General features: G+C 40.0%; 1 protein-coding gene across 1 annotated transcript; it reads right to left on the bottom strand.

The window, feature by feature from the left end:
- Positions 1–11,565: 11,565 nt before the first annotated feature.
- On the bottom strand, positions 11,566–67,121 carry LOC139470168 (phosphatidylinositol 5-phosphate 4-kinase type-2 beta-like). Its single transcript, XM_071252470.1, has 9 exons — positions 66,835–67,121; positions 56,163–56,260; positions 42,211–42,307; positions 33,634–33,783; positions 29,251–29,397; positions 15,652–15,690; positions 14,472–14,585; positions 12,846–13,119; positions 11,566–12,417 (listed from the first exon to the last, which is right to left on the bottom strand). The coding sequence occupies exons 1-9, from the start codon at positions 66,949–66,951 to the stop codon at positions 12,242–12,244; spliced, it is 1,212 nt and encodes a 403-aa protein (XP_071108571.1). The 5' UTR covers positions 66,952–67,121; the 3' UTR covers positions 11,566–12,241.
- Positions 67,122–111,674: the final 44,553 nt, after the last annotated feature.

Genomic DNA, 111,674 nt, shown 5'->3' with positions numbered 1-111,674 from the left:
AATGCGATGTGTTCGATCTAATTATTGGTTATGTAACGAATGGTGTTTATACACCAATACGGAATCCTTCCAGATGGGCACGAGCCTCCGTTCGGCTAATCACGGAATGACACGAGTTGGTTACGAATATTATTTAGGGTGACGTCACAACGCTATGGTGTCTCATATTGCACGCGAACGACGTCACAGCAAAGAGAAAGATGCTCTCATTGTTTGTGTCAAATCCCGGGTAAATGCCACAAGAAATCGAAATCATGTGTTTCCTGTGTATGACAGTCAATGTCATATTTGTCGAAATATCGAATATTGCGTAATTTTTAACAAGCAAATGTATGCAGTTAGACAGCTTTTGTTGTACTTGTATCATTTCTCAGCTAACCAAGATATTTAGAGGATATTTCATGCGTCGAGTAAAATATCATGTTTCTCTCATCGAGTGAGGGAGGAAAGGACATATTTTCACGAGTAGCGCATAGCCCCGATTGAAAATAATATCTTTTACCCCGTCACTCGATGAGAGAAACATAATATTCCACGAGACTCATGGAATATAATTTTTTTTATTTAGTTGTGTAGTTATCTACCGGAAAAATTAAATTATTTCATAAAAAATGTAAAACCTTGAAATGTAAATTCTCCTTACCTAACACACAGTCACGGTTCACCACTCCTTGTATTTGCGACAAAAAGACTTGTTTCGTCTTTGCAAAATCTTAATAAATTTAAACAAAAGTAACAAAAAATACGTAGGGTTACGTAAATTCTTTATCATACAATTAGATATGATCATAAACCAAATAAACTTTAAGAAAAATGTTCTTGAAAACTTCGAGACCACTGTTGGAAGCGAAAGAACACACGCTGGTCAAGTAACAAAAATGGCGCTTTGCTAAACGAGCAGTCTCGATTGACGAGTTAAATGATTTACAGTTTATAAGAAAACATATTCTATTAACTCCATAAAGGATAATCTCTCATTATTTGCCTTGTCAGTGTGGAGTTAACGTAATGAGGAACTGTTTGTGTACGGGCCAGACACTTGAAGGCAAAGGGAGACTATTTGAGGGGAGGTAACTCTTGTATGACAATAGTTCCGTCAAAGTGTTGTGTTTACAGAGGAGAATTACCAAGTGTTATGTTCACCACGAAATATCACTTTTATTAACTTCGGAAAAGTCAGTCTTTCACACTGAAGTATGTAATAAATATTGCATTGAGTTTATGATGATCGTCCAGTAAGTAATCTTTTGATACTTTAATTCTCACAAAATAATAATAATATTGACTCCACTACCGCTCTTTGGATTGGCCCAGTGAACATCCGGGTAAGAATTGGTCTTCAGCAACCCACGAGGCTGTATGTCAATCCCCTTTTGGTACGCGGGATTCGAGGGTCTGTCTAGAGTGTATTCGGGACTCAGCAGTGTGGAATGCGGGACTCCAAAAAGATCGTATTTGGTACGCAGATTCAACTTTTGAAAGAAAATATTGTTGTGCGTAAAAATGTTCTTTAAATATTATTTTCTTTTTTATATTACTCACTAATTTAACTTCAAATCGCACCATTTTATGACAGAAGCAACGTGTTCTAACGGTTTTGGCCTGTGGTTGACATTCCACAGTTGTAGAGCAAATTCTGACATGTTTTGAAATTTCTACGAAGTAGTATTCGGGATTCAGGGGCGAGCAAAATGAGTGAGTTTGAGTGAGTTGGGGTTTTACGCCGCTTTTAACAGTATTCCAGTTATATCACGGCGTGTCAGCTTAATGTGGGAGGAAAGCGAGCAAAATGAGATTCAGAGTGAAAACTGAGATGGTATTCAGGATTCAGGGAAGGAGGGGGTTGGCACCCTCTCCCATACTTGCCGGAAGAGGAGACGAACCATCTTCCCGAGGTAAGAGAGTTACAGGAAACAGTACTTTTACAGCCAGTTAACACTCTTGCCTCAGAAAGATGGCGACTAACGGGATGGGGTGGTGAATTTGTTGATTTTATGTCATTGCACCCAAAGTGCCTGGGGTTGTTTCTCACAATACCAATCACATATATTTAAAGGCCGTTGCCATGATTGTCTATTTCACAGCCGAAATTGCTATTTGTCTCATTTAGTATTTCATCTCCCAGACCCCCGTGACGTTGACCCCGGGTTAGAACTGGTCTTCAGCAGCCCATGCTTGACTGCAGGATCGGATGATCTGACTCGATGACTTTGTTGATACATGTCATCGTATCGCAAGTGTGATGTCTGATGTTCATGATCACGTGCTTATGGGGTTGATTAACACACAAATATCGAATTCTGTCAACATTAGATGTCTATCCAGTATTGTGTGCCACCAAGTGTGGATTCCAGGCACCCTATGCTGGTTGTTAGATCAGAACAGGTGGATCAGGTGGAGAGGCTGAGTGACTTTGATGATGGTGTGGCGTACCCTACAGCATGCATGGTTGCTCTGACCATTAATCACTGGATTGGCTGGTTCAGAGTCAATTATTTACAAGCCATGGTAATAGCTAGAATATTGCTGAGTGGGGGTAAAACAACAGCGAAGTATATACCATATATGCTATTGCTGTCAGTGTGCAGAAAAGAAATAATAATCAATAATATGGATAAAAAACATTGCTGTTCACAATTTTGCAAATCAGTGTTCCTCAATCCAATATCAACTGCTTTGACCACATCCACTTCTTCATCCAAGGCGCCTCTGCTCAGACAATGGTTACCATGGTTACTGAACTCATAACAACACTTTAACATATTATATCACGATTTTATTTTGTACATGATTTTTCACTTCATTTTTAATAAGGAATGCTACTTCACGCACGATTCAGGACCAGAAAATGTGATGATCAGGCACATGACCCCAACACCTATGTCCCCTCCATACCACAGTCCAGACAACAGCTGATACACATCGTCTCCTGCTGCTTACGTTTAATGCCAATTACAATATAAAAAGCTCTTTCAAAGCACCAGGTATGGGGTCAGTCACCTAATCAGGTATAAAATGGATACAATGACACGAATATTGTTGCTGAGTGGGACCTGATTAAAATCATTCATAACCCCCCTTAAAAAACTGGCCATTTAGACATACCTGGTTTAACCCACAGAGTAGTCATGAATCATTTCAACAGTAATACCAGATAGGTGTCACTGATCTTAACTAGAGAGTGAAAATCACATCTATTTGAAAATGTCCTAAAAAACGGTCCTGTGTTCTTCTAAATTAGAGATAAGATTGGTTTTCTATTCAATAAATACTTTGTGTTAATAATGCAAGTTGAGGCCATAACTTGTATTTTTTCAAAGAGCAATAATCACAGACTTAAATTACCCAAAAGACAGACAAGCCTAAGTCATTAACATGACATTTACTGATTATAATATACTCAAACAGCTGTAACACATCTGCTTAAGTAGCATAACTTTTCCGAACACTTATACAGTAAGACCTTGATATTCTGGACACTGTAGACCCAGAACCCCTATATTCCAGTCAACCATGTTGGGGACGTTCTTACATATCCAAAAGAACCTTACTTTGTACATGGATGGACAAGGCAGCTAGTCCGTCAGTCCGAGACTAGTGACAATTTGGAGGGACTAGTTGTTTCCTGCCCAAACAGAGTTATATTACATTACCAACTAGTCTGACATGCGGACAATACTACTCAACATTTGCTGAGGACCACACCCTTAAATAAAGATGATGTGTTGGTCCTTTGCAAATGCTGAGAAGCATAATTTGATATGACCAACGGTGTCTAACCCTGTTTCATCCTGCATCTATAAAATTGTCTGTAATTTCTCAATCCGGACAATATCACTGAGAACAGTAGTCCAGATTAACAAGGTTTCTTAGTAAATGACAGGACATAGTCAATAGTACATTATGACTATAAGCCAATGCAAAGAAGAAATGGCTTGGAACATTAAATGCCACGTTTGAAAATTAAAAATGTTCCCCAATGCTAAGTGTGTGAAGTTGTTTGTACAATTCAATGGGAAAAAACATGAAGTTGCTAACACTGGAAATATTTACATGAAGAAATAATCTGATACAAACAATCTTTGATTTTCATGTTTTGATAACAGCAAACATTGATGGCAAAATAGGCAATCTCAATATCCTAAGTGAGGACCAACTATGACATCACAAAGCATACCATTGTAAAATATATTTACTGATGGACATATCTCAAATTAATTTCTAGAAATTATTTTTCAAACTGGGAAGCATTCTGGTACAAAGCATTTGCTAGCCCTTGACATGGTTTTGTTTCCAAACAGCTCAGTACAACCAAAGTATCATAAAAACCCTTGCCAGCTTTTAAACATTCCTCAGAAATATCAAGAAATGTGTTCAGTATGCTAGGATTGAGACAACTGATAGTTCACTGTTTGTTTAGGCCAGACCAATTCCATTAATAGTTTCATGGCAATGTATGTAGCTTAATGCAAGGAATCCAACCGGTTATCAATTTGATGTCTACAAGGCAGGTTTAACATGAAGCCCATTGGTTAGATAAACACACTGATTCTGTGTTACTCCTTGACACATCATAGACACTGAACTACATTAGAATGCACACAGGTAGAAACCTTGTGATTGCCTGATGTGTATCATTACAGCCAACCCAAATAACCAGTACATCTGGACTAAGCCCAGAGTGGCCTCCCTTGGATATTTGTTTACCATCTCCAGATGGGAATATTGGTGATAATCTGTTTTGGAAGCGATTATATCACCATTTAAAAAAAATATGTTTCAAATTGATAATTTCGAAAACATGAAAACAATATTGAAATGGTCTGGACTTCAAAATTAAAGCAAACAAGTTTAAAACACTCCATGTGCCTAAATATTGCCGTTAGAAAACTAGGTCCTACACTATATAAAAGTTCATAATTCAGAGACAAACCTAAAAATCAAATCTATTAAAGGGTACACTAAACCCTTTTGTCATAATGAAGTGAAACTACCAAGTCTTACAACACTAAAACTTTCAACACTGCTCTAAGCAAAAGGAAACAATTGTGCAAATGTAGTTTTGAGATCTATAGAAAAAGAAATTGAGAACATATAGAAGAGTTCGGAATGCAAAGTGAACACTGCAAGCTACGAAAGAGGACGGGAGGATTTAAGGGGTGGGGCCAGCTTCTGTAGGGGCATCAACAACATGTGAAAGTGACCATCTGTGACCTGTTTATGAACTACGGTGCAGGACTGCTTCAGATTTTGATCATCTCCACTTGCTGTGGTTGCATATGAATAGCAATCTGAGTACTGATATTTCTCTGTGTTGTGAGAAGCACATGTAATGGAGACAGACTCATTCAATGACTTGTCCACTGTTATTCCTGCACGTCCCTGAATGGCAACATAATCTCAGCATGGTCAGCGTACTGGAAAAAGGCCTTACAATGAGGCTTGGTTCACAGATCTGCAACCTTAAAAATTAAGTAAGAGTGAGTGAGGTTTTATGCCGCTTTTAGCAATATTCCAGCAATATTACGGCGAGGGACACCACAAATGGGCTTCACACATTGTACCCATGTCGGGAATCGAACCAGGGTCTTCAGCATTACGAGAGAACGCTTTAACCACTTGGCTATCTGACCACCCCAAGATCTTTAAGGCGATAAAAAATTCCTGTACTCATTTCTTTTATTAAACCCTAGGCGGTGGTGTGATGAGCGAACACTTTAACCACTAGGCTACTCCTCCTCTCTTCAAGATAAAATGATTAGTTGGAGAGTTTTAACTTCTGACTGAGTAATTCTGACCATTTCAGGGGACACTGATTACAATAGAGCTGAAACACTAGTCGTGTCAAAATACCTGTTTCAAGAAAACGGCAAGCAATTATCTGAATAAGAGACAACATATTTATGATTATGCCAATTTGAGAAACACTATCAGTATCTAATGTGCAGATAAATGAAGGCAGTTGGAAGCAAGGTTCACTGGGCCAGAATGAAGCATATTGTGTAAGCAATTAAGAACATAACATTATGAGGCATTAGAGAATTGTTTTGGCCTTGAAGAATGAGTTTTACAATCTGGACATGGAGGTATCCATGTTAACAGTGGTCCAGATTGTTTACATGATATTGTGTTCATTTCGTAATCTCCAGGACTATCATTCTGCACTTAACTGCCAAACAGAGATATTGTACAAAGTGTTCCACTAAATCTTTGTTCAAACATCACCATGATGCCACTTGCATTTTACCACATGTCACAATCGTTTCACAATGGAGAAAACATCAGCATAAATTATTGTAGGTTGAATGAAAACTTAAAACCACTTTATTAAATGATTCCTATGAAAATGGGTAGCACTGGTAACAATGAAATAATATGTTCATTTATACAAAACAAAACAAGCAGAGGACTACAAGCCCTAACACGAGCTCAATTTACAAGTATTATATATAAGGATGTCTTTAATATCTTACAAACATATTCATATAAGTTACATGTAGTACAGCATTACAAAGACAACATTTGTGTAGTAGGATGACTGAACACTGCTCCGTGATGGGGTCTCCGATCCAACACATAGCCTTGGTGCCAGGCAGCAGAAATACTGGTTTCAGAAGTTCAATATTTCTCTACCTTCGTAACTTCAAATACACAAAGCACCTGTTTCTTCTACTTCACAATCTTAAACATTCATTTATCTCCTTTCTAGCAAGCAGTTCAAAAGTCTGATGTCAGATAAATACTGCCAATCCTTAGGTTTGCATATTCCCGGGGCAAGGGAGTTAACTGACTTTAGTCCAGTTTCCACCCTTGCCGAACTAGGCTGGAATTCCTGGGCTCGACCGTAGCGCCACCAGTGGCTATTACCAGTTATGTCCCTTCTAAGCCTCTCATATGGACCAATCAGATTCCACCTCTCGTATCACTTGCATTTGTTTCACACAAATTGGGGGCGCATTTTACGAACCGGATTTTGATTGGACTATGCATAAACTCATTAGTCCAGCCAAAATGTAACTCCATCATACCAACCTAGTTCGGAAGGGTGGAAACTGGACAATAGTCTGTTAACTCACCTGCCTCTGGAAGATGTAGGTTTGGGGATGGTGGTGGGATTAACTGGTCTGTTTTATTTCCATTCAACAAAATCTTTTCTGTTTTTGGACATATAACGTCAATACATAACGGCTCTGACTGGCACTTTTATACCAAGCGAACAGCACCCTATTGTAGATGAGATGTAATACATGAATACTTGGTCGTTGGTGTTGCACCACAACTTCTGTGATAAACCTGGTACAATGATTTATCAGGAATGGTGTTCTATATCCGACATAAGACTCATGAACCGGCTTCGGTACCAGACAAGGAGGTTCAGATAAAACTTGGTTTAGTTAAGGGAATCCTCATGGCACCTGACCCACATTTCAAGAGACCTCAGTGCGACATCTGTTAAGAGTACAAATCTAGGATTTCCTGTAGTAGGGACACAGCACGAACTTGAACCGAGTACAAGAGAATGATGCTGTGCTTGACTTGGGGGCTAATTAACCGGTTTCATTTGGTACACACCATATTCTTAGGTCTTCTAACTTTGGTTATCATCACATAATTCATTGACCACTTACCATTCTTCTTTGGCAGGTTTTATGGCTCAAGGTGCACAAACCAGCCAAAAATGGTACATATTTCTTTAAATAATAAGGACATATTATCATACTTATATTTCAAAACAAATCACTAAAATCATGAATATTTGCTTTTTGAAAGCAGTTTCTGTATGATTCTGTATTGTCAAGACTAGCATTGGAAAATTCTAACAAGGAGACAATCCACAAAAACACTCACAATACATGACATTATACATACAAAATTACAAAATGTAATCCTTGAACACAGAAATCTGTATTTGTGTGTAGACATGGAGGACAAGCAGGTGATCGTCTCCAGGTGGTGAGTATTTTAGCTAACCCTGCAGACTTCAGTCTTCCTGCAGCATGCTGTACCAGCTCTCCAGACACAGCATTTGTCTTGTAACATCTAGACTGTCATGTTCAACCCTTCCAGGACCAAGTGTGGAGTGGCACTCAAACCAGTCTGGCGCATCTTCCTGATTGGCTTGACGTGAGAGGAAGGCTCCCAGTGACCAAGGTCATACATGCATACCACACAAGGACCAAGCACTAAATATTCTGAAGGGGCCAGGGATTCTTGTCCGAGACAGAATGTGTTCTTAGTCACTGCTTCAGATGTACAATTTTGTACTCAGAAAGGAGGTGCTTTATAACCCATATCAAATCTTGTTTCAGGGCATCCTGTGAACAATTATTTTGTTGCAAAACCCAAAATTATCATTTTTAATTATTTTGACAAATAATCCAAGTAGACCCTTGACTCACACAGATCTCTCCCCATCACATCTCATCTCATGGGTATGGGTTTTAGGGCAACTTCGTACTTATTTAGAATAACCACCCAACCTATTTTTCAACACCGTGTTCTACTGTCCCCTGCACCAACCTCTGTCTTCAGCTTGTGACGAAGATGTAACAATGCCAAAAGGCAAACAAGAGTCATCCCAATCTCATGTCAGCCCGTAAAGATCCGGGGTAGAATAGCTCTACAGCAACCCAAGCTTGCCGTAAAAGGTGACTATCCTTGTTGTAAGAGGCGACTAACAGGATTGGATGTTCAGGCTCGCAGACATGGTTGATGCATGTCATCAGATCCCAATTGCATGGATTGATGCTCATGATGTCAATCACTGGATTGTCTAGTCCAGACTCGATTATTTACAGACCGCCGTCATACAGCTGGACTATTGCTGAGTGCAGTGTTCAACAACATACAAAACAAACAAAAATCATGTCAGCCAGTGTTATGTCTAATAGCACCCAGCTGGAATGATGCCTCTGTGACCTTGGAAGGTTGAAGATGACAGCAGTATCTGATGAACTTAGTGAACTTGAAGGCTGAAGCTGATAACCTAGGAATAAGGAAGTTGACAACTTGCAGGTCAAATAATGAACTTGAAGCAAGTCCAGGAAAACTGTCAACTTTTTCTTAAGTAATTGATTTACAGTGAAGACTGTTTCTCAATACGCAAGAAAAAAGTTTAATTACTTTGATCTCTGGCATTTTCAAAATTGATCAATTTGTTCAGGAAATGTGAGTACAAGAGTTTCACGCTTCTTCTATATTTCTCTCAGATTAATAGTGTGTAATTATGAAACACACAGACACGATACATGATTGTATATGGAAGTAGGGAATCCATTGAGCAATCCAAGCATGTCACTACATCGGAACCTTCACATCAGGATTAAGGGTCGTCAACGAGCACTTTCTAAAGTCTTGCAGAACCTACAGTATCACATGACACAAATGTGGCTAAATGGAGTTCACTTTATTTTACATATTACCAAAGTAAATTTAACCAAGATATTACTGTTAACAAGTATCGTAAAAATAAAAATGGGTTACATCATCTGTCGACTATCAGCTCACAAAATGATTATCAGCAAAAATTCCTCAAAAGAGCCACATTTTGGCAAGTTGTTTACTCGATGACGACAATTAATCGTGCAGCTGCCATTAAGGAGAAAGGGGCGGAGATATCTTCACTGAAATGTGGTTTAGTATTTCAGTTTTAATAATCCGAGAATTAATTGACATTATTCCCCAGCTCACTTGTGTTGACAGGAATACAAGTTTTCACAAAGCAAAACGGGATAACATGTTTTTTTATCCACTGCAAACCCATCAACTGAAGAAGTCCAAAGAAAGTGCAATCAAAATGTGCATCACACTTGAACCTTTGTTGAAATTGTTTTTGGGGGTCTATTTCATAGAGTTATCTCCCTTTGACCTGAAGACTCCAAGCACACATAACGTGTGTGTTACAGCCACATTATTAACCAAAGGTTCACCGACTCGGTCAAGAATATAATCAGAAAATGAACAACAACAAAAAGAATAATACTCCTGTAAAGGACTTATCATGTTTCCACCCAAGACAGAAACAGAGTGGTACCCACAATCGCATTGTGTTTGTAGTAACATTAAAAGACAGTCTTTGTAACAAAAAGGATGACACAGTTACAAGCACAAGCATTAGCATTGACACGATCAGACTTTGTCAACAAATAGCACAGAGAATTAGAAAAGGAATTACGCATCTCCAATGAATTTGTTTTTGGCATATATGACAACAAAAGTGTGATGAATGAAGTGAAACCTACAGGTTCTATTCTGTTGATAATTTTCAAGGGTCATTAAAAACTGTGATATTGTAGAAAGTGCTTGTCAAAACAACAATGCTTGGATAAGATTTGGGTTATTTTTATAGACCTCTATCAAACTATCAAGGGAAAGAACCCATAGTAACCATGGTAACTGATGTTATGCTCATGAAAATAACATCTAACAGAAAAAAACCCTTGTGACTACAAGTACTACCACACTACAACTTATCTTGTGTGTGTCACAAAGAGTGGTGACTGAGGAGAGGCTGGTACTGGATGATATCCTTTGTATCGCTTCATTAGCTGAGTAAACAACAGAATTATATGTTTCACTCTCGGAGAAAACCTGAAATGTGTTTTGGACCAAAACGTTCATTTTCCATCGAGTAAAATTATATGTTTGTGTAACAACAGTAGAGGCCAGAGCTCATGCTGGTCCAATGTAGAATTTTTTTATATTTTGCCTGGTTCTTCTTCAGGTTAACTGTTACCTTTAATTAAATCATGATACCTCCGCAAAATAAGATGTTTATACATGTTTCAAGACAGGAGAAGTGAAATCTCCCTTGGCAGTATGACAGTGTCTGTTAGAGAGACTGGTACCAATCAGTGTCTTCTGAACCTACAGGTTTACATCACCGACTTCTTATTTCACATTTTTTGTGAGCCTTTTACATCCCCAATCTGATTTTTTAAATTCAAATACATAAATATCAACACCAGTCTGCAAATTTGGCCAAAAGCCCGAAACCTGAATCCAGTAAAAACTTCCCTAAATCTAGTAAGCTTAGCTAATTCCACTCAGAATGTCAAGGCTTAAATCAACTGAAAATTTACATAAAAGTCAGTTCAGATATGTTTGACACAAACTCCGTTAACAGAAGACTGTTGTTCCATGTCAAATAGTCAGACTGCCAATTACCGGGAACACTTAGGATAAAACTTCCAAGTACAACCTCTATGACACAGGTCCTGCACAGTGAGGGCCAACTAATAACATGGTCTTTCTACAAGAGGTCCTGATGTAAACCACCAAATATAAACAAGTTGAATAGAGCACAAAACATCAAGAGTCATCGTATTTGAATTGCCCCTTCTGAACTGAATAACTATTACCATTAACATGATTAGTGTCAAGAATAATTAATCGGGTAGAGTTACAATGTTAGTCTAAAAATAATACAGAGATGAAAATTAAATTTATGAGGATGTCGTTGTCCATGTGTAATATCAGATAACTGCCACAGGATCATCTAAACACAATCTCAGTTGTCATTGCACATTTGCAAATGCCTTTCATTTTTAAAACAGGACCGTAAAAAATGAAAATATTTTATAATAATTTCTAAACGCTATGACAATTAAGGGCTCAGAACATATGCAAATATCAGAAACATAGTTCTTGGCATTCTCATTCATTATTTGGGTGGTGTAATACCTAAAAGGATTGTACAACAGTCTTAAAATGACACTCAAATATTGTAATAGAGGAGACATTAAGGAAGATTTCATTTGAAATGAGAGTGTTGGTTTTGAAATACAAGCAGAGAAATGCACACAACATGAAAATGGAAGATCTCTGTCTTGGTTCATTCACGGAGATGGCTTCATGATCAAAGACCACAATGGCAAGGGTAAAAAGGGTACACTATAAAATGAATTTGGTTTTAAAAGAATTCAAAGATCAAATCACAAAGGAAGTAATGTACTTAAAAAAAATCCAGTCCCTGAAAAATTCTTTCCACCAACATGTGACCTCAATAATCACAAAATGAAAACATATTAGAAAGCAAACTATCACATACTGAAAAAACTGCTTCTGAGACCGTATGTCCGTACACTCTCAATCCATATGATGCCTTCGTGGTCACCATGTATCAACATGTTTCAACCTAGTTGGACCCTTATAACAGTAAGTTCATCTGCAGTACTACAGTCAAAAGGACTCTTCCCTGGGACGAGGCAAAGCCTGCACTGTGCACCTTGTAGGGTTGTGCTTACTCGATACTCTTGGAGATGAATTCCAGGAATCTCTTGGCATATTGGTCAGGCCTGACCGTGGATATTTCCGCCCCTGCCCCATGTTTCACAGTCTTGGCAGCCTGTGCTGTCCGTTTCTTCATTCCGTATTTCGTCAGGACATCGATGAGGGCCATGAAATAGATTTCTTGATCTGAAAGGGAGGATGGCAGTGCATGAGAGTTACTATTGCTTTCTGAGGCATTCAGGAGAAACGTAACGCTGAAACTCAGCAATATCAGAGCTGTGTGGTGGTGGCCTGTAATTGATCAATCTGGACCAGACAAACCAGTGGTTGACATTGTGAGCACCGATTCACATCATCGGGGTACAATAACACTAAATCTACCAAGTCACCGTCTGACCAGTCAATCCAATGTAATCCCAGCCTGTGACTTCAGCCACCAGCCTAGTAGAATTCTGCTTGGTCTAGTAAGCTAAGCTGTTATTATTCCCTAAAAAATGTACTAAAAATGCTAAGTTTGGCCTTGTGTGAAGCCCATTTAATCTCTTCTTACAACAAACAATGGGGACCAACTCGAACCCAGAATCCCTCTGGGGTTCCTCAACACTAGAACTTACTTTCACTACTTTTAATTGCATACTGCTCCAGCTTGGAGTCCAGCTCTCCTGTGAAGGGGGTGGGTGTGGCAGGTTGCGGGCTGTCCGGTGGGGTGGGGACGGCTCCATAGCCATCAGTCATCTCCTCCTCCCCCAAACCATTCTCTTCCTCCTCGTCTGCCCCCTCTTCCCCATCATCAGGGGCCGGCAAGTCGGTCTGATCTGAATCACCTTTATCAGGGTCGTGGATGCCCACGATGAGACTGTAGTCCATTAGGTGCAAGCTGGCCAGGAACTGAAAAGGTACATTTCAAACTGCATTTTTAGAGTGAAAACCAAGAATGAAATACTCCCACAAATGGTATGTGCTACTGAGTGTATAACTCAGCCCCTGACCACCGAAGATGCCTCAGACTATACTCAAAAGCAGGGTTAGAAATTGGCACTAGTCCTATAGTCCTTGCCATACTGCCAAATAGTAAAGGTATCCCAAGGACTAGTAGAATTTTGACATTTTTAAAGGTTTTGCTATATGCTATCATTATAAGGACTAGTGGACTGAAACTGTTAGTTTCTGAAAAGTGGTAAATACCATGCTAGATGACTGGTACCTTTAGCCATCTCAGTTGGATGATGTTACCAGAGACTATCCCTGGGAGCAGAGGCAACATTGGATATATTTGGGATTTGCTTTACTTACCTTACCAGCCCAGTTCTCACATACCAGCTAGAGTGTGGGCAAGCTCTATATTTTCAGGACTGATAATTTACATGAAGACTAATAATATAGCAAAATGTTAATAAAAAAGCTGTGTATATGATACCCCAAATGGGTATAGGACACCCAAGGAGTGTATGGGGCACCCAAGGAGTGTAAGGGACATCAAAGGAGTGTATTGGACATCCAAGGAGAATATGGAACACCCAAGGAGTGTATTGGACACCCAAGGAGAGTATGGGTCACCCAAAGAGTGTGTATTGGACACCTAAGGAGAATATGGAACACCCAAGGAGTGTATTGGACACCCAAGGAGAGTATGGGACACCCAAAGAGTGTAAGGGACACCCAAGGAGTGTAAGGGACATCCAAGGAGTGTATTGGACACCCAAGGAGAGTATAGGACACCCAAGGAGTGTAAGGGACACCCAAGGAGAGAATGGGACATCCAAGGAGTGTATTTGACACCCAAGGAGAGAATGGGAAACCCAAGGAGTGTATTGGACACCCAAGGAGTGAGAAAATATATTTCACCTGCATTTTGGGGAATACTACTGTTTTTCAAAAACTTTCCCTGAAGTCCACAGAACATAAAATGGCCTGTCCTAAACATGTTGGGTTGGTATGTTGTTTTACACCGCACTCAGCAATTTTCCAGCTATATGATGGCGCTTTGTAAATAATCGGGTCTGGAACAGACAATCCGGTGATTGATATCATGAGCATCGATCCACCCAATTGGGATCGATGATATGCATCAACCAAGTCAGCGAGTCTGACCACCAGATCCCGTTTGTCACCTCTTAAGACAAGCATAGTCACCCTTTATGGGAAGCATGGATTGCTGAAGATCTATTCCACCCCGGATCTTTCATGGGTCTCAACATGTTGGGAATGAAATATAACTCAGAGCAGCTGTGTATCAGTACCTCAACATCTTTCGTTAATGTCGGCATGAAATTATCCTTGGCTTCTTGTCCGATTTGAATTGTGACGCCATCATTCACAAAGTCCACATCTTTTAATGTTGGCAGAAGCTTTTGCTGGAGAACACAAAAACACACCATCAAATCATGCATCACATAACTTGATATTTTCCAACTTCAATCGTAAAGTTAATATCTGCAAGATTCGAAAATAATATACAGTAGAATTGAAGGTACATATACATTATGTAAATTTATCAATAGTCTGTGATTTAGGACACTAGAGCACCCATGATTTATTGAATTACTTTATCTGTATGTGTGTGTGTTTGTAGTGTAATGTGACACTCAGCAATATTCCAGCCATATGACTGGCCTTAAATAATCAAGTCTTGACAGCGTTAGACATTGGCACTAGCCCCGTAGTCCTTGCCAAACTGCCCAATAGTTAGTGTATCATAAGAACCAGTAGAAAATTGACATTTTTAAGGGTTCTGCTGTATGTTATCATACTAGTGGACTAGTGGACCAAAAATGTTAGTTTCTACCACTGCTGGACCTGACAATCCAGTGACTGATATTGTGAGCTATGATCCACGGTGTAAGGGTACGACGATACGCTGATCACCCAGCTTGACCACCTCATCAATTAAGTAGCCTCTTACGGCGAACATTGGTTGCTGCGGATAAATTCTAACATGAAATCCCCACAACTTCAGGGATCGTCATCTGTAATACATTGGTCGACAACCACTGACTGATAATACAGGACAGACTTCCAGGGAAGCAGTTTCGTATACATCAGGGTGGCGTTGTATACATCAAGGTGGCGCTGGAACTGTCGTATGTCTATGTTAAGGTATGGGAGTTACGATAACCTAAGCCCTGAGAGTGAGACTGCTTTGTAAAACAGTACCCTGCTCTCCATAGCAATCAAGACAAAGTTAATTTATGATAAAGAGTGAGTGAGTGAGTAGTAAGGGTGTGCCGTATTTCCTGTATATCAGTACATTGAGGTCCATTCTCTCTACAATATCCTTTTGATGCTCATGTGTTAAATGTTATACATCTGCCCAAATACGTGTATCCAGAGCCCCAAGATATTTGCATTTTCAGTGAATGAGTAAACATGTTGTACTCAGATATAAACAGAAAGCTAAAAACGATGTTTTCTGTCACATACCCTTTCTTTGTCGCTTGCTTGTCTGTCAACTGTAGACCCCTGAAATAGATGAAACATCATATATATCATATCGTTACACAACAGGCACTGAGTGGAGTGGAGTGGAGTGGAGTGGAGTGGAGTGGAGTGGAGCAGAAGTGAGAGGTGTCAGCGATTGAGTGAGTGTTGTTTTACACCACTGGCAGATCCTGGGGGAATGGGGGTGGCGCAACCGCCCTTTCTTCTGACAATGAGGTTGTAATGTTTGATAATGCTCAATTAACTGTGCAGGTTTGATACCTGAACACACTTGTCTTATCTATCAACTAAGTTATAGCAGAAACCAAAACAAAAATAAAGTTCAGTTAAGTCATTTAAAAAATCGAACGTTTCTTTTCTAGTATAGTATATGCCTTGTTGATTTTATTTATTACTTTATATAATTTATTTCAAAATTTGCTTGAAACGTCTTTATTTTGCTCTGTGACAAATTGATATGGACCTGTTATTAAAGCCTGTGTCCGAGAAATAATTTGTTCAATATCACTGCGGGGAGTGCATCAATTTATAACCTACAAAATGATCAATTGAAATTAAATACGTATTTCAGACATTCTGAAATGTGATAGATTTAATAAATGAATGACAAGACCATAAGGTTAATAAAATTATATACTATTTTGATGTGGCTACGACTTGGCCCGCGTACTGGCCTACCGTGTTGAAAGAGTAAATTCTCTGGTATCGATAACCCATACACACACCCCAACTTGGACGAATGAATAGGATATCTTCTTTCTGATACAATGTAAACACACATGTTAATACTACTACACACAAACCCACCCCCTTTATTCAACACTGTATAGAAGAAAGTGTTAGTGATACATTCATACGTGGAGGCTGTGAGAACCTGACTACGGATTGGCCTTTTGACTGCTCAGATCAATACACACAAAGACATCTTTGTCAGCTTATGTTCTGACCACAGGTATTACCTGTCTACTCGGGACAGACACGCCTTGTCTGGCTCACCTGGTGAACAACTTACATCTGTACAGGGACGGAAACTTGCACCAGTTTAACCAATGTCAAAAGTATCGCAAGTGCTGGTAGAATTTTGAACATTTACCAACATTCAGGCTGGTAGACTTTTGGGGTTTATTTCTATCCCAGTACAAGTAGGGCACAGCTTAGCTTGCATCAACTCATTGGTTTCTCCACATCGGCTCTAATCGAGGGATCACTAGTAGATGGGGGATGTAAATGGGTTGCACTGTGTGGAAACGGTCAACTCGGTTAGCCTATATAGTATGTCAATGTTATGACACTGTACTGCTCTGAGGGGAAACTCAAAGTGATGCAGGTCTTCAGACTAGATACACCCTTCAATGCAGGAGTTTAACCACTAACTACTACTCACATCAGTATCTACAAAGTGTGTGAGTAAGTCGGCTTTAACACTGCTTTGAACAGTATTTCTGTTATAAAACATCATGTCAGCATAATATGAAGGTGAGGTGAGGTGAAATGGGGTTTAACGTCGTGTCCAAGATTATTGCACTTATATAGCGGTGAGGTGAGGTGAAATGGGGTTTAACATCACGTCCAAGATTATTGCACTTATATAGCGACGTGCATGTTCATGTGGTCTGTGGCTGCTTGTACTAGTCTGGACTGATGCCGATTTATAGTTTTAGCTCACTGAGATACCACAGCCCAGATTAACATGAATATACCACTCAGACACAGTTTAGTGACTCCGAGCCGACGAGTCCTTGTTTTAGCCCCTTTATGCCAAGCGCCTAACAGGGTAACAACAAGTACCATCTTTTGATATGACGCGGCCTGGGGTCCTACCCGACCTTCCGCTCTTCGGGTGGACGCTCTGCCACTAGACCACGGCGGTTCATAATATGAAGGAATGCAAAGTGAATAGCAGTGCCATGGACGACTGGACCACCAAAGACTTAAACTAAGCATGGAAGTCAAGGAGTTCTTGTCTCAATCCAAAGTTGAAAATTCAGTGAGCCCTAGAATTAAATATTATAGCATAAATCTCAAGGACCCTAGGACGCCCCAAAATGTGGTTGTCACTGTGAAACCTGTATCATGTATACAGTGATTTTGCCTGAAACAATTGAGATTAGGATTTTCCATAATGTTATCAATATTTGATCTTTACAAAACTTTGAAAAATATCTTTAGGACATGTTTGAAGACAATCTGTCAATGCCTTAGAAAAAAACCCTGATCTGAAGCCTGTGCATATCAAGATCTACTTCAGTATATGTCAAACATTCACTTGATAAGAGCCCATACCTGGTGGTACAAGGCAACTTATTGGCTCAGTGACTTTGTTGGGAGTATGTCATCATACCTCAATGGTCAGTGTTAGAAATGAACTTCTATTTTGGCTACACTGTAAACATTATCTGGTGCAGAGATGCCATCTACTACTGGTATTCCACAAGGAAATGTCAAGTCCTCCCTGGGTTTTACTAGTTTCAGACAGTTTACTGTTGCAGACTTTTGTCAACTTCCAACCTGATGACGTGGATGGATGCTACAACATCACCAGTTTGTCATATCCAGACTCCAATATGTACAGGCAGGCTGTACAATATGTACATGTAGCTGGAATATTGCTGAGTGAGGCATTAAACGCAAACAACACACTTCATAAGATACAACATGATCATGTCGGAAAGTGTTCACCCCTCTTAAAGTCACCTCCAGAACAACTCTATGTTCTCTATGACTAGACCATGACCAATCAGCACCAACACCTGTCAGGTAGAATCTCTGCACTGTGTTGCCTCCATGATGGAAATCCGACTAAATCTCTCCATCTGGTTAGGTGTTAGACGCTACTGCCCTTACAGCTTCTGCTGCATGATGTTTAGGTTTGACAGGGTGCTCCACTGCATCAGGTGGATCCAATAAAGATTCCCAACTTGGCAGAGAGTCTGAGTCTAGGTTTACCATCCTTGTTTGTTTGTCTATGCTCTGGAACCAACCCGAAACAACCTGTGTATCTCTTAACATGCTTAATCTACTCAGTCTGTGTAAATGGTCTACAGAATAGGCCTACAGTGTCTACATACCAAATACTTCTCAGACTGTCAGTACTGCTTACAATACTGCCCTACAGGGTCTAGATTGTGCACATAACATGACATATAGTCCACTGACACTTTAAACTCTTTATGTCTTAAAATGGAAAAAGAAACCAATCACAAGTGAAAGTTCTGTTTGATGCTACTTTCAGCATTATTACAAACTCAATCACTATATGTGACTCACCAGGAGAAAAGGGACCTTATGGATGCCAGGATACAACTGTGAAATGACGTCAAAAAGAAAATGTGTCCGAATGTTTGATGCCATGCATCTGTGTTATAAATATGAATTGAAGCTTGTGAATTGTATTTTTGTGGTCTTACATAAGACGTCAAAATCTGATTTTTCTCCAGGAAGGTCCCTTTAAGGTATCTCACCCACCTTCAATAATCCACCCACTAAATACCATCATATATCACCACGTTATCCACCTCCAGTAACCCACCCGCTAACAACTATCATATATCACCATGTTACCCACCTCCAATAACCCACTCACTAACAACCATCATATATCACCACGTTAACCACCTCCAATAACCCACCTGCTAACAACCATCATATATCACCATGTTACCCACCTCCAATAACCCACTCACTAACAACCATCATATATCACCACATTACCCACCTCCAGTAACCCACCCGCTAACAACCATCATATATCACCATGTTACCCACCTTCAATAACCTACCCACAAAGAACCATCATATATGACCACGTTAACCACCTCCAATAACCTACCAACTAACAACCATCAAATACCACCATGTTACCCACCTCTAATAACCCACCTGCTAACAACCATCATATATCACCAACCTGGTCACGTTACCCACCTCCTATAACCCACTCAGCCATCAAAATCGTTAATATCAACATACACCTGCAAGTCACCTGCTGAACCCTTTGAAAGAACAAAAATACAAGCATGGCCATATTTCAACATGTTCAGTCTCCATGTTGAAGGAATAACGCCAGACATATCCCACAGTGGGAAATACTACCACCATAGCTACACATGCCATGCAAATTAAATGGTCTGATCGCCGGCTTTCAATATTCTTGCAGTAGCCAAATCAATAGATGGTGGTATGGCCAGCTCTCTGTGTACACATCAATGTAACCAATCTCTCCCTGGTGGTTTCCTGGGGGGTGGGGAATTATATGTGGATACACTTGGGGGGATGGGGGATGCTTGGGGAGCCAGGCAATAGATGGTGGTATGGCCTGATCTCTACATAGACATAGTTGTGGAGCCGTGCATTGGTCTCCACTCCAGAGTGCATGGTCCTGAAAGCCGTGGTATTCCTGCTTGTTTGACAGAGCATACTTCGTGTTAGGTGTTACGCAGCATATTGATGCACTTGGGGCTTTGGATAATGAGGGCTTTTGTTGCAATGCTAAGCCAGGGATTGTTTACAAAAGATACACTGTTGCAGCCTGTGTGTGTCAACAATGTTTTACAATGAGAGAATGTCATTAGAACATGAATGCATTTACAGGGTTTCATTAGTTTATTGGGCTTCTCGTCCAAAATGTCCATTAGATTGTCTCTTGCCAAAATAGATCTCAGGAAATAGTGTGTGAACAGGCATAAAGGTCCAGAAGACTAGTCCAGAATACTAGTGTAAACCTTATTTCATTCATCCTAGCTAGCACTGTTTGAATAAGACAAAAGGTGTCTTCAGGTTTTTCATATTCTGTCAGTTTTTACACTTTCCATTCGCAGCTAAATTGAAAACATTCAGAATTAGAGCCCTCAAATACTACTCGTCAGTGAATGCTTGTCCACTGCACAATCAAGTAGTCTCAGGTTAGCGTGTATTTTGAGGGCTGGGGGGAGGTGAAATGGGGTGTTCAAGATTATTGCACTCATATAGCAACATGCATGCGTGCGTGCGTGCGTGCGTGTGCGTGAGTGTTTCATATGTTATTGTCATAGAGTGGACCGTCATTCATGCTATCAACCACTGTTTTATTGTCATGGAGTGGATTATTGTTCATGCTATCAACCACTGCTTCACTGTCATTGAGTGGAATGTTGCTCATGCTAACGGCCACTGGTTAGTCTAGTATAGACTTGATACGTACTGGGTGTTGTGATTCAGTTGAAGTTAGTCCAGTATTGACAAGATACATACTGGCATCTGTGATGCAGCTGAAGTGGCCTGAAACAACCTTGGCTTAAACACACACCCTTGAAAAAAACAACTTTGATGCAGACTAAAGCATCAACAAAGTCAGTTTCAACGAACAGGAACCTTCATCAAAGATACAAGGTCAGCATGAATGCCTACTTTTGTCAAGGGACATTGACTTATTCGTCAACCTACAAAACACAACTCAACAGAGGACCTGATCATACACTCATGCATGTCACTCATGAGAGATACACGAATGCCCTACTGTCAACAAGTACCACATTACATTACATATTTGCTCTATTAAGGGCATGGGCCTTATTGATTTCAGTTCAGTTTTAGACCCAACCATTAAAGATGCCGTCCCATATTTGGGCCATATTGTTTCAAGATGGGATCAGTACAGGAAATGTTTATGGTCTTTATGGCCTGCAGTAAATTTAGGCAACGATTTATTTGTCACAGAAACCCGCAGGTTTTTTGTGTGAATTTTTTTAGTTTTTAAATGAAGACCTGAAGATTATAGTCAGGGCCTGCAGGGCTTATGAAGTCTAACGGCAGTGAGTGAGTGAGTGAGTTCAGATTTATAGTCACTCTGCAATATCTCAGCCATATCGTGACTAAATCAAGTTGTACAAAGTTGTGTTCGCAAATAAGGGGGGTCCTTAGGTCCTTGAGATTTGCTGCCATAGCATTCAAATCAACAACCATCTTCCCGAGGCAAGAGCGTTAACTGACTTTAAAAGTCCAGTTTCCACCCTTGCCGAACTAGACTGGAATTAGTTGGCTCGATCATAGCGACACCCGTGGCTATTACCAGATATGTCCCCTCTAGGCATCTCCTATAGACCAATCAGATTCCACCTGTCGTATCACTTGCGTTTGTTTCACACAAAATGGTGGCGCCCAGTCAGGACGATCTGATCGATAATCAAGATCTATATTGGTCTAACATCGCGAAATGCATCAAATCATGTGAGCACCTTGATTAAAAACATGAAAAGATTTGGAAATATATGCTGACAACAAGTTGGCGGTGCACATGCTTTGCAAATCCTGCAATTGATCCAAATCTGCACAACAGTTTACAAACCGGATTTTGATTTCGGTGTGCGATTTTGATTGGACTAAGCAAAGACTCGTTAGTCCAGCCAAAATGTAACTCCATAATACCAGCCTAGTTCGGCAAGGGTGAAAACTGGACTTTTATAGTCAGTTAACTCCCTTGCCTCTGGAAGATGATCAACAACAAGCTTGCTAATTTTATTTCTTTCTATTTGTTTACAGAAATATTTCAAAATTCACAATGGGATATTTGTTGAGTAACAGCATCCAGCAACAACCCCTTGCTATTCATGCTTAATTCAATGAACTGACGTGGTATAGCAGCAGCTGGATATTTGAAATCCTTAACCTAAACCTTAATAAAGGCCGGCTCGTTTTAGAGGAAATACAGTACTCCCCCTTTCAGCTTATCCTACCCCTGATCAGCAAGCACTTGTTATCAATGAGAGAGACACCGTCCCTCTGAAAGGCTGCTACTGACGTAGATTGACATTTAGTCTCAGAAATAAAGTTATCTTATTTCAAAATATGTATCTACAAAATATAACCCACATGGTCCCCAGAAACTGATGTAATAAACAAAGGAGATAGTTCTATGGCTATAAACATCTTTATTACAATGACTGCGATGTTTCAGTGCAGATTCTAACATCATTGTCAAACAAGTGATAACTTGCTTCATAACGGTGTTAGTATCTACACGAGAACGTCATAATCATTGTAATAAAGAAGTTGTATATCCATGGAACTATCTCCCTTCTTCAACATACCAACTTCTAAATGCCACTTAACGTTGTTTTTGTTGGTTGTTTAATGCCACACTCAGCATTCCAGCTATATGACGGCAGTCTGTAAATAATCGAGTCTGGACCAGACAATCCAGTGATTGACATCATGAGCATCGATCCAAGCAATTTGGATACAATGACATGCATCAACCGGCCACTTAACGAAGCTGTAATGTAGTATTCACGCTAAATAATGATGACTGAAAGAATTAGCAATGTTCCAACCCATCAGGGTACAACAGTACAATGTTACAACCCATCATGGTACAACAGTACAATGTTCCCATCCATCAGGGTACAAGAGTACAATGTTCCAACCAATCAGGCTACAAGGACAAAACGTCTCAACCCATCAGGGTACAACAGTACAATGTTACAACCCATCAGGGTACAACAGTACAATGTTCCAACCCATCAGGGTACAACAGTACAGTGTTCCAACCCATCAGGCTACAAGGACAAAACGTCTCAACCCATCAGGGTACAACAGTACAATGTTACAACCCATCAGGGTACAACAGTACAATGTTCCAACCCATCAGGGTACAACAGTACAATGTTACAACCCATCAGGGTACAGCAGTACAATGTTCCAACCCATCAGGGTACAACAGTACAGTGTTCCAACCCATCAGGCTATAAGGACAAAACGTCTCAACCCATCAGGGTACAACAGTACAATGTTCCCATCCATCAGGGTACAACAGTACAATGTTACAACCCATCAGGGTACAACAGTACAGTGTTCCAACCTATCAGGCTACAAGGACAAAACGTCCCAACCCATCAGGGTACAAGGACACAACGTCCCAATCGTTCAGGCTACAAGGACACAACGTCCCAACCGTTCAGGCTACAAGGACACAACGTCCCAACCCATCAGGGTACAAGGACACAACCTGCCAACCCGTCAGGGTACAAGGACACAATGTTCCAAACTATCAGGGCACAATGACACAATGTCCCAAAATATCAGGGTACAATGACACAATGTCCCATCCATCAGGCTACAAGAACACAACGTCCCATCCCATCACGGTTCAATGACACAATGTCCTAACCCATCAGGCTACAAGAACACAATGTCCCAACCCATCACGGTACAATGACACAATGTCCCAACCCATCAGGCTACAAGGACACAACGTCCCAACCGTTCAGGCTACAAGGACACAACGTCCCAACCCATCAGGGTACAAGGACACAACCTGCCAACCCATCAGGCTACAAGGACACAACGTCCCAACCCATCACGGTACAATGACACAATGTCCCAAAATATCAGGGTACAATGACACAATGTCCCATCTATCAGGCTACAAGAACACAACGTCCCATCCCATCACGGTTCAATGACACAATGTCCTAGCCCATCAGGCTACAAGAACACAATGTCCCAACCCATCACGGTACAATGACACAATGTCCCAACCCATCAGGCTACAAGGACACAACGTCCCATCCATCAGGCTACAAGGACACAACGTCCCAACCCATCACGGTACAATGACACAATGTCCCAACCCATCAGGCTACAAGGACACAATGTCCCAACCCATCACGGTACAATGACACAAAATTCAATGTTGATAGGGTTTAGCAATGCATCACTTGGCCAGGAATACAATTTCCTTGGACAAGATCAGTAAATCCTGCCCGTCTATCCTTGGTAACCAGTTGAATGTCCTGCCGCCATGAGAGCAGTGTAAATCATCATTGTTAATAGCCAGCCTTTAACACTGCATCTCTACCAAGCCCTTGCTGAAAGTCTCGTTAATAGAGAATCGGTTACCATCAATTACCTTGTCTGAGCAATTTACGGCCCAGAAAATTGACCCTGGGATAAGATGCATAACACACTGCACTGGAAATGACATTATGGGGATATTGAACTTTCTCCATTGTCTTCCAAAACACTTAGGAGTGACAGCATCTCATCAGTCTGCGTCTACGAGCTTGTATTGTTCTGGGGAGCCCTGACAAAAAAGCATCCATCCCAAAGCATATCTACAGAACCAAGATGATGAACACTGGTCTCAGTCAATGTCCCAATATTAAGGACATTCAATGAGACGCTCAATTAAGGGATATTCAGGACATGACTATTTTATCTTTGTCTGTTGCACGAAAACACAACCCATCTGCCAGACGAAGACGTGTACCTAAATTTAACCTTTGTTATAATTCACAATTGGTGGTTTCAATAAATTATTTATTTGATGTATCAAAACAAGTAAAAGAGCAATGTTTAACAAAGTTAAAGTGAATATTGTCATTGAATTTTTCAAGAACAAACCAAGGATGCATTGGTTCAGCACGATTGTGTGATCGTTGTTTTGATGTTGTTTTGATGTTAAATGCAAGCCAGCAATATTCATCAACACTGTGGTAGTTTTTTAAATAATGAAGTCTTAGCCCTGCCCACCAGCAATTGACAGAATTTGGGAAGGGGGGAAGGGAGAGGGCCTCTGAATCTAGATGCCCCTTTTAAAGTTTAACATGAGGATCATAACAAAACCCTTCACACTCCATCCACACCTTCACTGTTCTGGTAGACACTTAGATGGCCCAGTCCTGTTTCTAACAAATATCACTATGTATAACAATACAGACACAGCATGTTTCAGCTGAGCCTAACACCTCTCCTCCCCATGATCTAGTGCTGGTCCCTAGCTCCTGCTGCCTGCCACTGTCTGACATACCACATTAGGGGTTTTCCCCTGGGACACATGAAGGTAGCCAGGGGGGCTGCCGTTGCCTATTGAGAGTCTACCTGCTATTCTGGGGTATCTGTGTTACGTCAAGAGCTCAACTCAGCTTATGGGATTCAGAAAAGTGAAAAATAATTCAAGTGAATATCTTGAAGCCATTACAGCACTTTTTAGAGTGAGTCTGCAATATTCCAGCAATATCATGTCAGGGGAGACAGGAATAGGGTTCACACACTGTACCATTGATGGGAATAGAGCTCAGGTCTTTGGTGTGACAAGCTAATACTTTAGCCAAAAGGCTACCCAACCACCCCTCCAACACTGGGACATATGGCCTTAAACTCTGTCTCCCACATTACAATCATCTATAGCAAATTAGCCCATAAAAGTCTTTACCCATGTTGAGTAGACTTGCACAAGTCTCTGAGACAATAAGTATTAATTTACAGACAGCTCCCATACCCTACATCAGAGAAATATAGTCATAATTATTGCTCTACCATAATGCATGAGTCTTATCATTAAAGTAACAAAATGGGAATATCTGGAAATTATTTGCCATAACCTTCTTAGATTCAATAATCCATGACCGATACTGTCTCCGAACGGCCATTTCCGGTCAATTGCTGACCCATCAAGCTGGTAAGAGAAATGACATATATGCTGTCAAAGACAGCCTCTACCAATTGACCCTGAAAACACACATCCAAAGGTTTCCTGTCCTCTTCCTTGAAACCAATCACAGCTGAACAGACGCTGTTAGCGCAAATTACACGGTTATGTATACTGGTATCAATCAAGAACGAAGAAATGAAAGGAAGTCTTTAAACGACTGATGATAATTCTACAGGGTTTCACTCTACAGAGTTGGTAAGGTCTAAGGGGGTCAGTGGCCAACCCGAAACAAGGTCAAGGTCAGGATGGTATGTACACACTGCCAAATGAACAGAGGTCAAGGTCACACATATTTCAGTCTCAAATATGACAAGAACTTGAAGGTCAGGGCACTGTAAATCATATCTTTCTTAATACATTTCTTTTTCAAAATCTAGGCAGACAGAATGTTGCAGATTGCAGGAAGAGGAAAATGGAGTTCGTAGCTCATTAAATTTGAAAATGTTCATGATTAATTTATTTTTGTCTTGACTTAAAACTGTGCTCACTGCCCCATGAGTTGAGCAGCATACAAGAAATGTATGCAGATGTCAATGATTAATAGTTATTCTTAAGCACTACAGTCTTGCCATTGCAGATGTTGTGAAAAGTAGAATTTACATCTTAGGTACTGTTTCACCAAATGCAGTCATACTTCACATGATGTCTGTTACCCTATTTTATTCACGCCCTCTGCATCCAGCAGTTGGTAGAGATGGGCACCCAGGTCATGGTGACCCAGGGCATAGCTAGGCTACCTTACACACCTGACATACTATGAATTGCATACTGATGCAGAAAGTTGGAAACTGGTTCAAAAACAAAAAAAATGAGTTAAAATGGAATTGTTTCTTTTGTGAAGGTACTAAAAATGCAAAAGAAGTTAGGGGCAGGTACAATTTCAGGGACTGTCTGGATATGAGGAACCAGACACTTGTTGTATTGAGCCTTACTTGATGGTGAAAGATTAACTACAAATATGATACCACCCACCACTGCCCAAGTACATTCACAAGTAAAGTTGTGGATCACCAACTTGCACCAACAGGTAAATTCTCAAATTCAGCCATGGATAATGAGCACTTGTGAGCATATTTGCACTCAATCAGTCCTCATGTTGGCTAGAATAGGAATAATTGATAGCCACGGGGGTCTTGGTCACTGTGTTACGTAGGCCTAAATACAGCAGTCTACAAAGTAGCCAATAATCTGGCTGCACAAACTACCTGAATGTAGGTGTGGTGGTCACCAACAGGCTCATCCGACTTTGTTAGTTGAATGAAGAGACAAATGGGTTAGAAAATCCCAGGATTTCTAAACAGATTTCACCTTTACAATTATTACAACATAAAAAGCATTTTGGGAGTGTGTTATTGACCACACATACAGACCAGTCTAAAACCCTGAAACCAGTTGATCTGGTATGTGTCAATGGAGTGTAGTGATGTGGAGTTGTGATGATGATCTATGACATGTTGTATTCTAATTGTCGGCGGGGTCATTGTGACATTTTATCTCTCCAATTTCTCCCATAATAATGTATCCATTATCACCTGTTCCTGAACCTGCTCCTTCAATTACATTCATTAACACATTGTCAGCCTTTCAACAAGACTGACCACAAAACATATTCTGGCAGGAAGTGAAAGCTTTACAAGGATGTTCTAGCTCTATGTGAAACCACTCAGTACTTCCCTCATGATAGTAAATTAGTTTCCTCAATCCGAATCCCTATCCTGGACGAGTGTAGTAAAGTTACTGACAGAGCAGTATTTATCTTATATTTGGCCCCGGGTCTGCAGCAGCTGTCAGTCAACATTTCCCTATACATGTTGATGATGTTAATACAGTTATAACTAATGTTATGGCTCTGTAGAAGGGGACTTGTATTTCACTGACAAAACGGAAGACACATTCACATTACTATATTGAATACAAGGTTGTAATACGTCTGAATTTAAGAAAATGAGTACTTGAAAAAAATATATCCAATTTTGCACAAAATAATTTCCCCCAATATACCTGCAAAGGGCACTTAGTTTGGAATCCTAGATAACTCCCAGGATAGATATTCAACATAACAGAGTTTTCAACAGAGGCTTAAGGACACTCGTCCTGACTAGTTTTCCCTGCCATTACATTTCTATAACATCGTTGTTCCTGCCAGATTCACCTTTCCTGAATTTTGTTATCATTGCTGATGCATATGCATCATCCTCTGAAACCCTTAAACCTCAAGCCATTGAAGAGAAAGCCTGCCTTATTTCATAACCTCTCCAAGGGTTAGAAAGTAATTTCTATTTTCACAAGTCCTTGCAAATTATCTACAGAGTTGCTTTCTATCTAATATTGCCTAATGGTAAAAGTTGTAGTCAACAAGGAAACGCCCTAAGTCCTTACCGAATATTACTTGTCTCAAACTTGCAACATATGTTAAATTCCAACACTAACTCCACCTCTAACAACTTTATTGAATATTCTGGGTGGTGGCAGCGTTAGAAATTGACACTAGTCTATAACTGTTAGTTTCTACCCCTGGTGGTGGGGACTGTTATTGTTTTTTTCAAATTGGACAAAATATTTTTTTTCAATCTGCTTCAAGACATTCAGTTTTTTTTCTCTGAACAATGGTTGTTGTCAGGAATCTTGTAGGTCCAGCAAACCTGACCAAATTATTATTATTATTTTTTTTTTTTTTTAACAAATCATATTTTAGAATACAAAATGAATACTGAACTCACAATCAGCAGATCCTGGTACATCTAAGGGATGCAACTCTTAAATGCATATTGCAGCACATTGGACCACAGCATAACTGATGCCCTTCAGTCCTTCTCAATCTGAACATACCACCAGATCATTCCAAGAGGAGGCCATCAATATGATGAGTTCAAAATGCCTCCATATCCAATTAAAATGAACTGTCCAAACCCTGTATCCATCACTATCAAACATCTCCAAATTGATATTCCATTGGGTAATAACTCAACAGAGCCTCTAGCCCCAAACAAATGGCTCGAACAGTATATATACAGTGCTTCTAAAAGCTCAAATTTCATATACAATGTAATAAGCATTCCTGACAGGAGATAACAAGCTGTATCGACCTGGAGGATCAATATGTGTGTACTGACCTTCAAGTCATACTTTTTGTGTATTCCTACTCTGGGGCTGAAGATGTTCCTCATGACCACCATGTAGGTCTCCACGTCGTTCACCGTCAGGCGGTACATCCCCAGGTACTGAGGCAGCAGGGTCTGGGCGTGCTTCTCCACAATATACTGAAACAAAGATCAGATCTGAGGTGAGAGCATGTGCATGTGCGTGTGCATGTGGCTGCTTGTACTAGACGGGTGACTAACGGGATCGGGAGGTTAGGTTCGCTGACTTGGTTGATGCATGTCATTCATCCCAATTGCGTGGATCAATGCTCATGATGTCAACCACTGGATTGTCTGGTCAAGACTGATTATTTACAGACAGCCATCAGCTGGAATATTGCTGAGTGCGGCATTAAACAACAAACAAACAAATTGTACTAGTACCTGACTATTGCCAGTTTTATAGTGCTAGCCCACTGAGATACCATGCTGCACTTTAACATGGATACCCATTCAGACTCAGCGGAACAAGCTGGGTTCAGAAAGGGTTTTCAAACTGTGGATAATATTTTTATTCTAAATGCAGTCATCAATAAATATTTGTCTTTACACAAAGGGAGACTATATGGTGCGTTCATAGATTTAAAATCTGCTTTTGACTCGGTCTCACATCCTGCCTTGTTATATAAACTCTGGACAGGCAATATTAAAGGTCGTATGTTCAATGTTATTAAAAATATGTATGAATGTGTAAAATCGTGTGTACTACTACAAAATGGGTATACATATTTTTTTTACTGCAGCTTTGGCGTAAGACAGGGATGCCAGTTGTCTCCCTTTTTGTTTTCATTTTTTATAAACGATTTGGTGGAATTTCATGATCAAGGGAACCAATATACTATTAATTTAGGTATGATTCAATTATTCATTTTTAGCGGATGATATTGCCATACTAGATGGTACTGTAAAAGATCTTCAGAAAAGGCTTGATAAACTTGATCAATATGGTGATAAGTGGCAGCTTAAAGTTAATATACAAAAAAGTAAAATCGTAGTCTTCAGGAAAGGGGGAAGATTGAAATCTTTTGAAAAGTTTTTTCTAAAGGATGAAGCTTTGGAGATTGTCCCTACCTATAAGTACTTGGGTGTTCATTTGTCAAGCTCAGGATCTTGGTACAACACACAAAAAACTTTACCCTCCAGTGTTTAAAATCTAAAATTGCAGATTTCACTAAATTGCCCTTGAAAGTATTATTACACATCTTCGATGTTAAAATTTCCCCAGTTCTAAACTACGGAAGTGAAGTGTGGGGATTCCACACTTCACCCGATGTTGAAAGATTTCATGACGTATTTTGTAAAACTATTTTGAATCTTAGCAGATTTACACCTAACATTGTTGCTCGTGGAGAGCTTGGTTGATACTCCCTTCAAGTAAACCGCTTTGTTAAAATCATTAAGTTTTGGATACGGTTGTTGTACCAAGAAGAAAACGGTATTCTAAAACATGTGTATAATTACCAATTATCTTTGGCAAATAAAAACATCAAATCATGGGCCCTAGATGTGAAAATGCTGCTATACAACTATGGTTTTGGAACTGTTTGGGAGGCTCAGAATTTTGGAAATGTAAATCAGTTCTTGGCTTCATTTAAACAAAGATGTATCGATATTGATCAACAAAAGTGGTTGTCAAATCTTCAAACATTTTCCATGCTAGATCTGTACAGATCATTGAAAACTCATATTGTATTTGAAAATTATTTATATGATGTTAATATAAAAGCTTATTGTATTGCACTTTGTTCACTTAGGTGCTCTAGCCATCAGTTGATGATTGAGGCAGGCAGAAAGCTGGGTTTGGCGAGACATAAACGTCTCTGTCCTTTTTGTGTTATTCCCACTGTAGAAACAGAGTTTCATTTTTGTCTTGAATGTAACTTCTATTCGGATTTAAGACAGTCACTTATTCCTAGTTATTTTCACCGCTGTCCTACAGAGCAAAAGCTTCATAGTTTACTTGTATCTTCTAACATCACAATGTTAAACAGCATAGGAAAATTCATTTTTCTTGCATTTAAGAAAAAGGGAAAAGTTCTTAACCAATGATTAATATGAACATGTAATAAGAGGAAACAACATGTATTTGGGATGATACTCACTACATATTTAATAATGGCTTTCAATAACTCAGTCCCCAGTGGTCGGGTGAAATAGACGCTTTGTAAACAAGAACCGATGCTTCTTGTAGGATTTACTTTTCTGCTCTACTTTTATAACTTTATTGTTCATATATGCACTGTAAACAGAATGTATGTACTTATCTACTGTGACAAACTCTTTTGTAAATAAGTACTGATACTTTCCAAAGCTTCATTGTTTATTTCTGCACATTTCATATAAAGTAATCGGTTGGGGTAAACCCCTGTGGACAAGAAATGATCTTTTTAGTATGATCTGCTCTATTTTTTTACCACTGGTAGTTTTATATACTCTGTTATCATCTGGCGCTCCATCGTTACAATGTATAATGGGCCGGTGGCCCCCTTACGAAATAAAGTCATTCATTCACTCAGACGCAGTACACTGACTTCGAGTCGACCAGTCCTTGTTTAAGCCCGTTACTGCTGACAAGTAACAAGAAACATCTTCTAACATTTTTCAGCGTGACCAAACCACCGACCTTCTGTTCTCATGGCAAATGTTCTTTATCCACAAGAATACAGAGGCAGCCAGATCAAGTTACAGGAATGATAACAACAACATAATAATAATTAGTAACAGGGTGCCAATGCAATCACTATAGGGGCAAACCCCAAGGACCTAGCACCTGTTCAATTTGGAGTGCTGAATGTTATTGCAACAGCAGGATGACAACTTATCTTGCCACAGTTTAGATTTCCCTGCATATTTCAACATGATGTCAAAGCTATGTCCAATACCCAGGTTTAGTAGATTGTCTGACCATAGTCATGGATAGGATCTCAATTGATTTCCTACATGTCTCAACATAGATTTGGGACACGAAGGAGGGTTAAGTGAAACTGTCAGGAACATTCATCTTCTGACAGACATAAATACTGTCAACAGTGTAGAGCAGTATTAACGTTAACCATTGATATTTTACTGAAACCATTTCCTATTCACACTGGTCCACAAAATTATTTGTCACAGAGTTGACATTTACATGTTTACCTCAAAGTGGTAGTCGACATGGAAATGTCATTGATCTTTCTGAATTTTACTAGTCTTGAAATACAGTCAAGTCCTGTTAATCCGACACTGTTGGTTGCATATGATTATGTCGGATTAACGAATATAACAAATAACGAAATTAGGTAGTATCAATGTTCGTGATCGAAAATTGGACAACTACACGATAGATAATGATTCAAACATCATGTTATAAAAAAAGAGGAGAAAGGAAATATTCATATTGCTGTGTTACAAATTATTAGCAGAATATGTTTTCTAATCATGCAAACTCTAAGGTTTTACACAATACTACTGTTACGGACTGTATGGCTGATTCAAAATGTTTTTTTAAAGCATAGTCTGGAATGGAAGTCGCCAATTTGAAACTAGTGTCGCAATGCTTAAGAAAGCTGCATTCTCAGTGGCTAATGTCGACTTCCTGTTAGTAATTTTATTGGTAGGTCAAAGTTCACGAAAGGACGTTCTGACGTAATGGGATGTCCTCAGTGGTAGCGAGAACTTGTATCCGATTTTAATGAGATTGAGGTAATCTAGGCAAATGATTAATCATGTTTTGTTTATTTAAAGCAGTAATTGTTTATTGTTAAGCAAGTTTATTTCTCGCATCAAAACACGGGGCTGTGTACTCACGGGCAGATGACCACAGAGTACACTGATCACTGTGTCGGATTAACGGGACTGATTAATGAGTGATTTCAGCAATTCATTACAAATAAGGTGTGTCGGAGTCGGAGTCGGTGTGCGAGACTGTCGGATTGACAGGTCTTAATAGCACTGATTTAATCAGTTCCCTTCATTTGTGTTGGATAAAGCCGATTGCCGGATTAACGAATGTCAGATTAACGAGATTTGACTGTATCAGACTTGAGTTAGTTTGAAAACAAGTTACAATCTGCCATTGCTACATGTCATATTGACCCGTGAAGATCCGGGTTTGAATATGTCTTCAGCAGCCAATGCTTGTTGTAAGAGGCGACTATGCTTGTCGTAAGAGGTGACTTACTGGATCGGGTGGTCAGACTCGCTGACTTGGTTGATGCATGTCACTGTGTCCCAATTGCGTGGATCAATGCTCAGGATATCAATCACTGGATTGTCTGGTCCAAACTTGATTATAATCAGACAGCCATCATATAGCTGGAATATCGCTGAGTGTGGTGTTAACAACAAACAAACAAACATGTTGTATTGTGCACTCACCTGGTGATACTGTTTAAGTACATGGTGCATCTGCTCCACCTCCTCACTGACCAATGTTTTGATGAAGAACTTCTTGTCCTGGGACATCAACATGCGAGCACCGCTTCTACCCGGGGAGTCAATGTAGTGGGGCTGTTTGGTCAGCGAATTCTGTCAAACAAAATCAGAACTACAGACACAGTGTACGACAAACACTTCTACCCTGAGTCTGTCTTTCAGCATAATTTTCAGCAGTTGAGGGTTATTCCTGGCTGAGATTATTGGACCAGAAGAAATCTCATAGACTTGGGCTTCAGACAAGTGGCTGAAGTCGCAAGCTGCAGACATAGAGATGAGAGGTTAGCATGGTCCTAATCTGTTTGAGCTCAACTGCTGTGTTTTGACATGGCACCTGACTTTAAGATTCAGCATAGGTATCAAACTCAGTCATGTATCTTCATGAAATGTCAACTTGAATTTGAACAAAATCTATCAAAGTAGGAAAAGAATTATAAAAAATGACCTCTAACATTCTCCCAAGAACTTTAAAAAACAACATTAAATGTTATGCTTAGGGAAAGTAACATTTCTGTACCTTTCCAGGTATAGACATTAGCTTGACTAATTATGAGTGAGTGAATATTGCTGTTGGTCACATCCTCTTTGCAGCTACATTTGTAGACAAACAACATTTATCTCTTCAAGTCGGGGGTAATGCTTTTAATATATGATATCATGGAGCCAAAATCTACTTGCCAAAGAATGGTTGACTTGCTTGGGAGATATTATTGTTTCAAGGTCTGTGTAAAGATTTTTGACTGTCCCCAAAAAGTAATACAATGTAAGAATAATGAGGGATGTTGCCATGAGTGAGTGAGTGAGTAACCCATGATCATGGGTTTCTAACATGCCTAAGGGAGGCAACTCTGCTAACCATATTGTGCCACTTTGGATAACTGGGCCACCTGTGCCCATCACGTGTTGTGTTCTATCTGAAACTGTAGCGAACCAACTTACAAGCAGAGAGACAACAAAATCTTCAAGATGGCAGCTGCTATTGTTTGATTCCATGATTGGATTTCGACAAAACCAACTTTCGACTTCTCTAAAATAAGTGCTGCCATTTTTCAATCAGGTTTTTCTGTCTTAGAATGTTCAGTACTGCCTGCTGTATAATTGGCATCTCCCATAGAATATTTGAGTTCTATGTTGACAGTCTAATACAGACAAAATAAATAAATAACATGAATTTGGCGGGGACTGGCAACAGAATTTAGAACCAATAAATTCTCACTTCCTTGAACTTGTAGCAGTGCCCAGCTGGGTTATAATCCATAAAAATTACCTCCTTTTCAGCTAATTTATTTTTCTCACAAAACCCTTTGGCAAGTGTCTATTTCATGTTTTCAATCAGCAGCAGGAAGCCTCTTAAGCATGAAGCTGAAAGTCTGAGGCAGTGAAGGTGAAACGGCTTGCAGGTGTGTTGCCCCTGCCCACCTGCTCCTGGCAATCTTCACCACCTCTCACCTGTATATATATATACACTCGGAATCAGGAACTCGACACCAGCTCCTGTATATGCAATCTCCCATCTCACTCATACTTGTGCTTTGTTCGGAGGTGGCATCAGAAACATAACATCTTCTAAACAATTTGGTCACTCTGGTTGTCAGATGTCAGTATAAATCCATAAGTCTATAATGTAAGTGTCGTCAATGTTTCTTGTAATCATCAAGCCTTAAAGTAATATCGGGACTGACAAGTGTGGACGGTGCACCTAGCTTCACTTTCCACCTGAGCCAAAGCCAACATTCCTCATGCAATCATTGCTCAGATGCAGTCTCCCCTGGCAACACAAACCAAAGGTCAATGTAGCAGACATAAACTGAACTACCACATTTCCTCATGAAGTCTGGTCAAAATAGTGAAACACACACACCTAACAGTTCTTCAGCTTCACAACAAGGCCCCATGCCACAAAGCACTAAGATCATCGTAACACTCGTACTGTAACCAATTTATGATGGTCATAAGTCTAAGGTCGCTATCTGGGACAAGGCCCAGGGCAGACCTATAAACATGATAACAGACTGACTTTCTAAGCAACACACATGCAGATAAACTTCATACATTGTTTTCTTTGGTTGTGATCTTCTGAACAGGAGCAAAGAACCATACAAGCTACTCAATTACCTACCTGGATTGCAAACATCATGTTGTACTAAACACACTCTTGACAAAGGTTTAACAAAAGGACAACTAGCTAAAATTATGTTACTAGCGTAAATTATGTTACTAAATACATTCATTAATACCCAGTTGATAACATATAAGCATTTGCAAAGAGAATAATTCTTAGCATTGCCATTGCAATATGACATAGCCTTAAGAAATAATCAGAAAGAGTGGTTTGGGTGGACGAGTGGGTAATAAATACATTTCATTTCAGGCTAGGCAAACAAGTGGCTGATATCATGAGCAAAGATCCATGCCATCAGATGCAATGATATACAAACCTTGAAAGGTTGCACATTGTAACCACCTGGTTGAAATAACTATTACAAGCATTGGGTGGTTGGAACTTGTTCCAACCCCGATTCCCCACAGACAAGTATGGGGTACTGGAGACCTGTTCTAACCTGGATTCCCCACAGACAAGTATGGGGTGCTGGGAACTTGTTCCAACCCGGATTCACCACAGACAAGTATGGGGTGCTGGAGACCTGTTCTAACCCGGATTCACCACAGACAAGTATGGGGTGCTGGAGACCTGTTCCAACCCGGATTCCCCACAGACAAGTATGGGGTGCTGGAGACCTGTTCTAACCCGGATTCCCCACAGACAAGTAGGGGGCCCTGGAGACCTGTTCTAACCCGGATTCACCACAGACATGTATGGGGTACTGGAGACCTGTTCTAACCCGGATTCACCACAGACATGTATGGGGTGCTGGAGACCTGTTCTAACCCGGATTCACCACAGACATGTATGGGGTGCTGGAGACCTGTTCTAACCCGGATTCACCACAAACAAGTATGGGGTACTGGAGACCTGTTCTAACCCGGATTCACCACAGACAAGTACGGGGTGCTGGAGACCTGTTCTAACCCGGATTCACCACAGACAAGTATGGGGCGCTGGAGACCTGTTCTAACCCGGATTCCCCACAGACAAGTATGGGGTACTGGAGACCTGTTCTAACCCGGATTCCCCACAGACAAGTATGGGGTACTGGAGACCTGTTCTAACCCGGATTCACCACAGACATGTATGGGGTGCTGGAGACCTGTTCTAACCCGGATTCACCACAGACATGTATGGGGTGCTGGAGACCTGTTCTAACCCGGATTCACCACAGACAAGTATGGGGTACTGGAGACCTGTTCTAACCCGGATTCACCACAGACAAGTACGGGGTGCTGGAGACCTGTTCTAACCCGGATTCACCACAGACAAGTATGGGGTACTGGAGACCTGTTCTAACCTGGATTCACCACAGACAAGTATGGGGTGCTGGAGACCTGTTCTAACCCGGATTCAACACAGACAAGTATGGGGTGCTGGAGACCTGTTCTAACCTTGATTCACCACAGACAAGTATGGGGTGCTGGAGACCTGTTCTAACCTTGATTCACCACAGACATGTATGGGGTGCTGGAGACCTGTTCTAACCCGGATTCAACACAGACAAGTATGGGACGCTGGAGACCTGTTCTAACCCGGATTCACCACAGACAAGTATGGGGTGCTGGAGACCTGTTCTAACCTTTATTCACCACAGACATGTATGGGGTGCTGGAGACCTGTTCTAACCTTGATTCACCACAGACATGTATGGGGTACTGGAGACCTGTTCTAACCCGGATTCACCACAGACAAGTATGGGGTGCTGGAGACCTGTTCTAACCCGGATTCACCACAGACAAGTATGGGGTACTGGAGACCTGTTCTAACCCGGATTCCCCACAGACAAGTATGGGGTGCTGGAGACCTGTTCTAACCCGGATTCACCACAGACAAGTATGGGATGCTGGAGACCTGTTCTAACCCGGATTCACCACAGACAAGTATGGGGTACTGGAGACCTGTTCTAACCTGGATTCACCACAGACAAGTATGGGGTGCTGGAGACCTGTTCTAACCCAGATTCACCACAGACAAGTACGGGGTGCTGGAGACCTGTTCTAACCCCGATTCCCCACAGACAGGTATGGGGTGCTGGAGACCTGTTCCAACCCGGATTCACCACAGACAAGTATGGGGTGCTGGAGACCTGTTCTAACCCGGATTCACCACAGACAAGTATGGGGTACTGGAGACCTGTTCCAACCCGGATTCACCACAGACAAGTATGGGGTGCTGGAGACCTGTTCTAACCCGGATTCACCACAGACATGTATGGGGTGCTGGAGACCTGTTCTAACCCGGATTCACCACAGACAAGTATGGGGTGCTGGAGACCTGTTCTAACCCGGATTCCCCACAGACAAGTATGGGGTGCTGGAGACCTGTTCTAACCCGGATTCACCACAGACAAGTATGGGGTACTGGAGACCTGTTCTAACCTTGATTCACCACAGACAAGTATGGGGTGCTGGAGACCTGTTCTAACCCAGATTCACCACAGACAAGTACGGGGTGCTGGAGACCTGTTCTAACCCGGATTCACCACAGACAGGTATGGGGTGCTGGAGACCTGTTCTAACCCGGATTCACCACAGACAAGTATGGGGTGCTGGAGACCTGTTCTAACCCCGATTCACCACAGACATGTATGGGGTGCTGGAGACCTGTTCTAACCTTGATTCACCACAGACATGTATGGGGTGCTGGAGACCTGTTCTAACCCGGATTCACCACAGACAAGTATGGGGTGCTGGAGACCTGTTCTAACCTTGATTCACCACAGACAAGTATGGGGTGCTGGAGATCTGTTCTAACCCGGATTCACCACAGACAAGTATGGGGTGCTGGAGACCTGTTCTAACCCAGATTCACCACAGACAAGTACGGGGTGCTGGAGACCTGTTCTAACCCCGATTCCCCACAGACAGGTATGGGGTGCTGGAGACCTGTTCCAACCCGGATTCACCACAGACAAGTATGGGGTGCTGGAGACCTGTTCTAACCCGGATTCCCCACAGACAAGTATGGGGTGCTGGAGACCTGTTCTAACCTTGATTCACCACAGACATGTATGGGGTGCTGGAGACCTGTTCTAACCCGGATTCACCACAGACAAGTATGGGGTGCTGGAGACCTGTTCTAACCTTGATTCACCACAGACAAGTATGGGGTGCTGGAGACCTGTTCTAACCCGGATTCCCCACAGACAAGTATGGGGCGCTGGAGACCTGTTCCAACCCGGATTCACCACAGCCAAGTATGGGGTGCTGGAGACCTGTTCTAACCCGGATTCACCACAGACAAGTATGGGGCCCTGGAGACCTGTTCTAACCCGGATTCACCACAGACAAGTATGGGGTGCTGGAGACCTGTTCTAACCTTGATTCACCACAGACATGTATGGGGTGCTGGAGACCTGTTCTAACCCGGATTCACCACAGACAAGTATGGGGTACTGGAGACCTGTTCTAACCCTGATTCCCCACAGACAAGTACGGGGTGCTGGAGACCTGTTCTAACCCGGATTCACCACAGACAAGTATGGGGTGCTGGAGACCTGTTCTAACCCGGATTCACCACAGACAAGTATGGGATGCTAGAGACCTGTTCTAACCCGGATTCACCACAGACAAGTATGGGGTACTGGAGACCTGTTCTAACCTGGATTCCCCACAGACAAGTATGGGGTGCTGGAGACCTGTTCTAACCCAGATTCACCACAGACAAGTACGGGGTGCTGGAGACCTGTTCTAACCCCGATTCCCCACAGACAGGTATGGGGTGCTGGAGACCTGTTCCAACCCGGATTCACCACAGACAAGTATGGGGTGCTGGAGACCTGTTCTAACCCGGATTCACCACAGACAAGTATGGGGTACTGGAGACCTGTTCCAACCCGGATTCACCACAGACAAGTATGGGGTGCTGGAGACCTGTTCTAACCCGGATTCACCACACACATGTATGGGGTGCTGGAGACCTGTTCTAACCCGGATTCACCACAGACAAGTATGGGGTGCTGGAGACCTGTTCTAACCCGGATTCCCCACAGACAAGTATGGGGTGCTGGAGACCTGTTCTAACCCGGATTCACCACAGACAAGTATGGGGTACTGGAGACCTGTTCTAACCTTGATTCACCACAGACAAGTATGGGGTGCTGGAGACCTGTTCTAACCCAGATTCACCACAGACAAGTACGGGGTGCTGGAGACCTGTTCTAACCCGGATTCCCCACAGACAGGTATGGGGTGCTGGAGACCTGTTCTAACCCGGATTCACCACAGACAAGTATGGGGTGCTGGAGACCTGTTCTAACCCCGATTCACCACAGACATGTATGGGGTGCTGGAGACCTGTTCTAACCTTGATTCACCACAGACATGTATGGGGTGCTGGAGACCTGTTCTAACCCGGATTCACCACAGACAAGTATGGGGTGCTGGAGACCTGTTCTAACCTTGATTCACCACAGACAAGTATGGGGTGCTGGAGATCTGTTCTAACCCGGATTCACCACAGACAAGTATGGGGTACTGGAGACCTGTTCTAACCCGGATTCACCACAGACAAGTATGGGGTGCTGGAGACCTGTTCTAACCCAGATTCACCACAGACAAGTACGGGGTGCTGGAGACCTGTTCTAACCCCGATTCCCCACAGACAGGTATGGGGTGCTGGAGACCTGTTCCAACCCGGATTCACCACAGACAAGTATGGGGTGCTGGAGACCTGTTCTAACCCGGATTCCCCACAGACAAGTATGGGGTGCTGGAGACCTGTTCTAACCTTGATTCACCACAGACATGTATGGGGTGCTGGAGACCTGTTCTAACCCGGATTCACCACAGACAAGTATGGGGTGCTGGAGACCTGTTCTAACCTTGATTCACCACAGACAAGTATGGGGTGCTGGAGACCTGTTCTAACCCGGATTCCCCACAGACAAGTATGGGGCGCTGGAGACCTGTTCCAACCCGGATTCACCACAGACAAGTATGGGGTGCTGGAGACCTGTTCTAACCCGGATTCACCACAGACAAGTATGGGGCCCTGGAGACCTGTTCTAACCCGGATTCACCACAGACAAGTATGGGGTGCTGGAGACCTGTTCTAACCTTGATTCACCACAGACATGTATGGGGTGCTGGAGACCTGTTCTAACCCGGATTCACCACAGACAAGTATGGGACGCTGGAGACCTGTTCTAACCCGGATTCCCCACAGACAAGTATGGGGTGCTGGAGACCTGTTCTAACCTTGATTCACCACAGACATGTATGGGGTGCTGGAGACCTGTTCCAACCCGGATTCACCACAGACAAGTATGGGGTGCTGGAGACCTGTTCTAACCCGGATTCACCACAGACAAGTATGGGGCCCTGGAGACCTGTTCTAACCCGGATTCACCACAGACAAGTATGGGGTGCTGGAGACCTGTTCTAACCTTGATTCACCACAGACATGTATGGGGTGCTGGAGACCTGTTCTAACCCGGATTCACCACAGACAAGTATGGGACGCTGGAGACCTGTTCTAACCCGGATTCCCCACAGACAAGTATGGGGTGCTGGAGACCTGTTCTAACCTTGATTCACCACAGACATGTATGGGGTGCTGGAGACCTGTTCTAACCCGGATTCACCACAGCCAAGTATGGGGTGCTGGAGACCTGTTCTAACCTGGATTCACCACAGACAAGTATGGGGTGCTGGAGACCTGTTCTAACCTTGATTCACCAGAGACAAACATTGGGTGCTGGGGACCTGTTCTAACCCAGAATTTACATGTACAAGCAAAGGTTCTAAGGACATATTCTCAAACAGATTCCGCATGTACTAGCATTGGAAGCAATGGGTGCTTCACGGACAAGCAAGGGTGCTGGGGACCTGTTCTAACAGTTTCCTCAGAGACAAGCATGGGTGCTGGGACCTGTTCTAACAGTTTCCTCAGAGACAAGCAAGGGGTGCTGGGGACCTGTTCTAACAGTTTCCTCAGAGACAAGCAAGGGTGCTGGGGACCTGTTATAACAGTTTCCTTACAGACAAGCAAGGGTGCTGGGGACCTGTTCTAACAGTTTCTTCACGGACAAAAATGGGTGCTGGGGACTTGTTCTAACCAGGATTCCCAATGACAGCAATGGACAGCAATAAAATGAACATAGACACCATCCAATCAACACACTGACATATCCCTGTTGATTTCTCATAGATCACAAAAATATGCCTATTACATTTGCAATGAAAATCTCAAACTTTTTTTTCAAAATGTTCCACTTTTCCCCCCAAACCAAACAAGGCAAATCCATATACAAAGGTTAGTCCAAGACACTCTGTTTCACTTTTTTAGATCAGATAAAGCTGTAAAAAACATATGCAACAAAATGTCATTAAAGAGCTAGGCTGAGCACAACATTTAATATTGGATAAGTATGCAGAACCAAAACATTAATAATATACATGAGGACTCACCATATACTCAAAGTCATCAATTCCAAACCGCTCTCTCAAGTTCTTGAACACAATCGGGCAGTACTCCTTCACTTTGAAGTGGCTTGGCATGTTATCTCTGAAAAATAGGTCAATAACATTGATGATCATCCAGAATAAAATCAGTAGTGTTAGTAGTATTTCCTGAGTGCTTCTGGGCCCATGACATTGGGTTTGCAACGACAACAACAAATATCCCTTTATTTCAAAGCAAATTGGATCCTTTGGTTCTAAAAAAATGAAACCCTGCCCATCATTTTCGCAGGTAATGGGTCACAAGGTCAACTTGAACCCGTGGAAACTGGTGGGTTCAGAAACTGCTAGTACCAAACACATACAATACATTTCTCCATATGTGTTTGTACATCTACTTTTTCAGTGTTTTAAAGTGGGGGCCAAGTTAGTGACTTTAGCCACTAGTCCAAAGCCTGAGACTAGTAACATTCAGAACAGTTTACTAGGCTCAGCTAATAATGTACCACTGATAACACTCAAATGACGTGAAGAGCCAAGTTTGTGCTAGTAGACTCAAAAGCTTTCAGACAAGCAGAGATAATTCAAGGTCGGGGCCTTGTGCTTTTAGCCACTATATTTGAAAAGAGGCCCATATTTTTAAATACAATGGGGCATTTTAACATTCTGCTCTATGGGCAAGTGAGGGTGAACCTCTGGAATATATGAAACTTTCACATAAAGGTCCCTGTGTCAGAAAATTAATGAAGTGAACCCTGGACTAGGGAGCCAACAAACGTTCCATGAAATACATTAGGATATGATCATAATGTCATGATCAGGACCACCATACTGGAATACTGTCAGGAGTCCCATCACATGTTTCAAGCATAAACCACCACAAAGTCTTGCGGCATTTTTTTCTGTGTTTGATTAGATCGATGTGAAAGATCAATACAATGCAATGAAAATGCTTGATATAGTTGTGTACACCCATAAACATGATAAACACGGAAATGCCCACTTGTCTCTCAGAGGCAAAAAACTGAAAAAATAGCATCATTTATCGATACATTGATTAATGATACTGTAGTGAGTGTTACCATGGTTACGGACAGCATTACCAGAGTTCTGGTTTGTGAATCAGTTGTCTTTGACTTCCATTGGGGATCTCAGACATTAGGGTATCAGATAGTTCAGGAATCCTGCTTTTAATTGAAAATACTTCTCTTATTTCTGTTGAGTGATATCTGGCTCAGCAATTTTTTTATCAGCCACTACAATTTCCTACAAACACACACAAGGAACAGAAACTGTTAATTAGGAGATAAACATACTGTGTTTTCAATGTAGAGCTAGGTTACCTGTAGATTTAACCCCGCTAAATTTCATTTGGAACCGAACGCGCAGCGTGAGGTTTCAAATGTTAAATTTAGCGCGGTTAAATCTACAGGTAACCTAGCTCTACATTGAAAACATAGTATGTTTATCTCCATTCTACCATGACTAAATAAAACGCGAACTCTTTGGTGTTAGCAAATATACTGAGGGAAGCGGCATCGGTGGAGTTTAGTGTTTTGAGTGGGTTATCGATCTGAATTACGGAATCACCGAACAAAATATGGTGTTGTATATATACTCAAGCAGTTTGTTTACACCGTTATACTTCACTCGAATATATGACAGGCATTGAAAGCATATAATCACAGCAACTTGGTAAGCTAACATGAGATGGGCATCCCTAAAGAAAACAAAGCAAGCTTTGCAAGGCTCTCGCTCTACATTGCGCGTCACCATTATGACGTCATATTGCTCGCTCATTGTGACGCAAAAGATATGATGTCACAGTCGAATATAGAAAAAGCGCCAAAATTTTCAAGCTCTCTGTTGTCTCCAAAACGCGAATACATTCCCTTTGTAGATTTCTGTTGTGTTTTTCTGCACGAAATGCATTGCCGCACATCCTTTGAATATTGTAGTAACCGCATCGGTGCATTTTGTAACCTATAATTGTAGATATAATTATCTAAATATGCCTACCGACAATGACTGAAAATAGTACTATGAATATTAGCTTCCGCGGTGACGCAGCCGTCAAACCAGCTGTTTCAATCAGAGGGGGTTTATTGTGATTTAATAGCCACTGATTGACCAATCAGAATCAAGTAAATTCCAAATTCATGGTAGGATACTACAGTGATCCCTCGCTATTGTGCTCTTCGATAAAGCACTACCTCGGTTTCTACGCGCGGTAACGCATGGCTCCCAAAATTTATGTTCACTTTTAATACTGAAAGTTTTACGCAGACATGATTGTATTGCTGGATCAAGTAACCGTATCAAACCAATTAATCTGGCTTGAATGTGTATCTATATCTGTATGAATGCGCTTAGTGCTGGTCAAAACTCTCGTTTTCCGTATTTTAAGCAACATGACCAATCAATGCCACTGAAACACTCTGTACTTATGTAATGAATTGTGATTAGCTCCTCGCTCATAGCATCTGTTACTACCATTATCAATCGATATTTTCATGTAAGTAGACTACATTCACATTGAATGTTACAGTTAAGGCTTGTAAATAATAACAAACGGCGAAAACATAATGGATATATATATTTTTACATTATGAACGGTAAACAACTTTTATCATTGCAATGTGCGAGACAAGGCGAAGATCGTGAGATTGGCCGAGCGCGCTCCCCCCCCCTCGGTCTCGGTTAAACGGCTCATCGTCTATAATGCCCACCAATTATTTGGACCCCATAGGTAGCGTTGTAGCGAGGGACCACTGTACTAATATTAGCCTGAAGTGTTTTAAACAATGGAATGTTTGTGATGTTATTTTTACTATTAAAATCCTGTAGATCAGGGATCCGGAAATCGGTCTGTGCGCCGGACTTGTCCGATTGTGACTGCATTATCTCCGATTTGAAATAGTGCAAACCCGACATTTTAAAAGTCACCACAGGCACACTGACCTACATCCCGATAGGTTGAAACTGTTTATACTAGATCTATGTATCTATCAAGTGTTGTAGGCTACAGAACACATCATAGATCTATCCCTTCCACCAATTCAGGTGAATAAAAAGGGATAACAAACATGGTCGAAAAATATGAAATTTGATATAAAACATCACTATACATGATGATCTACAATTTAAATTGTATTTCCTCCTCTCCAAGGCATTGTTTTATACGCAGAGGTTTAGATTACCATGTGTATTTTCTCATAAACTAAGCCGGAAATAGCAATCGGCTGTGCACACGTTCTCGCAACTATCTACTGGTCAAAGATACCCAACAGGCCTCTAAGTTTAAAGCTTTACCAAGTAGCCATATGGCTACAAGTACTTTTTTCCAGGTAGCCAGTGGTAAAATCAAGAAGTCAAGCCAGTATTGTAGGTCGCCAAAAGCTATTATATGTATAAGTCATAGCATTAGTCTTGGAATTGTATATTAGTAGATACTGTACTTGAGTTTTGTTATTTGTGACTCGAACAATGATGCAATTTATGTTACTAGATAATATGGGTATATCTTTGCTTATCCAATTAACTATCAACTAAAATAGAATACTAATTACATTAATATCTATGTAATTCGGTTCATTGTTGACTGTAGGAGGAATTATTTGAGCGTACAATTAGTAGCAGACATGTTTATTTTTGTGTCTACACATGTGTAGCAATGGAATTAAGTCAACACAAGATATTTTTTAAAGGTAGTCATTTTTTAAATTTTGATGCAATGGTCGGAACAAACTGTCTCTGAAATGATTATTTTATCAGGAATAATATAATCCAAAATCGTGTTATCTTAGTTGCGTCTTTTACCATATACATTTATAATTTTAAGAAACATAAGCGTCACACTTTGTTATAGTTGATTGCTATTGCAGGATATTTTTACGTATGAACCAATTTGACCAAACACCGTAGGGGCTTTCCGCACTACATGTTTTTGAATCACGAAAACGGAATGTTGACATATAATAGTCACATTATTTTATCAGTCCAAGTATGGCATTTATGAAATATGTGTGCATTCTCTGGCAACTAAAGTTTGTTTCAAAGCGTCAAAAGCGGTAATCTGACCATGGTTGCTGTCAATATTGGTGAATTGTGAGATCTACCGATCACTTCACACACAATTTCGCCAAAATTAATGTAAACAATATGGAATGAAACTTTGAATAAAATTGATAAAATATACTACAAACATAAGTCCAGATATAAAATGAACAAGATTTTAGAACCAGATAGCATAATAATGGGATTGCGTATTTCTGTTCCGATGTGTTGACTGGTATTTCCAGTGTTACGTGCTTGCAGTGATCAGCTGATAATGTTTTTTGAGATGGGGAAAAACGTGTAAACCTTGAGGTTATTAAAAATGTAAGTAAATTTTGGGAGCCATTTGTTACCACGAGCCATAACTGAGGTATTGAAGGGTGCAATAACGAGGGAACACTATATATGTTATGAAAGTGACACTTGAGTTTATTCCTTTTGTTCATACATCCAGCACCTCAGACATGAGGTTAGGCATGACTAAAATGCAAAAAATATTTCCGGATCCCTGCTGCAGACTACATGTCCAACTCATGCCGCATTTGAAATTGGCACGATTCCTGTAGTCCTTATCAAACTGCCCAATAGTTAAGGTATCACAAGGACTAGTTGAAATTTGCCATTTTAAGTGTTTTGCTACATGTTATCATTATAAGGACTAGTGGAGAAAACATGCTAGTTTCTAACACTGTCATGCAGGACTCTCTCTGTCATGCAGGACTCTCTCTGTCATCTGGTCATGATGGCTCTCACGAGTCATGCTGACTCCTAGGCTAGGTGAAACTATGTTCAACACTGGCTGATTGCTATTCAAAAATACCTAAGGATTCATCTTGTAATAAAGTATGATAGAGACAACATTTCAGACTGGTTTTTTTCACTGATTGTCATCCAAAACATCCCACAGATATTTTTCACTGTGATCATCCAGCATGACTATCTCTGTCACATTCTATCTCTACCATATCTAAACAGGAAGTCTGTGACTTAAGCCATTAGTCTGGCGCCCAAGTCTAGCAAAATTCTGTTCAGTCTAGAAAGCTTAGCTAATATAAAATGATAATGATGTTTACATTATTTCTTTAATATTTATTTATTTTCATTTTCATATTGTTTATTGACTATCATGGTTCATCCTTTATCAATCTATTTATCAGCTGTTAAAAAGATTTTTTATGAACAAAATCTAACAATGAAAAAAAACTGACAATCTAGACATGTCAAGATAATATTTTTTAACTGAAACAAAACAAAATCTATGATTTATATTATCATAACTCATGCTGTCAAATACATATTAATTAAAATACTGTTTAAGAATTAGGCTGTTATACTGATCTTACTAGACCATTGTAGACTGGAAGAAACTTTACAAGACTTTGGCTTCAGGCTTAACTCACAAACTGTATCAACTGTATCATTGGCACAAAAAAACCCTTGAAATTTAATGTTACCCAAACACTATTAGTGTCATGGAACAGCACACAATTCCGTTTCAGCAAACAAGTACTTTCTCATTCCTGTCAACTCCTATGCGTTATAAGTATTAGAGGTTCTCTTGACGTTCATGTTGTGATGTAATTCACTTGTTTTGGAGATTTCGGGGCACAACACAAATTGTTGGATATGACCCAAATATATTTTAGGCATGCTTGTCATAATAACAGGCTAATATGACCCCATAACCTCCATTAAATGAAAAGGTCTGTTCATGTGTGGATGGTATCATAAAAAGTTGGATACGAACAAATTTGATCATGTTGACATTAGTCAACATACCATTAAAGTTGGATATAACAGGTCCTGGTCAGCCTGACCTGACCTTCACCATGACTGCCACTGAAGTGCTACAAATAAAGTCAAGGCTGATGAGCCCCAATCTGAATCACCTGACCTACTACAACAGACATGTGACAACTTGCTTGTGTTTATGAATGATGATAGACTTGCTCATGTTCATCTCGTCGTGATGGCAAGTAACAGGGATGGGCAAAGAAAGAGTTTGCACCCATCCCACCTCCACGAATGAAGTTGTTCAGAGATTTATTGGCTTCCAAAGTGGTTCATATGACATTACACACAGCAATGCACAGCCACTTAAATCACAAGCAGTTGTTTTGCAAATTCATTTTCCACTTAACAAGTAATTATTTCATTCCATTTGCACAATAAGCTGCTGGACAGCATAAACACAATGTTGAAATCTGAAATCTTGTTGACTGGACATGTAGGTCGTGGCTTAATGCTGGGGCTGACTAGGAGAGGTAGGTTGTGGCTTAATGCCGGAGTTGACTAGGAGAGGTAGGATGTGGCTTAATGCCGGGGCTGACTAGGAGAGGTAGGTCGTGGCTTAATGCCGGGGCTGACTAGGAGAGGAAGGATGTGGCTTAATGCCGGAGTTGACTAGGAGAGGTAGGATGTGGCTTAATGCCGGGGCTGACTAGGAGAGGTAGGATGTGGCTTAATGCTGGGGCTGACTAGGAGAGGTAGGTCGTGGCTTAATGCCGGGGCTGACTAGGAGAGGAAGGATGTGGCTTAATGCCGGAATTGACTAGGAGAGGTAGGATGTGGCTTAATGCCGGGGCTGACTAGGAGAGGTAGGATGTGGCTTAATGCCGGGGCTGACTAGGAGAGGTAGGTCGTGGCTTAATGCCGGGGCTGACTAGGAGAGGTAGGATGTGGTTTAATGCTGGGGCTGACTAGGAGAGGTAGGATGTGGCTTAATGCCGGGGCTGACTAGGAGAGGTAGGTTGTGGCTTAATGCCGGAGTTGACTAGGAGAGGTAGGATGTGGCTTAATGCCGGGGCTGACTAGGAGAGGTAGGATGTGGCTTAATGCCGGGGCTGACTAGGAGAGGTAGGTCGTGGCTTAATGCCGGGGCTGACTAGGAGAGGTAGGATGTGGCTTAATGCCGGGGCTGACTAGGAGAGGTAGGATGTGGCTTAATGCCGGGGCTGACTAGGAGAGGTAGGATGTGGCTTAATGCTGGGGCTGACTAGGAGAGGTAGGATGTGGCTTAATGCCGGGGCTGACTAGGAGAGGTAGGTTGTGGCTTAATGCCGGAGTTGACTAGGAGAGGTAGGATGTGGCTGAATGCCGGGGCTGACTAGGAGAGGTAGGATGTGGCTTAATGCCTGAGCTGAGTAGGAGAGGTAGGATGTGGCTTAATGCCGGGGCTGACTAGGAGAGGAAGGATGTGGCTTAATGCCGGGACTGACTAGGAGAGGTAGGATGTGGCTTAATGCCGGGGCTGACTAGGAGAGGTAGGATTTGGCTTAATGCCTGAGCTGATTAGGAGAGGAAGGATGTGGCTTAATGCCTAAGCTGAATAGGAGAGGAAGGATGTGGCTTAATGCCTGAGCTGACTAGGAGAGGTAGGGTGTGGCTAAATGCCTGAGCTGACTAGGAGAGGTAGGATGTGGCTTAATGCTGGGGCTGACTAGGAGAGGTAGGGTGTGGCTTAATGCTGGGGCTGACTAGGAGAGGTAGGGTGTGGCTTAATGCCTGAGCTGTCTAGGACAGGTAGGATGTGGTTTAATGCAAGCTTACTAGGACAGGTAGGATGTGGCTTGATAAATTAATTCATTCATTAATGTATCCAGGTCTTACAAATGTTGGTTCTACTTATGGTTGTGGAAGAAATGGAAAGCAGTCAAGTCACTTCTGATACATGATATGATTATTCAATGAGGAAAATATACATGATGAGATTTATTTAGGATTCCACAAAAACAAGGGCCATTGACAGGAAATTGGGGGGGAAAATGTAACTGTGTTCAAAACTGGAATTAAATTCAGTTCTTTTTTTCAAAATCAATGCATTGCATTCAGTGAAATAGTGTTTATTATCATGATTATAATTTATAGCCGCTATCTCTTTATATTTCCTGATTTCTGGTATCAGTGAAATGGAAGTCTCTCTATAAAAGCCATAAGAGTAACGTAACATTTTCTAATATGAATTAGCAAACTTTTAAATCGAAATCGGGATTTGTAACAGACATTTGCTGCAGATTTGGGGCCAAATATTGGCCCCTGAGCAGGTCTAGATAAATCCCTGTACTTGGAAGAATCTTCAACATCAATCATGTATGAAAGTTTTATAACCTGACTAACCTATCATAGAAAAAAAATAACCATAATATTTTTATCAATCCATAACTAGCTGCCAAGAAAACTCATTCAGATCACGAATATATTAATTATTAGTATTTCACCTGGATGACTTTGTACAATGTTGTACTTATTACCAGGATAACCTCACATGTATCTTACAAATGAATGGTATGTATCAGTTGCACGCTGCAAATTACAAAACAAAAATTATTCACCAAGACATTTTCAAGAAACAAACATTAATGCTAATCAACTAAATTACTTTTTGCTGGGCATGAAACAACATTTATTTAACATTAGTAACCAACATTCAAACATTGTTCGCTTGTTTGTTGTTTAATGCTGCACTCGGCAATATTCCAGTTATGTGACAGCGGTCTGTAAATAATAGTGTCTGGTCCAGACAATTCAGTGATTGATATCATGAGCATCGACACACAATTGAGATACGATGACTTGCATCGATTCTTACCTTAAATGTATTCTTTCATAAATTTTTCACCAAACACTAATTACTAGTGAAAATGAGTAGTGAAAACGTAAATATTTTCATCCATTGTGCCACACTCCCAATTGTAAATCGTTAGAATGCCAGGTATTTGGCCATCCTGTCTTTGAAAAAGATGGTTTACGCACCACCGATAAGAGCACATGCAAGTATCATGATACGTATCAGATCATGAACAAGGTATCGTGATATGTATCGGATCAAGAGCAAGGTATCATGATATGTATCGGATCGCACAATTGGAGTATCAGCCCAGGCCTACAAGTCCCGATCCCACCATGCCCACTAGTCGCCTTTTACGACAAGCATAGGTTCATGAAAACCAATTCACTTGGATTTTCACGGTTCAAATTAACATGTTAACACTCTCCAATGCTGCAATGCCCAACTATGATGAAGTTGATAACAGCTTTAAACATTGGCACTAGTCCTGTAGTCCTTGCCAAACTGTTAAGGTATCATGAGGACCAGTAGAAATTTGCCATATTTATGGGTTTTGTTATGTTATCATTATAAGGACTAGTGGACCAAAACTGTTAGTTTCTAACACGGTCATAATGATTCTGTTCCATGCTAAGATGTTTTAAGAAGTGGGGAGGAGAAATGGGGTTTAACGTCGCGTCCAAGATTATTGCACTGATATAGCCACGTGCATGTACGTGTGTGTGTTTGTGTGGCTGCTTCTACAAGTCTGGACTGATGCCGATTTATAGTGCTAGCTCACTGAGATACCATGCCGCAGTTTAACATGGATACCCCACTCAGACACAGTATACTGACTCCGAGCCGACCAGTCCTTGTTTTAGCCCCTTAATGCCAAGCGCCAGACAGGGTAAAAACAAGTCTTTTAACGTCTTTTGATATGACACGGTCAGGGATCGAAACACGGACCTTCCGCTGTCCGGGCGGACGCTCTACCACTTGACCATGGAGGTGGTCCAGATGTTTTAAGAACGACCAGAAGGGTCATATGGAATGGGGCACACAGAGAGAAATGTATATTCACAGATGTTTAGGTGCACCTTTTTGAACTTATCATTGATAAGTGAGAGAAATAAACTGAAATACTTTTGATCCATCTTCAAACTTTGTGAATATAATTTCACCATGCGCCAGATAATAAGTAGTTGTAATCTAGAAAATTAATTCCCTTTCATTTCATTGATATAGATAATACTTGCTTAAACTTTGAATTGCAGGGTTCGTTTCATGAATCATGCTGTGCATTTTGTCCAGCTTACTTGGTTGAAAGTACATTTTCCATTGGCCATAATTAACATCATCACAAAGTAGATGTTAAAATAAATTATATCTTGGTATGCCAATAAGGCACAGGAACGTATCTTAATTGTGCCATTACTCTTATTATTGTGCTTGGCACTGCAGTAGACATAACTGATGGAATTGTGAACCCAAGTGTAACAAAAAATATCATTACCATTCATTTAGCATGTGTTTAGGTGTCAAATATGTATAACATTTATTGACTTGCAAATGCTCCGTGACATGCTAACATGAACCTCTGATTCAACAGTTGGGGTTAATTCGGTAACAACCCCCCAAACCCTCGTGTTTCACTACAGCCATCTGTTAGTTCTTCCTGGCCGAACAGAAATCTTCAATGACTTCAATGATAATTTGTTTACTAAAATATTTACCATGGTTACCCACATTGTTACAAGAAACCAACAGCTGGAACTTGCGCCAGACAAGGGACATATAGTGCATTTCAGATCAAACCCTACATGTAAGATTACATATATACGACTCAGTGTATAGATTGGGCCCTAAAAGAATGGGGTTCCCACTGGACGTGGTAGCTGCACCACTGAAGGCATAAAGCGCCATCCAATGGAAGTTTGCACACACACCTACCCCACGCCCCAGGAATTTTTTTCAAATGTAGACATAAAATGGTGTACTTTAGGTCATTCTGTGCCCAAATAAATTGTCTGTTTAAAACCTTTAAGTGTCTGTTTTTATGTGTGTATGGGACGGCATAAACGCAAACATTGCCACTCAAAAGAAGTTCAAGAACACACAATTCTTTCGTATTACAATACTTGATCTGTCTGGCATGACAGATAAACAGTATTATGTGAAAATTTGTCATTCTGTAATTTCTTTTTAGAAGTATATATACCGTATATCGCTGTGTATAAGGCGACCCCACGTATAAGACGACCCCCCTGTACACGCCTTAAAAATCAACCCAAAATCCTATACTCCGTGTATAAGGCGACCTGGAATGAAACACATCACCAGTCTGACTGATATACCGGTAGAAGATTTAACGTGCTCTTGCCGACTGTAGCGTATTTCGAACACGGACATCACAAATTAGTTAGTTAGTTACTGTGGAGATTTAATGTGCGCTTTCCGACTGATGCGTATTTCGCACACATCACAAGTGCACACCCAAACCTTATATATGCAATAAAAATATGTTTATCTTGCGTTGGTTTTTTTTCTACAATGATAGGTCGCGTGTGTAACTCCGGCACACGTCGCCATTTTGTGTTTACACGGTACGACACCAAATTGTGCCCGTAAAATAAAATTCATTTATGAAGTAATAACATATAAGAGACAATGGTGAGTAATTTAATCGCCAATTAACTATGTTGTAACTAACTAGGCTTATGTTTGCTTCACATTCAGCGTGTTTATTCCACAATCACTTGTCCACACCGTCTCCAACACTTGTTAATACAACTGTAAAAACAGCGGGAATTGATTTCAGCTTCACCGGTTATCACATGTTAGGTCACATGTGCAATATGCAAATGATTACCGGTACTTCCGGCTCTCTACTCACGGATGTTGATTGTTTTACCGTGTCAGCTGGTTTGACAATCTGCATCGAGGAGAGGGTCATTTCAACTTTATTTGCAGAAATTATTAAACTTTATTCAAGGAAAAGAGATACAAATCATGTTTATGTATGGAAATAGTTATTTGAACAGTTATTTAGGATGAAATGCGAAGTTTTATTGTCAAATGCTGGGCTGGCTATCGGACGCCGGTTGACATCGCCAGTGGAAAAAAATGTGAGATCTTCGACTCCGTGTATAAGACGACCCCCCTTCTTAGCCCCCTCATTTTAGGTACGAAAAACTCGCCTTATACACAGCGATATACGGTAAACAGTCTGTGCCCAAAAGGTTTCTGTCTGCAAGCCTGAATGTGGCTCAAGTATTATCTGTAGATTTTGTTATTATTCGAGTATTATTTGCCAAGACTACTATACTTTTTACTAGACTCTGGTTTTGGGCTTGTTGCTAAATTTGTTGATGAACAGTTGTATATATAAAATGTGGCTTGGACAAATCCACTGTGACAGTGTCTGTGTGAAACACTCCCTAGCTTCACTGTGTTTCCTCAGAGGGAGTGAGCCGACAGGTTGAAGGTACTTTGAGAGTCAGAGAGTGAGAAACGTTTCATGTGGCTTTGAGAAGATGAACAGACTGCTGAAACACAAGAGTATGGTGCTGACACACCTTGGACTCAAATCAGGATGAATCCGGTATTTGAACCCACCCTTGCCACAAGTCAGTGAGTGCAATATTGCTGTGATAATCATAATCCTAGCACAGGACCCCAAGAATGGACTTTGCAAGTAGTCACCCTGTGTAGAATTCATCTTCAACAAGTTTGTCAGTAACATGAGTAAGTAGCAGGGCTCGAAAAATCGACTCATCCAGGTGTATTGACGAGTGGTAGCATGTGCAGGGTGAGAAAGAAGTGAAGAAACACTCGTCGTGCGAGTACATTTATTTCAATCGTATCAATTCATCTATAATCGTTTTCAATAAAATATGTAAGATAATTTTGAACCTCATTTCATTTTCATTTCTCGTACATTCGTAGTAATAATAATGATACATATATCACTTATATAATAAATAAACAGCACACTTGGGAACTGTCTGTTGAAGAAATAAAGAAAAAGTGTGTTTGCGCAGCAGGCCTCCAAACCTTTTAAAGGGATGTAATAACATTTATTATTTGTGGTGAAAGCGACTCATTACTGATTCTCAAATGTCAAAGTGAAAGTGAAGGGTCATGGCTGTTTTTAATAGAGAATGGTGTGGTTGACAAGAAAAAACATGATTTAATTACCAAACAAACCAAAAAATTAATTAATTTTTTTAAAATAGGTATGACTGTTAAAAACGAAAACAAAATGTTCATGGTTGAGTGTCTTTGAATGGGCAGAAATGAATGTCAATGGCAGTGACTGTGCATTATTTGTACTGTCCGTTATACCGTGTATACATACTCACAACTCAAAGGTTAGTCACAGAAAATTGTAATAATGACTGAGAACATGAAACTGTATTAAAGAAGTTGTTATCCATAAAATTGTGTCTACCTTGTCATCCGTCAACTTCTAAGTAATGACTATCAAACAATTCATAAAACTGTAAAGTGAAACTATTGCAGGTAAAGTACAAAATAGTGTCTACTAGCCCTGCTTCACAAGTTGGGTTGAAGACAATGTTTGAGCCGTGTTGACTACAAAGCACAGTTACTTCTAATACTACACAAAGGAAGTGAAAGAACATGGCATGACAGATTAACTATAAACAGTGTTCCCGTGTACAGGTAATTACCAGTTTTTTACCGGTAAATTTAGGTTTGGACTGGTAATTCAGGTGACTGCTAGTCCCTCTGGCAAATAAAGATCCTTATAATATAAATCTTTGTTGTTGAACAAAACATCAGTGATATTCATAGAAATATATTTTTTTAAGAAGTCAGCTTGTCTGTTACTATCAGGTCACCACCCCCTTGTCTTTTCTTAGTGCAAGGAAATAACATTTCACTTTGCTTTGAGGTTAAATATCAATTTGTAGTGACTTTGTCTCGAAATATTAAAAAAAGAGAGAAAATTGTGACTGAAGTTTGTGTGAATGACATGTAGATCCAACTAAGTTATTTCAGAGATGACTCATTGCACTGAACATGATGTTGAAAGAATTAAAACCAGCTAATTTTCTTACATTTTTTATTTGTTGAAAGTTGGGACTGACAAAAATTAGTAGGGACTGGTAATGTTTAGAGTTGCCAGTCCACCAGGACTGGCAGTTTCAAAAGCCAGGGGGAACGCTGTATAAAGTAATACTAGTAGCAAGAAAACAGGTGTGATTTTACATCTTTTGAGTAGTATATGCATTTAATCAAAAGCTGGATTCTAAGAAATCAGACAGAGATGAAAATCTCATTAATAGAATTGTCTAATCTACAAACCATAAAGGGCGTGCGACCAGATACTCACTTGTTAAACATGTGGTTGTCCACTCTGATCTTGCTGAAGGCCTTGAAGTCATCAGGCATGAGCATCACGCGCAGGTTCACATGGTTCAACTCATTTACCTGAAACAACACATCACACATTAGCTGATGTCAGAAACACATCACACATCAGCTGATGTCAACAACACATCACACATCAGCTGATGTCAACAACACATCACACATCAGCTGATGTCAACAACACATCACACATCACCTGATGTCAACACATCGCACATCAGCTGATGTCAACACATCGCACATCAGCTGATGTCAACAACACATCACACATCAGCTGATGTCAACAACACATCACACATCAGCTGATGTCAACACATCGCACATCAGCTGATGTCAACAACACATCACACATCAGCTGATGTCAACACATCACACATCAGCTGATGTCAACAACACATCACACATCAGCCGATGTCAACAACACATCACACATCACCCGATGTCAACAACACATCGCACATCAGCTGATGTCAACAACACATCACACATCAGCTGATGTCAACAACACATCACACATCAGCTGATGTCAACAACACATCACACATCAGCTGATGTCAACAACACATCACACATCACCCGATGTCAACAACACATCGCACATCAGCTGATGTCAACAACACATCACACATCACCCGATGTCAACAACACATCACACATCAGCTGATGTCAACAACACATCACACATCAGCTGATGTCAACACATCGCACATCAGCTGATGTCAACAACACATCACACATCACCCGATGTCAACAACACATCGCACATCAGCTGATGTCAACAACACATCACACATCACCTGATGTCAACAACACATCACACATCAGCTGATGTCAACAACACATCGCACATCAGCTGATGTCAACAACACATCGCACATCAGCTGATGTCAACAACACATCGCACATCAGCTGATGTCAACAACACATCGCACATCAGCTGATGTCAACAACACATCGCACATCAGCTGATGTCAACAACACATCACACATCAGCTGATGCCAACACATCGCACATCAGCTAATGTGAACAACTCATCACACATCAGCTGATGTCAACAACACATCACACATCACCCGATGTCAACAACACATCACACATCACCTGATGTCAACAACATATCACACATCACCCGATGTCAACAACACATCACACATCACCCGATGTCAACAACACATCACACATCACCTGATGTCAACAACACATCGCACATCACCCGATGTCAACAACACATCACACATCAGCTGATGTCAACAACACATCACACATCACCTGATGTCAACAACACATCACCTGATGTCAACAACACATCACCTGATGTCAACAACACATCACACATCAGCTGATGTCAACAACACATCACACATCACCTGATGTCAACAACACATCACACATCAGCTGATGTCAACAACACATCGCACATCAGCTGATGTCAACAACACATCGCACATCAGCTGATGTCAACAACACATCGCACATCAGCTGATGTCAACAACACATCGCACATCACCTGATGTCAACAACACATCACCTGATGTCAACAACACATCACACATCAGCTGATGTCAACAACACATCACACATCACCTGATGTCAACAACACATCGCACATCAGCTGATGTCAACAACACATCGCACATCAGCTGATGTCAACAACACATCGCACATCAGCTGATGTCAACAACACATCGCACATCAGCTGATGTCAACAACACATCGCACATCACCTGATGTCAACAACACATTGCACATCAGCTGATGTCAATCACACATCACCTGATGTCAACAACACATCACACATCAGCTGATGTCAACAACACATCGCACATCAGCTGATGTCAACAACACATCACACATCAGCTGATGTCAACAACACATCGCACATCAGCTGATGTCAACAACACATCACACATCAGCTGATGTCAACAACACATCACACATCAGCTGATGTCAACAACACATCCCACATCAGCTGATGTCAACAACACATCACACATCACCCGATGTCAACAACACATCACCCGATGTCAACAACACATCAGCTGATGTCAACACATCGCACATCAGCTAATGTGAACAACTCATCACACATCAGCTGATGTCAACAACACATCACACATCACCTGATGTCAACAACACATCACACATCACCTGATGTCAACAACACATCACACATCAGCTGATGTCAACAACACATCACACATCAGCTGATGTCAACTACACATCACACATCACCCGATGTCAACAACACATCACACATCAGCTGATGTCAACAACACATCACACATCACCCGATGTCAACAACACATCACACATCAGCTGATGTCAACAACACATCACACATCAGCTGATGTCAACAACACATCACACATCAGCTGATGTCAACAAGTGTATTGCAGGGTTCCCCCTAGAATCCAATATCTGAGAGTCACCTTGACTCAGCCTATGAATTTTTGGGAGTCGAAAATATTTTTTGAGAGTCAAATGTATTAATGAAATTCAAAGTGTTCACTGTTAATGTTACACTTAAAGTTAAGTATCTTTTAAATATTATATGTCTCTAATTTAAGTTAACAAGTGCTAATTAATGTTCTCAGCTGCTTGTACTACAGAGAAATAAAGGATATATGAATGAAAAACATAGTTTGTTGGTTTTATTTTTTCACAATCTCTAATTACTTCACAGCTCATGAAACAATTTACAGTGACACTAATACCATGTGAATACAGGATGAATAAATAACATCAGTCTCAACTGCGAGACATAATTTTTAATCATGGATGGATATTAAAATACATTTCATGTCAGATTATAATTTAATACCACTAACTCATTTACATGTTTTATCTAGTTATCTTGTATTATCTATCAACAGTGATGTTGAACTGAAGAATTGTGAACACTCGTAATATTTTCTGGTTGAATACAGTTTATTAGCAACAACAAACACGCCCAAAGCTTTACATTTCGGATATACCATATTTATTCGTGTATAATACGCACCCCTAATTATGGGCAATTAAATCCTGAAAAATATATCTCTCATGTATAATACTCACAGACTTTTCTCGAGTCTCCTTTCAGACTGTCATGATCCGTCATCGGAAATAGCATAACAAATCCGAAAAGAATTATGCAATTTATTCCTGTTGGTACACTATCTGGTAATAAAAATTTGTTCTCTGTATATCTGACCTTATGTTTGTCATCTATTTTATTAATTTCAATTAAAATTTCATTCAATAATGTTTACCTAAATTTCGGCTAAAACATGTGTCCCTCCGATACTTACAACTTCCGTTTACCCCGTTCCATAGGTTCCGCTTAACCACATACTGTGACCACGCCAAATCACATTATTCACCGCAACAATGATAATATTTTCTTCTGTTTCATTTTTTACGTGTCTACACATCTAGATAAACATGTCATGGTTAACTTTTAGTGAGAAAATATGCTGAAATGTGAAAAACCTTGTCCATTTGCGGAGTTTTCCTTTGTTTACATCACATGCTGTCATCGAAGCCACACGGAGTTTGAGAGTTACGTTCACTTTGATAAATAATATATTTTGTCGTGTACCTCACAGTCGCACAGTTTTAGTAGCATATCTATATAATTATGCAAAACAATATGTAAAGCTCCCGGCTGTTCTGATTTAAGCGTTTGTTTTAAAACGAGAGAAAAGTCTGGTCATGTGACAGGCTATGCAAATTAGCCCGTGGCAGTGGTGTTATGCGAAGTTAAGTTAATTCTAAACACGATGATTAATTAAAAACTAGACATAATTTTTAAGATGTTTGCATATATTGTCTTCAGAAAATGTTTATAAATTAAGTTCAGGTGAGTAGTTGTAATATTTTCATTCCAAAGCTGGTAAACAACAACAAAGATGTTTTGAAAATGCGTCAGTCTCGACCCAGTCATTTATTTCTGGACGTATTTTTCCTTAACTGAGAGTCATATACGCAAGAATTCTGCGTCAGGGAAAACCCTGTTATTGGTTTTAGTGGATAACAAAGTCTGTATTGAGTGAGTGAGTGAGTTGGGTTTAACCCCGCTTTTAACAGTATTCCAGTCATATTGCAGCGTGTCAGCTTCATGTGGGAGGAAAGCCCGAAGTGATGCAGGTCTCAGACGTTTACCCACTTCGGTGAAACCCACGAGCACGGGTATGGTGCTGACAAACCTAGAAACATAATTGGGGCAAACCGGGATTCGAACCCACAACCATAGGTTTCTGGTGTGTCCAAGGGACGCAACTCTGCACAGCGAATCGCGGCGCCTTAGACGACTGGGCCACCCGTTCCCCCAAGTGTGTATTGAAAGTGTATTGGTGTTTTATTGGATAACTGGTGAGGTGAAATTGGTTTTAACGTCACATCCAAGATTAGTTTGTGTGTGTTAGTGTTAGTGTTAGTGTTAGTGTGTGTTAGTGTTAGTGTGTGTGTGTGTGTGTGTGAGGGAGATATATATTGTTTCATACCAATGTGTGTATTGAAGGCGCTATTTGTTCTGGATGACTTAGACAGATGTTAGGCGAATGGACAATGCTGATTGGTCAATAAGCAAACACTTTCAAAAGAGGAAAACTAAAGCAAATGGTATCACACTCAACTCAATGTTAACATGCGTAAACATGCTAAAATTCAAATCACAGGAAGTTCAAATGGACTTCAATTGCTCAATGTCAACTCAATCAAGATCAATACAGATCAAGTCTGGGCAAAAATTCTCTTAGACTGAACTTGTATTTTGACATTATTTACAGTGGATGTTAGTCATAGAATAAGCACAAGTAAAAGCTGTTCTTCATTTTAATAAGAATTTACTAGACAGGGGTTTCAGACCAGTGGATAATGTCACAGACTGCACATCAATACTGATAACATCCCATCTGTATCAATACACCCAAGGCATCAAATATAACACTTGGAATTAATGTTGGAAATCAGTAAGGCCACTTATTCCAGTCCCTATTTCAGATAAACTCAAGGCTTAATCTTTATGATCCTGTGACCTGAGATCCTGAACCTGGTTCCCCTTCAGTTCCGATCACCCAAAAGACCATTCCCCTGATGGGGCCGGCAACCATCAAGAAGACCTTCTTCACTCAATACCCAACACCACTTCCCTATATTCCTGGTGTGAGTCTAAGCCCAGTACCTCTATCACTGGTATCAGTGTTGATCTGTACCCCTAGGCTGTGTAATATTGCCAGAACAAGTTAGTATCCCAAAGCTGTATATTGCATCTTAATCATAATGGATATCAAATATATCCTGCTATGGATATGAAAATAGTTTCATCCAGATTTTGTGTTGACAATGAGAATTGAACGAAAGAACTAATTTTTTTCAGCACTCATCCAGATTATCAACATGATGATAATAGGTTCATTACATACATTGCACATCATTACACATTTAGTGATCATTAGGGCTGCAACAAATACACTATGAGGCGAATACGATTTGTATCACGAAAAATAGGGTAACAAATGTGAATATTATTCAGCAGTTGATGTATTATTTGTTATATTCAATAAAACAAAAGCAACACAAATTATTTGATATGGTTTGTTAATTATTAACATATTATACATTTATATACTTCAGTTATCCAGGTACTAGTATCTGCTCAAATGTGACAATGACCAGTGACCACATTACCATGATTACTGTCAAATTAAATATTATAAGAGTGTTGTCTTTGAAGAAATCTATGTATATAATATGTTCTTATGGATACTTTTAGATACAGGGTATGTAAATAAACATGAAATGCATATTCATAAACATTCGATTCTATTGGTCACGAATAACGAATTCAATTCATGAATGAATACTTTTCGTATATGCGAGTGAATCGTTACAGCCCTAGTCATCGTATACAAGAAATACAGACCTACATATTAATATTTTGAAACACTATTTAGTAGTGCAAGACCTATGTCACTACGCCTCTGAGTTTTGTTAATAACATGTGAATATTTAGCAATCAGTGTACTTGTCTGGTATTGTCATGCTAATACTAACCCCTAAATAGAGAGTAATCAGTGCTAGCTAAATAAGAGGCCTAACTTGACCGCCCTTGCAGGTGTTCATCATTTACAAATGAATCCATATATTACGTACACATTATCCTATTATCTATAGACTAAGCTGACATCAGCAAGTTTTCCTTGTTCTATGATTAGGACTCATTGTTAGTGTTCCTTGTAATGTAATGAGGTCAGGATGACATCACATGCACTTTAATAATGGCTGTCATAACATTAGCCACAAGTCTGAAGCCTGAGACTCAGCCTGGTATGTAGGGGTGACTATTGGACTGGAAATCACTATTGCAAGCAACTATTCCTATAAATATTGATAGTTTTCAGTGTATCATTTTAGACAGATTTTAGAATTGAATCAAACCTTGGAACTGAAGTTTCCTTTGAAAGTGCCAACCATAAGACTTCCAAACACTCAATTTCAACCTAAGTTTGTCAAAACTTCACTTGACTGTCGGCCTCCACCATTTTACTTTAAGAAAGACTGGTTGCTAACCATCAAGGGCAGTTAACTCTAATCTCACTTGGCTGTGTTCGCGAGCGTGTTTCAGTGACTCAAACGCATGATATGATAAATACAATCGAAACTATCGCTATTCCTAACTGAAATCGATACCATTTGATTGGAAACTGATTTATCAAAAGATTTATTGACTTTAAGTTCTTACCAATAGCAATTTATCGATATTTTGATTTATCGTGACACCCTTACTGGTATGTTCAGCTGGTAAAAGTGCATATTATTCTATCAACACTAACATCAACTGAAAATGATGTCGAGAGACAGGTTCAGGCTACTATCAGAGCATACTCGAAGGTTTTTGACACAGACTGAAGCTTATTTATTATGCTCTTGGGTTGCATGTATGACTACAGGGAATAATTGGGATTCCATTACTAAACCCTTTATCTGTTCTACCAAGATGAACTCACATAAGACAAATAGTCTGTTTCTTGTAAAAGCTATGGTTCATTGCGGCCTTTGGCCCCCTCCAGTTGTATCTACAACAGGGTTCATACACTTTTCTTCATAGACAAATTTCCAGGGTATTATGCCATTTTCCCATCATGTAATACTATGAACTCAGAATAACAGAATAACACTGAAAAGGGACAATAGTTGACATATTTATTTTCCTGTCACTGATACATCATTGAGTGAGTGAGTGAGTGAGTTGGGTTTAATACCCCTTCTAACAGTATTCCAGTTACATCGCGGCGAGTCAGCTTAATGTGGGAGGAATGCTCGAAGTGATGCAGGTCTCAGACGTTTACCACTTCGGTGAAAGCCACAAGCTAAGGCATGGTGCTGACAAACCTAGAAATATCATCGGGGCAAACCAGGATTCGAACCCACAATTATAGGTTCCTGGCGTGCCCAAGGAACACAACTCTGCACAGCGAATTGCGGCACCTTAGACGACTGGGCCAGCCATGTCCCCACTGATACATCACCAGAAACCATGACATTAACATTTTTCTATTTTCTAAAACTACTCCAGGCCTATGAAACTCAAACTAAAATTCCATGACTTTTCCAGGATGTCATGACACTGCTACATGGTAAACAAAGGCATGCATACTACAAGCACTAGTGATGCACTCCTTCAGCATGTTCAGTCCCTAGCACTCATCCAACTTTGACATGTTGGAAGGAAGGTGCTATAGCCATGATAGCACTTGTTTCAAATGATTGTATGATTCTAATAGTAAGTTCAATCTGCATATACTTAAAGTTAACATGGTTAAAGAACAAAACGCAATAAGAAATGTTTTGATTTAAACATACCACATTTACAAGTTAATAAGCGTACATGCAGGGATAGAAATTAGCACTGGCCCTGACAGTTTGGTTAATGTTAAAGGTATCCTAACATACATAAGAGCTAGTAGAATTTCAAACATTTCGGGAGGTATTGCTGTATGTTATCACTTTTTGGGCTTGTAGACATGGTAGATGTTCTTTATTAATTTCCATCCTTGACATGGATTTCAAAATTAAGTTTAATCCCATGGAGTGTGAAGTGTAATTTGTGTCAAGTAGATTGTAAATAATTCACATTTGACTCATGACAAAATGATCGATATAATACATGATGTCCATAATCTCTTAAGAATTAAGACGACTGAAACATTTAGATAACCTGGCAAAAACATTCATGCATGAAGCTCTTAAACTTTTATCAATTTGTTTGTTTGCTTCTTGTTTAATGCCGCACTCAGCAATATGATGGTGGTTTGTAAATAATCGAGTCTGGACCAGACAATCCAGTGATTGACATCGTGAACATCGATCCACGCAATTGGGATACGATGACATCAATCAACCAAGTCAGAGAACCTGACCACCCGATCCCGTTAGTCGCCTTTAAAGACAATCATAGTTGTTTTTTGCGTTAGCATGGGTTGCTGAAGACCTATGTTGATGTATTTGATATCAAAAGATACAAGGGTGTTTATTCTATTATCATCCAAAACCATTCTTTCAGATTTTTCAGTTTGTAAACAGTAATAACCAGTGTCTCTGAGTGTAGAAAGTACAGCTAACAGGGGTAAATTTAACAACAAATTTGTATATAGCCAGCAGGGCTTGCTGCTTCTAAATGTCACCAGCCCTTCTCCAAACTAACGGGCCTACAAACAACTACACTTACGTTTCAGCAATGACCCATTGTATTTGAAAATGTGGGGCTTTCTTTTCAAATTTAGGGGCTAAAACCACGAGGCCCCAGCCTAGAATTATCCCTGAGCAATATTTCCTTGAAAATATCTCTTGATCTCATTCAGGTGATTTTGTAATGTAAAATGTTATAATTTTAATGGTCACATGTCCAAGACAAGTAAAACTGTGCAAGGATTAAACATATGCACTTGTCAGGTTTACGTCTACCATGTCTACAGTGTCCTTGAGTAAAATACATCACTTATTAGCAGAAAACCTCAACACGTCAAGGACTGTCCTAATTTGAAACACCGAGTCAAGTAATAAGAACCATGTTATAGTGTATCATGTATGTTATCGTGATCATCATGACTTGTCAAAATGAATTTTCTTAATCAGACTCCCTACTGCAAGCACAGCATGGCTATTGAACACCATGTATATATTCCATACAGCAGCATCTTATATTAATACAGGGACTTAACTAGGATTCCCTTGGTCATGTTGGTGGGTAAATTCCTAATTTCAGAGGTATTAAACATTGAATTTTAATATCATATTTAATGCACAAAGCATTAAATCTCTTCCCCTTCATTGGTTATGTCAATATAAGTCACCTCCACCAAGACATCACATTAAGTTATTACGGTATCTTATAACCATGATAATGAAAACAGCATGAATTGGGAAATGTTTAATCCCAATTTAGGAATTTTTACAGACATTTGCTGCCGAATACCATCCCCTGACCCAGTCTAGATAAGTCCCTTGTATATTTGATGTTCAATGATAATCACTTATGTATACAACTGACACAAACATGATAAATGATGAGACGGGTGTTCATATTGTTGACACACTGATACATTACTTGACTATGATATCAAGAGATAAGAGATAAGTGACAGTCAAAATGATACTGCAAATGCTGTGGCTGTCCTTGACATGGACTTATATAATCAGTGTACCTCGGCAGTGATATACACGACCAGGTATTATGCTTCGACAATGGACACCAGTTAAAATTTTAAAGGACTAAAGTCGCATAATCCCAAAATGTTACATTGTATTGCAACCTGCCAATCCCAAAAATCATATTGTTTTTTTAATTTTTCAGCCTTTAGCCAAACAATGACATACACTGGCAAATTGGAGAAACTGCAACATGATTAGAAATATATTCCTTAAAAAATATAATAGGACTCTGGGAGAGTTGTATTCAGCCAGTAACAGGTTGATTCTGTGGTAATTATCATCATCTTTATGAACACGTTTCTGAAAAAAATATAATAGCTCCTTATTTAATTTTATTTTTTAAATTATAAGCTTAACAGGTCATGTAGACATAACAGGTACCATAGAAAAGCAATATATGTACTGGTAGTGGTATTCATCATATGATAAGTAACACGATATGTTTACCAAAGTAGAATCAACTTTAACCTAAATCAACATACAGCAAAAGAAATGTTGAGTTTTATGAGACAAACAATTATTAAATAATACATTAGGCCTGGTACAAATATTTGAGAGTAACCTATTACTAATAATAGTATTAGCATTTGGACCAAAATATAGACTACATAAATCGTTCGAGCTTCCAACGTACACTGACAATATAACTATATGTATGCAAGCTCCTTAAAGGCTTCTATCACATCTGGTATGCAAAAAGTTCATTCTTAATATTTATACAAGCAAGTTCACCCTGTACACAAAGTGGGGTTAGAATAGGGTGATCTGTCATTCAGTAAACACAGCTGAATCATAAACTGGTAAACAAATCTGACAGCAACGCTGTAGGCGTGGTGTTGGAGAACAATCAACACACATGACGTTTTACCACCCTCGGGGTGGCTGACAATAACAACAAGGTACAACAATGCCGAAACAATTACAGGCAATTAAGACCTACCGTGTGATTAATTCCCCACATGAACACACTGAGCAGCGGTTCGTTTGCTCGAAACAGTTTCCAGTTCAGAGCGACGGGCTTGAGTTTTTTACTCAGTCCTTTTTTAAAGGATGCCATCCTTCTAGATATTGCACAGAGCCGGATTAAAGAGGAAATATATAGATTCACAAATATCCACTGCAATTCGATTGCTATACGTCGTAATTTCCGAACATTTTAGGTTGAATGAGCAGCTAGTGCTGCACTGAGTCCCTGTTTCAGACAATATGGCGGCCTATCGTATTGGTTACCCACAATCCCAGATTAAAGGGAGATAATCAGGAAATTCGTCTGCTACAGACAAGTGCTCGATTGCGCAGGAAACTAATAAACATAATAGCGATATATAAAAATGCTCAACATTTAGTACATGTGGATACAGTTGGTTATTGACACGGGAATGGAATATTTGCCAACACATCAATTAATAGAATAAAATATAATAATAATGATTTCATTTTATTTCAATATTTCGTTATTATTTGGTCACCCTCATTATGAGGTGATACATTTAAAAAACATAGTTATATATTTTTTTATTTCGTTTCACCTTCTGAACAAGTACAAGTTCCCCACACAAAATTTACACACAATATGACAAACTGTAAGATCTATGAAGTTCTTTATAAACACTGCAAATACGCTTACAAAATCGGATACCTTTTTGAAGAAGGAAAATAGATCTGAAATATTTTGTACGTTTTTTTCACACCTAGAATCTATACTAATCAGGATTTTCACAAAACAATATTGGTAAACAACGACATATAAACGTCTGGCCTCAACGTACATCTATTATCTACAGACATTTACTGAATGCGACAATCTAAAGCAAGGCAATATCTGCCATGCGTCATGTATCGTGTGAAATGTTCATGCTGGTTGAGTGAGTATAGTTTTACGCCGCTTTTAGCAATATTCCAGCAACGGCGGGGGACACCAGAAATGGGCTTCACACATTGTACCCATGTCGGGAATCGAACCCGGGTGTTCGGCATGACGAGCGAACGCTTTAACCACTAGGCTCCCCGACCACCCCTTGTTCATGCTTAGGGATATTCAATTTGATTGAACGTGGGGTGTTTTCTCACAACAGTCTATATCCAACACCATCAAAGAAAACTATTCATTTTATCTATTAACACACTATTTTTGACGTTTGAGTATTTTCATCATAAGAAACTATTCATATTTCTCACGACTGCCATTAAACTATTCAACTTTGCCATATCACTGAACTAACTATTGATTTAAAAATCTAAATCTTAAAATGGTAATTTAGGCTTTTACCCACATTTTGATGCAACACAACACTTTGTTACAACACTTAATGATCGCCAGTATCGGACATGTATACACCACTAGGAAATATTTATACGAAACTATCAATTACCATCCTGATCTACGAGGAACGATTTATAATAGATATAATCAGGAAGTTAGGTTTGCATTAGTACTCGCATAAATATATTGGGGTCAAACAGTTCATATATATTCCGGAACCTTGACGTTAGGAACTTTCTAGTAACGGCAGCTGATTTAAACACCTCGGTGTTGTTTACCGGGAATCCATGTTGGAATGCATATTCATTGTCTGTTGAGGGGATAGATTGGTTGGGTGCGCACGCACGCACGCACACACACACGCACGCACATTCCTGTGTCCATACACACTGAGCAATTTAAGGAATGTTATGCAGTGAGGGATACCAAAGGTAAATGTGAAACAACACTTATTTGCTGATATATTTTCAACAAAATTATTGAACATGAACTACCAAACCACGGTCTCCCAGGCTCTAGAGACAAAATTAAAAAAATAACCCAGGTCAAGTTTAGAATGATTTGGCAAGTCTTGATTGCTGAAATTAAGCATTGTTCTGGGTTCAAATTGGATTTTACAATGGATTTTGTAGATAACTATACGTTTAAAAACATTTTTTAAATAACCCAGGTCAAGTTTATAATAATTTGGCAAGTCTAGATTGCTGAAATTAGGCATTGTTCTGGGTTCAAATTACATTTTACAGTGAATTTTGTAGCTAACTATATATTAAATAGAATTTTAAAAAATAACCCAGATCAAGTTTAGATAGATTTGGCAAGTCTAGATTGCTGAAATTAAGCATTGTTCTTGGTTCAATTTGGATTTTACTCTGTATTTTGTAGATAACTATATATTTAAATAAGATAACTTTATTTCTGGGACAAAATGTTAATCTAACGCTCGGTCACCTAGTGTTTTTCTCAACCTTTGAGAAATATTCGCCTCCTTGATGAAGTTTCGAAAGAAAAAAACAATTCAAATCTTAATGTAAGTAACATGATATCCCCATACTTTGATGTCAGTTTTCATGGCGTTGTGTCGCATCTGTCAATGCAAATAATGCCTCGATTTCGGGCTAGAAAAAAATATATTCTCTTAGTCGGAGAGTGGCTCTATGAATATTGTGTTTCATTAATCCCCGATGGATGGCTCAACATCGGTAGTCGTGTTAATGTTTTTTATGTGTTTTGTACGTTTACGTGTTCACGTACATTATATCGCGATGTTGATTAATGCATGCTTCGCATTTCATTTATACGTCTATTTCGCGGAAAGAGAAACCTTATCACTTTCCTCTATTAAATGGGTGGCTTTGCATTGATAATGTGTGGATTGTTATGAAACCTTACAGAAACACGTCGGTGTTGACTCTATGTTGTGTTTTGGCAACATTTAAAACGTATATGTGACCGGAGAAGATCCTATACTTGCCTAAAGAACCGGTTATGCTTGTCGTACATGGCGACTAACGGGATCGGGTGGTCAGGCTCGCTGACTGGATCGATGCTTGTCATCGAATCCCAGTTGAGTGGATCGATGTTCATGATATCAATCACTGAACCGTCGTCGTATAACTGGAATATTGCTGAGTGCGGTGTTAAACAAACAAATAAACAAACAAACACATGTTGAATGGCGCTATTGACTGCATCGTCAAACCTGACAAAGGTCGGGGTTCGAATCCCAATATTTAAACAATATGCGAAGCCCATTTCTACTATTCTACCGACATAACATTGCTGGAATATTGATGTGTGCAGCGTTAAACAACAAACAAACAAACAAACAAACAAACAAACAAACCATATACATGTATGTCAATAATGTGGAGCAGGAAAACCTGTGGTGGATGTAAACGATATAGGCGGTATCGGGACACGGTGACACCCACTGAAAGCTAGTCTCTCATACAGGGTTGGGTTGGGTGCACAATTAACATCTATTTGTTGTCTTTGGTGGTAATTTATACAGAAATAAAAAAATAATCGAAATAAAAAGGGGGCGGTGGTGCGCACTCTCCCCCCCTACCCCCCAACCCCCCCCACCCCCCCCCCCCACACCCTCCTCCGTATCCGCCCATGCAGCCACACACACATGCATTCACTTTGACGTATAAGCGCACTATTTTAAACGCTCATTTCACCTAAACTCGCCCATACAAAGACTAAATAACGAACCCGATTCTGGTTTTGATTCTAGTTGTTCCAAAGTATTGAATAACTAAACAGTTGTTTGACAACTTACTCACATATTCTTGCAGATACTTATGTAAATTATTTGAACGACTTAATGTGGTTGTTTAGTGCAGAGCCCTTGAATAACGAACACTAAACACGCCGCCGCTACAAACTCCAGGCACCTGCTGAACGCAAGGCTTGCAAGTGTTACCTCCCTTTACTCGTTTGGCCAGCCGAAAGAGTGTTCCGGTTCACGATATCCATCCGCCAACAATCACCTTTTAAGGGTCTGACATGCAGTTCAACTCAACGAATAACAACTCGTCATATTCTTCCACTGAAAATGAGTGAGAGAGTGGAGTGAGTATAGTTTTACGCCGCTTTTAGCAATATCCAGCAATTGTGCTCATGGAGAGGGGGGATCAAACCCAGGTCTTCGGCGTGACGAACGAACGCATTAAACGCTGGGCTACCAATCGTCAAACTGTCACAATTGTATCAGTTAAATGAGATGAAATACAAGCAAGCCTTTTGTGTTGCTAGTACGGCCGTGATAATAAATGTGCATCTTTAGAACAAATTGATAAACTGCCGTTCAATAGAAAGTGTACACTTGAAAATTGGAAGGCCAAAATAATAGAAACTTCATCAAAACATTACTAGGCTGTGGTAACAGTTGTGGAGACGCTGACACCCGTATAATATACATCACCATCGAATAACGATCCGTGGGTATATACGTTCTTTTGCCCTGGAGTCTATAGTGTAAAAATTTCAATTTTGTAAAATAGTGAAATTTGGTTTCACTTGCAGTAAACGCAAACGTATACACGACTTAGAAATTATTTTGTGTTCACTTTCAGTTTAAATATTTCACAATTAAAATTTTAATAAAGTAAAATGTATTAATAAAATAATTAACAATTATCTCATAGGCATATTGTAAATTGTATCCGTCTTACTTACCCTTCTAGACTATAGTGGAACGCAAATCGATGATACACGCATATAGGTACGCGAGTCGGCGGGATTGAGAAATATTATTTTCACATGGCAGGACCTAAGAACAATACAAGACCTTTTGATGTAATTGGAAATAACTAAAATGAATTCATGATAATATTGAAACTTAGAATGGGAGATTACTTTCTAATTAGTTTCGTCTGTGACATACTTTTGCGAATACATCTGAGTAATGTAACTCTATAAAGCCCTAACAATGAACATGTCGAATATACATTCTGTAAAGGACACGTAACAGCCGCGGTCGAAATACCGTTGTATAACTTATTAATGAACAGCTGATTCTCACATAATAGGGTTAATCGGTGCAACACATATTTTCCTTTATAGGTTTTCTCGTTTTGTTCGTCCGTTCAATATCTCTAAGCCTGTATAATTAAACTTGGGAATTTAACACATGAATTACTAATCTGAGATTTCGAATCCAATTTAGGTCAACATTTAATCACATGTTTCATTAAACACTCCGTATTGTTATAGAAACAAAAATAACAACAAACAAACAAAACAATTACATAGAGTAAAAGGTAAACAAATAATGTATATTCAGATACACCAAGCGGACATACTCGCTTATCAATGTGCCGTTCAGTATTTTGAAAAATATGTTCAAATACTGATTTCAGCTTTGTCATTGTAGAAAACTACGTAAATACTTGAAGTTCGTTAATTAAAATTTCGTAAAAACAAAAAACAAAAAAATACAAAAAAAAACACCACATTACTTCTCCTGTAACTTCATTTATTCAACTTTATTTTCTATTTTTCTTTTTTAACATGTCTTCATAGGGGTATCATTATTTCCACAATTACATTTTCAGGTTTGTCTGAAGCTTTCAGGAATTATTTTCTTCACCCGACATGTAACTGGAGAAGATCCGGTTCTTGCAGTGTTGCGTGCCTGACTGTATACTGTATGTCATGTCCTGATAACATTGAATGCGTGAAGATCCGGGGTAGAATAGGTCTGCGGCAACCCATGCTTGTCGTAAAAGGCGACTAACGGGATCGGGTGGTCAGGCTCGCTGGTTCATGCATGTCATGATATCATTCACTGGATTGTCGATTATTTACAGACCGCCGCCATATAGCTGGAATATTGCTAAGTGGGGCGTTAAACAACAAACAAACAAACTGTATGCCATGTCCCGATAACTTTGAATGCGTGAAGATCCGGGTTAGAATAGGTCTTCAGCAACCCATGCTTGCCTTAAGAAGCAGCTGACGGGATTGGGTGGTCAGGCTCGCTGACTTGGTTGATGCATGTCATCGTATCCCAGTTGAGTGGATCAATGCTCATGATGTCAATCACTGGATTGTCTGGATCAGACTCGATTATTTACAGACCGCTGTTATATAGCTGGAATATTGCTGAGTGCGGCGTTAAACAAACAAACAAACGAATGTTGAATGCAGCTATTGACTGCATCGTGAAACCTGACAAAAGTACGGGTTCGGATTCCCAAACGGGAACCCTATTTCTAGAGACATCCCCCCCCCCCCCCCCCCCCCCTATAAATTTGAAAAAAACGAACATTGTGTAAAACAGACGATAAACAACGACAGCACGTGCAGCGTATGTACATAACCATGACGACCTGAAAGAAAAGCTCACGCAGATGGAGTAATTAAAGCGTTATTAACCAAGGTCACTGCTAAATATCACTACTCGCAGTCACCTGACCGTCGATATTACCCGGATTGTAACCACGTGATAAAAACTCAATGATGATGTTTATCGCTAAGAAACTGAATATTTCTTGCAAAGTGCACTTTGCAATTTTTGTCATATTAATATTTAGAGTAAAATAAAGACCCTCCTCCGTTCTTCCTCTATCCATATCATTGTAACCTGGTAACCTGTTGATGGGGGTCGGCGATAATTGACACATGTCAACATCCTCAGGGGGGTCGGGGTCAAGAGAGCATGGCCGCCCCGAATAATGGTTTCTGTGGTGGCCTAGTGGCTAGGCGGCAATTAGAATATTTTACGCAAACTTCTTTAGCTTCTTGACACACATGAGGTATATAGTTGAAGCGTACGTAAAACCCACATGAGAGATCAGCATTGTGTGTGTTCAGATTGGCTGGTTATATTGGGTATGCCCACGTGAAAACACCGTCGGTTCCCCACGTCTTGTGTTTTTGTATTTTAACTCCGTTTTGCAAAGTGCGCCAATGGCAGCGTTACTGATTCAACGACCTGGGGTCATCAAGGCTTGTTCTCACAGCCTCTGACATACCTGTGGTACCTAACATACCACATTTCACTGTGGAATAGCTGGGGCACATATCCCCATACATTTGTGAATTTCTTGGGGAGTACTTGATGACTGCTCGGTACTCATTCTTTTCCATCTCTGTGTCAATTTGGACCCCTATCACGTTCACCAGTCTCTCACTAATATACAAACGGCCTCAACAGACCGGATACACTTGCAAGTAACTACTCAAGCAATGTATTTCATTGACTAGTTGACTTTGTTATAGCCCATAGTTGAAAGTTAGTCAGGCTGAGAACTTAGACCAGTCCTCATAGCGTGACAATTGCATACTCAAGAAATAATAAAAGAACACAACACGGGTGCGCGATGACATACAGTAAAATACGGTTATAACGAACTCAAGGGGACCACTTATTCTAATTCGTTATAACCGTAGTTCGTTATAAGCAAATGTACGAAATATACACCGCAAAAGGACAGGACCAGTTCGTTATATCCGTCAGTCGGTTATAAGCGTGTTCGTTATAAATGTAGTTTACTGTATTGAAAGTTATTTCACGTGTGTAACGTTGAATTTCTACCCACCATTGAGAAATGAACCTGTTATGAGTTCAACGTTGAAATATGAACCCAAACCGTTGAATAATGCCCTGTACAATTGAAAAATGAACCGGCTTATGTTTCAACGCTTGTAGTGCTCCCGGGGTCTTAATTCAACGTTGAATAATGAACCTAAAATATAAACTGTGAAATCTTATCATGACCCGCATCAAATTTTAACACTCACATGTAGTCGACTTATAATTCAGCGCTGAAAAAATAGCCATAATTAAACGTTGCCTATACCTGCTGCACTCAGTCTTCTTGCTTCCTGGGGGCGTGATAGGCTTCTGCCGAGGACCAAGAGGTCCGTAGTTCTACGCCGCCGAAGTTCGGTACCTTCTCTGCGGTGAGGGGGCACGGGTGGCCCAGTCGTCTAAGGCGCCGCGATTCGCTGTGCAGAGTTGCGTCCCTTGGGCACGTCAGAAACCTATGATTGTGGGTTCGAATCCCGGTTCGCCCCGAATATGTTTCTAGGTTTGTAGGCACCATACCCGTGCTCGTGGGCTTCACCGAAGTGGTAAACGTCTGAGACCTGCATCACTTCGGGCTTTTCTCCCACATTAAGCTGACACGCCGCGATATAACTGGAATAATGTTAAAAGCGGCGTTTAACCTAACTCACTCGCACTCTCTGCGGTGAAGAACATATCTACAACACTACAACGCAATAGCCGTTTACTTTATTTCGCAAAATTTCGGCGGGGATTACGCAGAACGTTTGTAAAACCTTTAGCGTAGCTTCACGGGGACTAAGCAGAATGTTGTAAAATATCTGCGTAGCAACACAACACTCTGCGGATCTACTGCGGAGCTTCTTACCCCTTGTGTACTTTTATGACCACGGGCGTCGGCACAAGCGGGCTGTTGGAAGACAAGCTTAACATGCACATTCCATATACTATGGTGACTGTTTTTAACTATTCATATTCTAATTTCATTTATGATACCATACCATTATAGTGATATTTGAAAGTTTAAAATGATTTCAGATGTTAAGTATAATAGTTTGGATGGGAACAAATTTATTGTTACATATAGGTTAATTGTTTTGTAGGCATTACTTAGAAGTTGACGGATGACAAAGTAGACATTGTTTATGGATAACAACTTCTTTAATACTGTAAAGACGACGTTTCGGTACAGATCCTTATTCCGTTGTCAAGCAAGATTGAATGATGAACGTGGTACAGAATATATACTGAACCACAAAAGAAACGTCACCATGGATAGATATACGAGAAACCTCATTTGTCCAAACACTGTAAACATACTTTGAGACATATTAAAACGAAGAAACTTGGCAAAACTGATCATCACGGTTGAAATTAAAGTCTCTGAGAAAATGGCATCACAAGTCAGTATCTCGTGTGTCCGGCATGTGCATTGATGACAGCCGTGCAACGTCGATTCATGGAATAGATGAGGCGGTTGATGGCTATAGGCACTTGGGCCCACATTCTGAGTAACGCCCGCAGTTGAGCTGCAGTTGTCGGCCTTGATCGGACGTCATTCAGCCGTCTTTGAATCTCGTCCCACATGTGCTCAGTGGGATTTAAATTGTGACTGAGGGCAGGCCACTGCATGGTTCTGATTCCATTCTGCTGGAGGAAGTCTCTTGTTGCTCTCGCAGTGTGGGCACGGGTGTTATCATGCTGAAACTCGTGGTTGCGGCGACGTGCTAAATGAGGTATGGCGTGTGGTCTCAAGACTTGATCAATGTACCAAGCTGCTGTGACAGCATTGCCTCTCCCTGGACCAATGTTCTGGAAGACCAAAGGGCCGACCCTCTGTGAAAGACCAATTCCACCCCACACCATGTTGCTGCTCGGACCACCACACGAGTCTCTCTCAACAATACAGGCATCCGGTGTCGTCAGACTCTCTGTGCCATCTGCTGTTGAGATACAGTAACGGCTCTCGCGTCTGAGAAGAGGACAATCTGACGATCCTGACGTCGGGTGGTGACGCTTGGTCTTCTACTACGTGGTAGGTCAGCTGTAGTGTTGGTGGTCTGGTACCGTTGCTGGAGCCTGTATATGGTCCTTACGTCGACTTGAAATGCATTGGCTACTTGCCGGGCTGTTTGTCCAGTTTGCAATCGTCCAAGGGCAAGCAATTCAATAACGAATGAATGTTATCCGATCTGGGTGGATTTCTATTGGGCAAGAAATGGAGGAACGCATGTGCATTTCAATTTGCACGGAACTCACGTGCATCGGGTTACCATTGCCGTTGTCGTTAAACTTTGACAAAAATTACCCAGATATTTAAATGAAAACTTTTCTTGCAATGTTACTTGGGGTAACGTTTCTTTTGTAGGTGGAGGATTAACAGTAACAACAATTGCATACAAGAGAAGGATAAATGAGTAGGTTAGTAATGACAACAGAAGGGTAATACTGTAACAACATGATGGACAGAGAACACATGAAGTGGAAGCCAATACTGTAACAACTTGATGGACAGAGAACACACGAGGTGGAAGCCAATACTGTAACAACTTGATGGACAGAGAACACATGAGGTGGAAGCCAATACTGTAACAACTTGATGGACAGAGAACACATGAGGTGGAAGCCAATACTGTAACAACTTGATGGACAGAGAACACATGAGGTGGAAGCCAATACTGTAACAACTTGATGGACAGAGAACACATGAGGTGGAAGCCAATACTGTAACAACTTGATGGACAGAGAACACATGATGTGGAAGCCAATACTGTAACAACTTGATGGACAGAGAACACATGAGGTGGAAGCCAATACTGTAACAATTTGATGGACAGAGAACACATGAGGTGGAAGCCAATACTGTAACAACTTGATGGACAGAGAACACATGAGGTGGAAGCCAATACTGTAACAACTTGATGGACAGAGAACACATGAGGTGGAAGCCAATAAGACTGGAAGTCAATGAAACAGGATAAGTTTACATAGGTGTGGAGATTTTTGCTTAATGAGTTCGGTCACCAGAGATCACCAGCTCTACCTCCCTCAATACCCTACTGAGAGCCAAAGGCAGAAACATAACCAAACCTTAAGAGCCTAAAGGTGTAGTTTGTAAAATTGATCGCAACTGTGGATAATCCTAAGTAGGTGCAACATCCCGCCCCATCAACACCAGAATCAAAGAGCACAAAACCTCCACCATTAAATCAGACAGTAAGTAAATCAGCCATCTCGGATGATATCAGCAGCTGTGCTAATCACAACATCACGTCCAAATCCTCTCCAAAAACCTTCATGACAGATAACTAACAGAAGCAGTCAACATCCGCCGCCACAAGCCATCAATCAACAGAGATCAATGCTATTTCATCCCATCCGCCTACTATGAACCCATTAAGGAATGATCACCACACCCATGTAAACTACTAGTAATTAAAGAAGTTGTTATCCATAAATTGTGTCTACTTTACATATAATTTATATTATTCAGTCATTGTCTCTTGTTTGTATTGTTTGCATTGTACAAAGAAGGATTTTGTCTCAGATTTTTTACTCAGAATGTGCTCATTCGAAAAATTGATTACCATGAATATATATTATGCAGTTAAAACTCCTATATGTACATGTACACTGTAAATGTGTTAAAAGTCCTATATGTACATGTACACTGTAAATGTGTTAAAACTCCTATTTGTACAACTACTATATGTACATATACACTGTAAATGTGTTAAAACTCCTACATGTACATGTACAATGTAAATGTGTTAAAACTCCTATATGTACATGTACACTGTAAATGTGTTAAAACTCCTATATGTACATGTACACTGTAAATGTGTTAAAACTCCTATATGTACAACTCCTATTTGTACATGTACACTGTAAATGTGTTAAAAAACTCCTATATGTACATGTACACTGTAAATGTGTTAAAACTCCTATATGTACATGTACACTGTAAATGTGTTAAAACTCCTATTTGTACAACTACTATATGTACATGTACACTGTAAATGTGTTAAAACTCCTACATGTACATGTACAATGTAAATGTGTTAAAACTCCTATATGTACATGTACACTGTAAATGTGTTAAAACTCCTATATGTACAACTCCTATTTGTACATGTACACTGTAAATGTGTTAAAACTCCTACATTTACATGTACACTGTAAATGTGTTAAAACTGCTACATGTAAATGTACACTGTAAATGTGTTAAAACTCCTATATGTACATGTACACTGTAAATAAGTTAAAACTCCTATATGTATATGTACACTGTAAATATGTTAAAACTCCTATATGTACATGTACACTGTAAATGTGTTAAAACTCCTATATGTATATGTACACTGTAAATATGTTAAAACTCCTACATGTACATGTACACTGTAAATGTGTTAAAACTGCTACATGTAAATGTACACTGTAAATGTGTTAAAACTCCTATATGTACATGTACACTGTAAATGTGTTAAAACTGCTACATGTATATGTACACTGTAAATGTGTTAAAACTCCTATATGTACATGTACACTGTAAATATGTTAAAACTCCTATATGTACATGTACACTGTAAATGTGTTCACTTTACAGTCGTATACAATCTTCGACCTTCGCGAGTTTTTGGCTTATTACTCCATCACCAACGACCATACCTCCATGTAACTAATGCAACATAGCACGAAAGTGGATGTCAGCGGGAGGATTAAGGAGACAGATGTGGTGATCATTGATGGGAACAGTATGATCAGCGGAAAAATATTTGAACTAGTAAGTATTATATGTATGTAATCCAAGCTAAATGACGATATTAATACAGCTTAAACAGTTTAAAACTTGACATGTATTATCATCAACATACCACAACAAAAGTTATCTTTAACATATTAATATGTATGATAATTCTATTGAATATGGCAGGCACAAGATTAATATTCTTGTTATAGTAACTATATCTGAGACAATGCTTTTTCAAGTGTGACATTACACTTTAAATACTGTCACATATTTTTACTTATCTCCTCAAAAGTTATCTTCTTTTGGAATATTTAAAATATGTCCCCTCCCATGATTCCTATAGTGGTATTGTTAACATATGCACCATGTACACAATCTATACTGTTTAATTTCAGCTTGAATTCATATGCAGAAGTATCAGAGACCCAAGTCTGAATTTTGGAGGATTGCAGGTGATGTGTGCTGGGGACATCTTTTCGAATGTTTCAAGAACTTAACATGATTGAATATTGAATTATTGCAAAATCGCAATAGCTGGTAAAAATTCAAATTTCATGTTGTTATTATTATAATTGAAGATCATGAGATTGGGGCGGGTTTGGGAAGTACATATGAATGTAATGTTGTGATTTACTGTTTATTCTCAAATACATTAATTCCTTTTGCTTTAATGATAAATATTAACTTTTCGATCAGAATTCATAATGTGATTGAGCACAGCCAATATACATGAAAATGTGCATATCATATTAGTATAGTGATGCGTTGTTTAGAATTCACAAGCTTATAATAAGATTAGCTTTAGATTACAAATATGTTTTAAAATGAAAAATATATTTATATTAAATGTTTACCACTTGAAGAAATTACTTGTTGTCATTTTTTAGAGTAGGCTGTCAAAAGTTCGTGTCTGAAGTACTCTAGATTCGGACTAATTGCTTTAGTTGGAGCACTGCATATATTTAGCTAATCGGGTAACTCGCTTGATTCTGCCCGCAGTTTAAATTGAACCTCCGCTCGGGGACCGTAACTTTTTTCCAGCTCACGAAATAAACCGTCGATACACTGCAAACACGAAAACGTCGTTTTTTCCGTATATGGTCATTAGACGGAAAAACGATGTCATTTGGACGCTTTCAAACCATCGTTTTTCTGTCCAAATAACGTCGTTATTTGACATCGGAATTTACTAGGAGAGAACGATATCATCAAGCTCCTCCCTTTCCTGATTGACATTGTCAATCAAGCAACAGCGTCTACCGGTATTCCTACTTCTCAGATTTCATTGGTCAGTTCTCACGTGTTAGATTACAGGCCCGAGTTTGACGATGTACTCGAAGCGCTAAGCGGAAGAACTGAAATCAATCGTTCTGCGCATGCGGATTGCTTAATGCCTTGTCCTAATTTTCCGTTCTGTGCATGCGCGATTTCGCGTATTGTTTCCACTATGTCACCACTATTTGACAATGATTCAAAAACACTGTCTCGTGAAAAGTTCGGAATCGTACAATGACGCTTTAATTTCTGGCACGTATTTGATCGGCACGCGTTTCCCATTAACTAATACAATGATGACGGTAATGATTTTAGTCAAAATAATTAGGAAAGCGCAAGGCTCAGGAACGTCTGAGTATAGGAAAAGGATTTATACTTTCGAAAGTTATATAATCGTCAAATACGCAAACGAATATCAACCGGCTTTTAAAACTTATTTTTGTAGAAGGTGATCTTGGTGTATATTGCCAGATATTATATGCATATACATTTTTCCGATATTGCTTATTTGTAAAGTACAGATTCTCGTACTTTTTAGGGTTGAGATAACAGACGTTGATGGTTAATTACCAATGGACAAATTAAAGCCAAAACTTATCTTATGAAATATTAGTAATGGGCAGTGGACAATAGGCAAACGGGAGGCCGGGGTAATTAGCGCCAATCACCTGTTGGCTTCCCTTGTTACGTTTCCTCCTTTGCTATCTTTTTACTTTTGTTGTTCTTACAGGTACATATATATCTTCTCTGCCTCATAGCGTTAATTCACCTGATGAAGGAGTAAGTTCTTACTCCGAAACGTTGTGTTCCTCATAATAAAGACGTTGACATCCATACATTTTCTTCCTCATGTGTTTCACTTCTTAATGCCTTAATAGGTCTTCAGCAACCCATGCCTGCCGTTATAGGCGACTATGCTTGTCCAAAACCAAGACAGCTACGCGATAAATCACAAAGAACAGAGAAGAAGGAAGCGATATATATTTCATGATAAAACATTGTTCTATCATGACGTCATTTATGGAGATTTGAACATGCACTCGCAATTTGAGGACGTCGTAGATTTGACGTTATTTGTGAGAGGGAAGTGTCTAGTGAGTTGTTCCCAATAGATGTAGCTGGGGAAGGTAGATAAAGGCAGTGCCCGAACAATCGCATCCGAAAGTGAGAGCGAAATGACAATCGGTATTGGGAGAAAAGGTACACATGGAGAGTCTGTCTGATTAAACATAGACATGCTTTGGATCTTTTGGATAGTTGTACTTCACGGTTAGACTGACGCATAGTCTCTGAAAATATATTATTTTGGTTAAAACGAGAAACTATATATAAATTTAAAAGGAGCCCAAGTGAGATGGAAATTTCAGCCTGAACCTGTTGAACATCTAGGATTGTTAGCATTGCAGTAAGGCCTGGGCGGAAGGGAAAATAATATGGTTCAGGGACTGTGAGACAAACTACTTTAGGATCTGTATTGCCGTCGTGATCTTTAGAGCTACGGAATTAGAGCAATATGAGACAGTGACTCGACACCTGTTTGCACCCATCAGATACCAGTCACTACTGTCACTACTTCTCTCTCCAAACAAAAAAAATACGAAAAATATCGGAAGTGTATAATTTTAATCCTTCTATTTTACTATTTAGATACATGATTTAAATTTAAAGTAATTATATGTATCTCATGTTCAAAAATGAATTATAGGTATCTGTGATGCTGGTACCGTTTTGTCGCCATTGTGTAGCTTTTGTGGAGTTATTATGAATATCAAATACATGTCTGCGACGTGAAATATAGACTTGTAAAAGAGTTCATCAATGAACCATATGCAGTCTAACCCATTTAATTGGCGTGTATGGATATATTATCCATTTACTTATACACAGTTATTATGGACAAATACATTATTTCATTGTACCTTATTATTAAAAAAAATACCCGTGAAAATCCGGGTTAGAACAGGCCTTCAACAACCCATGCTTGTACGAAGGCGACTAACGTAATCGGGTGGTCAGACTCGCTGACTTGGTTGATGCATGTCATCGTATCCCAATTGCGTAGATCGGTGATCTTGATGTCAATAACTGGATTGTCTGGCCCAGACTGGATTATTTACAAACCGCTGTCATATAGCAGGTATATTGTTGAGTGCGGTGTTTAACATGGCCAACTCTGCTCTTAAGTAAACAAGAACCTAATCAGTGAGGGGTCCTTTATCATCCCTATTTGACTGCTTAAAAAATCTTATATCTTTCCTCACAGCTGGTTAATATATAGTTTTGCTGCTGAATAGTCGAAACAGAGTGATTGAGTTGGTACTACGCATGTATACGGTTCCATTTTAAATTACTGCAGCGCTCCATTATGAAAACAAATTGTTTTAACGCCGCTGTCAGAAATAAATGCAAATTGAATCTTGAATCTTGAAAGTTGTAGCTCTTCCGCAAATCAGTATCACATGAAGTATACAGTATATCAACTGCCTCGCTGTATACAGTGTGTCGCGAGCAGGAGCACACATTTCCTGCCCCTCGCCCTAACACCTCATGGGGGTGCGAGGGGGGGGGGGGGGGGGGGGGGGAGTGTGTGTGTGTGTGTCAGGCGTGCACTCGTCAGTTGTCTAGTAAGGTCAAGAGTAAGATCTTCCGGACGATCACTAGAGGAATGTGGATTGTTGATGAGGTACAACGTGTTTGCAAATGGGAGTTGAACACTAAGCACTTATAGAGAAGAGCTCACCATAAAAAGGTTATGGACTCGCTGGCGGACTTGTGTTTTCAATTCAAGACGCACATGTATCAGGTTGAACTTCTGCGACAGATATAACTTGGTTACCGCTCCCTAACTGTAACATTAACTGAACCTTACGCCTTTTATACATATTTGTGATGGGGCGACAATGCGACAACGAGACATATTTTGACATTGAACAATCTCGCGTTAAGGCATTGTTGCCCTTTTGTAAAAGATAGAAAAAGATTATTCAAAGAGCGACAATGCGACAACGCGACAATGCGACAAATGGCCAAAATGTTGCGTTGTCGAATTGTCGCGCTTTGTTTAAATTTGACACGTTTTGCTTGTTTTTGCAAGAGCGTCAGTGCGACAATACGACAACGCGACAATGTCCCTTCCAAAATTTCATAGTGATCCGTGCAAATAAAACTGAGTTATGAAATAGGAGTCTAACATGCCAATTAATAGATAAAGTGTAAAAATGCGCTGATGAGTTCATCTGCATGCCGAGTCTATACGCTGTGATTAACAATAATGCTCTGAGTCAATACATTTTGTCAAATGTATGACATATATTACCTATGGAATACTGTAAGAGTCATTCTCGCGATCTCGCATTCTCGCGATCTCGCATTCTCGCGATCTCGACCATTGGAAACGAGCTAAATATGCCAAAAACATGAGAATGCGAGATCGCGAGAACGCGAGAACGCGAGAACGCGAGATTTGGACAAAATATCGCGTTCTCGCGTTCTCGCATTCTCGTAATTTTGATACATAGCACTTTTTGTCAAAAGTCGACAACGCGAGAATGCGACATTTGGACATGATGCAAAATCTCGCAATCTCACAACCTCGACTTCTCAAATTATGCCACAAAAACACAAAATCGCGAGAACGTGAGAATGCGACATTTCATTTTCTCGCGATCTCGTGTTCTCGTTTTTTAGACGCTGTCCGTGTGCATGCGTAATATCATAAGGTCAAGGCGCATGCGCACGTTAGCAGTCCTGTGGTCATGCTTCTTTCATGTTTCGTTCACCAAGCAGCATTTAGCAAATTTATGACTTGAGCTTGAAAATGCTATCATGTAATTTACATATACAAAGTCCCACGTATCGTAGAGTCCTTTCACTTTGGTTCAGTTTCCAATGTACTTTAAATTAAAACCCTCAACATGCTAAACATAATTTAACAAAAGAAATGGTGTACATGAATGTCCAGTGATAGTGAAAACATTAAAGCGTGAGGAAGCTGGACACAATATATATCACTGTCAGTGAGAGAGTAAATATTGCTTAAAGCCACATCAGCAGTATTGCTGTATCAGTTACAGAAATAATCACATTATTATTCATTAAAACAAAATTCTCCAAGACCAATTTGTAGCATTCGGCTAAAATGAGATTGTCCGATGTTTTTACAGGACACCATATATATAGTCGCTACTTTACGCCATACAAAATTAATTAATAGATTATCATCCTTTCCCACCTAACTACAAAACATCCCGCTCCGTACACGTAGCCCTATTGAACGCGCATGATGCATCTGAATCGCACCCTTCGACAGCAATTGTACACAGATGCCCTAAATAGTTCGATAAGAAAACAATAAAATGTTAAAAATAAAATGCGTTCCGTCTCCCATGTATTTTACAATTCAATCAAACTCTAACTAATAATTCACTGCTGCCTTGACATCCACATGATAGACATCTTATACTGGAAAAGTACCCCCAATATCCAGGGACCGGCATGGCTCTGAATAAGTGAGTGAGTTTGGCTCAACACCGCTTTGAACATTATTTATATTTCAGTTATACCCTGGCTTGTCAGCTTCAAATGGGACGAAACCCAACATCATAGGTTTCTGGCAAACCCAAGAAACGCAACTCTCCACAGCGAATTGTGACGCCTCAGACGACTTAGCCACTAGGTCACTGTCCAGGTAATTGGCCGAAAAACGAGAGAACGCGACATTGGTCAAGGGTCGCAATCTCGCGTTCTCGCGTTTTTTAAAAGAGTTGCATATGACTGAAAAGGCAATTGACGCAAAAGCACGAGGCGAGTTAGTTACCCGACCAGACTAAATGTTTATATTTCCCTTTAAAATAATACGTGTTTCAACACACAAAAATGTTAAACAAACAACCGTTTGTGTTTACCGTTATAATTTCATATTTGTATCTATGATATTCAATTAAATATATCGACTTTATCCAGTCACAGGATTGTAACCGATGGCACCCGTCACAAACACATGCAAAGACATGTCAATCCTCGGAAACATGATGGTACTATTAACACGAGAGTTGGGGAATCAGAATGATATGTGACTGTCTGTCGTCAGTATTTATACCTATTCTAGCAACTACAGATAATCTCATTGACTGATTAAACTGACGAGTTGTTATTGCGTACTTTAGTGACGTTCTCGGGCTTTTGAGTCAATTGCCTATACAGTCATATGCAACTATTTTCAAAAACGCGAGAACGCGAGATTGCGACACTTGACCAATGTCGCGATCCCGCGTTCTCGGTCTTTTGTGTCATTTGCCTGTACAGTTATATGCAACTATTTTCAAAAACGCGAGAACTTCGAGATTGCGACACTTGATCAATGTCGGGATCCCGCGTTCTCGTGTTTTCGTGTCAATTGCCTATACAGTTCATTGTAAATATTTTGAAAAACACGAGAACGCGAGTTTGCGACACTTGACCAATCTCGCGATCTCGCGATCTCGTGCTTTCGTGCTTTTGTGTCAATTGACTATACAGTTATGTGCAATTATTTTCAAAAGCGCGAGAGAGCGAGATTGCGACACTTGGCCAATGTCGCGATTTCGTGTTCTCGTGCTTTTGTGTCAATTGCCTAAAGTATACAGTCATATGCAACTATTTTCTTGACCAATGTCGCGTTCTCGCGTTTTTCTGAGGCGTCGCAATTCGCTGTGTACGTACAGTTGCGTTTCTTGGGTTTGCCAGAAACCTATGATGTTGGGTTTCGTCCCATTTGAAGCTGACAAGCCAGGGTATAACTGAAATATAAATACTGTTCAAAGCGGTGTTAAGCCAAACTCACTCACTTATTCAGAGCCAGGCCGGTCCCCCAGGCTAGATATTGGGGGTACTTATTCAGTATAAAGATGTTATGGGGCTACGTGCACGGAGTAGGAACACACATATTAGCGATATTTCTATTTCTAGGAAGTTTGAGGCAATAGAATAATGTGAGGCGGGATGTTTTGTAGTCAGGTGGGAAAGGATGATAATCTATTAATTAATTTTGTATGGCGTAAAGTAGCGACTATATATATGGTGTCCTGTAAAAACATCGGACAATCTCATTTTAGCCGAATGCTACAAATTGGTCTTGGAGAATTTTGTTTTAATGAATAATAATGTGATTATTTCTGTAACTGATACAGCAATACTGCTGATGTGGCTTTAAGCAATATTTACTCTCTCACTGACAGTGATATATATTGTGTCCAGCTTCCTCACGCTTTAATGTTTTCACTATCACTGGACATTCATGTACACCATTTCTTTTGTTAAATTATGTTTAGCATGTTGAGGGTTTTAATTTAAAGTACATAGAAAACAGCACCAATGGGAGAGGAGTCTACTCTACTCTACATGGGTCTTTGTATATGTAAATTACATGATAGCATTTTCAAGCTCAAGTCATACATTTTTTAAATGCTACTTGGAGAATGAAGAGCATGAAAGAAGCATGACCACTACGCAGGACTACTAATGTGCGCATGCGCCTTGACCTTATGATATCACGCATGCGCACGGAGAGCGTCTAAAAAACGAGAACACGAGAACGCGAGATCGCGAGATCGCGAGAAAATAAAATGTCGCATTCTCACGTTCTCGCAATTTTTGTTTTTGTGTCCTAATTTGACAAGTCGAGATTGCGAGATTTTTCATCATGTCCAAATGTTGCATTCTTGCGTTGTCGATTTTTGACAAAAAGTGCTATGTATCAAAAACACGCATCCTCGTGTTTTTGGCATATTTAGCTCGTTTCCAAAGGTCGAGATCGCGAGAATGTCCTTACAGTATTCCATAACTACCTGTAGGAACATATTGTTTATACTCGTCCATGTTTTTGACGGACAATATAATTCACATGCTCGGTAATAGTGAGGACGGGCATCATTGTGTGTTTCCGTGCTTTGTTCAGGTGAACAATTGACTTGTCCTTGCATGTGTTTGTGACGGGTGCCACCTGTGTGGCTGGATACGATCACCTTTTCGCGAACACCCGTTGGGTGGCCTGAACCACTTCGGATTTTTATCCCACATCAGTCTGATACACCGTGATATAACTGAAACACTGTTCAAAGTGGTGTTTAATGCGATCACCGTAGTGTGTTACTGCAACTTTCCAAATTTTGTGTAGTGATATATGTAAAATAGTGTAATATGTAAAATAAAGCATATTCAATTATCCTAATGATTAGAATATACTTGCGTCAGTGTATTTTATGAACGCCCAAAACCGTATTTGTTAAACACATATAATAACAGATCATATACACGCAATGTGCCCTGACTTACTATTAGCTTTAATAGGCCATTTCGGAATAAAATAGTTCCCCCAAAAGCGAGGAACATCTGTTTTAGTTTGTTTACAAGAAATATATTCCAAACAATATCCTCATTAGATGAGAAGGTCTGTTAAGAACTACCTCAGTAAGTCAATCACAATGACAGAGCGTCGTAATACATTATATTTACATCAAGTACATGACGTCAAAATGCACGACACGATAAACATGACGGGAGATATTTCCGAAGTTGTTAATTAGCCTGTGGCGATTTCAAGCCTTTGTGATCACTGATCAATTGGCCGATCATTGAAAGGTGATTGTAAAGATGTGTCAAATAGATACTAAGGTAATTTCATAGATTGCTGTAGATTGTCACTCCGATAGTTTGGATGTTGGGGTTTTATTTCTCTAGGATGGGTTGTAGCGAGGGCATACAACGAAGCTCTATGACTTATCTCAGAGTATGCTAAGACGCTACGTTCAAAATTAAAGGGTCTAAATGATGAGAAACAACGCTTCTGTATGAATTCGTACTAGGGAATTCCCAGGGTTTTCCCCAGGAATGTGGAAGTAGTCAATGCTTTCGTAATTTCAAGAATACAGTCACGTGAAAAACGTCATGTGACCCACCTCTCGTCCTATGGAAAAGCCGTATATCGTGTAAACTTCACATTACAAAATTAGTTACTGTTATAACCAAATGAAACACAACCCATTATCAGATAGAGGTAACTGTGCATAGCAGAGGGATATGTTATCTCAACAAACTTGGTACATGGTTTGGTTTGACTTCTTGGCGCGTGTCTGAATTCCATTAACATGCTACATATCCTAAAACTGACTAATCAGCAAATCTTACTGCGCGCGACAGATACTAGAGCAAGGCATGCCAGAAATACGAAACCTAATGCTTCCTAAAGGAAGCCTTCTGCATCACGTGCGTCGGGGGACCAGCGCCATCTGATTGGCCGTTAACAGTTGTACAAGGCGGAGCAAAAAGCATCGTTTTCCCGTCCATTTTACGCTTGAAAAACTCGACGCTTTTCCGGACACTTTCTAGACGCTAACCAATTAATCAATTTTAATGAATTTTTAGTCGTTTTTCCGTCCAATCATCATATACGGAAAAAACGACGTTTTCGTGTTTGCGGTGATATTTCGGTATGTAAGGACTTTCTTCGGATTAAAATGACTTGTTTATGTGTCGAAATGTGTTATCTTCCAATCAATGACCAGAAATGTACTTGTCAATTCATGCAATAAGCGTATCATAAAGAAATCGACCTGGATATCGAATGTAAACAAACCGTCAAGATGGCGAGTGACGCTCCTTTTCTCTACTTACAGATAGGGGGTATATACTTTTTTTACTGACCAATAACGAGTTCCTGTGTCTCACGTGTTCGGTCCGACTTGGCTCGGGCGGTCATAATCAATTAAAACCTAAAAGATGTATTATAAAATATGTTAAGATATACCCAACAATATTTAATAGACCCAATTACTACTTTGAAAGACTACAGTAGATCGTATATAAAAAGGAATCTTTCGTCAAAGTGAAACCATATTTCCTCTACACTATCAACATAGACCATTGACCAAAAAACTCAGAAATCTCCCCGTCAACAATCTGCAACCCTTTGTGATCAGCCTCCCCTACTTTGGAACAATCAGCCACAAAATCCAGAGACTCTTAAAGAAACAAGCCAACATTGAAGCAGTTTTCAAAAGAAGTCACACCATTCAGAACACAATAAAAGCCACAGGGAAACCACCATCCAGCCACAAGCTAGAACCATCAGGAAGGTGTACTACATTCCGTGCAATTGTGGACAAGCTTACATAGGAGAAACATCTAGGCCGATCAAAACCCGAACTAAAGAACATCAAATCTCAGTCTCCAAAGATGACTGTTAATCAGCTTTATCAGACCACATCCGTGACAACACAAGCAACAGCATCTCGTGGGATAAAGTCAAAGCCTCACCACCAACCTCAAAGACTTCAAAGTCAGAAAACTACAAGAAGCAGTCAACATCAAAAGACTCAAACCGTCAATCAACCATGAACAAGGCTATTACTTACCATCAACTCATCAAAGACCCCATTCAGTCACAATCCTTTTGTTTATATTACTATCTTCACCATTTTGTTTATACGACTAACATTTTTACTGCCCTAATGCTACCATCACACCAAAGTAGTTCTATCCCGTTTTACCCCATTCTAAAAAAAAATACTAGATCGGGCTGTGATCACGATAGGACGGGTAGTTTGGCGTAAAATACGATGCTAGTTCGTTCATAAGCAGTCCTCAACACGTCTATCTCATTCTTATCTCGTTCTTGGCCAGTCTGCAGTCTGTTTGTATCCAGTTCAGATCATGTAAAAGTGCCCGTTTACCTCATCCCGACGTTTCGAAGCGGCTCGAGCACGGCCATAGCCGTTCTTAACCAGTTCAACCTCGTTCTACCTCGTTCTACCTCGTTCGCAGTTCGTCCTCATCCCGTCCCAAGTGTGTAAGTATTCTGGCCCGTCCTGACCCGACTCCTTGTAGCCGCGCTGTAGCCGGTCTTCTTTCACGCTCAGGGCTCCGACCTGTACCCATCATGCCTCCAAACAGAAGTCGACCCGGTCTGTGTGCACACGTTCTGAAATTTATGTCCGACTGCACCACGTCGTAACATGTCCCTAGTAGCTTCGAAGTACGTACCTATTAATTCTAATAATAGCATAATTTGGACACACAAATAAGTAATGAATGTTATTTTTATAACAAGTGCCACACATGCGGGATAGGTCATTTCACATGAATCAGTTTTATGTGAATTTAAATCACTACAAGCTGATCTGAGTCATGAAAGGATATGACTTCGATTCTGTGAAAATGGAAATTCTAAAACATCTCCCAATATTAACCATGCTAATACAGAATCTATCCACTTGTATGTAAAATATTTTTGAATAATTACATCCATCTAATGACTGTTTGTATGTGTGATATGCCAGTAGAGGTATATGTGTACAAGCATGTGCATACGCGTAAAAAAAATTATGTATGTTTGGCTAGGTACCAGTATATGAATGAGTTGTTTTGTTTGACTTGTATATTAGCATCATCATAGATTCAACAGACAGTTTATGTATATCAAATGTTACATGTCTTTGTAGGGAGAATTGCATATCAAAACTGTCATTATTTTATAACTGATGAGTAGAACTTTTTAAGTATCTGGCATGATACATTTCCTTGGTCCACAGAAACATGTTACCAGTAAACTGACTTGATAAGTAGCATAGCAGTCAGTATGGTTGGAAGCTAACTAAGCCGTCAGTACTCAATTAAGTAATTAACAGACAATTGCTAGTGATAATACCCACCTGACACTAATTGCCCTGTTAATCCCTAATCCACCATGAGTTGACATTGCTAATGAGCTGTTGTGAGCGTAACGAGATGATAAACATCAAAGGTGGGGCAGGCTTTGATCATGTGTTCTGTAGAAGAGATTATGTCACTTGTTTAATGTTTATTTAGGATTAGCTACATCCCTTGATGCTACCAAGACCATACTTGAGATTATCAGACAGTTTGTCTGGATACAACCTGATGTCTCAACTGAACTTATTGGATTCTGCCTTGTAGCAAACTATGTGTGTCACAAGGACTTTGACCACTCTGTGCAGATGCATAACAATGCTTAATGAACTTGGGGTATGATTCAATTATATCACACAAGTCAAAGATGGGTTCCACTGTATTTAGAAACAGACGATAGATGCAGTACTGTGTAACTTTATAACAATCAAATGAGTATTCAAATAGGAATACACATATATTTACAATTACCCTTGTAAAGTTCCAAAACCAAATAGAACTACATGTACTTAAATTATGATTACACTTGAACAATACATTTGGCAGTTTTTCCCGTTATTGTTAATCTTAATTAAAGATAGGATAAATGATAAAAATATGATAATGATTTTACTCATGATTAATCATGGGCGGATACAGCTTTTTTGAAAAGGTGGGGAGGGCGGGTGCACAATTAAGATCTATTTATTGCCTTTGGTGGTAATTTATACAGAAATAAAAAGGGGTGTGTGCACCCCGCCTCTGTATCCGCCCATACTATTGCCAGTAGCCGAATTAAGGTCCCTTAAATGTAATATACATAGTTTTTAGTCCATTGTTCAGGTGGTTCTTTTCAGTTGATTTTTTGTATCAGTGTCTATTTTGGCCTACCAATTAATGGTAGATATTAAATATCAATAATAAGTGAGATAATTATTTTCAATGTGGCTCCCATTGCAACTAAAGCAAGGAACGATTCAAATTAAGCCTGATTCAGCTGCTACATTGAAATGTATTTGCTCCTATAATCTGTAATTCAATCAGTTGTATAGTGACTTGATATTTGGCGAAAATATCTGTTGTATGAAATCCTAATGTTACTTACTTTTGTATTTGAGATGATATTTGTATTTGGTAGCCTAGTGGGTAATGCGTTCTCCGAAGCACTGGGTTCTGTTCCCCACATGAGTACTGTGTGAAAAGCCCATTTCTGGTGTCCCCACAGATATATTGCTGGAATATTGCTAAAAGCTGTGTGAAACTATACTAACTTGCTCACTCATTATATAGTATTTTGAGATCACTTACATGACTTGTGTGATTGAAAGTTTTGATAATTATGAATACCGTATTTGACGTAATAAGTCCCCAGGGCGCTCTCAAAATTTCGTGGTTTATGCTGGCAGCCTGAAATGTTTATGTAGGACAAATATATTTTTCCATAATTTAATTCCCCATAATTAAGGGTGCATATCACACACGAGTGTGTATTATACGCAAATAAAAAAGTCTCATATACATTGATCAATTGGAAAGGGTGCTAATTGGGATTGTTCACTAGCCAATATATTAGCAAATATTCCCGTGGGCGCTTATTAGAGCGAGGCGCTTATTACGTCAAATACGGTAGTTCTGTTTTTATGTATAAGAACCTATTTTATGCAATTTTGCATTGCCTTGTTTACCCTTCCTTATATTTTGATGTAATGCAAACATTTGAGAAAAATTCAGGTGAGCCTTTTGGCACTACAGGAATTGTTTTCAAAAGATCAATTACAATTTTGTATTTTCTGTAAAATATACTGTTTGCTATGGCTTTTTTACATTGGTTAACATGGTTTTGGTTAACAGTTGCTTGATAAATTGTCATTACCTTACTCATTGAGAAACCAACTTTTTACCCTTTGTCAATATATGTGTGTTTCTTATATTTTTAAAAACAAGCTTTTAAAGTTGTTATAAATTGTTTCAGGTACCTGGATTTCACAATGACACCAGATCAGACAAGTCATACAAAGGACTCTCCGGATGATGAATAATCCTCCCCAGAAAAACTAACAGGTTCACCTCAGAAAGTGATGATTCTGAATGAATAATGCCACATCAGTGTGATTCTGTAGGTTGTTGTATTATGACATTAATCAAGTCAAAAGGAATTAATACCACAGCAGTGAGACTATGTTTATGTGGTGTACACTGATGCTGACTATGCAAATCTGAATGACTTTTGTGGTTTACTGCACAAACATAATTGACTTTAGATATTCTTCCACCTTGAAATTCTTCTAAGATTTGACTAATTTGTTTATTTAGAAAATGGCATTGAAGCAGCTGTTTCTGTTTTTGAATGTTCTTGCAAACACCTCTGGTTACTGAACCAATGACATGTCATAAAATCAATAAATATGATTTTTTTCTCTGAACAAATTTTTTGTTTTACTTCTTTAAGAAATATGATATTGATCATTCATAACATAGGTGCTTACATATATCAAATATACTAATGCCCTGAATGTTTTCCTACAATTAATACAGCTCACTGAACGGGTTTTTTAGTTCCATGTCAGTAGAAAAATTACATTGATATTTTTATGCACCCATTTGGGTTAATGATATTCTGTTTCAAACTTCAGTGAAACTCGTCTGTCAAGATGTAACAAGTACTGATACAGTTCCAAAATAATCTTTTAATCTCACCAGGAACAAAGGCCCAAGTGAGCACACAGCCAATGACTTTCATTATTTTGTCAGAGTGAGTATGGTGTTATGCCACTTTATGAGCAAAATTCCAACAATATCATGATGGGTGACACCAAGCAATGTACCGATGTGGTGAATCGAACGCTTCAACCACTAGGCTAGAATAAACTGGGAATATGAAGATGTAATGTAAGTATACCATCATACCAGGACTGAATGCTTTTCATTTAATACGCTGAACATCTAAAATGAAATATATATGAACTTGAAAAATGTTTTCACCAAAAGTACATGCCCATAGATCTCAACTTTAAGGGGATATTTACAACTAAAATAACACAGAATATTACTACAGCTATCTGCTATGCCCAGGCTAACATTATTTACTAGGAGAAAGATATCTCGAAAAATTGCATCCGGATACCTGCCGGATACCTTCAGCAATGTTCAATTTCATGGTTAGTTTCCAATATATTTTTAGGTGTTTCACACTTAATTGAACAAAATGCACCCCACAAATTGTGACATGTTTTTGGAAACTCAGAATGAGGTATCCGGTGCCGGATCCTTGGACACCCAGATTGAGGTATCCGGTGAGGTATCCGGTGCCGGATACCCGGATTCCAGGTGACATAATTTCCGGCGAGGTGTCCATGCCGGATACCACGGATCTGGTAAGTTTTGGGTAAGTGTCCGGTGGTATCCGGAAGGTATCCGGATACCGGAAACTGCATTTTTTTTGCTGTGTATAGTTTGGTGTGATGGGGATATAAGGTTCATTTTTCAACGTTACGACGGCAACGATTTATAAATTTACAGTTGTGAAAAATTATGTACAATGTACGTAAAGTGCCCTATTTGGCACAGCAGCAATCACTATTTAGTCTGTGCCCTTGACAACACAAGAAAGTGCCACTCTCGCATCAAGCTTGTCATTAACAGCTTGGTTGTATTGTGATCAGCGCCACGCGACATTGCTTCCATTCGCCCGACTTTCATCAGCACTGTAACCAGGAAGTGCCGACATGTTTTTACTCATTATCTACTCACGATGTTTTATTTGTTAACCAAGATTACCATTACAGTTGGATTAAAAAGTAATTACATAATCGGTTGAACAATTCGTTAATATTGCAATGTACTTTTACATCAATGGTAGATGTGAGAGGGAAGGTACTAAATATACTTGCGCTTCTCAAAACTGTTAATGAGACAAATGCCGATTTCGAGATAAAGGTATACAATTCTATAGTCGAAGTTGGGACCGAATCCAAAGTCCGAGATAGCGCTTTGTATTTTATCTCTATTTCGAGGTTAAATTTATATGTATCGGGACCTGACAATAGGTCCGAGATATCGTTTCATTCGAGATAACGGTGTTCGAGATAACGAGGTTCTACAGTGCTGACAATACAAATTAGGTAACGGCAGGTGGTATTTATTACCTTTGCCAGATGTACGGAGCTACGTGCTAGTGAACTGCATCTAATTGAAATAAGAAATTGGTCGGTTGGTCGTTCAAGCATGATAATATGGATGAGGTCAACCGTAGACTGACAATGCATGCAAATAACATAGATTTGACTTAGGGTTAAATGTAGAATGCTCTCTTGGTCATAACTTGACATTTGGACAGCGGCTAAACTGGTTGGCTGACCTAGGCCTGCGAGATGGTGTCCCAGTATCATTGTGTACATAGCAGTACTTTAGATGACGCAACACACGTGCTGTGGGCCACGGGCGGACTCTTGTATTTGAAAAACAAAAATATCCCGAAATAAAATACGCGGATACGACGTTCATCGCAGTGTTATGATGCTTTGTGGAACGGGGCGCATGTTGACGAGGCGCATACAGATGAGGGAACCAGTTTACCAAATTTCGAGCTCTTTTTGTCCCAACGGCATGTTATCTGCTAAAAGTCAAAATACACTCTCTTAGTCGACTTCTTTTCTGTTCCCTGTCCAAAATGTATTGCCATTCATACTTGCTCACAATGATGGAGAAAGAAGTATTCTTAATAATGCAAACCCGAAGGCCCGGGTTCGATCCCCACATGGGGGCAATGTGGGGACCCCATTTTTGGAATATTGCAATTACAAATTCAGATAATTATGTCATAAAACGTGTTTTTAAAGCATTCAAGATAATATTTATCCACAATTTCAAAGGTTACACATTATATGATATATTGAATTATGAACGCGGCAGAGTAATAAGTATTCTGTATATTGCAGCTATATCAATATGGGTAATCTGGTATGGTGAAACTCACGGGTGTTGCCAACTGGAAACATATTTAGGGTGAATTACAGGGATTCGAACATGTCGGGTGACCCGTGCAGATCCGGGTTAGAATTGGACTCTGACGTAAGAGGCGACTAACGGGCATATCATCGTATTCAAATTGCATCGATCGATGCTCATGATGTCAATCACAGGAGTTTCTCGTCTAGGCTCGATTATTTGTACAGACTGCAGTCACAAAGCCGGACCATTGCTGCATGCGGCGTTAAACAAAACAATGAACAAAAAACAACAACGAACAAACATGTAGGGGCTCACGTTGGTGTATTTGAAACCATACTAAACAAAGATGATCAGTTATGACAACATACTATTTTACAGCAGAGCACTTTAGGGTCCAGTGGTATTTGAAAAAGCATCATTTTCCCCGAAACATAACAAACTATTCCTCAGTCGGTCCACCCAAGCGTTGGCAATGTCGACGAAGGGCTCTGTCTTTTGTAACACGTCCTCTGTATCTGGGCCCCATTTCTGCATCCTCGCTCCCCAATAATGAATCATCCGCAATTGAGACGAATCAGCCGTAACTGATGTGCCCTTTCTCACACGACCAGAATGAATTCCAGGTACAACGTATGCTGGTTTGAACAATGGTTTCACAAGTCTATTTAGAGGTTTGGGCGTGCACCTTCTGATTCTATCAATTGTCATATTCTTGCTTCGATCTCCTTGTCCGAGCATGACGTAATTCTGCATGGATAGTTCCGAGATCTCTGGTCTTTTAGCCTCAATGTCTCTGAGGTATCTTTGCAGAAAGCCCTCCTCCTTGTCCTGAAGATGATAAGGATACTCATCCATATCAACACTCGTCATCCACTTGGAATTGCTACCTTGGACGCGGACCCAATTTTGGTAACACTCGACCTGGGCTGTCATGGCATGAGATGTCCACACTTCGCTGTAGCTCACCAACCCAAGATCGATGTATTGACGGAGTTGTGCCCTCATATCCTCATCCCCTGAATGCATGTGTTCACACAGGTAGATGTGTTCTATCCCAATAAGAAACATGTAATGCATCCATTGTTTAAGCTCTCTGTAAGTCCATTTTGCAAGGTCTGACTGATACACTCGGACCATTAGCAAGTGAGTAAGGTAAAACTGTGTGTATGGTGCGGAGTTTGATAAGATCCTTTGATACAGATCCTTCTGCCACAGTGGAGGAAAACGACCTGATTTAATTGCCCTTTCATGGTTTCTTAAAAAACGTTGTTTTATGAAATAAGTGGACTTGTTTCTAGATGTGTCTGATTCGTCAAGCCCAGGAAATATCTGAGTAGGTGTATTCTGCAGTGAATGCCGTTGTGGCTTGACAGTTCGATTAGCGGTCTGTGGTTCCGGGGCTAACCGGAAGTTCTGATATTTCAAATCAAGCTCATTGTGGAATGTTTCCATGGGCACTGGAAATTGATGCTTCTTCACCGAAAGCAATTTGTTTTGAATGAAGAACAGCATCCCTACAACTACAGATGCTACCAGGAACTTGCGATTGCAATAACGACGCATGGTCTGAAACATACAGGTTCATTGTCAGTTCAAATTAGTTGTGATAAACATTACCACCCAAATGATAGGGCTTTCTCTATCTCAAGAAAAGTAGTCTTTTTTTTCTGCTATCAATTTCACCACAGAGCTCAGTTTCCTTCTTTATTGTTTAGAGCGGGGCTTGGCAGCAATGGTTTGAACATATTTAATCACAAGAAGTGAATGGGACAGGAGGACAAGTTTTCTCAAACTTATGTTACTGCATAACTGGTATTGGCAAAATTCAAAGTTACACCCACACCCTCACACCCACAGACAGAATGGTAGGTGTTTTGCTGAACAATGTGAACACGGTTCAGATTTATCAATGGTAGGTGTTTTGCTGAACAATGTGAACACTGTTCAGACTTATCAATGGTAGGTGTTATGCTGAACAATGTGAACACTGTTCAGACTTATCAATGGTAGGTGTTTTGCTGAACAATGTGAACACTGTTCAGACTTATCAATGGTAGGTGTTATGCTGAACAATGTGAACACTGTTCAGACTTATCAATGGTAGGTGTTATGCTGAACAATGTGAACACTGTTCAGACTTATCAATGGTAGGTGTTATGCTGAACAATGTGAACACTGTTCAGACTTATCAATGGTAGGTGTTTTGCTGAACAATGTGAACACTGTTCAGACTTATCAATGGTAGGTGTTATGCTGAACAATGTGAACACTGTTCAGACTTATCAATGGTAGGTGTTATGCTGAACAATGTGAACACTGTTCAGACTTATCAATGGTAGGTGTTTTGCTGAACAATGTGAACACGGTTCAGACTTATCAATGGTAGGTGTTTTGCTGAACAATGTGAACACTGTTCAGACTTATCAATGGTAGGTGTTTTGCTGAACAATGTGAACACTGTTCAGACTTATCAATGGTAGGTGTTATGCTGAACAATGTGAACACGGTTCAGACTTATCAATGGTAGGTGAAATGGGGTTTAACGTCGCGTCCAAGATTATTGCACTTATATAACGACGTGCATGTACAGTACTGCCTTAAACAAGGCTCTCACTCTAGAAGCAATACTAAACCCAAAAAATAAACTAGAAAACTTCAAGGCCTTAGGCGTATTCTTAATCAAAACGGAACTAATAAAACGCATCTAAAACCATAATAACCTACCAAATCAAAATCACATAAACAAACAATCATCCACCATACCCAGCTCCCTTAGTTCTCCTCCCCAACCCCATCGGCATCTATTCCAAATCTCAAAATTCCCAAATTCTATATAAGCAACCCCTAAAGCCCCCTCTTGGGTTGCACAGACCACCCTCGCCCCTTTCGGAAACACATTAAATGGCCTGGCCGGGCCCGTGTGCGAAATACGCATCAGTCGGAAAGCGCACGTTAAATCTCCAAAGTAAGTAAGTAAGTAAGTACTGCCTTAAACAAGGCTCTCACTCTAGAAGCAATACTAAACCCAAAAAATAAACTAGAAAACTTCAAGGCCTTAGGCGTATTCTTAATCAAAACGGAACTAATAAAACGCATCTAAAACCATAATAACCTACCAAATCAAAATCACATAAACAAACAATTATCCACCATACCCAGCTCCCTTAGTTCTCCTCCCCAACCCCATCGGCATCTATTCCAAATCTCAAAATTCCCAAATTCTATATAAGCAACCCCTAAAGCCCCCTCTTGGGTTGCACAGACCACCCTCGCCCCTTTCGGAAACACATTAAATGGCCTGGCCGGGCCCGTGTGCGAAATACGCATCAGTCCGAAAGCGCACGTTAAATCTCCAAAGTAAGTAAGTAAGTAAGTAAGTACTGCCTAGAAGTTCATTCCCCTAACACGTATGTGACACGGGTGCTCAACGGGTTGCACACAGGTGTGCAGCGCGTGTGCAACCCGTTGAGCATTCGTGGGTCACTCATTGCACATGCGTGTGCCATGCATGTAACACGGGACCAGGTTTCAGATGAATTTGACTAATGTATCAAATGAATAGTGAGATAAAACAAAACAGTGAAATGTGAATCTTGAGTTAATGAGGAGCCATTGACCTGTGTTCGCCATCCCATAAACACAAGGTCGGACCGTCTTAACTAGTGTTCGGTTGCTGGACTTTTATGGCATGGCCCATTCCACGAGGGTCCAGTTTAGCCATTGGGACTAGCCGACAGTAGAACAGTAGTGAATTTAGATGCGAGTTTATTGCTAGGGAAACACGATTTGACACGATTGTCGCGGGTTGGTAAATGCCATTAATGAAGTCATTGTTTGTGGATTGCGGACATACTCGTTTTAAGTTTTGCCAACATGAGTCATTCCAGGTGATTGCTAATATTACGCTTTTCGTAAATTGATCCTTTAGATAGTACAATTATGATAGAGATGTCACCACTACTAATGTCTTATTTTTTCACGTAGGGATATGTCCCATTTACCCACTCCTCACTTTCCGTTTTGTATTTTGTAAGAATTAATAAGAGAAAGTTTTGTGCACGATTCTAATATGTATCACTAATTCAAAGAGAAGATTGGTAATGAATATGAACAGCCATGTTGTCTGACTTTGATAGAATTTGAGATCTTCACAATCACCGGGTGTGACCATGTACACAGAGTCTCGTTAGGGTTTGTGATGTTAACATTTACCCAATGACCATAACGAGTATTGCAAGGGATACCAAAGGTAAGAGTTTATTATTAGAGGAAATTGGTGGTGGGTAATCCCTTCACGTTGATGGAAGGAAGCCACTCAACCAGGGGGTGACAATGGTAAAGCGCAAGGCTCGGAATCGCGAAAAGATCACTAGAGATAGTGATATATGTAGACAATTAAAATTTTGTAATCAGTGTAATCTAGATCTTATTGAAGATGGATATCACTTCCTGTTAATATTCCACACATGTGATAATCTAAGAAGTATATACTTAAAAGGACAGCTTTTTGTGAATCCAAGTATCCACAATTTTGTCACTCTAATATCTTCAGTTAAACTTGATGTTATACGCAATTTGTCAATATATATGTATCATGCGATGTCAGTTAAAAATATGTTTATGTTGTATAAAACCGCTTCCTAAATGCTGTATACTATTGGCCTGTTGCCTTACAGTTTTGTACGAATAAATTATCGATCTTTCTTATTGAAAAGGTTAACAAGACCAATAAAGTTAAGACCTCGTCAGCAGGCGGTGAAGATGTCAACTGTTTGATGTGACACCACGCCCTGCTACACCTGTACCGTGTCTTAAAGTGTGAGCTTACATCAGTGAACTGCTTTCAATGAGTCGAGGTCTAATTCTATGGTTCGTTAAGTTAAGATTTGATGATAATGCGTTTGGATGACGTTCAAGTCCCCATGGCGCCCATGAACGAGGCAGAGACGAGGATCAACTCGTATCTTCCTCATAGTTGTCGCTTATCCCCAGGCGTTTGCGTGTGCTAGAACGAATTCTGTTAGCTTTTATTACCATTTACAAATCTGTAATATCCAACAAAAAGAAACTGGTGCTTACCTTTTGTGTTACAATCAAGCATTGAAGGGACACGATAGAAGCAGTTCTGGTAAGCCCACTCAGTGCATATCGTATATACGTCGAAAGCCGGACTCAATCAGTTGGTAAACGTGATGTGCCTCTCAAACGTGCTATACAGAGTTATTGTATATGTGTACTTCGTATCCATCGTAAAGCATCACCTCGGTACATTACAAACTTTCATGTCACAATCAACTCGAAATCCACAGTAAATCACAACGTACAGTGTTTTATGACGAGAGCACTGTCATAGTAGTTGTTTATAAAAGCATAAATAACCAATGTGTGTGATAGTGAAAATTACATTGTCTGAATCCGTGGGATTTTGTTAATATGGACAGTCAAAGTTTTCAAGTACAGATACTATGGACCGTCAATGTTTTCTCGTACAGATAATATAGACCGTCAATGTTTTCTAGTAGAGATACTACGGACCGTCAATGTGTTCTTGTACAGATACTATGGACCCATCATGTGTGTTCTTGTACAGATACTATGGACCGTCAATGTGTTCTTGTACAGATAATATAGACCGTCAATGTGTTCTTGTACAGATAATATAGACCGTCAATGTTTTCCAGTACAGATACTATGGACCGTCAATGTTTTCCAGTACAGATAATATAGACCGTCAATGTTTTCTTCGACAGATACTATGGACGGTCAATGTGTTCTTGTACAGATAATATAGACCGTCAATGTTTTCCAGTACAGATACTATGGACCGTCAATGTTTTCCAGTACAGATAATATGGACCGTCAATGTTTTCCAGTACAGATACTATGGACTGTCAATGTTTTCCAGTACAGATACTATGGACCGCCAATATTTTCCAATACAGATACTATGGACCGTCAATGTGTTCTTGTGCAGATAGTATGGACCGCCAATGTTTTCCAATACAGATACTATGGACCGTCAATGTGTTCTTGTGCAGATAGTATGGACCGCCAATGTTTTCCAGTACAGATACTATGGACCGTCAATGTGTTCTTGTGCAGAACATATCACAATACGATTTCAAAAAGAGGACAAGCATGTGTAGCACGCAAGGCACATCGCTGGCCCTGGATTTTCGCGTGAGTGTCTACCATACGTGCACGGCATCAAGTATGTTACTGATGTTCGTTTGTGTATCTACATCTTGCTTTGATTCACATCTGAGAAAATCAACGCCCAACCACCTCACTAACATAACACGAAACTGTATCGGAGGGACAGTACTTTCAAAAGACTAATGAAGCGGAACGATTTCTGTAATAGAGAAAAATCCACGGGAATCTTTTGATCCTGAAGTTGATTTCAGAAATAGATATTATTTGTTACCTAGATGTTATTACAATAAGCGAATATGTCAACAGTTTGTTTAATAGTACAACAAGGGGTGTTCAAAAGCTATCAACGTTTTCTTTTATTGAACACAATATTTGCACTGTCTTGATGTAAATAATCTAGCTTGCTGCCCATGTAACTTAAACATAAGTAAGGATAAGATTTATGGATGAACAACTTCTTTATTACAATTAAGAGCGACGTTTCGGTGTAGGTTCTAACATCGTTATCAAGCAAGTTTACCAACACCGAAACGTCGCTCTTTATCGTATTAAAGAAGTTGTTTATCCATAAATCTTATCCTTACTTAGTACTGCAACTTCTACATGCCTATCAGAGAAGTAACTTAAACATATATATTATGATCTTCATATGCCACTGTCTGTGGCCTGAAAAGCAAATAAAGTTGTGTCGTATGACCTCTGTTATCCCTGCTGACGGGGATTGCATGAAAGTCGGGCAGGGCCGGGCCAGCGGGTAATACTAAAAATGGATTGCAGAATAATAAAACGAAACGTGCATAGCTAGGCCGACCTCAAGTGTCCACAAACGTATAATTTTGCTCATTTAATTGAGTTTGAATCAGAATGCATCTTCAACAATGTAATAAACTGATAATTATGACTACATACCGTGAGTTCTCGAAGAAAAGTCAGTGTCTTGACTGTGTGTTTTCTTTGATGAGAATGTTTCTCACCGACCTTAGCGTGTAGGGGTGTGATGTCCAGGGCAGGAAACGACAGTGTTTTGACTACTCGTCTTTCATTAATTAACGTGTTGGGCATCCCTAATTAACCTTTACGAATTCATGTTAAACCAACTCAGGATGTTTTCTGGAAGTGGATATTCGCGAATGTCATAGTGCTGACACGACAACTGTTAATAACTGTCCTAGCACTTCTAAAGTTCCAAAACATTCTTTATATCTAACGACTAGTATTATATCTAATTATATACCACTTTATTGTCTCATATTGCGGTAGTTAAACTTAAACACATAGATGTATCATCAAATGTGTTTACATCTGTAGCTTAGTATTATATCTACCTATATACCACTTTATAGTGTCTCAGTACATCGTATTTAAAGAAAACTGAACCGTTAAAGTCAAACACTTTTACTGTATTTTCTTAAGAAAATCTCCGTCAGAAGTGTTGGGTCCGACTTGGCCCGGGCTGTCAAAATCAACTTTAAACACACAAATGTTTCATCAAATTATAGTGTCTCTGTTCGCTGTATTTAAAGAAAACAAGGGGCTCAAAGTGAAGCCATATTCGCTCTACATTCTCAACATAGTCTCTATCAGAAGTGTTTTAGGGCGGTCGGGTAGCCTAGTGGCTAAAACGATTGCTCGTCACGCCGAAGACCCGGGTTCGATTCCCGTCATGGGTACAATGTGTGAAGGCCATTTCTGGTGTCCCCCGCCGTGATATTGCTGGAATATTGCTGGAATATTGCTAAAAGCGGCGTAAAACCATACTCAGTCAGTCAGCAGTGTTTTGTCTGTGTTGGGTCCGACTTGGCCCGGGCTGTCAAAATGCACTTTAAACACATAGATGTATCATCAAATGTGTTGACATCTATAGATTAGTATTATATTATATTTCAAAGGTTGAAGGTTGTTATATTGAATTATGAACGCGGCAGAGTAATAAGTATTCTGTATATTGCAGCTATATCAATATGGGTAATCTGGTATGGTGAAACTCACGGGTGTTGCCAACTGGAAACATATTTAGGGTGAATCACAGGGATTCGTACCCACTCATGTTCCTGGTGCGACTAAGGGCCACAACTCTGTACGAGTTGTCCTTGGGGCACATGTGCCCCATTAATCATAGTTGGACGTAGAGGGCTACATGATGGACCAGTCACCATGGATACGTAACAGGTACAAATACATGTCGGGTGACCCGTGCAGATCCGGGTTAGAATTGGACTCTGACGTAAGAGGCGACTAACGGGACCGGGTAGTCAGGCTCGCTGACTTGGTTGATGCATATCATCGTATCCAAATTGCATCGATCGATGCTCATGATGTCAATCACAGGAGTTTCTCGTCTAGGCTCGATTATTTGTACAGACTGCAGTCACAAAGCTGGACCATTGCTGCATGCGGCGTTAAACAAAACAATGAACAAAAAACAACAACGAACAACGAACAAACATGTAGGGGCTCACGTTGGTGTATTTGAAACCATCCTAAACAAAGATAATCAGTTATGACAACATACTATTTTACAGCAGAGCACTTTAGGGTCCTGTGGTATTTGAAAAAGCATCATTTTCCCCGAAACATAACAAACTATTCCTCAGTCGGTCCACCCAAGCGTTGGCAATGTCGACGAAGGGCTCTGTCTTTTGTAACACGTCCTCTGTATCTGGGCCCCATTTCTGCATCCTCGCTCCCCAATAATGAATCATCCGCAATTGAGACGAATCAGCCGTAACTGATACGCCCTTTCTCACACGACCAGAATGTATTCTAGGCTCAACGTATGCTGGTTTGAACAATGGTTTCACAAGTCTATTTAGAGGTTTGGGCGTGCACCTTCTGATTCTATCAATTGTCATATTCTTGCTTCGATCTCCTTGTCCGAGCATGACGTAATTCTGCATGGATAGTTCCGAGATCTCTGGTCTTTTAGCCTCAATGTCTCTGAGGTATCTTTGCAGAAAGCCCTCCTCCTTGTCCTGAAGATGATAAGGATACTCATCCATATCAACACTCGTCATCCACTTGGAATTGCTACCTTGGACGCGGACCCAATTTTGGTAACACTCAACCTGGGCTGTCATGGCATGAGATGTCCACACTTCGCTGTAGCTCACCAACCCAAGATCGATGTATTGACGGAGTTGTGCCCTCATATCCTCATCCCCTGAATGCATGTGTTCACACAGGTAGATGTGTTCTATCCCAATAAGAAACATGTAATGCATCCATTGTTTAAGCTCTCTGTAAGTCCATTTTGCAAGGTCTGACTGATACACTCGGACCATTAGCAAGTGAGTAAGGTAAAACTGTGTGTATGGTGCGGAGTTTGATAAGATCCTTTGATACAGATCCTTCTGCCACAGTGGAGGAAAACGACCTGATTTAATTGCCCTTTCATGGTTTCTTAAAAAACGTTGTTTTATGAAATAAGTGGACTTGTTTCTAGATGTGTCTGATTCGTCAAGCCCAGGAAATATCTGAGTAGATGTATTCTGCAGTGAATGCCGTTGTGGCTTGACAGTTCGATTAGCGGTCTGTGGTTCCGGGGCTAACCGGAAGTTCTGATATTTCAAATCAAGCTCATTGTGGAACGTTTCCATGGGCACTGGAAATTGATGCTTCTTCACCGAAAGCAATTTGTTTTGAATGAAGAACAGCATCCCTACAACTACAGATGCTACCAGGAACTTGCGATTGCAATAACGACGCATGGTCTGAAACATACAGGTTCATTGTCAGTTCAAATTAGTTGTGATAAACATTACCACCCAAATGATAGGGCTTTCTCTATCTCAAGAAAAGTAGTCTTTTTTTCTGCTATCAATTTCACCACAGAGCTCAGTTTCCTTCTTTATTGTTTAGAGCGGGGCTTGGCAGCAATGGTTTGAACATATTTAATCACAAGAAGTGAATGGGACAGGAGGACAAGTTTTCTCAAACTTATGTTACTGCATGACTGGTATTTGCAAAATTCAAAGTTACACCCACACCCTCACACCCACAGACAGAATGGTAGGTGTTTTGCTGAACAATGTGAACACTGTTCAGACTTATTAATGGTAGGTGTTATGCTGAACAATGTGAACACTGTTCAGACTTATTAATGGTAGGTGTTTTGCTGAACAATGTGAACACGGTTCAGACTTATTAATGGTAGGTGTTATGCTGAACAATGTGAACACGGTTCAGACTTATTAATGGTAGGTGTTTTGCTGAACAATGTGAACACGGTTCAGACTTATCAATGGTAGGTGTTATGCTGAACAATGTGAACACTGTTCAGACTTATCAATGGTAGGTGTTATGCTGAACAATGTGAACACGGTTCAGACTTATCAATGGTAGGTGAAATGGGGTTTAACGTCGCGTCCAAGATTATTGCACTTATATAACGACGTGCATGTACAGTACTGCCTTAAACAAGGCTCTCACTCTAGAAGCAATACTAAACCCAAAAAATAAACTAGAAAACTTCAAGGCCTTAGGCGTATTCTTAATAAAAACGGAACTAATAAAACGCATCTAAAACCATAATAACCTACCAAATCAAAATCACATAAACAAACAATTATCCACCATACCCAGCTCCCTTAGTTCTCCTCCCCAACCCCATCGGCATCTATTCCAAATCTCAAAATTCCCAAATTCTATATAAGCAACCCCTAAAGCCCCCTCTTGGGTTGCACAGACCACCCTCGCCCCTTTCGGAAACACATTAAATGGCCTGGCCGGGCCCGTGTGCGAAATACGCATCAGTCGGAAAGCGCACGTTAAATCTCCAAAGTAAGTAAGTAAGTAAGTAAGTACTGCCTAGAAGTTCATTCCCCTAACACGTATGTGACACGGGTGCTCAACGGGTTGCACACAGGTGTGCAGCGCGTGTGCAACCCGTTGAGCATTCGTGGGTCACTCATTGCACATGCGTGTGCCATGCATGTAACACGGGACCAGGTTTCAGATGAATTTGACAAATGTATCAAATGAATAGTGAGATAAAACAAAACAGTGAAATGTGAATCTTGAGTTAATGAGGAGCCATTGACCTGTGTTCGCCATCCCATAAACACAAGGTCGGACCGTCTTAACTAGTGTTCGGTTGCTGGACTTTTATGGCATGGCCCATTCCACGAGGGTCCAGTTTAGCCATTGGGACTAGCCGACAGTAGAACAGTAGTGAATTTAGATGCGAGTTTATTGCTAGGGAAACACGATTTGACACGATTGTCGCGGGTTGGTAAATGCCATTAATGAAGTCATTGTTTGTAGATTGCGGACATACTCGTTTTAAGTTTTGCCAACATGAGTCATTCCAGGTGATTGCTAATATTACGCTTTTCGTAAATTGATCCTTTAGATAGTACAATTATGATAGAGATGTCACCACTACTAATGTCTTATTTTTTCACGTAGGGATATGTCCCATTTACCCACTCCTCACTTTCCGTTTTGTATTTTGTAAGAATTAATAAGAGAAAGTTTTGTGCACGATTCTAATATGTATCACTAATTCAAAGAGAAGATTGGTAATGAATATGAACAGCCATGTTGTCTGACTTTGATAGAATTTGAGATCTTCACAATCACCGGGTGTGACCATGTACACAGAGTCTCGTTAGGGTTTGTGATGTTAACATTTACCCAATGACCATAACGAGTATTGCAAGGGATACCAAAGGTAAGAGTTTATTATTAGAGGAAATTGGTGGTGGGTAATCCCTTCACGTTGATGGAAGGAAGCCACTCAACCAGGGGGTGACAATGGTAAAGCGCAAGGCTCGGAATCGCGAAAAGATCACTAGAGATAGTGATATATGTAGACAATTAAAATTTTGTAATCAGTGTAATCTAGATCTTATTGAAGATGGATATCACTTCCTGTTAATATTCCACACATGTGATAATCTAAGAAGTATATACTTAAAAGGACAGCTTTTTGTGAATCCAAGTATCCACAATTTTGTCACTCTAATATCTTCAGTTAAACTTGATGTTATACGCAATTTGTCAATATATATGTATCATGCGATGTCAGTTAAAAATATGTTTATGTTGTATAAAACCGCTTCCTAAATGCTGTATACTATTGGCCTGTTGCCTTACAGTTTTGTACGAATAAATTATCGATCTTTCTTATTGAAAAGGTTAACAAGACCAATAAAGTTAAGACCTCGTCAGCAGGCGGTGAAGATGTCAACTGTTTGATGTGACACCACGCCCTGCTACACCTGTACCGTGTCTTAAAGTGTGAGCTTACATCAGTGAACTGCTTTCAATGAGTCGAGGTCTAATTCTATGGTTCGTTAAGTTAAGATTTGATGATAATGCGTTTGGATGACGTTCAAGTCCCCATGGCGCCCATGAACGAGGCAGAGACGAGGATCAACTCGTATCTTCCTCATAGTTGTCGCTTATCCCCAGGCGTTTGCGTGTGCTAGAACGAATTCTGTTAGCTTTTATTACCATTTACAAATCTGTAATATCCAACAAAAAGAAACTGGTGCTTACCTTTTGTGTTACAATCAAGCATTGAAGGGACACGATAGAAGCAGTTCTGGTAAGCCCACTCAGTGCATATCGTATATACGTCGAAAGCCGGACTCAATCAGTTGGTAAACGTGATGTGCCTCTCAAACGTGCTATACAGAGTTATTGTATATGTGTACTTCGTATCCATCGTAAAGCATCACCTCGGTACATTACAAACTTTCATGTCACAATCAACTCGAAATCCACAGTAAATCACAACGTACAGTGTTTTATGACGAGAGCACTGTCATAGTAGTTGTTTATAAAAGCATAAATAACCAATGTGTGTGATAGTGAAAATTACATTGTCTGAATCCGTGGGATTTTGTTAATATGGACAGTCAAAGTTTTCAAGTACAGATACTATGGACCGTCAATGTTTTCTCGTACAGATAATATAGACCGTCAATGTTTTCTAGTAGAGATACTACGGACCGTCAATGTGTTCTTGTACAGATACTATGGACCCATCATGTGTGTTCTTGTACAGATACTATGGACCGTCAATGTGTTCTTGTACAGATAATATAGACCGTCAATGTGTTCTTGTACAGATAATATAGACCGTCAATGTTTTCCAGTACAGATACTATGGACCGTCAATGTTTTCCAGTACAGATAATATAGACCGTCAATGTTTTCTTCGACAGATACTATGGACGGTCAATGTGTTCTTGTACAGATAATATAGACCGTCAATGTTTTCCAGTACAGATACTATGGACCGTCAATGTTTTCCAGTACAGATAATATGGACCGTCAATGTTTTCCAGTACAGATACTATGGACTGTCAATGTTTTCCAGTACAGATACTATGGACCGCCAATATTTTCCAATACAGATACTATGGACCGTCAATGTGTTCTTGTGCAGATAGTATGGACCGCCAATGTTTTCCAATACAGATACTATGGACCGTCAATGTGTTCTTGTGCAGATAGTATGGACCGCCAATGTTTTCCAGTACAGATACTATGGACCGTCAATGTGTTCTTGTGCAGAACATATCACAATACGATTTCAAAAAGAGGACAAGCATGTGTAGCACGCAAGGCACATCGCTGGCCCTGGATTTTCGCGTGAGTGTCTACCATACGTGCACGGCATCAAGTATGTTACTGATGTTCGTTTGTGTATCTACATCTTGCTTTGATTCACATCTGAGAAAATCAACGCCCAACCACCTCACTAACATAACACGAAACTGTATCGGAGGGACAGTACTTTCAAAAGACTAATGAAGCGGAACGATTTCTGTAATAGAGAAAAATCCACGGGAATCTTTTGATCCTGAAGTTGATTTCAGAAATAGATATTATTTGTTACCTAGATGTTATTACAATAAGCGAATATGTCAACAGTTTGTTTAATAGTACAACAAGGGGTGTTCAAAAGCTATCAACGTTTTCTTTTATTGAACACAATATTTGCACTGTCTTGATGTAAATAATCTAGCTTGCTGCCCATGTAACTTAAACATAAGTAAGGATAAGATTTATGGATGAACAACTTCTTTATTACAATTAAGAGCGACGTTTCGGTGTAGGTTCTAACATCGTTATCAAGCAAGTTTACCAACACCGAAACGTCGCTCTTTATCGTATTAAAGAAGTTGTTTATCCATAAATCTTATCCTTACTTAGTACTGCAACTTCTACATGCCTATCAGAGAAGTAACTTAAACATATATATTATGATCTTCATATGCCACTGTCTGTGGCCTGAAAAGCAAATAAAGTTGTGTCGTATGACCTCTGTTATCCCTGCTGACGGGGATTGCATGAAAGTCGGGCAGGGCCGGGCCAGCGGGTAATACTAAAAATGGATTGCAGAATAATAAAACGAAACGTGCATAGCTAGGCCGACCTCAAGTGTCCACAAACGTATAATTTTGCTCATTTAATTGAGTTTGAATCAGAATGCATCTTCAACAATGTAATAAACTGATAATTATGACTACATACCGTGAGTTCTCGAAGAAAAGTCAGTGTCTTGACTGTGTGTTTTCTTTGATGAGAATGTTTCTCACCGACCTTAGCGTGTAGGGGTGTGATGTCCAGGGCAGGAAACGACAGTGTTTTGACTACTCGTCTTTCATTAATTAACGTGTTGGGCATCCCTAATTAACCTTTACGAATTCATGTTAAACCAACTCAGGATGTTTTCTGGAAGTGGATATTCGCGAATGTCATAGTGCTGACACGACAACTGTTAATAACTGTCCTAGCACTTCTAAAGTTCCAAAACATTCTTTAGATCTAACGACTAGTATTATATCTAATTATATACCACTTTATTGTCTCATATTGCGGTAGTTAAACTTAAACACATAGATGTATCATCAAATGTGTTTACATCTGTAGCTTAGTATTATATCTACCTATATACCACTTTATAGTGTCTCAGTACATCGTATTTAAAGAAAACTGAACCGTTAAAGTCAAACACTTTTACTGTATTTTCTTAAGAAAATCTCCGTCAGAAGTGTTGGGTCCGACTTGGCCCGGGCTGTCAAAATCAACTTTAAACACACAAATGTTTCATCAAATTATAGTGTCTCTGTTCGCTGTATTTAAAGAAAACAAGGGGCTCAAAGTGAAGCCATATTCGCTCTACATTCTCAACATAGTCTCTATCAGAAGTGTTTTAGGGCGGTCGGGTAGCCTAGTGGCTAAAACGTTTGCTCGTCACGCCGAAGACCCGGGTTCGATTCCCGTCATGGGTACAATGTGTGAAGCCCATTTCTGGTGTCCCCCGCCGTGATATTGCTGGAATATTGCTAAAAGCGGCGTAAAACCATACTCAGTCAGTCAGCAGTGTTTTGTCTGTGTTGGGTCCGACTTGGCCCGGGCTGTCAAAATGCACTTTAAACACATAGATGTATCATCAAATGTGTTGACATCTATAGATTAGTATTATATTATATTTCAAAGGTTGAAGGTTGTTATATTGAATTATGAACGCGGCAGAGTAATAAGTATTCTGTATATTGCAGCTATATCAATATGGGTAATCTGGTATGGTGAAACTCACGGGTGTTGCCAACTGGAAACATATTTAGGGTGAATCACAGGGATTCGTACCCACTCATGTTCCTGGTGCGACTAAGGGCCACAACTCTGTACGAGTTGTCCTTGGGGCACATGTGCCCCATTAATCATAGTTGGACGTAGAGGGCT

The sequence above is a fragment of the Haliotis cracherodii genome, unplaced genomic scaffold (genome assembly GCF_022045235.1).
Source record: "Haliotis cracherodii isolate W230 unplaced genomic scaffold, xgHalCrac1.p SCAF_20, whole genome shotgun sequence".
NCBI classification, from domain to species: Eukaryota; Metazoa; Mollusca; class Gastropoda; order Lepetellida; family Haliotidae; genus Haliotis; species Haliotis cracherodii.
Note: the sequence above shows the minus strand (reverse complement) of the source record. Positions and strands in the feature narration are given on the sequence as shown.

Bases quoted from the DNA above. Each gene is read 5' to 3' on its own strand.
- LOC139470168 (XM_071252470.1), bottom strand. From the start codon at position 66,951: ATGGCATCCTTTAAAAAAGGACTGAGTAAAAAACTCAAGCCCGTCGCT. The intron at 56,261-66,834 runs GTAGGTCTTAAT...GTGTTGTTTCAG, and splicing joins TGTGGGGAATTAATCACACG to GTAAATGAGTTGAACCATGT. The intron at 15,691-29,250 runs GTCAGTACACAC...CATCTATTTCAG, and splicing joins ACAAAAAGTATGACTTGAAG to GGGTCTACAGTTGACAGACA.